Source organism: Leptosomus discolor, chromosome 3 (genome assembly GCF_034619465.1).
Source record: "Leptosomus discolor isolate bLepDis1 chromosome 3, bLepDis1.hap2, whole genome shotgun sequence".
Lineage (NCBI taxonomy): Eukaryota > Metazoa > Chordata > Aves > Leptosomiformes > Leptosomidae > Leptosomus > Leptosomus discolor.
Window position 1 is genome coordinate 63335780 of NC_141393.1, and position 144179 is coordinate 63479958.

General features: G+C 41.2%; 3 protein-coding genes and 1 non-coding gene across 6 annotated transcripts; all 4 read left to right on the forward strand.

Moving 5' to 3' along the window:
- Positions 1 to 4398: 4398 nt before the first annotated feature.
- ACADM (acyl-CoA dehydrogenase medium chain) lies at positions 4399 to 18563 on the forward strand. 3 transcript variants are annotated; one of them, XM_086463369.1, is made up of 12 exons: positions 4399 to 4438; positions 7738 to 7837; positions 8605 to 8702; positions 8812 to 8881; positions 11222 to 11322; positions 11409 to 11489; positions 12365 to 12495; positions 13667 to 13775; positions 14644 to 14784; positions 14872 to 14967; positions 15672 to 15920; positions 18178 to 18563. In XM_086463369.1, exons 1-12 carry the CDS (start codon positions 4415 to 4417, stop codon positions 18247 to 18249), a joined length of 1272 nt encoding a protein of 423 aa, XP_086319495.1. In that variant the 5' UTR covers positions 4399 to 4414; the 3' UTR covers positions 18250 to 18563. The 3 variants fall into 3 exon arrangements, with proteins under 3 accessions (XP_086319495.1, XP_086319493.1, XP_086319494.1); XM_086463367.1 differs by having other exon boundaries at positions 14644 to 14967; XM_086463368.1 differs by lacking the exon at positions 4399 to 4438 and adding an exon at positions 4683 to 4769 and having other exon boundaries at positions 14644 to 14967.
- Positions 18564 to 20925: 2362 nt separating this feature from the next.
- Positions 20926 to 34892, forward strand: RABGGTB (Rab geranylgeranyltransferase subunit beta). Its single transcript, XM_086463035.1, has 9 exons — positions 20926 to 20998; positions 21213 to 21403; positions 22481 to 22678; positions 25036 to 25141; positions 26572 to 26624; positions 26743 to 26853; positions 28866 to 28991; positions 29811 to 29960; positions 32773 to 34892. The coding sequence occupies exons 1-9, from the start codon at positions 20926 to 20928 to the stop codon at positions 32911 to 32913; spliced, it is 1149 nt and encodes a 382-aa protein (XP_086319161.1). The 3' UTR covers positions 32914 to 34892.
- On the forward strand, positions 21565 to 21647 carry LOC147415879 (small nucleolar RNA SNORD45). Its single transcript, XR_015183463.1, has one exon. It is a non-coding gene; the product is annotated as a small nucleolar RNA SNORD45 (small nucleolar RNA).
- Positions 34893 to 36323: 1431 nt separating the features above from the next.
- Positions 36324 to 64782, forward strand: MSH4 (mutS homolog 4). The gene is made up of 20 exons (XM_086463036.1): positions 36324 to 36648; positions 38859 to 39023; positions 42504 to 42667; positions 44438 to 44548; positions 45629 to 45744; positions 46353 to 46526; positions 48225 to 48397; positions 49137 to 49204; positions 51591 to 51665; positions 52086 to 52150; positions 52724 to 52893; positions 54971 to 55107; positions 55522 to 55625; positions 56455 to 56579; positions 58326 to 58526; positions 59790 to 59908; positions 60450 to 60578; positions 61806 to 61980; positions 63528 to 63616; positions 63960 to 64782. Exons 1-20 carry the CDS (start codon positions 36324 to 36326, stop codon positions 64143 to 64145), a joined length of 2871 nt encoding a protein of 956 aa, XP_086319162.1. The 3' UTR covers positions 64146 to 64782.
- The last annotated feature ends 79397 nt before the right edge of the window (positions 64783 to 144179 follow it).

The window sequence follows — 144179 nt, forward strand, 5'->3', positions numbered from 1 at the left end:
TTTCTGAAAACATTCCGCAAGGTGCCTCACCATAAAGTCTTAAATATATTAAGCCACCATAGAAGGAAAAAGTCTTTATATGGCTAAAAAATGTTAAGGGCTGTTAGGAGGGGCTGTCACCTCTTGCAGCTCTGGCCCAGGGCTCCTCCTGCCCAGCCGCCAGAGCCCAGGCCAGTACCTGGAGGCCCAGGGTCTCTGCCCAGGCGGAGGGACGTGGCTGCCACCTTCCCGTTTGCAGGTTCAGCCACTAGCGAAGCTGAGCACGAGTCCTAGAGACACGCACAGAGACACACACAGAGGACACTGGCTCGGCCGGTCACACGCACTGCCACAGACGAGGCACCGCCTTCAACCGTACCTGCACTCAGGACCCACATTTAACACAAGCACAGGCAGCCGCGTCCCCTCCTCCTCTTGGGCTGGCAGAGACAGAAGGTCACTAGTGCAGGCACACACATGAGACTCTCTGGATGCACAAGCACATGCACACTTGCAGCCCCTCTGTCTGCCCAGTACCCCTGCCTGGATCCCAGCCCCCTCCCCTGCCTCAGGGGCTGCCCTCTGGCTGGCTGGCCCAGCCTGATGCTTGCCGCAGGCACTCGCATTCATCCTACAGACACTCCACGCTCACAGGTGCCTGATAGCCCTGCCAGGACACAGTGCCTTCTACTCAGGGGTGAGTCCGGTGTGAAGTTTGCCAGCAAATGAGACACCCCCCCACACTTTGGGGAAGATCCTGGCACTTGCCACCCTCAGCAGCCAGCACCAGGCACACGAGCCGTGACCCACGGTCCCGCTCCAGCTGCTGGCACTAAGCCCTCTCTTGCTGCACCCACACCAGTCTCTCCCAGTAGCAGATTTTCCAGACAGCTGTTCCCGGCTTAGCAGCCGGCAGCTGGGACCTCCACCTGCCCCAGCAGCTGACACCGAGACCTCGCTGGCTCCAGTAGCTGGCTCCACAGGCCGGGGGCAACCTCATTCACAGCCTGACTCCATTCACTAGTACCAAATCCACTCACGCAGGACCCTCAGTAGCTGTCACTTCATCCTTACCACACACATACACATGGGATAGACAGATTACAAAGAGAGATAGTTAGGAAAAGATTTAATAAGAAAGGATTTAATAAGATGACAGTGGTGATCAGGTGCTCGGCTTAGTCAGACAAGTGTCGTGTTAGGGACCGACACCGACAAAAATATATGTAAAAAAGGCAGCCTTTATTAAGTTACAAAAGGCCAAGATGGCCGAGATGGCGCAGCAGAAAAAAACATACCCTTTTATAGCCTTTCTTATCCAGTTCATGCACTAAGGCTGCTAAAATGATTCGCTCAGTACCTCTGTCCATTCACCTCTATTCACATACTGATTGGCTGGAGCTCCTACTGTATTTCCCACTTCATTCTCTTGCCAAATTTCTGCTCTGTGGTATTCACTTGTTTAGTCTCTTCTTGCTCAGTCTCTTATCACCTCCTCAAACCTGTTTACAACATTCTTCAGCCACTTCTTTCATCTTCTCACGGGTATACTGGGATGCTGTCAAGGACAATTTCATCTCCCTCAGTCAGGCTATCCCCGACAGACAAGTGTACTGACTGCCCTCTTTTACACAACTGTCCTTTTTACACCCCATTCTGTCTGTTCTTCCTTTGTTCCTCCAGATGCCCTTCCCCTGCACACCCCTTCATTAGTTTGCATAGCTCCATGGATCTCTTTCCAACATTCTGGACTCTCAGGTTTGCATCCTTATCAGTTGCAAAGCCCCAGTTTGCTTGTCGTTTTTTGAGAGCCAGTTAGTTTCTTGTCTTTGTCGCTGTTATGTTTGCCTGTCAAGTTTCTCTCTCCGTATTTTGTTTATAGCTTCACACTTTTGCTTGATATCCCATTTGACAAGACCTTTGATCAGATAATCTTACTGATTATAACAATAATAAACATTTACCCATTGATTAGTGTGACTGACGGGGTTTGTGTCTCATCACTGCCTCGCTCACCATTTGTCAGTCAGGTCTGTGGCTCTTTATGTTCTTGTTTATGGCTTCCTCCTGTTCTTGTTCTCCCTTTTTGCCCTAAAAAGGTTCTTGACTGGATACCCTTTAAGGAGCAGACATTTTCCTTCCACATATCCTTACAAAAAAATATTTTTAAAATATGCCAATATTAAACAAAAAATTGCTACCGTGGTGGGGTCACCCGCGGAATCTCAAAGACTTATGTGTCGGGACTCTTGCTGTTCCACACACCCATCAATGATTTGAAGACGAAGAGGAATACTGAAGTGGAAAATTTTGCTGCCAACAGTAAGTTAAGGGACTGAAAGAATTTCAGATAAGCTCAGAGTAGATAAATGTAAAATGATGAAGACAAGAGGTGCAGGGAAATAATGGTATACACAGATGAGCTTTGAATTGACCACTACATCCCAGGAACTGTATTTTGTTATCATAGATAATATATGAAAATTTTAATTTCAGTGTTCAGAGGTAGTCAAAAAAAGAGTACCAGAAAATAACAGAAAAAGACAGCAGAACTTATACTCTCATCTTTATGCAAGAACATAAGCCACTTTATGATTCTGATTCTTTCGCCACAAAACCAAGACATTGTAGAAAGTACCCAAAGAGGATTATTCAGCTTGGAAAAGAAACAGCTAAGGGGTCATCAAGACATTTTTCTTTCAAATCATTGACACAAAGAGGATGACTCAGGACTGACAGCTCACTGCCTCTTCCAATTCAAGCAGGAGGGACAACAAATTAAGTTAGCAGATGTCAAGTTGAAAACCAGCAAACTGAAGTCGTTCTTCGTAGTGTAAGACATGAGGTTCCCGACACATTCAAAAAGCAGCTGGTCAAGTTAATGGAAGAGACATCCATGATGCGTTATTAAATACGAAGGCATCACCTCCAGCTCAGAAAACTCCTGAACTGGAAAATTTTTGGAGGGTGGGAAAAGATATTGAGAAAAATATCACTACGTTATTGGTAAATGCTGTGCTCTTGAACGCTTCCCTAAGCGTTCTTCGTGCAACTGCCATAAACAGGGTACTGTGCTAGACGGACCTTCGATCCAACCTAGTACAAGACTTGTGACTTTCGTGGCAAAATGAGTTTTAGCTACGGGTTTCGCAAAGGGCCCAGTCGTTGGTCACATGAATGTTAGATGGAAATCTCAGCCTCCACCTTCCTGGGCCCACATTCTCAGCCCTGTTACTGTTCTCCCAGGATCTCCAGCACAAGACTTTGCTCTTGCTTTACCTTTCCCTGCACATGCCTGGACGGGGCTATCACCTCAGCTAGTCCTCCCGCACTCTGCCTTACAACAGCCACCAGCAGCAACAGCCGTGGCCATGACCGAGTTCGGCCTCCGGCCCGCGGGCACACGTCCTGGCAGCTGTCGGCGGCTGAACCCGTGTGATTTAAGGCAGAATTTACTTTGTTTTGTCACTGCTGCACGCGCTGACAGTAACTACGCCGGTTTTACTGTGCAATGAAGGTCTGCACTGCACGTTACGCGAACACGGTTCACGCGCGCGGTTCGACGTCGGCGCTGCCGTGCCTCGCGCCGCGAAGACCCAGCCCCCGCGGTCTCCCTGCAGCGCCCCCTAGTGGTGTTGCCCGACACAACGCCGCTCACGTGACTGCGGGACGTCAGCGGCGCTCTGCCGGAGCCGCGCGCGCCTCCCGGCAAAACAGTTGCCGTACGAGTCCGCTGTTCCCGTGTCCACCCTGCAAGTGTCGAACACGCGTGAGCCGGGCTGGCTGCGACCGGGCGGTTGCCGGTACGTGTTGCCGCAGCGGGAGGCGTGCCGAACCGCGCGGCTGCCGGAGCGCCTGCCGCGGCGCGTGCCAGCGCGACCGAAACTGATCTCGTGCTGAAGTGCCCCCGGTGCTTCCGTTACACGTGGGCAGGCCGCACCGCACTCCGTCTTCTACACGACTAACTGGGTGGTTGTTGTGATAAAGGCCTAGATAACGCTGCTTCGGGACACTGAGGCGAGATGGCCCAGAAGCGCACACGTCGCGCGCTGCAGGTCACTTACAAGCCCGGCGGTTCCGCCGCAGCGCGGCCGCAGGGCCCGCGCGGCCGACGGGGCGGAGCCGCGCTGGGGCTCGCCGTGCGGGAGGCCGGCCGGCCGAGCGGGTGAAGAAGGCCCGGCCTGCCCCGCCCGGCCCCGCGGCGCGGGCCGCTACTCGCCACCGCCTCGCGCCCCCGCGCACCCCCGCCCAAGCCCGGACCGCCCCAGGACCAGGCTCCGCCCCCCGCGCTCGGCGAACCGGGCGGCCGCCGCGGCCCCGCCCCCAGGTGCCCGAGTGCTCCGCCGCGGCCCCGCCCCGCCCCCTGCTGTCCTCGTGCCCCGCCCCGCCCCCGCCCCTCCGGGAGCGGCCGCCGCCGCCGCGCACGCACGCCAAGATGTCTGCGTGGGGCGCCACTCGGGTGAGCGGCCGGGCCGGGCGGCGGCGGCGACGCGGCCAAAGCGCCTGGAGGACTGCGGGGCCCGGGGGCACGGGGCGCTGCTGGCCGGGCGACAGGCGCTGTGGTGGCGGGGAAGGGCCGCGGGCCAAGGGAACGTTGCAGGGCGAGGGGCCGGTGGCCCCGGGGCCGTAGAGGGCGGGCGGCTGCCGCGGCGCAAGGCCAGTTCCCGCCGCCGTGACCGCCCGCTCCGGGCCGTGACAGCTGCCAGGCCGAGGGCTGCCCCGGAGGGTAGAGCCGTGCAGGGCTGGAATCCGCTCGCTATTCTGTTTTTCCTGTCTCCGCGCTGTTATCCGTGAGTTTATGGCCTTAATCTTGGCAGTGTGCGTGGGTGTTGCCTCTCGGTACTCTTCAGCGGAGTTATTGAACCACCTCGGGGCAAGGGTGAAGTCTTCAGAAAAACCCTGTGTGCGTCTGGCGCCTACTGCCTCCCACTTAAACGGTGGAGACGGCTTCAAAACGTCAGGGCTTATAGTTCAGGGTATTTCATACAATCCATTTCCTTAAGCATGCCTAGCTGTGCTCTTTATGCTGTTTTTTAAAAACATGTGTTATGTACAATAGTTGCTTTTCTAAAGTACTAACATTCAGCTATATTGAACCACCAGTAAACTAGCTTCAAACTAGAAAATAAAAGTTATTCGAGACTTGGGTAGTACCTTGTTTGGCATTTACGCAGGTCTTTTTCTGGCTTCCCTGTTTCCAGAGTCATTCACGAGTCTGAATTAGATGAAGGGCCCTTTGCCAGAGCCTCCTGGCAGCAGTGTTATTTTGCCCCAAAGTGATGCAGCGTGACCATGTGTCCAAAGTGTTTCTGTGACAGTGCCAACGAGGGAAGAAGTCTCCATGCGAAGCCAGATGGCATTTTACCGATTGAAAGTAACGCTTTGGGCAAAGGAAGCCAACAGTTAGTTAATGCCTACCACAGGGCATTGGTATTTCAAGTTCAGCTTCCTGACACATTAGCAACAAACTACTCTTGACAATTTTTTTCATTTTTGTGAGGGAGAGTCAAGGTCAGTGACCTTAGCTTACTGTTGTCCTGTATTTTTTTGTGATGTCCAGCTTTTTTGATCAAGTTCTGTAGTTCTTCTGGCATTAAGGTAATACAGATTGAATCACTTCCATCTGTATCCTTATCATACCCTTCTCCTGACAGCAGACTGTTCCAGTGTTGGTCGTGCTGCTTTCAAGGTCGTATTTCTGATTGTGACAGAGCTTGTACAGTAGTGCAAGGAAATGCAGGAGGAGTTGCAGCAGGGTATCAGTAGCAGGAGCTTGTCGCTGAATCTTACTGTTCCTCCAAGTCAAGCAATAGGAAAGTTGGCAGAGACAGGTGGTCATCTAAATTCTTACAAATAGCAAACTGTGATCCTTTGTCACTTGATCGCTCATGCAGCTTCCAGGTATGAATCCCATCTGTCCAATTCATATTTCTATTTGTGGGGGGAGTGTTGATTTTTTTTCCAGAGTAGCCTTCAATGTTGACCTTGTGTACTACTCTGGTACAGACCCCACTGTAGTCATAAGCTCTGTAGTGTAACCTGGACAGCTTATTTGATATAGGGCATCACTTTTACTCTTAGTTGGAATTAAGTATTTTTTCTAGTGTAGGCAAAACTTTTTGGTGGCAAAGCTATGTATGACTCTTATCAAGGGCTGCTTCTTAGGGGGAAAAAAAAAAAAAAGGAAAAAAAAATATTACAATTGTCTGGCTTTTTTTCAACCTCATCTTGTCTTTTTCCAGATAAAATAAGGTGTAAAACATACTGAAGGATCGGGTCTTTCTAGATGTTTGCTGGTATCATTTGTTTGTTTTATTTTTCTACGTACGAGCGGTAGCAGTTACACGAAACGTAGCAGCATACCATTTTGCAATGTCTGGCTTGTGAAAACTTGAGCAGTATATTGCCTACCGGAAAATGCAATGCTGAACTATTAATAAACTGACTTAACAGTTCAGTGTTCAGTAATGTCATAGTCTCCCCCCTCTTCTGTGCCTAGGAGTGATCTTTCTGCATTTCTTCACCTTTCAGCTTTATAGACACTTTCAGTATTCTCTGGAAATACTTTTTTCACTGTGTTGATACCTGTTACTGCGAACCTGTGTTCTTCATGCTTCTTGTGGTGTGACTTTGTAACCATGCCTGCGTAGTATTCTTATTTTTAAGAGCACAGTTTTCTACCACAACTTCATTTTGAAACTACTTGTTGCCTCCCCAGCTATGTAACTTTGTGTAATGTCCTTGTCTTCTAGAGCTTCCAGAAAATTTCTGTGGTATTTTTGTGCTATTATTATTTATTATTATTTTTTTTAATGTTATGAAATAAGTGAGTGGTTTGATTACGTTTTTGTTTGTTTGTTTCTACATTTTCACATAAGAAAATCAAGAACAAGCCTTTTCTTAGTGTTTAGGCTAATTCTTTTTCCACACAGCATTCATTCAGTCTTTCTAGAAATTTATCCAATTAAATATTTTTCACTTTTTTTTCAAACAATTCAGAGATTCATAACTATTGAAGGGTGAAAGAGAGTAAATCAACCTTTTAAAACCAAATTCAGATGTGTTTTTGCACAGTATTAAGGGATTAAACAGCGCTAACAATATTTGTGGGCACTAAACTTAAAAAAAGCAAAGAAAGCACTTACAATGAAAAAGAATAAATTTGTGATAAGTATTAGTAAGAAAACTAAACTTCAGATAGTCTGCTGAGTTCTATCCTATTTGGAGTATAACAACAGTAATCACTAAGTGTCCGTGGCAGCAGCTTATTGAAAGAAAGCAGACATGAGTCTGGGACAGTATAAAAATATTCTGATAGATATTGGTTAATAGGTACGCTAAATCTGCATGTAGGTAAACATTGTATAGATAGAATATTCACTAGTGGGCAAGAAAATCAGGTTTGGTGAGTGTGTGTAAATGCCTTTGTGAACATACATTTTAATTATGCTTAATTATTTTTAAGTAATCAATTGCACAAAACTTAGAAGTGGCTGCAGCTGTTCACTCTTGCTCAGTGCTGTAAAGCCTGAGGTTCCTGGTACAGCTGTCTGTTCATGTGGGTGCTGCTCGCCACAGGAACAAAACTTAAGGAAGCCAAGAATTCCTTTATCGCTGTAGTTAGTTGTATTGATGTGCTTGACGTCGTACTGTTTCTAAAGAGGGAGTCTACGTTTCGAGTTGTGCTGCAGTCAGGCTCGTAGCTTTACAAGACTTGGGCTGTAACGATCTTACACCTCGTGTTCTTTTTCTCTTTAGCAAATGCTTCAAACCATCGCGAGGCATGGGTGGAGGTCACTTTCTAGTAAACCTGCTCAAAACTTACATGTAGGCAAACATGGAGCTGGCTTTAGCTTTGGTAAGTATAACAGGTTTTGAAAGAAGTGCAGCAATTAAGGGCAAATTGCAGAGTTAAAAATTACAAATCCTATATTGCGGTTCAAGATGAATTTAAAATTAAGATGTTTATTCTAAATTGATTTCTATTCATTTAAAAAAAAATGTTTGAAAACCAAAATTGCTTTCTTCCTCAGCTCAGGCAAGTTGGGTATGTGTGTAATGTTTATAATATTTTCATCTTTAAGTCATGTATGTCTGAAGCTTTTTTTATTGCCGAAGCGTCTCATTTGCAATGTTGAAGTAACTAAATGTAGTCATAGTTGGACTTGATTATAAAGAAAAGTCATAAATTCATCCTCATCTTGGCATATTATATAAATAAAGCAAATTTAGTGGGTCAGCAGCTGGATGTTTGAAACTGAATAGCCAGGATCTTGGACGACATCTGCCTCCACCTCTTCTGCTAATTAGCACAGCATTCTTCTCGTTTCTTTTGGTAATACATTTTGTGTTACACAGGCCTCTTTACTCCGTTTTCAATATTTTGTGGATGATTTTGTCAAAAGTAAGTGCGTGCATTGTTAGGTGTTGGTGACAGAACGACACAGGTTTTCTCCTAGGAGGAAGAGGAAGCTGAGCCTTTTTGCTTCCTGGAGAGGCCCAGGAAGTGGTGGTTTGGCTCGTCCTGAAAGGACACTCTGCTTTTCTTTTTTTCTCATAGTCTGACAACTGGCAAAATTAAAGATAGTAGAGAATTTGTGACTTTTTTTTTTTTTTTGGTAATAGAACTTACTGATGAACAGAAAGAGTTTCAAGCTACTGCTCGTAAATTTGCCGTGGAGGAAATTATTCCTGTTGCTGCACAATATGACAAAACGGGAGAGGTAAATCTACCATAGTGTTGGGGAAAAATAGATTTTTATCTTAACCTGCATAAAATTTAAAATGTTGATTGTGGTGAATCAGAAGGTGATTTTCCCCTGTCTATTTCAGTATCCTTTTCCACTTATAAAACGGGCTTGGGAACTTGGTCTTATGAATTCACACATACCAGAAAGCTGTGGTAAGTAATCATTCTTTTTGATCTATAAAAGGAAACAAAGAAAAGGCATTAGATGAGATTTTATATTTGTGGATTCTGTATAAAATAAACAGTTGCTTGCTTGAATAATTGAATTTAATCAGTAGGCAGGTTGGCACACACAAGTGTTACTAGCTGTGGATGTAATCAGGAGACAAATTAGATTATGATTTAGTAATTTATGACCAGATTTTCCTGCTGTGATTACAACTACCTAATGTTCCCCTGGTGCACTGTGTCAGCTGATTAGGCAGAAAGATTAGAAGGTCATATTTTGTTCTAGTCTCTGACACAGGCTGGAGCAATTGAAGAGTTTATTCCAGAAGGACATTTTTTCAGTTCAGATTAGGTGCAGTACAGCAGTGCTTTGGCAATGTTTGGGTATATGAGTAACCATGGAAAAAATGTTAAATGACTTTCTTTTTTGCATTTATATTACCTGAAAAAGAAGTCAGGGAAGTGTCAGTACCAGACCTTTTTTTTTTTTTTTTTTTTTTTTCCAGAAGGCTAATCAGATGGTGTATCTTGTATCAAAAATTTAATAAACGAGGTTAAGGAACAAAGAGACAAAAGGAGAAATTGTGAGGACTAGGTTTGTTCAGCCACAAATTCTAGAGAAACCAAAGGCTAAAATAGCTGGACTACTGGCAGCGTACAACCACTTGGTTATTAAATGAAAAATTACAAGTGGCAAATTGGACACCATTGCTTTAAAAGGTCTCCAAGGGAGATCTGGGGGAATGCATACTAGTAAGCCTGATACACCATGTAAATCAGGAGCAAGTAAGATGAAGTACAGAAATAGTGGACACAGATAAACATGATATGCTAGGGAAGGGGTTTTGTGAAAGGAGGTCTGTCCTCATAGAGTCGTTGGAGTATTCTGAAGTAGCTAAGGAGTGTGTGAACAAGGGGTGCCTACCTGATACAGAATGCTTGAACTTCCAAAACTAGTTTTAAATATCATCAGGTGTCATAGTGGAAAAACTAGCAGCACAGCCTTGCTGGGTCTTGGAATAGCTATAAATAAGCTGGAAAAGAGGGTCAATACTGCGATGAGAGAGTTTACTGATGATAATAAGTTATTCAATATAGAAAAGGTGAGGCTGGTGCAAAGAGCTGCAGGAGAAGGTCATGAAAACTGAGTGACTGTTAAAAGGGCAAATGCAATTAAAAGAAAAAGTGATGGACGTGTGAAGGGAAAGAAGCAATCCGAACTTCAAAGAGAAATGGTATCTTCTGAACTAGTTACTGCCTCTCCAAAAAGAGATTTTTGTGTTTATAATATATAGTTCTGTGAGTGTCAGCATAATTCTTAGAAGTGGTCAAAAACATAAAATTTAAGGTCAGAAGGGACCTTTAAGGGCATGAAGAAAAATACAAAAGGCATAATTATGCCACTCCCTGAATCCAAATTGCACTTACCTCTTTTAATTCATTATGTAGTCAGATGCTTCTGTCTCAGAAGAGTATTGTGGAAATGGAAGAGGGTCCTAAAAGGATGACAAAGGTTATAAAAGATATATCTTCTGTGTGAGAAGTAGCTTCTGTATGAGAAATTACTAAAATGTCAGTGTCATGGAGAGTGTGAAAAGGGATTGATAGGTCACTGACCCTTTCAATATAACTAGAAGCCATCAAATTAAGTCAGCAGATGGCAGGTTCAAAATAAATGAAAGGAGATGTTTCTATGCGCAGTGTGTAGTTGATTTGTGAAGCTGATGGCCCCTGGGTGATATTGATGGTAAAATTTTACATGGATTCAAAGAGAGACCGGGCAAATTCATGTCAGAAATACCTGTCAAGAGTTAGCATCACAAAGGTACCAAAGAGAGGTCTCTTTTTGGCTGAGGAAGTAACTGAAGGCTTGGGAAAATATTTTTGAGGAAGTGTAGTGGTATTGTTATTGTATTTGTAGGTACTTCCCAAAGTGTTTGCTTCTGTCAGAAACAGATTACTGAGTTGGTTTTCTGACTAATATGGATGCTTTATTTTTTTTTCCCCCCTAAGTGCTGTGATAGCTCAGGAGCCCTTTCTCTGCTTTCTAAGAACTCTTAATTTTCAAATGTAAAGTAGTCAAAAAATTCGAGTGGTACATTCTTGCCACTTTGTGCAACTTGTCCTACAGTAATCACACAATAACCCTGGAACTGTGATATGTAATTTTCAAATCACCTGTTACTGTTCTGACAAAACTTTAAATAAAAGGCTTGCATGAGAACATCTGATCAAACATGGTATGTTTTTGTTAATTAATTTGTGTCAATTGCTAATATGTTACAATTTAAACCCATTTTAGTAAAAGAAATATTTGAACTGTAGGTGGTCTGGGCCTTGGCTCTTTTGAAGCATGCCTTATTACGGAAGAGTTAGCTTATGGATGTACAGGGGTTCAGACTGCCATTGAAGCAAATTCCCTAGGGGTAAGTTCTGTCTTTTCTTACATCCCTTAAACTAGAATCTCTGCACTTTAAAAAGATGAATTAATGGTCTAAATATTTTCTTTCAGCAAATGCCAGTAATCATTGCAGGAAATGAGCATCAGCAGAAAAAATACTTAGGAAGAATGACAGAGGAACCATTGATGTGTGTAAGTATAACTGCTACACTGTAGAATGTTCCTAAACCATATTAATAGTATTACTCCCTTCTTCTTTCCTTTTTTTCTCTGGTTTTTTTTTTTTTTGTCCTTTCCCCCCCCTCTTTTTTCACCCCCCCCCCCCCCTGAAAACACTGACATGTACTCACAACTCAGCCCATTTGGTTTGTAAAGAAACAGTGGCATTTAGTGAAAGTCAGGAATAGCTAATGAGATACATTCAATAAGCAAGTACAAGATATTACTTGGAAAAATGTCTACATTCTAAGTCAGTTACCAAAAATGAATAGCTTTTATTTCCCTTTCAAGAGGGGGTGTAGGCGTTTAAGAAAAATATGAGGTTTGTATAAGGAGGAACTCAAACCCTATTTGTGATCTTAAATATTACATAAGCAGTACTTGTTACATAGAAAGCAATAAAGATTCATGTGCAATGCATTAAAATCTAAACAACTAAGCCTCATAAAATGCAGGACGCAGTAAACACAAAATGTTACTCTGTGCTCTTATTTTCGGATTTTAGAGATCCTCACCTTTCACATCACAGTTTGTGAAGCCTGAGGCAGTAGTGACTTAAGGGTTACAGAATGGTTCTGTTTGATTAAAAGACCATTTTATGTATTGTTATGGATTTATAAAGAAAATGAACCCATATATGTTTAGATTCTTGCTCAGACAGCTGTTGTGGGGTTTTTTGGGTTGAGTTGTTTTGGAATTATTTTTTTTTTGTTTAATGTTTTGGGGTTTACCGTGCAGGTCACTTAAACCTTTTACAGATCAGTTTCATGCACATAGTCTGCATAATTTGTGGTTGCCTAAAAATAGAACTTTTATTCCTCAAGATTTTTAATTTTATTTTATTTTAGGCTTACTGTGTAACAGAGCCTGGCGCAGGCTCTGATGTGGCTGGTATAAAAACAAAGGCTGAGAAGAAAGGAGATGAATATGTTGTCAATGGTCAGAAGATGTGGATCACAAACGGTGGGAAAGCAAACTGGTGTGTTAACTGTTAACTCGTGTTATATTTTCTGCTGTTATGCTATATAGTGGCTTCCCTGCTATGTTTAAAGATCTGTTATAAATCTGAATGTTCACTGTGTTTCAACACACTACACTTTAATCTCTGACCAGTTTATCAGGATAGGATATAAGAATGCAGTCTCAGTGCTGTGCAAAGTCTAAAAAGGAAAATGAGTGATGACATGACAACTCCTCACTCAAGAAGGGCTCTCGAATGTTGCTGCTATCAAACAAAATTAATTCTGCTTTTTCTTCAGGGCACGACAGCAACGGTGTGATTTAACTACAAAGTACTCAAGAGGCTCATATTACTAGCTACCTTGCTTTGTCGTGGTGGTGATTGAGATTGGTTGCTTCTGCTTCTACTAGAAACACCTCTCACTTCTAGTGAACCTAGAAACACTATTGGATTATGGTGTCACATTTTATTGTCTGAAGGGGTGACATTTTCCAGCTGTCAAAGATTCTAGATATTGCTGTGGTGTCTATGAAGCGTGCTTTACTATATAAACCTCTTTAATTGTGTTTCACATAATGCTAATTCACAACACACAAATTCTTCTTAATTCAAGTGGAAAAACTTTATACATTTATCCAAAAGTTGAACTTGGTATTTCCTTGTTCAAGGCAGATCCATCAAAAGAAAATCTGCCAGATATCTTTTGACATACTGACAGCCATAAATGTGATTTACAACTGTTTAATTTCTACAAGAAATATTTATTTGCAACTTAGACTTAGAAGAATAAAATCAAGATCTTTGAAATTAGGTGGTAACATAATTTTTTACATGCAAGAATATATTTCCTAAGCATTACTTTTTATGTACATGCCATGAATAGGGTTTTTTTTACTATTTGTAAAGCTGACAATATCATAAACACAACACATGGAAAAGATGGAGAATCTTTGCATGTTAATCTGAAGTAATTTTATTAAATGTTATGAAATCTTGAATCTTTGAAATTTCCTCTCTCTCACTCCTCAGTTTATTTTTGGGAGGGGCAGGAAAAAAGTGTTGTTAACTTACAGACAGAATTTATTATATGGTAGAAATGCACATAAAACCATACAAAATATTAGCTAAAAAAGTATATGGTTGTTAATTGTGAGGATAAACTGCATCCCTCTTCTTTGTTTTATGCTAGGTACTTTTTGCTAGCTCGTACCGATCCAGATCCAAAAGTTCCTGCAAGCAAAGCCTTTACTGGATTCATTGTGGAAGCAGATAGCCCTGGAATTCAAATTGGAAGAAAGGTGAAGACTGTATCTCTTATTTGACAAGCCAGGAATTATTATTTAATTCTAAACCAATAATGTAACAAATTATCATTAAAGAAAAGAGATTGTTATGCAACCGAACACTTTTCATATGCTCATGTACAATGATCTTTTCATTTTCACAACGTACAGAAACTATCTGTAAGACATACTTAATTATAATGTTATTAATTCAGATAAGGAATTAATCAGAGTGGTCTAAAGTAAGATGCCTTTGAACAGCTGCAAAAGAATCTTTGAGAACTATTTTATTGACAAGTGCCAATAAATGAGAAGTAGCATGCATTGAAAGGTTAAGAAGCAAGTTGGACAATTTTGACCATAAATACGTATACAGTGAGCTCTAATTTTAGCTACTGCTGGTTGAAGAAGAGGTGTTGGAGACACTGGTGCTAGTTCTTTTTTTTTTTTTTAAAAAAAAAAAAGTACTGTTTTCAGTAGTAGGCGAAACTGGATGTTGAGCATTATGAAACGAGTCTGAAAACTTGAAAAGCTCATTTATTTATTTACTTGTAGTACACTTGTACTGCCTGCATATTAGATTCTTTACTTTTCCCCCTCCCATCTCAAAGGATATCGTTGAACTAGAGAAAGACGACAAGACTGATTACAGCTACAGAACTGATTTCATATAAGGAGAAAGTAAATTGCCCAGCTTAGACAAATTAAGGGCGTGCTGGTCTGCAAGTGCAAAACCAGTATTTGTTGTGTGTATGGTAATTTTTAGATGAAGTGTTTTGGGGAAAACAGCATACTTTATGCTTTGAGTAAACTAAACAATGAAAATGTATTGTACCTTTGAATAATCCAGTTTAGTTGCACCTCTGTAAATTTTCTGTTTCAGGAAATGAATATGGGTCAGCGCTGCTCAGATACAAGAGGTATTGTCTTTGAAGATGTGAGAGTCCCAAAAGAAAATGTATTAACAGCTGAGGGAGCTGGCTTTAAAATTGCAATGGGAGCTTTCGATAAGACCAGACCACCCGTAAGTATCAGAAATAACCTACTTATAAAATACAGTACAGCAGGAATTTCTGATTTTTTTTTTTATTCTGTGCTGTATTCAATTCAGGTAGCAGCTGGTGCTGTTGGATTAGCAAAAAGAGCACTTGATGAAGCTACTAGATATGCTTTGGAGAGAAAAACCTTTGGGAAAGCAATTGTTGAAGTAAGTGGGGGTGGTGGGGGGGGAGAGGGAGAGAGAGGGTATAAATAAAAGCTGTTTTCACACCAGAGGTACTACTACTGATTTTTCAAGGTTATTCCTTGATTCTTTTAGTTTCTTAATTTTTATATTCTATCTCTGCCAGTTTTGGGTTTCCAAGAATATGGGTCAGCACCATTTAAGTAAACTTAGCTATGTGGTAACTTCAGGAATTTTTCTGTAATTTGTCAATGATGATAGTAAAAGCAGAAAGAAAACTTTGCCCCAAAACCTGAAACTCAGGTACTATCAGAACATACTTAAGTTCTTCAGTGCTAATAAACAGGGATTTTCAGGAAAGGAAAAATCCTCTGAGGTATGTGAAATGACGCACAGTATTAATGCTAATAGAATACATTGCCAATCACACTGCTTACCAGTTTTAAAGAAATATGAATAAACAGCAAGGTAAATACCAATCTCATAAATAGTAAAGAACTACTTCATAATTTACTATTTAATCCCTATGACTAAATGGATTTGAGAATTAAAAACTTAGACGTCAAATTCAACATACAATTATGACAGCCTGATCCATATTCTGTACAACTCCTCTAGTACGGGTTACTGAGTTTGTTGAAGAGATCACTGTATTAAGATTACATTTTTCTTGGTTGTCATAGAATTTTAAGCAGTGATGTCAACCTCGTTTATTTCATCATTCATAGCACCAAGCAGTGTCTTTCATGCTTGCTGAAATGGCAATGAAAGTGGAACTGGCCAGGATGGCTTACCAGAGAGCTGCGTGGGAAGTTGATGCTGGCCACAGGAATACCTACTATGCTTCCATTGCAAAGGCATTTGCTGGTGACATTGCAAACCAAGTAGCTACAGATGCAGTGCAGATTTTTGGAGGAAATGGATTTAATACTGAATATCCTGTAGAAAAATTGATGAGAGATGCTAAAATCTACCAGGTAAGTAAAAGAGAGAATGTGATCTTTATAGCAATGGATAAATTTTGTATAAAATAAACTAATGGCTACTTATTTCAAATCATGATGTACACATATAAAAAAGATTTTAGAATGAAAGCAATAATCGTGCAATTTAAAGAGTCATTCAGATCAGGCAAATGCTTGAATACAAAAGTTATTGCACTGAACCAACAACTCAACACACTTAAGAGAAATAAATTATGTTTTTTCTTTTTTTTTCCAAATGTGGTAACTCTTCAAAATTCTTGGACTCTTGATTTTGAAGCTTTTGAACTTTTAGCAAAAAACACTGTAGAAAAAACTGATCAACATACTTATGCTTGCTTTGGGATTTTGTTGGGAGAGGTGGTTTATGAATAATGCTGTTGTTGAAAATCTTCAGTGATGGAAATCCTCTGACCTTCTATATGTATCCTGGACTGGTGCCTGCCTATAGTTTAGCTTTCCTCTCAGCCTGAACACTAAAGCAGTTTCTTCACCTTTTTCCTCATAAGTTGTGGGGTTGTTTGTTTGTTTGTTTTTTCCCTTCCTGTTTCCAGCCTCTTCATCATTTGTTGCTGTGCTCTAAACCTTCTGTTTGAAACTTTGGTATCATAAGCTGTGTAGAATACTTTGGTTGAGATATCAGCGGTATTGAGTATCATGGAATGATCATCTTGCATGCGTTCTATTGCTGCCCAGTTCCAGATGGTATATGCTTTTGACCATATGTTTCATGTACAAAAATTTGGTTTTACAACTTTTCCTCCATATATTTGATCTTTTTTCAGTATTACACAATTCTAATACTGTATTTACCAGTAACATTTTTACATGTTCTTACTCTGCTCTAGGTTTGTCTGGCTACAAATCTAGGCTACTCTGGTAGAAACTCTTAACTTGGTTCCCTTTGTCAAATTTGGAAAACTTCCCTTCTTTAATTGTCAATGATTCTTGAAACTGTTTCCATTGGCTTAGAAACCAAAATCTTTCTTGAAATTACTTAAGAAGATAGTGAGTTTTCTTGTCTTTACACTTGGGTTCCATGGCTGTCTTCATTGGCAAGTAATTTAGTGCAATAGGAGCAGATGAGTAGATTGCAGGAACAGCTGCTGAGGCCCTGACAACTACACTATAAGCAATTTGGGCAGGCTGAGTTGGTAGCAAGCCTGTTTGGTCCCTTGGACTATGTGTCCCTGATATGCAGGTAATCGTTAAGGGTCCAGTTGTAGGCATGGACCATTATGTCTTCGTTAGGGATTGGTGGGTATTTGGTATATAAGCAGAACTTCCATTTCAGTCTGCTCCAAAAGGCACCTAGTATTCACAGAACACAATCTGCTCTATGAACTGGATCAACATGGGGTAAGCAGCAGCAGTGAGAGAATTCACTTTGGGAATGAACAATTCCTTCTGAACCAAAAGACTAATGAGAATACAGGTTATAGCATCTTTATTTTCAAAAGGCTTTGTAAGCTTCTTTGGAAAATTATTCCTGTAAGTGAATGAGAAAGTAAATTTGAGCGATTTGCCAAACCCAGTTCTGGCAGAACTGGCAGCTGAAACACTTAAGCCCCTAAACTGTGTTGCCTCAGCCCTCGCATTACATTGCAGTATGCCTGTGGAGTATGTGGCCTCCGTCAGCATTAGAGCTTCATACATGCTTTGTTGTCTGGCTTTGGCTTTGCTGCCAGCAAACAAATAGAACAGAGGGATGATGCAGACTGTTTCTAGGAGAAAATGCAAGAATACATGATTAGAAAAAAAAAAAACAAACCAAACCACCAAACAAAACTGTATGGGAGAGAGTACTAGTTAACAAGAAGCAATGGAAATAAATGGATCAAAGACAACATTTGGTGTGACCTTGAAAGGCTAGTCAAATAAAATACAACACTTTGAGAACATCACCTCCTCTGCTCCACCTATTTGTTTAAATCCTACTTTGTAAAACCTAAGTTGCTTATTTTCTTCCTCAGATGAGAAATTTTCCCCATGTCTGTTTATTTTAGTGAGAACCTTAGTGAGTTTAGATAAGAGCACCTAAGAGAACAAGACTGTCTCTCAATTATCTTACATGTGATTTATTCCATTTAGCCCACTGTAGTTACTCTGTCACACTGGAATTTTCTGGTTTCTCTGTCTTTCTGCACATTCTAATCCACACTGGGTTAGTGCTGTGAAGGTTTAAGTGTAGATCTGTTAAAACCTTTTAAAAAAAATCATCAGCTAACATTATTGCAATTCTTCTTTTCAGATTTATGAGGGAACTGCTCAGATTCAAAGGCTGATCATAGCTCGTGAACATGTTGGCAAATTTAAGGCTTAAAGAAATGCATAAAGTGTGTCTGGCACTGCTGTCGTGTTCTGATGGAAGAGGATTTTAGTGCACTTCTCAATAGAATTAAAAAGGCATGGAGGAAAAAACCCAAAACTTTTCCTTCAAAATCTTTTTATTCTGTACACTATTAAGGACTGCTGCTGTTCTCCCCGTCCACTCCCTCACTTCATTCCTGACTAACAAAGCTGGTATTTTCTAAATATTCTGGATTCCAGAATGAAATACAAAATGGGCAAGAAATGAGAACCTCACAATGCAATTTTCTCACTATCAAATTTGATGATCAGAAGGTTATTTCTGACAGTCATTGATGCATTCTAATAAAATTTGTTTTAAAAGAAGTGAGGTTGGTTTTTATTCATTTTGCTTGTCACATCACTTAAAACGTATTTTGGGTAAGTTGTCCAGTATCTGAAATACGTTAATGCCTGTACTTCAGTTCCTACTGTGCTACTGTCCCCAGCGGCTGAATAGCCTTTCCCGTTCAGCAGTGTACGGCCTGCATTGCTATTGTCTGCATGTTTGTCTATTCTGAGGATTTAGGTACTATCCAATAGTAACAGTATTGGTTTGAGAGAACACGGCCTTTTGCACTGCTACACTTACTTAAGCAAGTAAATGTTCAGTTAGGATGATTCACTTCAAGTGAAAGTGGGTAGCTTTTATTTAAGTATTACTTACAAGATTGTGTTTATTTCAAATCCAGTACATTTAAGCCTATTATTCCTTTCCACAAGTACATATACTAAACTATGTTTGCAGCAAGAACAGCTGAGATGAAGAAATTGTGGTGAGGTTTTGGGGTTTTTTTAACCTTCTTGTCAGTGCTGGCAGAATGGACATTCCCAGGACTTCTTCAACAAGTTACTCTGCATTGATGAGGCTGGACCTGCAATACTGCATCCAGTTCTAGGCTCCCCAGTACAAGAAAGATAGAGGCTTAGCTGGAGGGAGTCCAGCACAGGGCCACAAAGATGAATAAGGAACTGGAGGATCTGGCATGTGAGGAGAGGCTGAGACTCTGTACCCTGGACAAAACACAGCTTAGGGGTGGTCTGTTGTATCTGCATAAATACCTGATGGGATGCAATGAAGAGGAGGGAGCCAGCCTTTCCTTGGTAGTGTCTGCTGACAGGACTAGACAATGGACATAAATGAAAACACGTGAGATTCCACTGAAACACAAGAAAACATTTGTTTTGTTTTTAATTATGAGGGAAATCATACACTGGCAGAGGTTGTGGAGTCTCCATCTATGGAGATACTTAGCACTCAACATGACATGATCCTGGACAACCTGCTCTAGCTGACCCTGCTTGGGCAAGTGAGTTGTACTCTATGATCTTGAGGGCCCTTCAAACCTCAACAATTCTGTGAATTCATTTGAAATTTCTCACCCAAATGTCTTTGCCTTGCTGTGATCTCTTGCATCCATCATCTCAATTTAGTGCTGGATGGTACAATTACTGTCATATGGTATCAGTTTTGCCATGCTTATTTCTCAGGGAGGCCACCTGGGAAATGAGTTCTTTAAATAAAGTGTTTGATCACTCTTATTTACCTGCAGGAAGACCAATAATACGATATCCTTGGTAGGTATTTGACATATGTAAAAGTAGACCTTATTTTTGACTGTTCTGTGCAAGCCAGCATTATACATATTTCTTGTATAGATTCAAAATGGTATTCCTGCCTGGGATGGTTCTGTCGGGGATGTGTGCCATCAAGTGTTATCAATAGCACAATCATCCTAAACAATCTAAATTAGGAAGCAAGGGGGCTTTTTTGAATAAAAGGACAGTTATCCTTAACTGTCCTGTGACTAAATTGGATTTGCTTTTCCATAAAAGTGAGGTAACAGAAGGAAACTGAAGCTATTTGTAAATGTCGTCCTGTTTGCTGTGATGCAAGAAAGTGCACAGCTGCACTTAGTACACTTTGAATTTACTCCCTCACCTGTTCCAAGATAACCTCCAATTGTGGCAAGCCTGAACCGCTTCCTACGTACACAAGGCTGAAGACCGGCCCCGCTACGGGCTGCCGGGCGCCGAGCGGCACAGCCGGGCCGCACGGCCTCGGGGAGGGCCGCCGCCCCGCCGCGCCCAGCCTCCGGAGAGCCGCGGAGCTGCAGGACCCTCTGCGCCCCGGGAGGGCCGCGGGTCCTCAGCGCGGCCCTGCTGTCCGCCACGGGGGCGACCCACCGCCTCCCAGGAGCCGACAGCGGCTCGCCCGCACCGGCAGCTCCGGGTGGCCGAGGGTCCCCTCAGGCAGTACCGACCCGGGCCACCCGGCGGGCTCCCGCCTCGCCCCTGGCGCGGCCTCAGGGGCGCAGACGCCAGCGGGCGGCTCGGGGGCAGCTACAGCGGGGCCCTGCGGGCGCCGCTTCTGGCTCCGCCCCGCAGCGCGACGCTCCTTCCGGTGCAGGCGGAGAAGATGGTGCGTATCGCTCGCCGCGCGGGGGAGAGGGTCCGGCCTGGCCCGGCAGGCCGAGAGAGCCGCGCTTTCGCCTGCGGGCCAGCCCTGCTCAGCGGCCGGGAGGCCGGCGCGGGCTGGCAGCCCCGGGGGCCCCGGCCCTAGTGGTGGGTGACGCTGGTGGTGCCCGCCACGCGGGCTCCAGAGCGGACCCGGGAGCGCGGCTGCCGCCCGCCTGGGCCGGGTCTGGCGATGGCGAGGGGGCGCTGGGCGGCAGCCCCGGACCGTGGGGCCTCGGGGTCCGCGCCCGGCTGCGGCCTTTGCGGTGAGGGGCGCGGCGTCTTCTGCGCGCGGCGAAGGGCTCCTTCTTCCGGGCTGTCCGTTCATTTCTGGCGGTTTTTCTCAGCTTTATTGAACGGTTTCGATTGCAGCCTTGCCTTGGGGTGGACTTAGCCAGACTGAAAAGTGATGATATGAGATACGAAATTGGCCTTGTGTTCAAAATAGACGGAGATGTCCGTTTCCAAACAGTTACTGAGACCGGCGTGGGCTGAAATATACCCAGATACTAAAACCTCTGGAACTGACAAGACAACTGACGTTTTGTTGGTACTTTTTACAGGGGACACCGCAAAAGGATGTCGTAATAAAGCCCGATGCTCCAAGCACGTTGCTTTGGGAGAAACATGCGGACTATATAGCTTCATATGGAACAAAGAAAGATGATTATGTAGGTATCGATTTGTTTCAGTACAGCTGTGGTTTTATTAAAAGCAATAGTGACTTTCACTTACTTGCTCAGAGCTAAGGGTTAGGTGCATGCTCACGGGCTAGTTTTTTCTTGCCCTGCATTCAAAGCATAAAGGAAGGGTATCTTTGTTAATTTTCCTGGGTCTGTGATGAGTTTTGGCATGTATTATCTGAGTCTAAATGTGAAGATTACCAGTTTAGCTCTAGAATTACTCTGAGACCTGAGAAATTAACTCATTATTGCCTCTTCATCTGCAGAAGGGGTGTAGCTGCATTTACACGTTGCTTTTTTGATGGGACAACATACTGAATCTCACCCTAGCACAGCTTTGTGCTTACTAGGTTTGATAAACACTGTAACTAACATCAGTTTTATAGTCATAGGTCATCAGATGTAGCCCACAACAATAGGATTGCAGTTCCAGCAGGGGAAAAATGTCAATAACTGCTTATGTCTGGAGAAAAGTTGCAGGCACCTTTACTGTTCACAAAAGAAATCTAAGGACTATTGTTTATGGTTGTTGTGTGCTTAAAAAGTACTGCATGTAGAAAATAATGTTTATGGGTAGCATAGGAGATGTAATCAATGTAAGAGAATTCGATATGAAATTTCACTTCCAGTGCAACTTTAGATTGTGCAGTTTTGGCTCTTGGAAGTAAGTTTCATGAAATGTTAGACTTGTTATTTTTGAGACTAGTGTGGGTGGTAATTTGAGCGGTGGTTTGGGTGGCAAGATACTGATGATCCAAGGTGAGTTGACGCTTAACTACTTGTGTGTGTTTGATTTGACGTTGATACTTTGAACTAGAAAATGAAGGGGAGGAAAGGAACGTAGTATGTGTGGATATGTACATGTGCACGTGCCTGTATGTCTGCATGTGTATACACACACGATGCACAGAACGTTCGTGAGTGGCTGATACACAGTAAGTTGTTAATGGGGTGGAAGATGGTTGATGTACTACAAAGTGTTTGTAAATGTAACAGATGTGTTTCCGTTCCTCTGTATCGATGATGTGCCTGTCTGATTAAGAACTAAAATAATGCCCTGCTTAGGAGTACTGCATGTCGGAGTATTTGAGGATGAGTGGTGTTTACTGGGGGCTGACAGCCATGGATCTTATGGGGCAGCTGCACCGAATGAACAAAGAGGAAATTCTGGCATTCATCAAATCATGTCAGCATGAATGTGGTGGAATAAGTGCCAGCATAGGTCATGATCCTCATCTTCTGTATACCCTCAGTGCTGTCCAGGTAAATGTAACATTTGTAATTCATTTGTAAATTCATTATTTTGATGATTGTGGATTTATGAACCAGGTACTGTTGGATGCCAATGGCAAAAACTATTTCAGTACCTTATTAAAAAAAATAAAATCTAACGGACAAAACTTTAGGATTTAGATGTGTCGTTTCCTAAAAAACTGTCAGATTTGGGAATGTTGTGCTTTTAATGATCGTTTAATGATGACTGCATTCTTGGTAAGTTTTGTAACAGTCTTCTTGAGGTACTTCCTAGCTACAGGTTTTGCTGGAGCTTTTTGTAGATAATTTTGGATTTTATAAATTCCTTTTAGTGTACATTGAGGTGAAAGATATGTATGACCAGAGTAAGAGTAAAGTTTTGAATTGTATTTGTTAATGTTTATGTTACTATATATTATGATTGCTATATAGCATAACACATTAATAAATAGTTATGTAATCTTTATATAACCTGTGTATTTATGTACTATGTATAATTATATGTAGTGTGTTTACACTTTAGTACTGTACAAAAGAAATGTAGTTCTCAGTTCTTGTTGTGTTCCTCAAATCTGCCCTTTTTTTGTGTATAACTGAAAAATGATAGCAGTCTGTTGAGAAATTTGCTGAATAGAGAGGCAGGATAACCTCACTCGACCTGCTGGCCGCACTCTTCTTAATGTACCCTAGGATACCATTGGCCTTCTTGGCCACAAGGGCACATTGCTGGCTCATGGTCAACTTGTTGGCTACCACAACTCCCAGGTCCTTGTCCACAGAGCTGCTCTCCAGCCGGTCGACTCCCAGCCTCTACTCTGTCCTGATGGGGCTATGTCTGGAGTACCGTATCCAGTTCTGGGTTCCCCAGTTCAAGAGAGACAGGGAACTGCTGGAGAGAGTCCAGCGGAGGGGTACGAAGATGATGAGGGGGCTGGAGCATCTCTCTTAGGAGGAAAGGCTGAGAGACCTGGGGCTCTTTAGCCTGGAGGAGACTGAGAGGGGATCTTATCAATGCTTGTAAACATCTAAAGGGCGGGTGTCAAGAGGATGGGGCCAGGCTCTTTTCAGTGGTGCCCGGTGACAGGACAAGGCACAAACTGGAGCACACAAAGTTCCACCTGAACATGAGGACAAACTTCTTTACTTTGAGGGTGGCAGAGCACTGAACAAGCTGCCCAGGGGGGTTGTGGAGTCTCCTTCCCTGGAGATACTCAAAACGCGCCTAGACGCGTTCCTATGTGACTTGCTCTGGGTGGACCTGCTTTAGCAGGGGAGTTGGACTAGGTGATCTCCAGAGGTCCCTTCGAACCCCTACCATTCTGTGTTTAAAGGGTCGTGTCACACCTTTTGGTCATGATGAGTAGTAACTTGTTCAGATTTGCTTTTTAAGGAGCATGCTATGATTATATATTTTTTGTTGTAGTTCTATGTCCTTCTTTGCATTTCCGTAAGACTTAAATTTTTTATCTGACAATTGAAAGATTGCAGCTAACTCTAGGTGTTCAAAGTCATGGTTGTATTTTTTTAGGATTAGCACTGTAATTTTGCTCAGTTTCAACTGTTCTTCCTATTTTGCTATTTATAATAAAGTCTTAGTTGCTCTCTTTAAAGGTTGTGCATTATGAGTGAAAACACAAAGCCAGCTGGGGTTCAAACGGTGTTGTTTTCACATGACATTGTGTCATATGGGTTTGCTGGTTCAAATCAGTGCTAGATCGGAAACCTTTGTGTTCCCTACTATGACCTTTATTTTTCTTCCAGAATATATTGACTGTACAGTTTATGTCTAATCATGTTGTTCATACTTCTTCCTAAATTATTGCAGTTTGGTTCTTCTCATTATATTTAAAAATTGAATGTAAATAAAAATCTTATGTTTAGAAACTAATTATTGCTGACAGGCTTGGACTGTAAGTGGTATTAATAACTAGCAGCTTAACTTTCACATATCCAAATAGCAGCAGTGCACAAACTACCAATTTGTAAGTCTAGGATGTCACCCCATTACAAAATTAACAGTAATCACGTGTCTATTCTACATAATGCTAACATAAAACCAAATAAATGCGATTATGCTTTTGAAAGAAGAACTGGAAGTTGGAAAGTAACAAAGCATGAAAAAGTTCAGCTGGAATTGCCTATATTTTCCTTTGAGAATTTCTTAAAAGTTTTTAGACAGAGATAGATGAACTGCAGTGAATGAAATTCTGTGATTCTGCAAAATTTTATTTTAATAAAGCTTACCAGATAGTATTCACAGTCAATAAAATAAAGTCTTTTATAAATCAAAGATTTAAAAAAAAATAAAATTTTAAAAATTTTTGCCTCTCTTTCATTGTTACTGTGTCTTTTTTTTTTATTTCTAGATTCTTATCTTATATGATAGCCTCCATGTTGTTGATGTAAATAAAATTGTTGAATATATACAGAACTTGCAAAAAGAAGATGGATCATTTGCTGGAGACAAATGGGGTAATTTTTAGGTCTTTAAAATTTAGTGACTATGTTGATGCGTGTGAGTCTGTGAACTTAAGTTTGCTTGGATGCTGTTTTTGTGTATGTATTGTATGTGAACACTTCATTTTCTGAGTTATGAAAAAGGAGGTTTTGTGAAGGACAGTTATGTTTTGTTCCTTTCATGAATATTCTGAACTTCAGTTCCATTTTTGTATTAAAAATAAATTGTCTAGTTCTTGAAGAAAACTTTTGGATGTTTATAACTTGACAGTACTTTGATATAGTAGATACACTATTCCATATGGAATGTTTTGTGCTTGTTATGATTTTTATCCATGTCGGCTGTGAAAGAATCTTTCAGTTTATGGGAATGAGAAAAACTGGTTTTGTACTTAGGAACTTGTGTTAATACTGATTTTGTTTCTGCACATACCATCTTTGTTCATAAAGAATTTATTTTTAAGCTGTAGCATAAATATTTAGTCACTCTAAACATAGTTATCCCCATGGAATGCTTAAGTTTTAATAAAATTACTGTGTATCACTCATTATTCTGGTAAAATTCAGCATTCAAGATCATGGCAGTATATGTAAGCTACTGTAAAGGTAGCTGTTATGCTGTGTGTTAGAATGGTTTGTAGTTTGCCTCCTTTTTCTTAAAGTATTAAATGTGTGAAATGCACAATGTATTTACGTTACTTCTGAAAGGCACAGTGCAGCTGACGGAATGTGACACCTGATGTAGTACAGAACAGCGCATGTTTGTTTTATATGTTTCAGCTTGTGGATTTCTTTAACAGAAAACTCTTGATCAGTTTGACCAAAAAATGAATGTTTGCGACTGGGTTCAATTTTAAATTTTGACTTCAAGTATTAATTGCTTGCAGTTCATGCTAGGAGAGTTATATTGATATGGATTTGTCGAGCAATCATTCAGCTGTAGGTGTAGTGTTGTTGGTTTAGCTTCCAGGTGTAAGTATGCAAAAGAAAACTTGCAACTCTCACCAGTCTTCCTCTAAAAAAAAAAAGCTTCTACTTCTGCCCAAATATATGGCAGATCAAGAGTTATGTCTTGAGTATTTTTGAGTCCACTGCTCTGCAATTGTCTAGTAGAGCACTACAGATAAACTTTAAAATTATATAGTTGTTTGTAAATTAGCAGTAGTTTATCTGACTACACCAGCTCAAAATGAGTTGTTTGCATTTATGTGCCGTAAACATACAGATCACTTGAGCTGTAATGTGCACTTTCTAAATTACTGAGGAAATTAGTCATGATCTGGAAGAGGAAACAGTATGGGGGTAGTTTTGGGGTGATCTTTGTTGTTCAATGCAAAACCTAGTATTCTAACATTTTGTTCCATATTTGCAGTGGTGATTTAAATGTAGTTTTGTTGTTGTTAATAAAAATACTCTTATTTCATTCCTTACCCCTCACCTTCTAGGAGAAATAGATACCAGGTTTTCCTTCTGTGCTGCAGCAACTCTTGCACTTCTGGTAAGTCTAAATCATTAGTTGCACAAGTACAGAATCTTCTCTTTGGTACTGCTGAAGTTTCTGTAGTTAATGAGCCTGGTAGAATATAAAGTGCATTAGTTGCTTTTCTGACTTTCAGGGAAAGCTGGATGCTATTGATGTGGGGAAAGCAGTAGAATTTGTTTTGTCGTGTATGAACTTTGATGGAGGATTTGGTTGTAGACCAGGTTCTGAATCACATGCAGGACAGGTGAGTTTTTGAATCTATGGAAATGTTTTAAAGTTAGCAAGCATCACATACTGCCTATGAATGTTTCTTTACAACATCTATCAGTGATGTCAATTGATGTACCTTTCTGTTTCCCGAATGCCTGATTCTAGTACCTTAGTTAAAATAAATTTACAAATAGGTAGATAAATCTGAGAAGATGCATAGAGACTCAGGAGGTTGAAGTTGGGCCAAAAAAACCCAAAAGATCATAAGGGAACAACTTTTAGGACTGTATTTCAGTCTTCACATAGTGGTGTTGGAATAGTTAGCATGAGGATTTTTAAAGAATTTGAAATGGGTATTCATGGAGACTTTGGACGAGATGTATCACTGCGTCTGCCACAGATCATAATGAAACATCAAGGGCAATTGTGTAATATGTTTGATATTTATCAGCTGATGAACTCAGATAAAAATGAGACGTGAACCTTCTCAAGGGGAAGATTGCTTAATTTTTTTGAGAAAAGTCGGTTTTAAGATGAGATGCCTACTCAGGCATGGGAACATTTATCATATTTTGTTGTAGGCACTAAAGAGTGTTTTACTGGTAACACTGAATTCTGAAAAATGCTCAGTAAAATCTAGTTGAGAGGAGATTGCAGTAGTATAATTGAAGCAAATTCAGGGATCTCTCAAGGAAGAGAATGTCGATGAGTTCTAGCAGAAAATATATATAAAAACTACCTTTCCTCTTTTTATTTTTTTCACGGAAGGGATTATTGCACTTAACCTGAATTTATGAATAGAAATTAACTTTTAATAAAATATTTTAAGGCTGTTGCAATCACCTATTTATTTTGCTTAATTATGGTGAGCAATGCCATAGCAAGGATTTACCTCAGATTATGAAAATACTAGAGTTATTTTATTGAGAGAAAGTGTTGGGTTTTTTTCTTCACCCTCACCTTTCTTTTTTTAAATCAGGGAAAAAAAAATAAACCTGGTACATGTACCTTGCAAGTTTTATCTACGGTATCATTGCCCATATGGTCTAAATGGCTGGACCATGTTCTAGTGTTCAAGGAAGTCGGATTAAGTAGCTGAACACACTCTGTTTGCAGCTGTCATTTCCTGGCAGGATTAGATGTGTTGTGCATCTTCACATACTCCTTAAAATGCAGTAAAAGGCAACTCTTTTGCCTGCACAGTTGTTCAAAAGTTTTCTGGGAATACCATGTTTATTTTTGCAGTATTCTTGGATAGGCGCATCCCTGTTGATGCATACTTTTGTTGGGTTTTTTTGGTTTCTTGAGGGTGTGTTTTATTAGCGAAAGGCAGTTATGAGTAGGCTTCGGTTGATATTGTGGTTTCTTCAGTTTATGCTTGGCTGCTTTCTTAGTGACTGCATGAAATGTGACCTGAGTATGCTGTTGCACTGTAAATGTTATTTCCCAGGAAGAAATAAATCCAAGGGATTAATCAATGCACATATATTACATGGCACATTGAAAGTAAGCCTGACGTGACTAGATGTATGTGGGATTGCCAGGATAGTTAATGATCAGGATGAACCTGTTTCTGCTAGAGAATTCATGTCGTCTTTAGTTTGCTCTCCAGAAGCCTTAGGGTAGCAGGCACATACAAGAACAAACCATGGGCTGGATGAAAATTTTCATAAAGGCTATTATCCAGCTTGCAGAAATGAGTTTGAGTACCGTAGCTTGGGAGTCTGTGTTTTTAAAATAAAACTGTATTGTTCTGCCTGATCTTGTAGGATCTTTTTCCAAACCTTGAATTAGTGTTTTATAATAATAGTAAAATCTTAGTGTTCTGTAATTCCACTTTATAACTGGTACTTTTATACAAAAGCAACTGTAACAGTGACATACTTTTCTAATGGAAAGGTAAAACTCATTGAAACTAAAAGTTGAAATGTGTGCTTGTTTTGTGTTTTGTTTGCATGACTGTATTCCTGCTTTGAGATCTTCCTGCATTTGGTGTGCTAAACTATAGTTTTTAAATACACAAAAAATTTATGTCTGTAATTTTAGATCTATTGTTGCACAGGATTTCTGGCTATAACAGACCAGTTGCATCAAATAAATGTTGACTTGCTGGGTTGGTGGCTCTGCGAACGTCAGTTACCTTCTGGAGGTCTCAACGGACGCCCAGAGAAGGTATTAGGTGGTTTCTTTTGTTGTTCAAACCTCAATAAGAGAATATTTTTTTCTAAAGCTGAAGTACTTCTGGAGAATGTCATGACTGCTATGAAATATTTAGTAAGCTTTTAAAAGAAGTCAGGCCTTCATTTTGATTCTTCATTTTGTCCCTAACACTTGTCATGCAGTCCTTAGCCATGCTTAGTTTGAGTCCTCCGTTTAGGAAAGTACACCTCTGAAGTATGTCTTGCTGACCTCTTGAACCAGTATCCTGTTAACTCAGGGCTTGAATATTTTCTGGCATTGGGAATGGTCTGTTCTGTAGGATTTGTACAAAAATTACTCTCCTGCTGGTTGTAAATCCTGGGTGTAACAGTGTTCCACATCACGCTAGTGTATTGTGTAACCTAGAGTAATCTCCACTGACTGGCAAATAGATAACCAACTAACAGATTTTTTTTTTTTTTTTCAAAAAAAGAGAAACTAGTTGATATGAAGTTCTTTGTGCTTACTTCTGCAAAAAAGTGCTGTGTTTTTTTAGCCTCTCCCACAGAAGATGAAGTCTATTTCAAAATCACATTCTTGTGGTTTTGTTTGTTGAAGAAGGGAAGAGGTTTGAAAAAGAGACTTTCCCTTCCTGAGAAAGGCAAGTCCTCTGAAAAGAGACTGCATCCAGGAATTTTCTTCTCTTTTATCCCAAAGAAACTCTTTTTAAGTGTTGTTTCTCTGCAACAGTATTATGTACAGCACACCTAGTAATTTGCAGAATCACCAATAATATTTGCAATTTCATGTTTAAAACAAAATCAAATAATAACCTGCTTCTCTCCTTGCCAGTTACCTGATGTATGTTATTCATGGTGGGTGCTAGCATCTTTGAAGATGATTGGTAGGTTGCATTGGATTGACAGAGAGAAACTGCGCTGCTTTATTTTGGCTTGCCAGGACGAGGAGACTGGAGGATTTGCTGACAGACCAGGAGATATGGTAAATAATCCTTTTAAAAATAAAATGTGCTTAATTGAAAATTACAGATGAAGACATAAGCTTTCTTGTTTGAGTGTAACTCAACTTGTGATCCAAGTGCAAGCGTTCTGCAGAGCCTGCAGTTTACTTTGAAGGAAAGAATAGGGTAGAGTTGCTTTCAGAGGCTCACTTGGGGAGCACATATTTGGTATTGCACTTGTGCTGTAGCGTGCCCCACTGAAGTCAGTTGCCATGCCTTACAAATTCTGGTTTGGTTCCCATAACGCATACCAATTTCTGACAAGACTACTTGGAAGATATCTGTAAAAATACTGTGTTTGGTGGTGGGTTTTTTTTTTTTTGATGTGTGGTTTTTTGGGGGGGTTTGTTCCTCTTTGTAGAATGGTATGCAAGCTGGAGTCCAGCATGGGTTAAGTAGTCTTCAGCTCTCTTGGTGGTTTTACCTGATCTAAATGAGTAACAAGTTTTTATTAAGAATCCGTATATGCTAACTCTTGTTCAGTGCCTACTCAGCCACTGAATAAATCCTCTCACTGGCGTTTTTCTAGATGAGAGAGGAAGAAGCTTTTGTCATAGCATTGTGAAGAGGCTGGTGGTACAAATTTTCTGCTTGGTTGAGAGAACAGTTGTGGTTTAGCTGGTCTGTTCTTTCTGGTTTCAAGCAGAAATAATTGAGATTGTCTAGGTAAAATCGCAAATAAAGTTTGTATATTTCAAGGGTGCTGGACACATAGAATTAAAAGTATTATGAGTCCTTAGTGCAATTACTGTAGAACACTTGGCTGGTTATTTGTCAATGGTCAGGGGGAAGTCTTAGCTGTTTTTGTTGCAGCTGACTATGTCTTCTACTTTCTCCACAAATGCGTTAAATACTGAAGTAGCTTTCTATGTCTTTGCAAGCTGATACATTATTCCCACTTTGGGGAGGGGGAGAAACCTCTTGACTCTCATCTGTGATTTGGAAGGTGTTTTGGTGTTATTAAAATCAGAAGGTTTTTGTATTTCTGAGGAGCTCGCAGAAAGACTTTTCCCTTTTCAGAATTCTGCAAGAAAAGCCTAACACTTAAAGTCTTAATGCTTTTCTGGCTTCAAGATTAAACTTGAGCTATTGAACTATTTTTGTCTGGCTAGGAGAGCAACTTTGCAGAGCCATTCCTCTATATCTAATGCAGGCACCTTTGGGAGAGTTGTTGCATATTATGTTAGCAGTCATTTCATATTATTTCTACTTGTCATCATTGTTGAAGTAGGCACTGCTGTAGAAATGTTGATGCCTACAGGTTTTGTTCCTGCAGAAACTCATTCCTGACAGACCTTGTTGCTTTTGGTTTATTTTTTTTTGTGGCAATTTTTGTTTGTTGGTTTGGACTTCTTTGTTTGTTTTGTGGTGGTTTTTTGGGGGGAGTTGTGGTTTTGGGAGGGTTTTTTGGGGGCGGGGGTGTTGGATTTTTTTTTTTCAATTCTAGGTTCTAGTCTTTTGATTTGACTTTGATTGTATGTCAGGTTTTGAACTGCTAGACAATAAGATAGCTCTGTCATCTTTTTTTAAGTTTTTATGCTAGTTCTTGATAATGTGGAAGCCGTGCTTCTTAGCTCTTAGCTGTGTTTGAGCAGTGTTTTTTTATTTGCTTTAAAGAAAATTGCAAAAAGGAGCAGACAACATAGCAGCAGATACATCTTCTAGGAATCTTGGTTTCCCTGAACATACATACTGTTCATCAAGAGGTTGAATCTGTAACTTCATTTGCACACTTCCCATTGGGGACAGTGTCCCCTTCTGGGCCTGTCCATCTGTACAAGGAAATCCTGTCTTGCCATTCCTAAAGTGTACTCTTTATTATTACTATTTTGTTGTGTACTTACTCCTCTAATGGCCACATAGTCATTCTGGGAAGGAGCAAGTAAACATATGTCTGAGCTTTGACCACACCTGTAACATGGTTACCAAACCACTGAGGGGCAAGACTTGCTATGCTAGTGTGGTTTGAACCTTCTAGGCTGTCATCAGTGGTTGGAGATCCTGTGTATGGCTGTAACATGGTAATTCAGCTCAGTTTACTGCAGTATAGAACCTTTGCCCTTTGCGATAAGATCCAAACGTTTCACTAATGCAAACATGATGTATGCTGCACCAGACAGCACGGGTACTTTTGGACAGGATTTTGTAGAATGGCTAATTTACTCTAGTGACAGGATGCTTATGTCATGAGACTTCATAGTCTGTTGCAGTTATGTGGTGATACATGCCTTTGGGGAAGGCTCATACAGTGAAGGAATACTTGGATACCAAATAACTGCTCCTGTCTCTTCTGGTTTTTTTTTTTCTTACTTATGTGTTTTCCTTTCAGTTTTCTAGCACAGTAGGTTGCTACTCCCCTCTCAAGACTCTACACAGCTCTATATTCAGAGACCATTAAAGACCATTATAAAGTTGCTGAAGAGCAAATGGGGAATTTATGGAAGTGGCACTTGTAGATGATCAAATTTACTTTTAAAATTTTTATCACCTTTGCTTCTGCTACCCTATGACATTGCACCCTACTGGAGACAGGTGAATTCAGAGTTGAAAATCATCTCAGCAGCAGACAATTGACAAACATCTCTGTGTAAATCATAGTTTTGTAAATGCTGCTGTGGAAATTGCTTTGCCTATCAACACATGTCAGCACAAATGAAAGTTTGTTCAGTTGCATTATCTTCTTCAGCCATGGAGATTTGCAGTTCTCTTGCTAGCAAACAAAAGCTTCGTTGCATACAAATGAAAATCTGATAGACTTTTGGAAACGGACACAAACTTTCTTTCTTCCCCCAGGTGGATCCATTTCACACCTTATTTGGAATTGCTGGACTATCTTTATTAGGAGAAGAACAAATTAAGGCCGTGAATCCTGTCTTCTGTATGCCAGAAGATGTCCTTCGAAGAATAAATGTACAGCCTGAGCTTGTGAGCTAAGCCTCGTAGAGACAAAACGTTGATACGCCCAGTTACTTTGGTTTTACTGATTTAAGTAATCTCATCTCTGAAACTGTTAGCATATTCTTCTTTGAGGTATGTTTACATTATGAAAGTAAAGCAATAGCTTTACTGTAGGCTCTGTCACTTTGTAAACTTACCAGAACAGGCTGGCTCTAATAATCTGAGTGTAACATGTTCTTTGGTTGTATATAAGAGATGTAGAAACATTTCTAGTCTCTATCTAAATACATGGGCCTTTGCATTTTTTTTTTGAGTATTCAAGTCAAAGCAATAGTGTGAATGCTTAATTTTTGTATTCCTGTGGTATCAACCATGCTAGCATCTGTCTTTACACAAGCTTTTTTTGATGGTGAATCACACAAAGCACTTTAAAAGAATATAAAAAAAAAACCCCAAAACCCTACTTAAGCCATGCACTTGATGCCACACACTTGTGTATTTAATTCTTCCTATTCATGTTTGCCATCACTTATATATACTGAGAAACAAGCTTTTTCTTCTGGTAGTAATTGATACCAGTGAAAAAAAAAATTATGGTTCCATTAAGTATATAAATGTCTTCATTTATTGATGAGTCCCTTAGACAAAATTTTGCTGATATTTGAAATAGAGCATACCCTGAGTATATCTAGTGAAACTCACTAACAAAGCATTCTAGAGAAGGTCTCTGTAGGTCAGTGACTTGTAAATGAATATGTAGTTGATCCTAAATTTGTTGCTGGGTTGAAATCCTGCTTTCGTAGCATTTAAAACAATAATTGCCAACATTGATAATGGTGTAACTGAGAATAAAACTAGCCATGGAAAATACTTGTTCTCTGAAGGATGAAGTCCTCTTTGTCTTCACAGGAGCCCTAAAATTGCCTCTTAATTTACGTTCCACGTACCCTGGCCAAGACTGAATGGTATTTCAAGACAGTTTTAAAAGCCAGCTGATTAGTTTTATCCAGCCTATTTGGGTTAGTAAGAGAGTAAGCTAGAACTGGACAAAGTAACTTTGGTAGACCTTTACTAGTAGAGAGTTTCAAAGAGAGAATTGGTGTTTGAATGCTCAAGTATTTCTAATTTTTTTTTTTGGCCTTCTCTACAGGCTTTTAGGGAAGGTGAAACCCCTGCTTTTTAGCTGTCCAGTTGCCTGATGAATTCTTTGGTCAAAGCCTGGAATTAATTTTTCTTTCAAGGTTTGGAAAAAAGTTACAGTAGGCTTTCTGTTGAATGTTAGCACTGATCAGGTTTTACATAACTGTGACGTTTATAACAGAAATTTTTAAAATAAATTTTTCTTAGTCCAGGTTACCTTTGCAAGTGCCACTTCTTTTCATCTAAGGAAACACTGTTCAGTACATAGGAATTTTTTCTGTATTGTGTGGACAAAACCGAATCCTTTTCAGAATTTCTAGTCTAGTATAGACAGAGACACCCTGGGCATTAATAGGTGGGTGGTACTGCATGACAGTGTAGAACACGTCACTGTAGGTTCAAATCCTATTAATATTATTGGAGTTTTTCTCTGAAGGAGGTCTGGTCAACTTAATTTGCTAAGTCAGGGTGATTTATAAAGATCTTACAAGATTATAGGTTTAAAGAGGGGTGAGTATGTGCACAAACTAAAAACTCTGTAAGAATATTCTTCCGTTCTTTACATTATCTTTTTTTAAAATACTGTGTTTGTAGAGAGAAACATCACGATTTTTCTTACACAAACAAAATCACATTTTCTGTTAAACGTACTGTGAAAAAAATGAGTTGCCCCATCTGTCTGTGTTAAGACTTACGCCATTTTGGTGCAGAATACATTTGTTGTAACAATTGTTACTGTCTACCTCTATTTTGTTAAAAGTACTGGTAAGTTGTTTGGTTTTTTTTTTCCTGAGCTTATGTAGTTAGAAACTTTGCACTAATTAGTCTACTGTTCTCAGTCATCTTACAGATCCTTCATTAAAGGCTTTCAGTAATTGGTGCTTTCATAACTTTTTTTTTTCCCCCTGGAAATCTTTGTATGTAAAGATCCTGACATTATCTTGATACTTGATCTTAAGTACTGTAGTGTAGCCAACATTGCCAGCAATAAATTTGGCAAGATGCTGTGTGAGAATTTGCAAAAAAAATGGATAATTCAGGTACATAAAATTCACTGTCTTGTAGATATGTTTATTAAAAGAAAATTGAGGGAGGGGAATATCAACAGCCATTTTATTACCTTCTGAGAACATGGTCAAGTCTAGGGGTAGGTGCTTTTTTCCAAAGATACTTCCTTTCAGTTTTCTTGACACAGCTTGGTTAGGCAAATTCAGCCTTATGATTTGTGACCATAAGAAAGGAAGGTGGAAGACGGACATTCCTTTTGTTTCTGCTTTTCTTGTCGCACACTTGGATTTCTGTCAGAGGAGAAGGTCTAACACCAGCTTCAGGAGTCTGAATGCATATGTGAAGTTCAATGTAGGACTTGAAAGTCGGGACGGTGGCAGTAATTGGCATCAGCACCTGCTGTCTCCCATTCTTTGCTCTGCAGTGAGAGTGAAGTTTCTGATGCTCAAATTTTTAAAGCTGTCTGCCTGGTGATGCTGAGTGCTGAGAGAGCACATGCCTGTTCTGAACTAGGAGGCTGGGGACAGTGCCTTGCAGATGTGAGCTGAGAAGCTGCAACGGGTTTAATTTCTGTTGTGAAGCTGAATAGCCATCGAAGTACAACTGTCCACAAAGAGTTGTGGCCTGGTAAAGGCTGGCGTCAGTTTGGAGTGGTTTTTAATGCAGATCTATTAAATTCCAGAGACAAAATGTTGTCTAGTCATGATGTTAATTGAAGCCATTTTAGTGGTTTATGTTACATGCTAATGTACACAGCAGTGTACAGTGCTCTAAAACATGCATAGAAGGAAATGTATTTAAGACAAGTCTAGATGTAAACAAACTTTAAGGTTTTTATTGGCATCTTTGGGTAGCTGAACTCTTGAGCAGGGGCAAAATACCCGTGAAGCTCCTGCTAAAACAGTCTCTGAATGAACGTGACGTTTAAATGCTTTACGCCTGTTTTAAAGAGTGTACTAGACCATTTATTGGCGTTACAGCATCACCCTTTTTTTCTGCAGTTGCGTACTTGTAATGAAACTGGTTGCACGCAACTGTATTTACTATTGTGCCATTTATAGCGGGCCTAGTAGCTCCAGGTGGGCAATTTTTTTCTCGTCAACGCCAGCAGGCCGTGTCGGCACGGAGGCGCCGCTCCCCGCGGCCGCCGCCCCGGCACCGGGCGGAGCAGGGGCCGCTTCAGCCCGCACCGCCGCCGGCTGCGCTGAGCAAGCGCAGTGCGGTGTGGGGCTTCTGCGCATGCGCGGGCGGGGCGGTGTGTGCCGCCATTTTGCGGGGAGGCGGTGCCGGGGGTTGTGATGGAGCCCCTCACGGCGTTTGTTGTGGGCGAGGCGGCCGTTTTGAAGCGCAGCAGCGAGGGGAACGCCTGTGGGCGGGCGGCCGCCTCGGCCTCCTCAGAGGCCTATACGGGCCGCGGGTCTTCCACGTCGGGGCTGGGTGGGCGAGGGGAGCCGGCGCCCCGCTACACCCTCGGGCTGCTGCAGACGCCGCGCAGCACGGCGGACAGCAGCGGCGGCTTCTCCAGCGGCGGGGTGAGGCCGGGCAGCTCCAGCGGGGGAGGCCCCGCTCCCAGACGGGCCGCTAGTGGTAGCGGGGTGAAGGCATCGGTTCCTGGAAGAGGAGGTGAGATGCGGCGTTGCCGTCTCTGGGTCTTTATCTCTTTCTCTTACCCTCCTGCCCTCTTTGCTTAGGTTGGGCTTCGAAAGAGCTGTTGCAGGCGGCCCGTATACTGAGAAGGATCAGCAGCGCCTCTCCGTCTTAGCGACCGCTTTCTTTTTTTCCTTTCAGCCCGTCAGAACAATAGTAGCCGTTCCTTACACTTCTTTAAACAAATGGTTATCATTTTCTTTATGTAAGCTTTTTAGATGCCGGTATCTGGGTTCCCTACTGGGGTCGATAAACTGGTTTGAATTGCAACGCAATATTTGCTTTACTAGAGACCTGAACCACATTCGTTTGGTTATGGGTTTTGGTTTTGTGTTTTGGTTTCGGGGGTTTTTTGTGTTGGTTAGCTTGGGGTTTGGGTTTTTTTGTAGTTTTTTTTGTTTGTTCGTTTGTGGGTTTTTTGGTTTTGTTGTTTGGTTTTTTTTGGCCTTCCCTTTGAAATAGTTTTAAGTGCTGTTATCCTTGATGCGGTTTAAGACTGTTGTAGTCCTACAATGCAACGTCACTACTTGCTATCCTTTGTATAAAGCTGCTGCTAACACCAGTCTCCTGCCCCGCCCGCGAGGGCAAGACCCCTCAATAGCTCCTGTATAGTGAACGTGCGTGCGTCAGCCAGTTCATGCGACTTGATCCTACTATCAAAGTCTGTATCTTGTCAGGCAGAAAAAAAACAGTTCAAACGGTATTTTTCAGCAGAAAAACTATTTTAAAAGTTGGAAATTCTTTTAACATTTGCTGAAATGCTTTCTGAAGTGCATACATCTTAAATATGCATAAAATGGGAGGAAGGAAACGTGGTTTTGGGTAATGTACCTGATCAGTAATGAACCCTTAAAAAAACCCAGACAACAACCAAACAAAACTTAGAATGCCAACTTGAGTAGGGCATAACTTACTTGCTAAGTATTGATTTTAAAAAAAATCCGTAGATCGTTTGGTTCGTGTGGTCTTTTAAGTTTACATCTTTCCTCATGTTATGCCAGATTCAGTACGTTCTAAGATAATAGCAAAATCTCTTCTGCCAGACTTCTGAGTGAATTTATGCCAAAGTCTGAGTGAGTGCTGTTTTTAATGATCATCTATATGCATTGCAATGCTGATTTGTCCACTCTTTCAAAAAAATAAGTCTGAACTAATAATGGAGGTTTTTTTCAGCTTTCACAGTTTTGTAAGATTTAAAACAAACAAACAAAAACCCCCAAGACCCCAGTGCTGTAAATGTTTTTGTACCAACCATGAGAAAATGTCATGCAGTTAATGGGTCATCTGAGAACAATACTGGAGTATTTTGTCTTGTAGATCAATTTTTAATGTAACAGAAGGAACAGAAACATTTGGGTTTGCATGTCTCTTAGTACCTGGAATTTTGTAAGTTTTAAGTGGAAAAACTGTTTATATTTTAATTCATTATCTTAAAAAGCAATTATCCAAGCTAGATTAAGGATGTGATGTTGGTTTTAGTCATCTCAAGATAACTGAAAATAAGTAAAATACTTTAAATAGTTTATTGAAGCTAAAGAATGATCTGAAAAGATTTTTGCAGGACTTAAAAATGTAGATAAATCTTAAGATACATGTGTAAAAGAAACTGCAGATAACAAACGCATCCCAGATTACTGTATGATTTCTGAGAGTTGAATTCCATGAATTCAAGTGGAGGAGTTTTTGAGCATAGTTCTTTGTTTTCTTTTATTGTCCTTTTTTAAAAATGAATGCTCAGCTTAAAAAAAAAAATCCTAAACATGCAATTTCAGACAGGGATTTTAAAACTGGTGGGCAAATGCGAGATAGAGCTGACTTTAAAGCATTCTTTCATAAATCTAGACTTCATTAGAATATGGAATTAGTATTGTAAACTGACTTCTATTGTATTATTTCAGTCCAACAATGTAAACAATGCAAGTAATGTCGTTATGGAAAATAACTGTATCTATATAAGCTTGTTTTCAAAACAGACTGATTTTTGTTTCATTTTATGCTTTGGAGAGCTATTATAGAGTGATATTAAAGGTGGTTGCTTGGATATGTCTTATTTCTAGTAAGAAAAATAACATTTTGTAAGCTGTATATTTGTATAATGCTTTCTGAATAGAAAATTATTTATTTTTTTTTTCAGTTAAATGATATACAATTTAATGTTTTCAAAAGTTAATTTTTCCCCCCCTCAGAATCTTATTTTGGGGACAAAAGTTCTTATGTGGAAAATACTAGCACATTGAATCTCACGAGTTCTTCTTCTGTGCGAGGCCTGAATAACACCTGTATACGAAAAACACCCCTCTCTTCTAGTAGATCTGTTTGCAGAGGCCACACCCCTTTCATGGGATATTCAGGTAAGATTAACAGCTCTAAAAGGAAGTAATCCCGCTTATATTTGAAATATTATTTTATTTAAACATAGTTTATTTTTTAGTGTGATACAGTAAGATACTGAAATATATTCAGAGGATGCCTACCAATGAAAGGTGCACCCATAGGGGAATATGCTACTTTAGATATTGAGTAGATGTCTTGGTATTGCAACCTCTTGTCAGTTTCTTTCTGTTCATGTATACGTTATCAGTGTACTTAGAATTCGTATTTCCTTCAGATTGTCCAAAATTGAATTATTTTTGTGGTCGTGTTGGTTTGTATGGTGACTGAACCGAAGAGCCAAAAACTATGCACTTTTCTAATCAGAGTTTCTTTTTAGACTTGTAGTGCATCGTATGTCACATACCGTGGTATGATTCTCAAGTTTCTTTATGCAAGAAGGCCAAGAGGACATGGCCTCAAGTTGCATCAGGGGAGGTTTAGATTGGACGTTAGGAAAAATTTCTTCATCAAAAGGGTTGTCAGGTGTTGGAACAGGCTGCCCAGGGAAGTGGTGGAGTCACCATCCCTGGAGGTATTTAGAAGATGCGTAGATGGGGTGCTGAGGGACATGGTTTAGTGGTGGGCTTGGCAGTGCTGGGTTAATGGTTGGATGTGATGATCTTAAAGGTCTTTTCCAATCTCAGTGATTCTATGTTTGTGTGTCTGCATCGACATATTTGTGTATGCTTGCTCTATTGTATGTGAAATTCCTTGATCAATCTTTCATTGATCTGTATTGAAGACAGTGTTTGCAGAATATCGCGTTCTGAAGAACGTTGGTCGCTGTATTTTTTTTTGTGTGTGACCAAAAAAACCCCATCTTCCAAATAAAATTTATGTAATTACCATACCTAATCTAAAATAGTTCTTAGTATCTTCACCTTTTAGTTGCTTTTAAAAGAAGAGTTAATATTGTGATCAGCTGATGGTGACAGGCCGGGGATTTGAGTAGAAGACTGAGAATAACAATTACATTTTCAGCAGGCCCAAGATGAAACTTCATGTGAATGCTGTTGCTGACATCTTGTGGCCTACAGAACATAGATAGAATAAACGAAGGTTCAGGTTTGGTTTTGTGCAGGATCAAAGATTTTGCTCACATGGTAGCCAGCTGCAGTTCAAACAGCCTCTGTCTTAAGTTCCTGGATAAACTGATTCTGATCTTACCCCTCCAGATTCCTGGTAGGATTAGTTTTGATTCTTGAGGTACAAATTGAGTTTACTCAGAAGAAAGTGGCAGATTTGGTGTATTCTGCCTTCTCAGCAGGATGGTTCTGAGAATACTCTTATTCCATTGCTTTTTGAGAAATTCTGTGAAGAACAAGGGGAAGGTAATGGTGGAAAAGAATATAAATAATCACTACAAAGCAGATGGAGTTTATTGGTCTTTCAGATCAGTAAATATGTCTGTGCTATCAAAATCTGATACTGTTTAGATGTTTCTGAAAGTGTAAATGGGGCATGACTTGTATATGCAAGTATTTTTCTTTGAATACTTTAGACTTAATGGTTATTTAATAATGGCATCTGTTCTGAACATCTAAGTGAATTCAAGAAGGTTTAAGTGAAGAATCCGTTCAAATATTGTAAGATTTAATTTGGCTTTTAGCTGGCAGTTAAGAAGATGGAGATCATGAAGTGTTTTTCCAGTTTGAGAAGTTATACCAAAGTGTATGTGGCAACTTCTTTTCATAGTGTGGTAATTACTTCAGTATTATTCAGTAAATTAGACATTTGCTCCTTTGAATAGCACAGTTTCACAATCTTTGGTCGCAGATTTCCAAACAAAACATTAATTAGTAGCTTCTCCAATAGAATTTGGAAGAATGTAACACCATTTTGCGAACATGAAACAAAAATTAGCCGAGATACTAAAAGAAGTGCTGTATACATATTTTTGGTCTTTCATAGATTAAAAGAAGTTCAGTACACCAAATTAAAATGATATCACACCATTTAGTTAAATGTCATATTTAAGAATTACTGCAACAGCATTTAAGAGCAGTGCTTCTTAAATAGTGGAGTATAATTTGGTGTGTGGGGACTCTATTACTATTGGTTAAGACATATTGTTGCACAGATCTGTGATGGCAGACACCCAGAGGGAAGTTGGGGAGAAGCGGGAGGGTCAGCTGAATTTGTCCAACTTCTTATCCCCCCAATTCTGATTGCAGGTGATACCTTTTCTCTGAGACTGTTCTTAGGGACTCACAGCTTCTGTTTTAGGCACCAAAACAGTAGTGCTAGTAGACAGTTGGTTTGTAATGAGGTGCTATTTAAAGTTCAGTACTGTATGAAGTGGTATGGGAGGAGTAAGATGAAGGAATGCATTGAAATTTGGCTCCAGTCAGCTATACTGCAGTAAGCTGTAGCTGAACACGAAATAGCCCCATTTTTGAAATTAGCTGTTTGGATCTGACATGAGATTAGGAATCATAGCTCTGTAGAGTTCAGTTCAGGTATAAACTTCAGGTTTATTGTAGGTCTATAGTACAGTCCCAAAGTAGACTTGCTGTGTTATGTTGGGCAAATTGCTAGAGCGTCTGGATTGGTGGTTTTATCTACATGGGAAAAGAAAGAGACTAGATAAGAAAAATGAGGTTTAGGGTCTTCAGAAAGGAAGACATCAGGTGTTAAGGAGCTGTAATCTTAATTTTCATACTTAATCTTTGTGAGGGATGGCTTGGAGACATAGCTGGGTATTTGAAGAAGGAGATGAGATTAGTTGAGCTTGTGATGATATTTGGGGAAATTTAAGCCAAACCAATTCTAAGATACTAAAAATAGTTTTTTAAAAAAACCCACCAAAATGAAAATCAAATTATTGAGTTTAAAGCATACTGTAGATAAATATATTTTAGAATAGTTTAATAAGTTTAGTGTAAAATCAGATTAAATATATACACACACACGTAAAATTATATAAAACACATTTGTTGCCCTTAACTTGATGAAACCTAAGACACCTCAATCAGAGTTGTGCTTTTAGTGGAATATTAACTTAACAGTATCTCTCTACAATTAGTACACCTGATTTTAACTAGCGGTAATAGCTATGCATTGTTTTAAATTTAAAATGGGAAATGTTTAATAATAGCCATGTTTTTTGGCATGTACTAAACATCTTTTTGGTTTAGTACAGAAATTGCGACTCAGAATCTGTATTTTCATGTGCTACAGAAATGTGATTAGTTTCGACAATTTTAAATTAATGCATTCAATCAGACTTTTAATGTAAGAATATGATGTTCATACTTTGGAAAGTGTGCCTTGTCTGTGTGGCATGGCAAGTAAGGAGTTCAACAACCAGGATTTTTAATTTTTAGCTAAGTTTGGTAGATTGAAAGGGCTTCCTATGGATATGGGAACATAACATTCCAGTGAAATACATGTTTGAAGTATGATTCTGTGAATGTGAAGTACTGGCTCGTAACTGAATATATGCAACTGTTTTACAGTTACATCCTCATCTGCAGTCTCTGCTCATACTGTTGCATCAGTTATTGTAGCTGTAGTAGAAGGAAGAGGCCTTGCCAGAGGTGAAGTAGGAATGGCCAGTATTGACTTAAAAAATCCTGAGGTGATATTATCACAATTTGCAGACAATACAACTTATGCCAAGGTATTGTTGTATACGTATTTGCTGTATCCCTTACAGGCTAATTACTGTGACTGACTTTCTTAAAAAAGCTTATGGCTACTGGGAAACTAAATTTTTAGTTTGTAGAAGAAATTTCTCAAAAGTGAAAGTAACATGTTCTAGAAAATGCACAATGTTGAAAGGACTGCTATTTTCTTTACTGTGTCTGAGATTTTTGATAGAGGAAAGAATGTTTTGCGAAAGAAAATTAGCCTTTCTGCAGAAAATAGTGTTTGAACTATCTGGGAGTGAGACGCCTTGTTTTGAAGAGCATTGGGCGATACATGGTAGTAGAACTTGCAAATATTTTTCATCAGGCAAAACAACTCCGAGAGCAGGACTGTGTGAATGTGTGGGTGGGCGGGGCAGGGGGGGTAGGCTAACTGTAGGGCTGGCTCTGTGTGGTTGCATAAATATTCCTTCTGGGTTAGTTTGAAATGAAATTCGTGCAATTTACAGCCAAGTGTTCTGCCTGCCAGCTCTGCGTACTCTACATTAATTTGGAGAGCGATCTCTCTGGCTTATGCAACACCAGCACTAATAAACGTCTTATTTAATGGTTTTGTTGTAGTTACACATGCTAGAAAATAATGTGGCTTGTAGCATCTTTACAATATACAAAGAAATAAAATTAAATTTGGTTAGGAGAGTAAGTAGTTATGACTCAGAATATAAACAGCTATCAAATCTGTTTACTAAAATATATGTTGTATAATGTAATTTTTTGGATCGTTAGTGCTTTTAAAGCTTATCCTGGTCTTAACACACGTAAGTATGTATTGAACCTGACAGCTACAGAAGTAGTTCTGTAAGATACAATACTAAAAATCGAAACGAGATGTGCACCTTGAAAATGTGGATGCGTGAAAAAATGTAGACATTCAGATGATGATGTGGCAACTTAAATAACAATTCATTTAGAGGTTTGAAAGTGGAAAAATTTATGTGCTTGTACCTAGGAAAAAGAAAAAAGTCCCATGTAATCAGAAGAGTGATAAGACCAGAATTCTGCAAGGAAAACTCAGATTATTTTTATGGAAATTGTTTACTACTTTTAATGGTTTCATAAATGTTACAGTTAAGAGTAAAAGGCTTCTTTTTAGCCAGCAGTAGCTGTGTTTATAGTCTAGTGTCTCCCCTGTTCTACTGTGTCAGGGTCAAGAACTATATTATTGTCCCATGAGATTTATGTTGCTCAAACAGAGAAGTGTTTTAACTGCCCAAACTTCTTCCCCATCCCTTTACTTTCAGTTTTGTCTTGAATTTAATGATAAAATACAGTTACTTCTCTTAAGTCTTTCATAATTTGTCTTTAAATTCTGATAACGTGACTCAGAGCACCATTACTTCTGGAGCACCATTAACTTTTCATCTGCAAGCCCAGAAAGCTGCCATCTGTTGAACATGAGTCCTCCCATCATAACCATGGAATATAGTTTTGGATATTTCTCTCTTGCTATGGCGACAAGCGTGTTTCTGTGTTTAAATAACAGGGGATGGATACCTCTTTTTTTAAAAAATTATTTATTTAGTTTCATGTATATATCTGTATCTATAGATACAGATAAATTTGACTCATTAATGTGGAAGTTAGCAGAAAATTTATTTTTTACTTACAAAACGGACTGTGATTTTAAAATGTAAGGATTCTGTAATTCTTTATTGCTGATTCATTATCGTGTAAAAATATTTTAGATTATATGTGGATTTTTAATTGAATTATTTTGATTTTTAATTTTTTTTTGTGTTCAGGTTATTACTAAACTCAAGATTTTAACACCACTAGAAATAATAATGTCAAACACTGCTTGTGATGCAGGGAGCACAACAAAATTGTTCAGTCTGATAACAGAACATTTCAAGGTAAGCTCTCGGATTTCATTCTATATTTTAGAGTTCTTGTTTTGATCACTTTTATGTGCTTGCTGATTTGGGAGTTTTCCACACTTCTAAAACTTTGAATGCAGTCAGATTTTGTGGTTTTTATGGTTTTCAGGCCTAATTTTACTGTGGTAAAGAACAATCTAAATGCAGCTCCAATGCTGCTAGTTCTAATCCTGACGATTACAGAGATAAGTTTATTGCTGATTGAAGCCAGAAGTTTTGAATTGGTGGCATGGAAGTAATTTGAGCAATACTGAACCTAGGAAAGATTCAGAGATGAAAAAATCAAGCATTTTCCTTTGCTCCTTCTTTGTTCTCTCCACCTGAAAAATAGATGGAGCTAATGTATCACAATAGGAAAAACAGCACTGGCAGGGTAAAAGAGGGTGAGATGAACTAGTATATGTAGTTTATGAGTATTAAAGCCTCAGAACTTTTAAAAAACTGTATTAATTACTACTTGAATTGCTTCCATGTCTACTCTGCTGATGGCTTCTTCATGAGTCCCCTTCTGCTTCCTGACCTCTCTCTTGCATAAATCACTTGTGCATCGCAAACATTTGGTTACGTTGACTTGCATATCTTTATTCCCTATTCAGCACTGAAGTCTTGATAATGATTCCTTGGGCTTAAACTGTGGCAAGGGAAAACTACAGTTTGAATGTGGGCATCAATGCTGTCATGGAAATAACTCTACCTAAAAAGTCATTCATTAATTTTAACCAAATGCAGGTTAAATTAAAAATTTGGAGTAGCTAGTTCTTGAGAGGAAAAGCAATACCCAGTAAAAAGCCTATGTTAATTTGCTCAAAACGGTACTATGAGCCTTTTTATATCTCTCACTATCTCTATCTCTCACTACCAGAGAGAAGGAAAGATGAGTGACAGTAGTGTTGGCTTGCTTGTGCTAGTAAACCACAATGAATACTTCTACAAAGACAGAGTGCTGAATCGGTTGATAGATTTTCTTGGAAACATGTATCACTAGAAAAAGAGGAGTCTGATGGAAAAATTCTCTGTAACTTTTTAAACTGTTTGCTTTCCCCCCCCTCTTCCCAGAATGTGACTTTTACAACTGTCCAAAGAAAATACTTCAATGAAACAAAGGGTTTGGAATACATAGAACAGTTGTGTGCATCTGAATTCAGCACTGTTTTCATGGAGGTTCAATCAAAGTATGTTTAAATAAGGAAGAACCATGCTGTGTCCAGATAAGTTTTTAACAGGTTTTTATGTACTTAGTACAAAAGTCTGTGGCTTGTTGAAAAAGCTAGAAAATTGTAACAGAGCTGTTCTTTTATTTTACCCTCCAGTGTTTCTGATATATCTAGAAACTTAAATAGAAAGCCTGTTACAGATTGATTTTTTTTTTCACAGCTTTCTACTTTCTCCTTTTCATTCTTTCCTTAAAGATACAACTTAACAGCTGTGATTGCCTTTCTTTCTGACCTCAGCAAGTGTTTTCTTTGTACCAGCAATTTTAAGTAGTGATACTTGGTGACCTGAGTCTTCATTTCAAGTCACGTGTAACTATTGCAATGTTTGTTCACAATACCAGCTATATAGTGTGGGATGTCAAGTGTACAGAGACTCAAACATTCATGAATTATTTGATTTACATGCATATGTGCAGTATACATGGTTTAGTGCATACGTAAAACATACTGCTTTTTCAGTGCTACCAGTCCCAGAAGAGCGAATGTGATTTCTGTAGTGCAATGCTTGGTTTTGTGGTGTTCGAATAGCACTATTCAGCATTCATTAAAGATTGTTTCTTTCCAAGGTATTACTGTCTTGCAGCTGCTGCAGCTTTGCTAAAATATGTTGAGTTTATTCAAAATTCAGTTTATGCTCCTAAATCACTCAAGGTCCGTTTCCAGGGGAGTGAGAAAACAGCTATGATAGATTCATCATCAGCACAAAATCTTGAACTAGTGATTAATAACAGAGATTCTCGGTAAGAATATTTAAATTCACAAATTATTTCACCAAGTTTCTTTGACGTTTGTGTCAAAGAACTGACCATTGTATTTATTTCTGTGTGACAGAACTTAATTACCATTCAGAGCTTTTTAAAAAAAAATCACAAATGTTAGGAATTGTAAGGGACCTTGAAAGATCGTCTAGTCCGACCCCCCTGCCAGAGCAGGACCACCCAGAGCAGGTCTCACAGGAACACATCCAGACAGGTTTTGAATGTCTCCACAGAAAGAGACTCCACAACCTCTCTGGGCAGCCTGTTCCAGTGCTCTGTCACCCTCACAGTGGAAAAGTTTTTCCTTATGTTAATGTGGAACCTCCTATGCTCCAGCTTGCACCCGTTGCCCCTTGTCCTGTCATTGGACATCACCGAGAAGAGCCTGGCTCCATCCTCCTGACACTCGCCCTTTACGTATTTATAAACATTAATGAGGTCACCCCTCAGTCTCCTCTTCTCAAAGCTAAGGAGACCCAGCTCCCTCAGCCTTTCAGCATAAGGGAGATGTTCCACCCCCTTCATCATCTTTGTGGCTCTGCGCTGGACTCTTTCAAGCAGTTCCCTGTCCTTCTTGAACTGAGGGGCCCAGAACTGCACACAATATTCCAGATGCAGTCTCACCAGGGCAGAGGAGAGGGGGAGGAGCACCTCTCTCAACCTACTGACCACAGCCCTTCTAATACACCCCAGGATGCCATTGGCCTTCTTGGCCACGAGGGCACATTGCTGGCTCATGGTCATCCTGCTGTCCACCAGGACCCCCAGGTCCCTTTCCCCTACGCTACTCTCTAGCAGCTCAGTCCGCACCCTACGCTGGTACATGGGGTTGTTCTTTCCCAGATGAAGACTCTACACTTGCCCTTGTTGTATTTCTCCCCGCCCAGCTCTCCAGCCTGTCCAGGTCTCTCTGAATGGCAGCACAGCCTTCTGGTGTGTCAGCCACTCCTCCCAGTTTTGTGTCATCAGCAAACTTGCTGACAGTGCACCCTGTTCCCTCATCCAGGTCACTGATGAATGTATTGAATAGTACTGGTCCCAGTACCGACCCCTGATGGACTCCACTAGATACAGGCCTCCAACTAGACTCTGTCCCATTGACCACAACTCTATTGGTACTATATTGACCAAATATATATATGTATGTTTGGACAGAGAAATGCGTTACAACTCAGCACAGAATTTCTAGCATAGGAAATCCTACAAGTTAGTTGCAGGAAGAGATGATATATAGTCATCTTTACATTGATGTCTGTATTTTATTCAGAATATTGTATTTTAATGAAAATGTTCTGATTAATATTTGATGTGAGATTATAATTTGTCTCATTTTGGAGGGTTAGTTTGTTCGGTTTTAATTAATCGAATTGAGGGAAAGAAAGTGACCTGCACAACTGCTGTAGGAATGGAATACTGCTAAAGAAAAAAGGAAAATACTTAGTAGAAATGTGGTTCTGTACTTTGGAAAATGATATAGTGAGGGCTGATATTATACTAAATTAAATTACCTGACTTCGTTAACTGCTGTATTTCATATAATATACATGGCAAATAAGGAGGTGCTAAGCATCCTAAAAGCATGCCTCAAATTTGTAGGATACTTTTACCTGAAAATGTCACTTGACATTTACCATCTTTATTTTTCTGAGTGTACTCTTCACATCTATTTTGTTTTCAAAGGAATGGTCACACACTTTTTGGTGTCCTAAATTACACTAAAACTCCAGGTGGAAGTAGAAGACTTAGATCCAATATCCTGGAGCCGCTAGTTGATGTGGAAACAATCAACACAAGACTGGACTGTGTTCAGGAATTACTCCAGGATGAGGAGCTCTTTTTTGGTCTTCAAGCAGGTAGTATTCTATTTTTTGATATGTAGTATTAATATTTCTTTTTAAACATTCCTTCTAATCTGTGGAAGTATGCAGTGTGACTCAGGATGTTTGAAAAGGCTTTTTTTAATGATTTGGCAGGTGACAATTATATAATGGACACTTAATTTTTTGAAGTAATCTTTATTATGATAGTGATATGTTGCTAAGAAAAGTGAATTTTTCTGATAAGGTGTGTAGAAGTCAGTGAGACAGTAGCTTTTTTGAAGAATTTGTGTCTCTGTGGCTAGATATGGGCTATGTTGGAAGTACACAAGTATACATTGAAAACAAAGGCATTGCTGATGTAATACTTGTCATGTATGCATATTTTTTTCGTTGCTTCATAAAACATAGTGGTCCAGACAAATGTAAAAAAAAAAACAAAACAAAACAATACCAGAGTATATGAGTTAGTCTACCTGAAGTTGGATCATGTAATCTTAATCTTTATCACCAGAGAAATGTGATTCAATCTAACATAAAAGAATGTTGCTGAATTGCAAAATAATCCCTACATGCTTAGGTATAGTAAGTATAGTTATGACAAAATAGTTTAGATAGCAGCTATTTTTAACCTGTTTGTTTTTCCCTGATAGATAATTTGTGAAGATAGAATGAAAGAAAAAGTATCACTAAGTAATTGTGTGTACTTCAAAAAGAAAAAAGATTTTATTACAATTTCAGTTCAATTTCTGATCTGTTTACTTTTGTTTTACAGTTATCTCAAAATTCCTGGATACAGAACAACTACTTTCAGTTTTGGTGCAAATTCCAAAGCAGGATACAGTATGTTTCGAAATAACACCTTAGATGATCAGTTACCTGTCTGTACATGCAATATATAAATATGCGTGATACAATAAGAGAAAGACTGCACCTTAAAAAACCATGGAATAATGGTATTGTAGATTGAGAGTGTATCTTATTTTACAACAGTAGAAGATTCTCATAGGAGAATGGTAGAAAAAAATTGATTTACTTTAATATTGCATTCATCTTAATTTACGGAAATTAGCTTCCAAAAATGTTTACTTTTTCATGACTCCCCACCTTTATTCTTCATAAGCATACATCCTATTTGACACTACTAGGACGGGAGAGAGGAATTTTCTTCACGTCAGTATAAAAGGAAAAAGTGTGTAACAAATTTACTGTTATTTTTGTATTAATACATTTTTGATAGCTTAAAGAAAATAAAACATCTTTCTTACTAGAAATTAATTTCTTAGTTTTCATGTAATACAAATCAATAGAAATTAGTCTTTATTTCCTGAAAAATGATTTTGAAAAAGGTTCTTAAGATGCGCTCTGACTTTGCTCAGCTGTGTTTATAATACAAATAAACTTAAATCTGTATTCAATTACTAGGTCGATCCTGTAAACATACAAAACCTGAAATGGGACTTATCTTTTAGTTACCAAGACAGACAGGATTGACCTAAGCGCAGCTTTTTCCTGCAGGAGTTAAGTGTTTCCTCTGAACAACAACCAGCTGACAAAAGACAATGTGCTCACTTGCACCGCATAAGCAGTACCAAGTGAGACAGAAGTTTCCCTTAGACTGAGTGTTACCGTAAGCAGAGAACCTTGCATCTCAAGCACACACAGAGAGATGTCTAGGTTATGAATAGTGTCTGGAAGTCCCTTCTGTGTCCAGTCCTCAACTCGGCCCATGTTTCTGTGTTCATTCATTCCTTGAATGCGAGGAATAAGTAATGTATTGGAGAATTTATTCCTTTTAAGTTTTCTCAGGGTCCTATCTTGCAGGTTAAAAGGATGCCCTGCTCTTATCTATTACCTTAAATCACGCATATTTTAAAATGAAATGTAGATAAAAGGATTTATTAATAAAAGCATAACTAGGCAATAAAGCTATAAATGTTTACAACAACATAGTTTAGTTGAATACTTTATCTGCTTATGTTAAGGCTTCAGCAGGAAGGTATTTTATCCCTTATCCACTGGACGGTGGCAGCCATGGTTTCAGTCTGTGCGAGTGCCTTATGCCTTACGTATACATCCATTAGAGAGCATTCAGGAACTTGACCAACAGAGAAGGCTTCAATCACCATTGGGAGAATTACTGAATATACCTTCAAATTCAAGTTCCTTAGAACTCGCTGATTCCTCCTCAGTATTTATAGCAAACTTCTCCTTTGAAGTCTTTTAGGAGCTCCAGACAGATTTAATCTTTCACCTTGAAAAATCATGCTGTAACATTTTTAACCAGGAGATAGTTATTAATTAAACTAAGTTTTACTTCAGTGTGGCATCATGTCTTTGTTAGACTGGAGGTCAGCTCTTGTTCTTAGCCAGTCTGTACACAAAAATTGCTGAAGGCAGTATAAAAGCGCTTTTCCTCCTAGTGACTATTAACATGTTTCAAAGAAAGATTTATTTTTTTTATCAGACCTTGCCTTGTATCTCAATCTGTACATTAACACATGCAATACAAATATCAAAACAGGATAAATATGTGTAGCTTACTACTGGTCTTGGTTGAAAGCAGACATGACAGTTAACCACAGTTAGCTTGAGGTAACTGAACCTCAGGTTTTTTCTACTAAGCTTATTGTAACCATTCCATTATAAGTTACATTTGCCTACTGTACTTGAGTAGGCTATTTCTGCCAATGCTTTTGAGGCTTATACTTGCTTGTGTTTATGCTGGTATGCCAAGAGTCCTCTTTTCAAGAGTAAAGAGTTGTTACATATGAACAAGAGGAGATTTCACATGGGGTCATGCTCTGATGTTCATGTTGAAAACTGACGCTAGATTTTCTTTGGAACCAAACAATGTGCTTATCTACATTGGTTTCTTAAAATCCTCTCACACAGTGCATATGTACTGCATGTACTATGCAATATGTATGCTGTGCCCTAATATCAACAGCAAAGTTCTTTACCATAATTGTTAGTGGGGCATACAAAACATTGTTTGTGTTTGTGGTCAAAGCATTTTGAAGAGCAGTCATTATTTTAAGTAAAATTTTTAAACATTTATTGGATTTTTTAATAAGCTCAAAGTGAGTTTATTAAGCATTTTAGCAATTTTCATTAAAAGTATAAACCTGTTACAGTTAATGATATGAGTTCTGCTAGTTCTTAAGTACTTTTTTAAGCAGGCAGACATACAAACACCTCCAACATTTGTAAAATTTTTTTTCAACAGGTTAAAACTGCTGAATCAAAAATAACTAATTTAATCTACCTGAAGCATACTCTAGAACTTGTGGAGCCTCTAAAAGTAAGCTGTCTCTGTTTTAGTCTTTTTAATAAAGTACAGACTGTTTTGTCCTTATTTTTATGCAGTATAGTTTGTTAAATTTCATAGAACGTAGAATAGAATAGCTCACTCTTCAATATCTTATCAAGTCAAAAAAAAAATTTACTTTATATCTTACCGAACACAATACTGCCAACATAGTCTGTTAATTCTTAAGCAAATTGAAAATATGCTTTTAGGTCTAATACTCTTATGAACTGGATTCCTGCCATTACCTGAGTAATTGATTTTATGACAAACGTTTAACTGAAACTCCTGCTCAGGTTCCGTAAGCTGCTTATGCAACCTCTAATAAGCTTTGATGAATCTAAGAACTTTCAGTCCTTTAAAAAGGCTACAAAAAGAAATAGCTGTTCATATCCCTGTTTTAATCTTCAACAGGCTGCTTTAAGAAGTTGTAACACACCACTGCTAAAGGCCTACTACAGTTCTCTTGAAGATACAAGGTATTTATCATAATATTTTAGCTGGTATGTTAGAAACTATCATCTTAAGAATGTCTGTAAGATTAAAGATGTTGCATCTTTGCTTATTTGTAGTTACAGGTATAGCTCAATTCTTTTGCCTAAAAGCTGATTTTAATGGTGAAAAATTCTAATTTTCAATTAACAAACAAATACAGGGAAAAAACACAAACCAGAAAGTTAGCTATGATACTGCAATTCCTGATGAACTGCACTCCACTAGAAATAATTCTGAAAAGACAGAAGTAGTAGTTTACTAGAGTCCCCATAATAATGCAGAAATCAACTGTTGCTTGTGTATTTCAGAAATCAACTGTTGCTTGTGTATTTCAGAAATAATATCTCCCAAAGATTTGAATGATATCTTTGGCCAGACTTGTGTATAGTCATACTTCATTCTGAGGTGAAATAGACATGTAATTTAGTGTTTGGTTTTAACAGTAGATATTGTGCTTCAGTTATTTGTAATACTCTTATTTGTCATTTTGGGACGATACTGCAAGTAAAAATTGTAAAGTATTATGTATCTAATGAGCAATACAACTAATATTGCAGATTCAGAATTATACTTGAAAAGATTACAACTGTAATTAATGACGATACAAGGTACACAAAAGGGTGTCTGAGTATGAGGACCCAGAAATGCTATGCTGTGAAGCCAAACATCAATGAATTCCTTGACATAGCTCGTCGAACATACACAGAAATAGTTGATGACATAGCAGGTATTTCTAAACCAAGATTTTTGTTTATTTGGAGTTCAAAGTACGTTGCAACTGACATAGAGAAGCCATATAATCATATGTATTGCAGCCTTCTCATGTGTAAACAGTATTTCGATTAGTATAAACCGATTGTCGTTGATAAGTAACTGAAGTACTTTTGAGATACATATTGAGATTCTCCTTTTGTGGATAAAAACCCAGTTTTAATGAAGTTGAACAATTATATTGTGATTCCTGTATTTAAAACTCTGTTGCTCCTTACCCTCTAAAAGTACCAAAAAGTTAAAGTAACATAACAGAATTATTCCAACTAAAACGTTCTGCATAAAACATGTAAACCAGTAATGAGTGATGTCCCTCAAGGGTCTGTACTAGGACCAGTCAATGACGTAGTAGGATTGAGCACACCCTTGGCACGTTTGCAGACAACACCGAGATGAGTGGTGCGGTTGATTCACTAGAAGGAGGGGACACCATCCAGAAGGGCCATGACAGGCCTGAGAAGCAGAGCCACACAAACCTCCTGAAATCCAAGAAGGCCAAGTGCAAGGCCCTGCACCTAGGTCAGGGCAATCCCTGGTATCAGTACAGGCTGGGAAATGAACGTATTGCAGAGAACGTCTTGGGGATGCTGGACTTGGGGATACTGATGGACAAAAAATTGGACATGAGCCGAAAATGTGTGCTCATAGCCCAGAAAGCCGATCGTATCCTGGCCTACATGAAAAGAAGCGTGGCCAGCAGGTTGAGCGAAGTGATTCTGCCCCTCTGTTCTGCTCTGGTGAGACCCCACCTGGAGCACTGCATCCAGCTCTGGGGTCTCCAGCACAAGAAGGTCAGGGACCCGTTAGCGTGGGTCCAGAGGAGGGCCACAAAACTGGTCAGAGGGCTGGAATGCCTCTGCTGTGAAGAAAGACTGAGAGAGCTGGGGATTGTTCAGCCTGGAGAAGTCCTGGGAGGCCTTTCAATTTGTAATGTGAGCTTGTAAGAAAGAGGAGGAAAGACTTTTTACCAAAGCCTGTATTGACAGGATGAGGGGCAGTGATTTTAAAATGAAAGAGGGTAGATTTAGACTGAACATGAGGAAGAAGTTTTTCATGGTGAGAGTGATGAGATGCTGGAATGGGTTTCACAGAGTAGTTGTGGATGCCCCATCATTGGAAGCATTCACTGTCAGGTTGGATGGGGCTTTGAGCAACCTGATCTAGTGAAAGATGTCCTGGCCCGTGGCAACGGGGTTGGACTAGATCTTTAAAGGTCCCTTCCAACCCAAACCATTCTGTGATTATGTGTCCAGAATGTCCTAAGTTGCTACTCTGTGTTGTGAGTGGTTGGAACATGAGAGTGGCCAAGCTTAGAGCAATGAGCAGCAGGGAAATGCCACTAACCCCATCCTTTCTTCTCCCAGGAGTACCACACTATAACCCTTTTCACAGTATTCAGAATTCCCATGATTTAATAGTACATTTGTACATGATGTCCCTGCTCACTGCAGGGGGGTTGGACTGGATGACCTCTAAAGGTCCCTTCCAACCCGAACTATTCTATGATTCTATATTCTTCTGTCATCTGTTTCCCACATATGGTATCTTCTCAGCTAGGAACAAGATGGATTTAAGGCAGGGATTAAAAATTTAAAGCGTTGTCTTCAGTCTGGGGAAAGAATATTGCTTAGAATCATGAACTGGTTAAAAACTGAGAGTCCCTAGTTTACAGTTCGTATTCTGTCTACTGATTAGACACTGATGCTAAGTGCTTGAGCAAACTTCCCGTAGTTAGGCCCACCTGGGACTTGGTCAAATACATGAACTGTCTTTAAAGAACACATTAATTTATCTGTTTCTTGTCTGGAATTTTTTCCCAATAGCTTTATGCAGCCAGATTTGTTACATTGATGTTACTTAAATAACTCCTTGGAGACCCACCTCTGAGGCCTTTTGTCATGTTACTTACTTGACCCATTCAGCGTCTATAAATCACATTAACAGTATGCATCTTAGTGCCAGCACAAAATGTATGTGTGTGTAAGCACGTGAATGTATGAAATTTGGGTCAAATCTTTATTTGTGGTATGTAGGTATGATAACACAACTTGCAGAAAAGTACAACCTACCGATGAAAACAAGTTTCAGCTCTGCTCGTGGATTTTTTATCCAGATGAATGTTGATTGTTCAACGTTACCCAATGGTCAGCTTCCTTCAGAATTTACAAAGGTATCTTCTGTACTAGATATGTTTTTTCATGGTATGTTTGTAATGCCTAATATATATAAAATGTATAATACATTAATAAAGTACACATTATACAGTAATTTAAGCAACAGTTAAAATAATTTCAGTGAAGATATCTAGAAGTAAATTAAGGTATAATTGGTATGTTTTTCTAACTGCCCTATTTCTAGTTAATATAGTCAGAAACGTGCAATTACATGCAATTATGTTGTGTGTAAATATAAAGTTGTATATCTTGCTGATAGCTGTATTCTCCTATATGGATTTTTCCTAAACATGTATATGGGGAAAACGAAACCAGACAACCCCCCATATTGTTCCCAGTTTGATTTTTAGAAACTATTTTTGTTTCTTATAATATAGCAAGTTCTTGTTGTTGGTTTGAATTCCCTGTAGATCACTAAAATGAAAAACACGTATAGCTTCACTTCACCAGATTTAATAAAAATGAATGAAAGATGTCAGGAGTCCTTGAGAGAAATCTATCACATGACCTACTTGTAAGACCATTTAAAACTATTTACTGTTTGCTAACTACATTTATTTTGTCCAATTAGCAGCTAATTACGTGTTTTCTTAAAGCTATCTTTCTGTTATGACTCCTTACAGAAATAATCCAAAGCGACTCTGATCAAGGGTTGTAGCTGAGACAAAAAAACCCCGCAAAGTCTGTATTGTATTAAATGTGAATACAAATATGTAGGCATTTCTTAATGAGGGTAGCCATCGTATTTATTAAATTTTTATGGGTGAATTATCTACACAAAATGACACAATAAATGCATTAGTTTTGTGATGCAGAATCATTACTTTTAATCAGTTCCTTGCATTTACAGTAGAACTGTCTATTCCTTTATTTTATCCTTGCTGCATGTCATGTTGCTCTGCTGTTTATTTCAGAATACTTACTAAGTGTGATGTTGCATGCCAGTTTTATGGAAATTCGTTTTAGAAGCCATGTGGGTGTTTTATTAACATGAAGGCCTAAGGGAATTAAGAGTTGCATTTGACGTGTTGATAAAACATACTTGATTCCATGGCTATATTTTTAGTTCATTCTCTTTGTGAAGCGTTCTTACAAGCTGTTGGTATTTGGGCTGTGTGTCTTGTCTGATAGCAGAATTTGATCTGAGATGATGGTATAAGATCTTAAATTTTCTTCAAAGAATTTTATACGTTTGCTTGCATCTGGCAGAGATGATTGCATTTTATGAATAACCTCCTATCTTAATGTTTGCAGTATGAACATTATTAACTTGCTTTATTTTTGTAAGTTGTATGATGTGACAGTATGTACTGTGCAACAACTAAATCAGTGTCTTATTTCAGAATAGTGTGTAAACTGCTGAACGAGATCTATGAACACATTCACTGCCTATATAAGCTGTCTGACATTGTGTCAATGCTGGATATGCTGCTTTCATTTGCGCATGCCTGCACTCTTTCTGATTATGGTAAGTTTCTTTGATTCCGTCCTGGATCTTCCTGTTGGAGAATATCCAGGCTGTTTTGTGGGTTCTCCCGTTGCTAAGCCCGTGTCTCATTCATTTTCCTGAGTCTCAGTAGGCTTTAGGTGAGTGTCTTTGGTCTATCCTTGCCAGTGTTGTGCTGATGTTCTTTCTGTTTCCATTCATTTGAAATTACATTCTGCCATTTAGCTGCTGTAAGCCTTCACAGCTAGTCTTTTCAAGATGGCCAATTTAAGCATATTCAAAAGCATAAAGTCTGTGAACATTCTGTGTTTACATTTCTGTTCTGAAAGGCTGCAAGATAATACAAGGAGATCAACATTAAGTATATACTGTAAAACAAAATATGTGGCTACCTTTGTTTAGCTTGCTTTTAGACATTTTTGGAAGTAGAGTCTTCTAAGGAATCCAGGATCATGTGCTTACCAGCATGTTGTTCATTCTGCTTCCCTAGCCCAGTTCTGCAATGTACAAATGAGCACATTGTCTTCAATTAATGCTGACCTGAGATACTTACCTGCAGTTCAATAGGGTGTAGCTACTAGGTCATCTCTGAAGGCCATCTCAGGAAATGTATTAGCTCATCATTACTGATGCTGCTAGGTAACTTCCAGTCCATGAGCAGGATCAGTTTCCTTTGCAGTGTGGACTGTGAATCTTCATGTGCTGACGATTTCAGTCATAGCACATAAATTGATATGTAGCTCAACAGTAACTGATATGCTTGAGGTATCACAACCTTTTCCTGCCAAATGAATCGGAGCACAAGTTTTATTCAGAAGTAATAAGAAGACCAAAGCCACTTAGCTTCTCCCATATATCTACACCTACAGTTTCCACAGCCAGGCATGATTGAATGTGTATCCATCAAAAGAAAAGGACTGTCATTTGTTGTTTTCAGTCCCCTTTGCCACTTGATTCTCTCGTCTAAATCATTAAATGACTAAAACCTATACCAAGTCATTAGAGTTCCCCAATGTTTAAACCTGAAAAACTGTTTTGGCACTTCTTTCTTGAAGGCTGCTCCATTTAAACAGACCAAATTTAACAACACCTCTTTGTTAGCCTGGGCTGCTGACACTGAGGTAGTCAAAGAGGACGTACATGGAGTACGTTCAGAAAAGAACTGTATTCTGACACAAGTACATACAGATAGTCCCAGCAAATGGGTCTCTGTAGCATAGTGTATACCCAAATAACCAATATGATAAAATATAACAAAAATAGAAGGAATGCTACTTCCTTGTTTCCTGTGCTTATATAATAAGGTAGATATGTCATAGTAAGAAAGTTCGTGACTCCTGTACCATATATGTTCATAGTAGTATTAAAATAAACTGTTAAAAATTATGTTAGTGATGAAACAGTCTTTTAGGTTTTCTGTTTTAATTAATTTTCAAGTTTCAGCCTTTGTATTTTTCTTTATTACTGGAGTCCAGCCCTACTTACTACTGAACACAAAGCAGAATGTTAATTAGAAATTAAATGTTAGTTATGGGATTCTTTTTGTAGTAGTGAATCATGAAGACTTGCATGACAATCAGAATCTATACCTTCACAAGTGCTGCATGTTGGTCTTGCTCACTACAGGAAGGTAAAAATCGGGGAATCAGCACCACAGAGTTTGACTTCTGCTCTGCAAGAATTACCTTATTTCAAAATGCAGTAGTTTAATAATATAAAGGTTTCCATACTAAGTCTGCACTGTTCTATATCCTTTTTCTCATTTAGTTCGTCCAGAATTTACGGATACTTTAGCGATCAAGCAGGGATGGCACCCCATTCTTGAAAAGATAGCTATGGAAAAACCTGTGTCAAACAACACATTTCTGACAGAGGGTAACAATTTTGTCATTGTTACAGGACCAAATATGAGTGGAAAATCAACATACCTAAAACAGATTGCTCTCTGTCAAATTATGGCACAGATTGGTGAGTAAGAGTGTACCCTATTAGTTATCTTCTGCAGCATATTTATTGTTTTCTAGGTAAAAATATTTATGAAGTTGAATGATGTGGCTTCTAGAATAAGATTCTATATAAATAGTAACAGGTAATTTTTTAGTCCATTTGCTCCTACCAGCTCTTCTGTTTCTGACAGAATCCACTGCAAGGTTTTGGGTCTGCCATTGGAAACTTATGGGGCCCCATCTGTGTAACTGGAAGGCTCCCCAGTCTGTCTTTAGAAGCAGAGTTGTATGCCTTAATTCTTTGGAGCACCTTCACCCAGTCTAGCACCTTATGCTAGATGGATAGCGAGAGTCCTTGAAGTATCCCTGTTGGGCTACATACGTGTTAGTCATCCAAAAGGAACAGATGAACTTGAGCATACTTCAGTTATGTAGATAAACATGATTGCAGCCAAGTAGAATTAATAGAGAAATAATCAACTACTTCAAATAAAAGTAGTAATAAATACTGCAAGGATCTGTCACTAAAATCATAAAAATAAAACAAATATTTGTAAAGTCTAACTGGGATTCACCCATGTACTCAGGAATTCCTTGTGGTTTTTACCTGAATTCCTCATGGTTTTTGCCTTAAAGATAAAGATAAGGCTGGTAGCACAGGAGAAAGACCTTAACAGGCTGACCCTGACTCTACTGTAATGAAACTACTTGGTAGTGGAGAATAAGATTTGTCCACCATGTGTTTGTGGGTCCAGTCCCCGACAACTGCAAGTTTTTCCATGAATTGCACTCAAAAACATGAGTTTAATATGAATAAAGGAGACTGTAAAGTCTTCTGGCAGGTTTCCTGTTCTTTTCTCTTCAATAAAACTAATAAGTCTCAAAGTCAGATAAAGGAAATATAATTTTGGTTTTGGGAAGCTAAGATTCCTTGGGATTAGTAACTCTATGGCTACAGAAATGTAAATTAATTCTAGTGTTTATTCTCACTTTTGCATCCCTTTAGACTGACACACAGCTTTAGGCATATGATTTCTTAAGGTTTTACTGATAAGCCTCTTTAATTGTGATATCTAGATATTTTTTTCTTGTATAAAGTAATGGTAGAGCATAATCTTAGGAAACTTTACATAATAAGATGCATTCTTTACAGTGTATAAAGAGCAAGGGTAAAACCAATTCCGCACACCACACCACACACACCCCCCCCACCACCTGACATATTCAGGCAAATTGGCATTTGTCACAGTGGTAAGAGAAAATTTGTATTTTCCTTGTTTTTTAGGTTCTTATGTCCCAGCAGAGTATTGTTCTTTTCGAATTGCAGAGCAAATTTTTACCAGAATAGGTATGGATGATGATATAGAAACAAATGCATCAACATTCATGAAGGAAATGAAAGAGGTATTAAACATAGCTCATCCAGGGTCCAAGGCCCACTTTTACTGTTAAACTAATAGAAATTGTACTAGTGTATTTCCACTGAAAGTGTACTTTGAAAAGTAGTCAAAAATTAAGCTTTCATCTTTTGCCTGGATGATAAAACACAGAAAACCAGGCATATCTTAAAAGATATTCCAATACGAGTAAAAATCAGTGCTCTGTTGGACAGTAGTTTCAGCATTTTGTTATTTCTTAGACCTTACGTGATTATTTGTAGGAGCCTAAGCCCTCTCAGTTCCCTCTCCCAAACTGATTATGATTTTGAGGGAAGGTGGTACTTTCAATGCAAAAGTGCTGTAGTATGAGTCTTTGCTTGATTAGAATTGACAGCTATTTGAAAGCTGTGAAAAGGTAAAATCTGTGGATCTGACAAGATTTTTTTTAATTTCTGCATTAAGTTTCATTTGAATAACACAAAGTACTCATGTTAGCAGTAGTATTCTGATTATGGTTTTTAAAAAATACATTTATAGGAATAATAACACATTAAATATTTTCCTAGGTAACATACATCGTACAAAATGCTAATGACAAATCACTCATCATAATTGATGAACTTGGCAGAGGTACCAGTGCTGAAGAAGGTATTGGCATTTGTTATGCTGCCTGTGAATATCTGTTGAATTTAAAGGTAATTCTGTTTTGAAAAAAATTTAAACATAATTATTTTGTCATACTGAAAGTAAATATAGTATTTTCTCATAATTTAACTTCAGTTTTGTAGAGATTTCTTGCCTAAATTTGGTATCTTTTATAACTGGTAAATAGTAAGAGTTATGGTGATAGAGAAAAAATGCTGACATGAACTGCATTTCTGTTCACTGGTTGTTGTGGTTTAACACCACCCAGCTGCTCGCTCACTTCTCCACAGCGAGATGGGGGAGAGAATCGGAAGGGTGAAAGTGCAAAAGCTTGTGGGCTGAGATAAAGGCAGTTTAACAGGTGAAGCCTTTAGCTGTGTGCACAAGCAAAGCAAAACAAGGAATTCATTCCCTGCTTCCCATCGGCAGGCGGGTGTTCAGCCATTTCCAGGGCAGCAGGGCTTCATCGCATGTGATGGTTACTTGAGAAGCCGAACACTGTAACTCTGAATACCCCTCCTTGCTCCTTCTCTGCAGCTTTTATTACTGTGTAATGTGGTCTGGAATATGCTTTTGGTCAGTTGGGGTTGCATTTCTGTCTAGACGAGAATAACCCAGTCTCTTTAGTTTTGCTTAGTACAGCTTTGTGAGTTTGAATGTTAAAGGTGAACCTCTTTACCTGGCTGCGTCTTCCCGAAGTACAGTGGTAGTTCCACACAACTTGTGAATTGGTCACAATGGTTAGAGGCTTGTTGAGAGAAGTGGAAGATGGTTTTGAAGTTTCACCTCTATTACTAGTTATGTTTTCAACCTCAGGTTGTGTCAGCTTTTTGAAATAAGTGTGTACATGTTCAGTTTCTCATCACAGTTTATTCAGAGTACTTTTGTGGTTTGGTTTGAAAACCTCAGATATTTTCTGTAGCTTGTACTTTTGGCAAAGCATTCCTTGAGAGTATTAAGGCAACCGTTTGACAATCATTCAGATTAACCCTAGTCAAATTTTGTAAGCATCATGGATTTTCTGTTACTTCTGATGTTCTTTTCCTTCCTCTGTTGAGAAAGGAGTGGGAGAATCCCCAGTTGGAAAAGAGTTCCTTGGCACAGGTGGAACTTACTGCTTGAAGATTGTAATTTGCTTTAGTAATTTAAAGACAGCTTTTCAATGTTTTGGAGGAAAGCCTGGACATCTGTGAGATCATTTAATTTTTCTTATTTACTGTAATTTATTCCAGGATAATTTCCAAAATAAATATTCTTTCTTGTTTCCTTATTTTTAGGCATTTACATTGTTTGCTACACATTTCCTGGAACTGTGTCATATAGATGCTTTATATCCCAATGTGGAAAATTGCCATTTTGAAGTGCAGCATGTGAGAAGCAGTGCTGGAAATAAGGAGAAAATTGCTTACACTTACACACTCTCTAAAGGCTATACAGAGGAAAAGAACTATGGTAATGGATTCCACTATGACTTTACTTAGTAAAGATTATATAGGATACTATTTCAGTTATTAGGCTTCTAACAATATTTTTCTGCTGACAGATTTCTGCTGAGTTTGCATCTCTCTTATAGAGTAACAACTGCAGATTTATAATGTGTTCCAAATCCTTGTGTGTTTTAAGTAACCATGTCTTGACATAATAGTTTGGGGGGTAGTATGAAGAACTTATATGAAATTTCATAGTGAAAAAAAAAACATTTTAGTAATGTCAGTAGCTACTTGATTCACCTCTTTGGATGAGATGAGACATTCTGAGCACACAGTACTTAGATTGATTTAATCTCCGCTTATGGAAGCAAGTGAAAGTTCTGGAGAGCCTTAAAGCTGTGAATGCTGAAGTTTGTTGAATGTAAAACTCTCTTACGTGTCTGCCATAAGGAATGATGTATCAGCTAAATAGCAGCTTGGCCCTTTTTGCTTAGTGAAAAGGAATCAAGTTTCTTTAAAAAAAGGCCAGGAATTTTATTGTCTCAGCCTAAGGCTATTTTGAGTGGTTCCACTAAAGCATCAGTGTTCTTGAGAAATTGTTTTTAATTCTCTTTTAACTTTATAATAAATCATACTGAAGACTGTGTAGATTGACAGATTATGGGTCAATAAAGAAATGAGTGAGTGACAGTAAGGCATAGCTACATGTTTTAAAGAGTTACAGAAATCCGTATGTTTCCGAATACTAGATTCTGAATTGGATCCTTGATTTAGGTGACATTTAATCAATAGGAAATTAGCTACACATGACTTTTGCAAGCTAGTGATAACTGAAGATTACAAATTATTCCAGTCAGGCTTCAATTAACTGCACTTAAAACGTTTCTTTATCAGAATTTCTGAGTAAATTTCTTTACCTTAGGCAGCACAAGCTCAATTTCAGGTGCTATGCCACCACTAACTCAAGAACCCTACATGTAGAGAGTATTCTCAGAGAACAGGAGACCTTTAGTAACTCAGCGTTGGTGTCTTGGCTTTACCTTACTTGAGAAAGGTTACATTCTAAGAAAGAGTGCGAGGGCTCTTCTTGACCCTTTTTTGGTTTTAACCCTACAGTATTAAAGCACCCGATGAAGCACAGAATTTCCTAAGAACAGCCAGGGCCATAGGCAAAGGAAAAAGTAGAAAAATCATGTTAGGACAGAAAAAAATATTTTACATCTCTCTCACCCTGAGTATCTGGCACTTTGGCTACTGGCCACGGAGTAGAAGTTGGAACATGACATCCATATCCACTGGATGTCTGGATTTAATGGAGAGCACATTTATCACAACCTCAGTGTTTTCCAGGCTGCCAAATTAAACAACTAAACAGAGAAAGCTGTTACCACCATGCCACTTCTTTCCTTTAACCCCTACGAGAAAATGTGTATAGAAGTTATTTTAATAAAAATGAAAATGTCACCCTTTAAAAAAAAAAAAAGACTAAGTTAATTTTGGCAGACATAGTGTGGAAGGTAAGAAAAAAAAAATACATTAAAAATCCTGATTTCTGTTTTTTATGTTTAGGATTAAAAGCTGCAGAAGTTTCCTCCCTACCGTCATCTGTAATTTTGGATGCAAAGGAAATCACAAAGCATATTGCAAAACAGATCTTGGTATGTAGTAGAAAATTATAATACTGTAATTCACAGTTTTTATAAAACTTGGATATATTTTCAGTTTCTGAAAGGATATAGAATAATCACTGCCTATGGTTTTATGAAAATTGATTTCATTAAATTTTTTATTTCTGGAACCAGTTATAAAAGATTACACTGAAGGTCACTGTGACGTGGCAACACAAAGCAGTCCTTAGGGTTAAGGAGTGTTGGATGTAATGTTGGTGTACGAACAAAGAATCAAGAGATCAGAAATAGGCTGGAAAATAGCTAATATTAGTATTTTAATAATATCACATAATTGATTTCATATTTTAATGCATGTGTTTTTTAAGAACAGCACAGGCAGAAAAGCACTCCTGAGATGATGAAACAGAGAGCTGTATACCATTTAGCAATGAGACTGGTTCAGACTGCCAGAAATTCTCGATTGGATCCAGACAGTTTGCGTATATATTTGAAAGGCTTGAAGAAAAAGTATGAAGCCAGTTGTCCTGCACCTGGACAAAATGATGAGCAACAGTAATGCGTAACAGAGGCTGTTGCTCTAATTTTTATGACTGCAAGACGATTCTGGGTTTTGGCATAGTATTAGAAAACTGCATTTCACATGGTTTTAAATTCTTAATTCTTAGTCTAAATTATACTCACTCCTGAAAGACCATATCCTTCATGGGGTTTTTTCCCCAAAACATACCTGAAATAAAAGCATTTACTTTGTATGAGGAACACAGTTCTTTCTGATAATGAACTATATCCCTTTCATTACTTTAGAGACAAAAATGTTGTATAATACTTAGTATTTTCTACGTGATATGTCTGGTATTATAGGTCTTGTATCTGATACTAAAGATCTTGCCTAACGGAAAGCAGTCTTTGAAACAGAGAGTCCACTTGTCTTTCATAGGCAATCTCTGTTTGCGCTGTTGAACCTGTTTCTGTAAATCCCATTGTTCCCAACTCAAGGAGGGTTCTAGCTCTCTCAATCATTACGCTCAATCCAACATAACATAGGCAGTCCAGGACTGCTTCCTCTCCAGAACTGGGCAGCCAGAGGGTTTTTTGTAACACAGTAACAGCAAGTTACTGTAGTATTGACACTGTTGATCAGTTTTTGTTTGAAAATGAGTAACAGGAAATCAATAAAAAGTTGAGTATGCTTCTTTCTTGGTTTTTTATTTTAGTACAACTTCATTGAGTGACTGCAGCCATGTATTCCTTTGTGTGCCACAACGTTTTCTGTTTTGTTTTCTCCCATCCCAGAGTTTTCCTGGTGCTTTTCGGTGTGCTTCAAGGTCAGCTGTTTCTCTTTCCATGCATAGCAGGGCTCTCCCTTTGCCTTGTGCACCTGGAGTCTTCTATTTACCCTTGTCATCCCGTGATGTTTTCTTGGGTTTATTGCACCCCAGGAGCTCTGCATTTGTTCTCTTGTCCCCTTAATACTCTTCCCTTTTCCTTTTTGTGGCCCCCTGGGTGCTTCCTTTAGCTTTCTGCCAGGTGCTGTCAGGATCTGGGGTGTACCTCTGCTGCTGCCCCGGCAGCCCTGCTGGTCTCTTTCGCGGCTGATGGCCGTAGCCACGTGTTTCCCAGGGGCTGCTGCTGTAGGCCAGAGGGTTGGGCAGGAAGGTGCAGCGATGGCCCCTCTCTGTCCCACGGGCACAGCTGTGGGCCGGGGCCGGCTGCGCTGCCGGGGGCGGCTGCACGCCGTCGGGGGAGCGGGGGCTGCTCTGGCCGGGGCGGTCGCGCCGGAGATGGGTTGGGACAACAGAGCCGCCAGTGAGCGCCTTGGGACTGGCACCGCGGCTGCAGCCGCCGAGGAGGTAAGTGAGGGCTGGCCCCCCGCAACTGGGAGCGTCCCGCAGAAGGCGACACGGACAGCGCGGGAGCTGGGGGCGCGCATCGGCACAGACCGCACCGGGGCGGGGGCGCTGCGGTGCCGCGGGGAGCCGGGCCCGCGGGGGCGGCGGGGCCCGGCGGCGTGGTGCGGTGCGGTGCGCCCGCAGCGCCGAGCGGAGCTCGCTGAGTGGGAGCAGTGCCGAGCACGGCACAGGGCGGGAGGCGGCGGGAAACTGCAAGGGTGGGTACGGCGGCGTGGGGCGAGGGGTGCTTTGGGGTGGTGTCGCCGGTGCGGGAGGCGCCGGGGCCGGGCCGGGACTGAGCTGGAGCCGGTCGTGGGGGAGCCCGGGGCCCGTGCGGCGGAACTGTCCGGCCCGGCACACGCTTGCACCACGCAGGGCGGACCCTGGGCCCTCTGTCTGCCTAAACGTGGTGGATCATCTCGAACAGTCCTCCTCGCTGCTCTCGTTTTCAGCCCTGCCGCCTGCCTGCCTTCCACCCCCAGGCACCACCTCCCCCAGTAGTCTCTTCCCCTCGACTTACCTTCCACAGTGCTGGGCATCAGACTCCATCTGCAACAGAAGTGACATCTGCTACAGCGTTTCTTAAATTGCTGCATCCCTCTTCATCATTGCAAAACGAGTGCCAGGAGTCAAGCACACGTGAAATTGCTGTTCACCACCGTACTGCCACTTATAACACACCTCCCTCACAATCATTTTGCTCCCCTACTTCTACACTTCTTGAGTCACAGCCCCCCTCTCAAGCTTCCAGGGCAGCTGTTTCTCATCCACATCTTCTTTCGTATCCTACCCCCCAATCACCCTCCCCGTGTGTCCCATACCAGCTAACCCCGCCATCCTTGTTTTCAGCGGCACAACCAGCCTGTGTTTCTGTCATAGAATAGTCTGTGTAGTCTGTGTTCTGTGTCCTGTACCTTGCTCAGGTCTTGATGCCCTGTAGCAATTCGTGCACGAGGAGCACAGCATGCAGCTCTGTAGCCATCCTAAGGGTCTCAAATGCCTCATCACCATAGTGGCCGTCAGCCACTTTGTGTCTTGCATTTGGAGTTCAAAGTGTGGATGTGTCTTGTGTCTTTTGTGTCACAGATGTTTCTGGACAGTCATCTTTGACAGGAGCTTTTCTCTTGAGAGTTCTGTTTTCACAGGAGTTTGTTCCCTGTGTCCTTACAGTCTCAGGACTTGCAGCCTCTCTCTCTTCACGTTTGTTGCCCCAGTTTTGACAATAGCTTTCTGTCATGGGCTGCAGCATTAGACTCTTCTCTGGGGCTGCTGTGGAGCATCCATTCCATCACAGCATCATAGGATTTCTTACTTGGCAGCATCTCTTCAGGAGTCATCGTTTTCACATGTGATCTCATCATATCTTACATCAGTCACCTTTGGGTGCAGAGAGAGGGTGTGGGGTTCATTCAACATGAGGTGAGCGTGTGCTGGGCAGGGCAGTTCCAGCCTGTGTCTGTGTTGCGGTGTCATTTGCGTGGTGTGTTCTTTGCCTATACCATACTTTTCTTCAGTCTCAATGCTCACACCTTGCTCTTTGTGCTCAGTGAGCTCAGTGGGCACCTTAGTAGGCATCTGCAGAGTCTTGACTGCATCGCCTCATTGTCATAGTGCCAGTTGTGCACTTACCTAGCAGTCGAAGCGAGTGTGTGGATCTGTCTTGTGTACCTTGCATCGTGGTTGCTTCTGGACGGTCATCTTTGCAGTGGCGATCTAGGCTGCGTCAGCAGCTCTTCTCTTGTCTTGAGTGCTCAGTTTCCCGGAGTCCTCTTCTGGAGTTTCTTCCCTGCATTCTCAGTGTTAGGTCTTAGTGCCTGGCTTCTTGGGCAGCCGTTGTCCCAGTTTTGACAGTAACTTTCTGTCACAGGCCGTGGCGTTTGACTGCATTTCCTAGGTCTGCCGCAGAGCACCTGTGCCGTGCTGTTGTGGCATCGTAGGACTTCTTGTCCGGCGAGACCCTGTCTCCTCCGGGACTTGTTTGTTCTGCATGTGGTGTTCTCGCACACTGCGGTCGTGTTGCGTGCAGTGCCGGTCTGTGTGTCTGCTTGGGGCTCCCCCCGCCCCCCGGAGCCAGGCTCCGAGCGCCTCCCGGCACTGCAGCCCCGCCGCTCCCCGCTCCGCGCAGGCGGGCCCAGCCTTCCCAGCCGCCCGCCTGCTGCTCACGGCGCTCGCACCCACCCGCAGCTCCCCCTCCGCCGCCTCGGTCCGGGGCGGCAGCGGCAGCGGCAGCATGAGGACGCTCCGTGTCGCCGGTTCCGCTCCAACAACACGCGAGCGCCGGCCGCCTCCCGCGCCCCGCTCTCTGCAACGCTCGGCCCCCGGGCGCTCGCAAGCGGCTCCCCCTTCCCCCGAAGGAGCTCAGGGCGCCCCTCGGCTGGCGGGCGAGGCCCGGGCCCCCGGTGAGCGTTGCTCTCCCCCTGCGGCAACGTGGACCCGCTGACGGAGACCGTATCCTTCCCGCTGCCGCCGGGGAGGAGGCGCGGGGTCTGGCACCGGCAGCGGCAGCTTGCTGTTTAACCCAGCGCCGCACGAGGGGCTCCCCTCCAGCCTGCAGCACCTGGCCCACTGCCCCGAGTAGCTCGTAGTGGCCGAGGCGCCCGGCGGGGAGCTGATGGGCTCCAGTGAGTGCGGGGCGGCGCCGCAGCGCCGGGCTTGCCGGTGTTGCCGTCTCCCTGCGGTGCATGTTTGGGGGATTAGAACGCAGCAGCTTTTCTTACTCTTCGCATTTTCCATGTACCTAACAGGGCAGAGGAACGTTAAGTAGCATCTTCCCATTCCATAAGTGTCTGAGGGTATGACTTAGGACTCATAGCGGTAGTTTTTGGTGTTCCCAGCGCAGCAAGGGGTCTTGGCTGTGGTAATGTCCACTCAGGTTTTATACAGGTGAATGGATGCATGCCAGCGTTTCGGTAATCCTGGCATTAAGTCCCTGCACTCAGCTCTGACCTCACACGCTGTCAGTCATCCGTAAGTAGAAGTGCTCGGCTTGGGTCTTGCAGTTGTTCTACAAAGGAAAGCTCTGGGTCTGGATGTTGTTTGCTTATCTGCTGTGGAATGTTTGTGTTTTTCAGAAATCATTCTAAATAGGGCTGTTGGCTCATTTATTTCTTCCAGGTTTTCCTCCCTCTTTTTTGGCCGGGGGTGTGACAGAATAAGGCTCTTTGCAGGGACCTGGGAAGTTAAGTATTTAACGTAGTAAAGCATAAATCATGTGCTGTACAGAAGGTTTCTCCATACCCACCACATCAGTTGCTTATTGGCAGTGACTGTGATGTTTATAAGAATACCGTGTGGATGTTCATTAGTTGACTAATGTTCGTTTGGCTCTGTGTAGAAAGGAAAGGAACTACAAAGAAGTCCCCCAAAACGACATCCCCTTTTGTGTGGTTTGTTTTTTGTTTTTTTTTTTTTTTTTTAAACACAACGTGTATGCAGGGCCTTAGCTTTCTATTGCCGGATTGGCAAAGCTTCCCAAGTGCTGTTCCCCCATAGTCACCAAAAGTCTCCAGTAGTTGCCAGGATGGTGAGTTAGTTTGGGGCTTTTAGTGCTCTGTTACTCCGTCATTTTGGTTGGATCTTGATTTTGGATCTCAATTAAAGACTCACATATAGTTAAATTTGCATTTAGAAGTCATGCCTCAAACAATGAATTTGCAAAAATTAATTTTTTTTGCACTAGTCAAGAAACTGCTGTAAATCTTGAGCAAAATGACATTTTTAGTGGTTGCTGAATCACAGAGTGATAATGTAGACATCCTTGTTTGAGCCTTTACCACAGTCATTGGCAATGTTTGTTTATACCCTGCTTGGTTCTTTTGTGAAGGTGTATGGCTGTGAGTGGTACGTTATTCCAGAGGTGCTGCTGCACTGATGCTCTGTGTGTTCACAGTAACGGGTAAGGCGGAAGGCTCTGTGGCTAGGGAAGAGTGGCATGGACATGTTACTATTCTCTGTGTTGCACCAGAATTTCGGTGGCTCGGTTTGGCTGCTGGATTGATGGAACTACTGGAAGAAATTTCAGAAAAGTGAGTACTACGCTTATCTTAAAATTATCTTTTAAAGTAATCTTTCTACAGATACCTGTCCATGGCTTATATATTTGGTTTGCATCGAAGAGACACAGAATTTTGGTTTTAGTGGTTTTCTGATTTGCTGAATTCCCCATAGTTAAAGAACAAAAATTATGCATGGCGCTTGGCGGTTTAAAATCTCAGAGTTTCTCTGAAAGCTAACTTGCCAGAATGAGTAGGGAGTTGCCTGAATTCCAACAGAGATGTTGTATAAAAGGTCCTGTTCTTGATAGGAAAAGAGCCTCACAAAATACCAATGCTGTTTCCCACAGGGCCTCTAACATACTTGAGTAATCGCGGGCTTTGTGTGATTCCCTCAGGCACCATCTTGAGCAAATTTTATATGGCAGACAGTATCTTAGCTTACTTTCCATCTCGTGCTTGGTTACTTGTACCTGCACAAAATTATTTTGGACCACACCTAGTGCATCCACAATCATTTCATGGTCCTTTGCATTCACCTTTTCCCATTTTGGTAATATATTTGATAACAGCCATTGATTAGTTCCCAGAGCCAATAGGGAAGATCACAAAGGTTGTTGCAATTTGGCCAGATCACTGGTGGTAGTAGCCAATTTGTTTGTTAACACCTCTGAATCGATACTATTTAGAACTCCCAGTGCTGTTCCTAAAACACCAGTTAGGTTTCTCTGTGTTCGTCACCTGGAAGGAGTGCGTTTCTGCAGCCAGGTTGTCCATCCCTCAAGAAGTTTTTAGGAAAGGTGAGCAAGCTGGCTGAATTTCCGAGACATTATTTTGCATCAGCAACTCAACTCGTTTAAGAGACTGTCTTGGTTTGAAAGCCAGGTGTCTGCTGAGGAAGGCAGGAGCCTCCCTTGAAATGGAAAATGCAACCCCCTTCCCTTCAAATTACTATAATTTTGAAATTAAGGAGCCTTCAGGCAAAGATATGGGGAATAGGAATAACAGTTCTTTACTAATATATATATGTATATAAAACACGAGGGAAAAAAAAAAAAACAAAACAACCCACTGGTTTACACTGACAGAGTCAGAAATACAACCTGACACCCTGTTAGGGTGGCAGTAGCAGTCGGATAAGATGCTGGCTGCAGTCCTCCTGAAGTGATGGATGTAGTTCTGTGGAAGCAGCAATCAAGTAAAAGAGTCTCGTCTTCCTCTGAAGGTCCAGTGGTAGGTAGGTAGCTCTTGTCCTCTGGAACTCCAGTGGGGGGAAAAGCTCCTCTGGGAATCCAGTGGAAGAAGGCTGCTAGGGTGTTCAAAATCTCAGTTTTTATTTAGCATGGACTGCTTGGCTCCTTCCTCCCGGGTGGAGCATCTCACGATGGGATGGGGAGTCGTGAGGCAGTTCCTTGATGGGCCATTAACAGGAGATAGTCCAGGAGCGAGTTATCGATGGGTCATGGGATAAGGCATTGTTGTGCCCATTAACAGAAGACAGTCCAGAGGGGAAAGGCAGGGAGCACCGCCCCACCTGGTCTCAACAGGTCATGAAGATGGTGATAGAATACTTTTTTCGGTACATCTTACACTGTAACCTAGGACAGAGACCATGCCGGATTGAACAACATTTGTTGCTGGCCCGTATTTCTGATTACATATGGTCCAATTCTAAAGATTTTTGGACTAAGCATAACAATTGGTTGGGTAGTAGGTATTACATCATCTATTTTGAGTTCCTCCCAGTATCTTGTATTGTTTTTGCCACACATGATCTTATGGGAGTACTGTACAGCAGTCAAGTTTAGCCAGCAATCCTGGTTTTGATTTTTACATGACAAAATAGGGCCATGCCGTTCAATTCCATAACTGTTTTTGGGTTCAGTGAGGGATTCAGTAATCAATCTGCATTGTATTGTGATGTTGTCACCCTGTACCACCATAGAAGAGGGTATAACTTCACTTTTGTCAGTCAGTGTGAAGAGGGTATCTATGCCATGGTGTGTGACTACTGCAACAAGCATCACTAGAGGCTTAGTTACAGCATTTATTTTGAAGTTGAATGTTAGGCCCGATAGGCCTGACTGGTTTGCCAGATTACTGTGCCAATTACACACCACAGTCTTGGTCAAAGTGAAGTTGTACCAACAATCCCTTTGCTCATTAATACAGGATTTGGTGATTTCAACATTGTCAGTACTTGAGTCTAAGGTGAAGTTGCCGACATACTTTGGCAGCAACACATGATGAGAGAATCTTGGTTTTGGCATTTCCACTCTGTAGCAGGACAGAGTTTTGCTGTGAGACCGGAGTGAATTTGGATTGTTGAATCTAGATCAAAAAGATTTCCAGAAATTACAATTGAGGAGGCTTTTTCATAGAGAAATTTTTCCACTTTTCTGCATCCTACTTGTATCTTTTCTCCAGTTGTTCCAGTCAGGGCATGAACCCAGTCTTTTCTGTTCCACTCCCATTCATTTAGGTGGTACACTTCAGTGTCATGCATTACTACAGTAGCTAAGTTTGGGAGGCGGTCCTTAGGATAGTACCCTAGAGTGCTGGTGTACTTGACAATAGCTTGAGACCATGGCCATTCTGCATTCTTTTGGTTACAGGTTAGTGGTAGGATGCAGAAAATTATAACCAGTCCAATTAAACGATCAGTCATTCTAAAATTTAGGCCTCCAAATTATCATCCATGAGTAGTTCTTCCTGTCTGAGTGTCCCTCGGAGTTCTCCTGCAACAATAAAACAACAGAGCTTGCCTCTCAGAGGCAGAAAATTAAAATGATGGAATTATCCAGCGAGTATTTATCCGATGTTCCTTTCCCAGGGCATCGGAGGCTACCCATGTATATGCATTTAGTGGTGCTTTTAACACTAGTGGTATGCTTCCCACGGTGGGAAGTTCCACCAGAACAGCCTGTCCTGGGAAGTGAGCTGGATTCTTAGAGTCATTTGTTCCCTTTGATAAGGGAACCCAAGAAGGAGCCTTTGGGCAAAAGGCGGTGATTTTGGGGCATCCATTTACCCCCCATCTGTCATTTACTCCTTTAACTGCTTCCCACAGACGGACATCCCAATTTCCCCTTTGTGGTTTCAAAAGCCGTTTTAAGAGACCATTAGTTCTTTCTACAATCCCATTGGCTTGTGGGTAATATGGGGTGTGAAAGGTCCATTTAATCCCTTCACTCCGTACCCAATCTTGTACAACTCTGGCGGTGAAATGGGAACCGTTATCAGACTGTATTTCTTTGGTTTGTAACTTTTCCAAAACCACTTCTTGCAATGCCTTCACAGTGTTTTCTCCTGTAGCCTTGTTAAAGGCTTCTGCTTGTACTAGTCCTGATGTTATTTCTACTCCCACCAGCACAAAATGTTTTCCTCCTGATTTCTTAAAGGAGTCTATATAATCCACCTGCCAGGCATCCCACAAGCCTTTACCCTCCCATAAATGCAGAGGGTCATCCTCTAAAGGGTGCCTTTCTAGCCATGTACGACATTGTTCACAGGCTGATATGCAGGTTTTACACATTTCTCCAGTGACAGGCCAGCCTCGGGCAAGGGCTTCACGATACAAATCTTTAGCTCCTGTGTGTTTGCGCTTTACATGCAGCCATTCTAACAAGCATTCCCAGTCTTCTGTAATTTGGTTTGTTTGCACAGGGGCTAGCCTTGCTAGCTCATCAGCTCTGTTATTCCACTCTCCCGCTGAATCTCCATCTCCCTGATGAGAAGCTACCCATACCACAGCAAAACTCCCTCAGCTTACAATGCTTAAGATTTCTTGCCATCTTTCCTTTTGTCACACTCGAACTCTGTTAACCTCCCATTCATTTTGCTCCCAGAAAGGAAGCCATTCAGTACATCCCTTAAACACAGCATAAGAATCGGTATAAATATGGACAGGAGAAGTAGTTTGTGCTTCATGCTGGAAAATTCTCCATACTGCAATTAGTTCACCTACTTGGGCACTACCCTTTCCCTCTGTTACAATCTGTTCATCGGAGGAGGTATGGAGTGCTACCAACCAATATCTCCACACTTTTCCTTCTCTCTTGGCAGAAGCGTTGGTAAACCAAGCACTTACTGACTGATCTTGGGAAAAAGGAGGGGCCACCTGAATGACTGAGGCAGATTTATCTTGGCTGCCGTCCCGGCTCTCCCTTTCTTGTATAGTTAGGTTTTTTAAAGCTCCTTCGATCACTGAGAAAATGTTACAATAGCGTTTAATCTGAGCATACCACTTTCGTACCGAGGCTCTCTGGGCCACCCCGTTAGGGGGGGCAGTCCCGGTAGTAACTGCTTTTATAACTTTAAATGGGCCTCTTTTAATACGATTGGTTGTTGTCGTGCAATTTTCCCTACTTCTATGAGAGCCAGGCTAACCACAAACAAGCCTCTCTCCCAAGCAGTGTATCTTCTCTCAGCATCCTTAAAGCTGCGGGAGTAAAATCCCACGTTGGATTGGACCCTCAGGGCCATGTTGCCATATGTGTATTGACAGTCCTGATATGGCATACCCCCATTCCACCTGGAAAGGATCTGTAGGGTGGATAGGGCCGAGAGCTTGGTGAGCTGTTGCTTCAAAAATTAACAATTGTATAGCTTCTTCCTGAGAAGCGGTCCATTCCCGTTTGATCCCTTTTCTTAACAAATCATAAAGAGGTTTAGCAATGATAGAAAAGTCTGGGATGTGTTTTCTCCAGAACACCAATAACCCTAAAGCATGCTGCAGGTCCTTTTTTGACTTGGGCATTTTAATCTGATCTAGCGAGGTAAGGGTGTCCGGTGGGATACATGTCGTTCCATTTTACACCAAATTCCCAAGAACTTTACTTCTTGTGAGGGCTTTTGGACCTTTTCTGGGGAAATTTGCAAACCCAAATTCTCCAAATGGGAGATTATATTCTGTTGGGTTGCCCCCACCTCCTCTATTTCATCTCCCTCCCCAAGGATATCATCAATATACTGATAAACAGCTATACCTTCGGCTTTTGGTATTTTTTCCAGCTCCTGGGCTAAAGCATGATGAGCCAATGTGGGGGAATGTTTATACCCCTGGGGTAGCCGGGTGAAAGTAAATTGTTGCCCCTCCCACATAAATGCAAAACAATGTCTGTCTTCTGGCCACAAAGGTATCATAAAAACCATATCTTTAACATCTACGGTTGCCATACTCGGATGAGCTTTCTCCTGAATCTTTGTTATCAGTTCAGCCAGATTAGGGACTGTGGCAGTTAAAGGGTCAGTGTTGGCATTCAGCCTCCGAAAATCTATTGTGAGCCGTGACCCGCCACTTCCCGTTTGGTTTTCTCACTGGCCACACCGGAGAATTAAAAGGGGAATGAGTATTTATCACCACTCCTTGCTCCCGCATGTCCTGCATAACTGGTTTGATACCTTCCTTTGCTCCCAGGGGGAGAGGATATTGTTTGACATTAGTTATTTTGCTAAACGGCAAAGGGAGTGCAGTTTGAAGCAGTCTGACATTCAGCTTCGGTGTTCCAAAGGTCCACAACAATCCTGAATTCCTCCCACCCTCTTCCCTTTAGGGCATCCGTTCCTAACAAGTTAGATGGAATGTCCCTGACCACCATAACGATAGCGAGTGCACTTTCCTCTCCCGGCAATGTCAGCTTTACCAGAGCAACATTCATAACTTGTGTCGACCCTAAAGCATTCAGGACACAAAAATGTCGCCCAGAGGGAGTGACTCCACTCCTCTGTGCATCTTCTTTGGTCAGGGCAGAGATCTGTGCACCGGTATCAATTAAAAAAGTCACTAGTGCACGGTTGGGACCCACAATAGCTGTAATCAGTAAATCTCCTCTGTTAGTCTTAGCTGTCGGATATAAATCCATCCTCCATCCCCCCCGCCCACTACTGGGGAATGGAGGTTCTAGTTTCCCTGCTCCTGGGGGAAAATTCTCGCTTATCCCATTGCCCGTGTCCTTCGCGAGGGGGGCCATGAGCATAACAGGTGAGATCTCTTTCTTGTGCTGCGAGTGCTGTTTCTAATTATGCCATTTTGATACTAGTTTACTCAGCTTATTAAGGGGTAAACCATCCATTATATCCCTGGGGACTCCCTTTTTAATTCCCAAAAGCCACCATTGTTGACGGGTAACAGGCTGTCCTCCCCGGGCTGTTTTAAAACAGAGAAGGTCAGTGGCGGTGGCTGCAGTTTTACTGACAGGGAGGGGCAGATCCTTAACTCCTACTTGACGGATCCCTCTTGATTTTTCCTCCCTTAGGGCAGCTTTTAGCGAAAGGTTTTCTTTCCTTTCTACCTCTAATTGCAGTTCTAGGTTAGAGGTCATTCTTTGCAAAATTTGCACCAAATTTTCTAGAGATTCTACGATTTGTTTTTCATGACTGCGCTGCTTAAGGCGGTCTTCGACTGCTGCAACCAGGCTGGCTCCCAGAACAGCACAGATTATTGTTTTCCCTGTACCTGATCTAACCTTAGCCTCATTCTGTAAAGAAATCACTCGGTCTGTTACACTCTGCAAGTTTGTCCAATTATCTCGAGTCTAGTCTTCCCCGAGTGGGGAGGGTCGAGCCCCATGCTTTAATAGGAGTGCATAGAACGAGTCTCAATTTTTCACTAACAGAGTGTCTTGATTAGCAACCTTTTTGGCCATTCTTATTACCAAGGGACCAAACCTACTTCAGGGAGGCTAAACTTAATTACACACACAAACACAGCTTCTGCTGCTTTGCTGTTCTCTTCCCCGAGTGGTTGAAGGGACCAAAAATCTACCACGGGGAGGCAACTTATAGTTTCTACAAGGTTGTCCTTTCACTGCCCTGAGCAGACAACTGTCATTTGTATGAGAACAGTTTCCCACTTTTGCACTAAGGGATCTTTTACTTGAGCCCAATAAACAGAGCCCTGAACTCAAGTTTGGAGTTAACTACACCTAGGCGTGGGAAATTCGAATCGTCCACCTTGCTTTCTGGACACCTCTCACCCTTTCGGAGTGTAGGGCCAGGTGTGGCTAGAATGAAACATCCTTCCCCTGTTATAGAGCACACACAACCTGCACCCCTCTGTCTCTCAGGGTAATGTCCATGACGCTACTTAAAATGTCACGGTCCACTCGATGGCCTCGTGATGTTCGTTTGTTGTGATCTCGAAGTGCAAAATTAAGGCGACCACGCCAAAGGGGTTTGCTACAATCAAACAGTGACACTTTATTGTTTGCCTGTAAAGCTGCGTGCAATAGGTAAAGAGGGTGAAAGGAAAGGAGAAAGTAAAGTGAAAAGAGGAAAGAGATCGATAGCTACCACCATGGGTTCAAGGCGTCCCTATGGTCCCAGGTCCAGGTAGTGTCCTGCCGGTCCTAACGATTGCCGTGATCCTTGGTGAGGAAAGCTTCCAAAGTTTGGGTGCTGAGGAGCCCTTTTTTATGGCAAGTAGCACTCCTTGCTCCTCCTCTATACCTCCGCCTCTTCTTGGCTCCATCAATACTGATTGATCCTTCTTGATAACGGTTTTTAGGCTCATCCCTGGCACCAGAGAACGGCACAGCACTCTTTAGCCAAAACAGAGCCGTCTTGCCTCCGCAAGGCTCCCTCCTTAGGCTGTTGTCTCCCCTCATAAGGTTTCTAGAAGGGAGAAGCAGATAGCAGCATCTCTGTCCTGTTGCTGTTTTCTGCCAGCTGCAGCTCTCATTCTTGCTCTGTCCAGGGCATAATGACCTTACAAGCCTGGCATTCCATTCTTGGGATCAGCAACTGCATCTCAGGCAGGCCGCTGCAGACTCATGTCAAGATGTTAGCCTAACTTTCAGAGTCCATATTCCTGATGACAAGGTTGAGACAATGCTGGTTTTCAGACTGACTCTTACATATGGATATGAAGCTTGTATGGGTATTTATCTTAGCCTGTTCTGTTTATAATTCTGAACCCACTGGCTGGCATAGAAGAATGGTCATGTGACAAAAATAAAATTAAATTTGTGCCGCTACTGGATTTGTCCCTTGGTAAAGGAGTGCTTCTGTTACTACAGTGTGAAAGATGTTTGGTTACCGTATGACATCATCAGATGTGCTCTCAGTCTGATTACAAGTTATGGGTTATTATTTAGAAATACATTCACCTACTCTTTGTTACTGTGGGTTTGTTTTATTTTTTCAAAGAAAGGGTGGATTTTTTGTCGATCTCTTTGTAAAAGTATCAAATCAGGTTGCAGTAAATATGTATAAGCAACTAGGGCGCAGTGTGCACTGGACAGTATTAGAGTACTATTCTGCTAGCAGTGGGGAGCCAGAATGAAGATGCTTATGGTAAGTACTTGTTTTGCCTCAAGTTGAATGGAAAGATTTTCCTGTTGAGGCTTCCTGGGCTTATTTGTATGATTTTTTTGTAATTTAGGTGTTTTGTGTTTTTTTTTTCTTTTTTCTTTTTCTTTTTTTTTTTTTTTTTAAATGAAACAATTCAGATAGTTGTTAATGAATGGGATTTTTTTATACTCCTGCACTCGTGATTTCCTGCTCCCTCCACTGTGCCACGCACCGCCCGGCAGTGCCAGTCACAGCAGGAGCGGCGCGGTCGCCGAGCGTTGCGGGGCTGGGGCTCCACCGAGGGAGCAGGTGAGTGGGGACCGGGCGATCGACCGGCGGGCCCCGAGGAAAGCCGGGATGAGGGCGGCCAGGCCGGCGGGGTCCGTGTCGGGGGTGCGGAGCGGGGGGGTCTGCGGGCGTGTGGGAACGGGCGGCGGGGGCTGCCCGGAGACCGGCGCGGGCTGCCGCGCCGTGTGGGAGCTGCCCGTCGGCTCGGCGGGGCTCCCGGGCCCGCAGGCGGGGCGGGGGGGGCGGTGTCCCCGCAGGGTCGGAAGCCGGGCAGGCGCCTCTCGCGGCACGGCAGGAGCAGCGGGGTCTCCTCGGTGCCGGGCAAAGGAGGGAAAAACCGCTGGCCGGGCGATCTGACCAAGAGGTTCCTGTTCCGCCGCCTCTTCCCGGCGTCACCTTCCGCGTCCCGCGAGGGAAATCCCATGTGGGCGGCTGCGGGCGGTGCTCGGGCGATGGCCCGTGCGGGGCTGGGCGAGCGCGGAGGGGCCGGGGCGAGTGGAAGCGCCCCGCCGCCCCTCCCCGCCCAAGGCCGGGGAACGGCCCGCCTGCTGCCGGGGCAGAGCAGCTGGGGGCAAAGCGCCGTTAACAGAGCGCGGCTCGTTCCCCAGAGGAGTCGGGAATGTTTTCCTTCCGGGTCGAGGAACAGACGTTCCTCTGTGATAGGTGCAGAGCTGCCTGTTGCCTTCTTGAGCGTTTCTCTTCTGTTGGTTCACCCTAATTTTATGGGCGAGATGGAAATGACCTTTTAATTTTAGATGCCCAAGTGCATTGTCAGTAACCTGTGGTGTCAGGACAGTGAACTTTTGAGCATCTAGGTGGTGGTAGAAATGTAACCAAAGATACAGGATGGAAAGTGATGTTTAAACTTGGTTTATAATCGATTTGTTTTTTTCATTAGAGCATTGACGACTGCTTGTCCTGTCATTCAGTCCACATTCTGTTCCATGGAGCCCTCAGTCTAGGACTTTTATGTAAAAAAAGCTTGTCCTTCCAAAAAAGGACTAGTACTTCATAGGACTGAGGTGTAGACTTGGAGAGTCTCTTAAAGACATGATCAGAATTAAAGCTAGATTTCACTTAATGTTGCTGCTGTTTGTCTTTGCTTTTGTTACTGTCCCCAGCGTTCCATCATGCTTGGGAGCTCGGAATCATGCCCTTTTTTTTTAATCTGTAATGCCTTTTTTTTTCCCCCTGAGAGGACTGTAAGCATAGAGACCCTACATTTAAAAGTTAGTTTGTTTCCTCACAAACGTGGAAGTCCTTAGAATTGAGTTGTGATGATTGAAACCACAGAAATGATACCTGTCTTACAGATCCAGAGTATTTCTGATCACGTACCCTCACAGGCAAATGTCATATGGATACAGATCTTCTGCACTTCATCCTCCGGCAGGACAATCTGCTGGACATGGATGAGCTGCGAAAGGAGGAAAAAAAAAAAAGGTAAAGGTACAGGGTAGCGTTTTGTTTTTTTTGGTTTGGTTTTTTTTTGGTGTGGTTTTTGTGGGTAGGGTGTGTGGGTGTTTGGGTGAGGAGTAGGTGGTGTGGCGTTGGGCGAACTGTGGTGCTGTGGTGTGTGGGGTATCATTTGTGGGGGTGTGTGGTTTGGTGGGGGGCGGGGGGTGGAGCGGGGAGAAAGAGTGCAAGGCTACCTGGTGGAAGCCCCCAGAGCTCTTTCGCTGCCTGACCTCTGCTTTCCTTTTCCTTCGCTCCTCTGTCATGGCTGTAATTGCTCTTCTGAAATGACCCAGAGGACAATGAAGTTACTCGCCTGTGTAACTGTGCTGGTAATACCAGGAAGGGGAGTGCTTGAGCCGGTCGTGAATAACTTGGCTGCAAATAGAGCTTTTGAAGGAAGAACAACAAGAATGGGAAGCAGATAGCAAGTTTCCAAAAATGTCTGTGTGCGTGTCAAAAACATCAAAGTTGTATTGCCAAATGTCGTTTTTGACAATGTGTTCCCCGTGGCTGTTTTTGATAAACTTAAAGTTTGAGTGAATTTGAGGTTGTGTGTGGCAAAAGATGTCCCTCTGTCTGTGCGTCCCACTACCTAAGTAGCATCAGCCAGTAGCATGTCCAGGGGCAGGGCTGCTGGTCCCTATTGTCACTGTTGTTGCGGTAGTGCTGCGACTTCTAGACCTGACGGGTGGGTTTAGGAGCAGAAGGAGAACAGAATGTTTTCTGTAAGGGCTGGGAATGATGACCCTCTTTTCCATCCGCTGCTTTCCTGTGCATGCACTGAACTGGTTTTATTTTTTTCACTTGTTCCTGGTCTGAATATTTTTGAAGCTGTCGCTGCTGTGGCTTTGCCATTTGTGTTCCTATGTTTTTGTGGCATCCTGGGTAGGGATCGCCTCTGCTGCGGTGAAGTGTCAAGATGCAGTTTTCAGTTGAAACCTTCAGAAACTACATTTGCTGAAACAGGCGCAGGTGAGACCAGTCTGGTGCCCGCAGCCATGCTCGCGGGGTGGCTCAGTGGCTCCTCGTCGAAACGGCGAGGCACGTGTGGGTGTCCATAGGGTCGTGCTCTGGGTCTGAGAGCGTGCCATGTTTTTGCCGTTGGAAGACAGAATGGAGCCGGGAGGGACCCTAAGCAGGGTCCAACTGCAGCTTTATAAGTTCTTGATGGCTTGGAGGAGCAGCCTGGGGAAAAAAATCATTCCTTTTCTGCTAGGAGGCAGTTGATGAGGGCAGGTGGATCTCTGTGCTCTTTAAGGAAAATATTTGACTTGGGACGCCTAGGGTGAGGAAACCCTGGCTCTATGTAGGCTTGAGAAAATGTGCATAGCTGCCTGTGTGGATGTAGGGAAGGCAGTTCTAGTGAAACTGAAGCTGCTGATGAGTCAGAAAAAAAAAAAAAGGCAAAAAGTGCCCATTTTTCTATGAAAACCAAAATCTCTAGTGAACTGCCTCAACAGCTGTACCAAAGACAATACAAAATGCTTTTTCCTCCACTTGGTTGTAGTCTTCACAAACCTTCGCTGAAAAAGGAAGCTTTAGATTCCTAGCCCGCTTTATGCTAAGGGATTTGTGGGTTTTTTTTGTGGTTTTTTTGTTTTTTTTGTCTCAGGAGGATGCCAGCTGCCACCATTTCACCATCATCGCCCTTTCTTCTGCCCTGAAAGTACAAGACGGATGGAAAGGATCCGGAGTAGTCTGCAAGGACATGGTACGTCCATGATGTGCGTCTGCTTTTTTCCCCGGGTACTTGTTGTGTGGACTTTAAAGTTAACACGAAGAATGTGCAAGCTATCCTTCTCTAGTTTTGATAAGAAATATTTCAACAGAAACACTCAAAACAAAATAAGGTCTATTCTGAGCACGTTATGCCTATGCAAAATGTACTTATCTCCGTTTATTTTCTCTTCCTGAGAACGTGCATAGTCTTCTGTTTCTGTGCACTTACTAAGAAATGATTCTGTGGGAATTGTGTTGTATTAAAAGAGGGAAGCAACAGTGCCCAAGAGTTCGGGTGTTCTGGAGAAACAGACTGTTTTCACAATAAAAGCTTTCTGCTTTTTCAGTCCTTAAGTTTTTAAAATATCTGATAGGGGTATGTGAAAACCTGACTGAGATACTGATACCTGTACTAAGAGCAATCAAGGTCGTGTGGTTTTTGGTGGGGTGTTTTTTTTTAGGTTTTTTTGTTTGGTTTGGTTTTTTTTTTTGTTCCTCCCACCTGCTGCCTCTCTGTGGCAAGTCTTCCAGTCCTGTTTGGTAGCCTTAAGTATTGCAGCACTGGGGATTTGATTTCCACTCCCACCCCCCCCAAAGTAAAACTATATGGGAGATCTTTTATCTTACTAATTTTTTATAAGTTTCATTTCTGATAGGAAAAAAACCCAACAATTCAGGTTGTGTAATATAGAAATAGACTTGCCTTGTTTAAACTGTAACTGCCTGAGAGCTGCAGGATATGATGGATGAGAGGTGTTTAAGCAGTTCGGTATTTGTTCTATATATTTAAAAAGAGAGGCTGCTGAATGTTACAAGTGTTTTTCCCTGTATTTGGAGGAAGCACTCCAAAGTACGTTATTTCTGTCTGGCTTTTGATGGTGTGTTTCCCTGGCTGTTCAGTGGCATCTCTCCTGGGCGGTGCAGCTGCCCAGACGTCCCTCCTAATTGCATAATGCACCAGAAACCCCCTAGTCGGATGGGAACAGTGTATTTTGGAGATAGATGATTCAAAGGTATCAGTTTGCAGCTAGGCGAGTTCAGTTAACGCAAACATAAAATCAAATACTTTTGTAGCGTAAGCATTTTTGTTGGACATACATGAACATCCACGTGCCTTTTTGGTATAAAGTGTACTACTGAGATTTGTTCTTTCTTTAAAGAAAGTTTTATGCTTGACTTTGTTATGCTTATTTAAAGTTTTATATTTCACTTTGCAGATTTATTGACCGAGCAAGTGAGATGTGCAGCGGCAGTGGTGGCGGCACAAGGGCTGTAGCTATTACGGTGAATCCGGTGACGGTATGAGGTCATCCTGCGGTCTCACGGGGGGTTTATCTCACCGCAGGGGTGCCATGAGGAAGGGTTGAAACATTTTCCAGCACCAGCAAATATGTTTGCTTTTATGCCGAGAATGCATTCAAAATCATATCAATGAGTCTTAATATTGATTTTAAAGTGTTCAAATCACATTTGAAAAGATGTGTTTTATTTTGAACTGCCCTCCTTTAGTTCAGCTACTGTCCTATCCGTTATTCTGACTGAATTCCTCTGGTACCTCCTGCGTTACTTTTTTGATGTGCTGAGACATAATTTGGCATTTTTGTTCTTGAGCTGTCTGGTTGTGAGTGTCTGGTGCTGATTGGCAGCTCCCCCCCCTGCCCCCGGCCCAGGTTTGCCTGCCGGTGCTTGCCCTGCGCTGCCAGCCCTGTGGCCGGAGGCTCCTGGCTCCGTCTCCAGCGGGTGCCCCGCAGGTGCTGCAGCGGGACCTGTCTGGTGGGGAGAGTCCAGGGCCAAGAGGGTCTCCTCCCCTCTGTCCCCGCCCCTCACGTCCCTGCCCCACCAAGTGATTTCCACAGAGATGTTGCCCCATGTCAGGTTTTTGCGGGATGAGCCACCTGAACCCTGCTGCGGGGTGGGTGCTTGGCTGGTGCTGCTGGCGGTGTCAGCTCTGGAGGTGGCTGGGTGTGCGGGCATTGGGATTTGGTCATGGAGAGAGGTGGAGGCGCCTCTCCGAGGTAAGTCCGTGGACGGGGACCTAGCCCACCCTTGTGCTCCTCAGGCCCCGATTGGCTCCAGCCCCTCGGCGAGGACCAGATGTGCTCCTGAGCGTGGCCAAGCCCTGCCATGACATGCTTAACCCCATCAGGCTCCCTGCCACCAGCTACGCTGAGCGCTGCTGCCTGTGCCCGGCCCTGGTTGTGCCAGGGCCAGAGGTTGTGATCCCTAGTGGGGTCACAGCATGTTTTGTGGATGTTGATGTCACTGACATGGAGCCATCCTGGAGCCGTGTTTTTGTCTTTGGACTGCAGGCATCTCAATAAGCTGTTGGAATTCCTCCAAACCCTTCATGTGCTCTCTGTCCTCTCGAGTCCCCTCCATCTTCCCTCCAGGCACCAGAATCAATCTGTGTGACAAGTGGCCTTGTCAAAACCGCTGGCCTTCAAAGGGCCTTCTCTCACCTGCGTAGTCCTCTTAGAAGGACATTGGTGTTGCTCTGTGTGGACTCATTTGTCTTTCTTGGCACCTCTCCTGAGGTGTTTTGTCATTTATTTTTGTTCGAGCCACTTAAGTGTTACTTGAGGTGCTTGGTACAGTTCCTGATGCTTTGGGGGTTTTTTGTGTGATGTTTTTTCCTTTTTTTGTTGTTTTTGTTTCAACCCTATCCTGGTGTTTTCTGTCCTTTGGGACTTGTTTATTTCTGTTGAGGGAGGGAGATGGAGAAAAGTAGGAGTCTCAGTGCGTTAGAACTCTTGCTGGTGATTTACAATATTCACTTTGCAAACAGAGATATTTTAGAGAAGAATTCTTACAGGATTTAGTTCTGCTTTGTCTTTCAGTCCTATCCAGAATGTAGTGCTGGTACAAGTTCTGCAACATACATGAATGTGTCTAGCCTTGAACATGTGGTTTGTTTTTCCTTATAGGTTGGACTTAAGAGTTGAAATAGCCTTTTCCTTAATTAGAAAACACACCCCACCACCACTGCCCCCCCTCCCCCCCAAAAAAAAAATAAAAAAGAAAAGAAAACAAACCCCACCAAAAGAATCCCGCCAGGGATTTTTTTCTTTTTCAATTTTTTTCCTTCAGCTGGGTTTTTTTTTCCCTGCCCTGCTGATTATAGTCGAGTGAATGACCATGGGGAGGTGATCTGACTGTTGAAGGGTGTGTGGAGTTGAAGTAGACGGTCAGCATAGAGGAGGATTGGGCTGTGAAGCAGGTGAGCGTAACCTGTTTGTGCGAGTGTGGGACTGCAAACCCTTTTGAGGGGCTTTCTGCTTTCTGGTGTCATCAGATGGGTGAAGTGTTATTCTTGTGTGCAGGTTTGGAAGGTAAGGGCCTGCTGCAATGTGCAGAGCTCCCTCGTTTTCCAGCAGGAATCCAAATCATGGAGATGATGTGACTGTGACGAGACAGTTGTGAAGATGCTAAGGACAGCTGTGTGTCTCAAGGTAGAATAAAATCCTTTGTCCCGTGTGTGTACATGTGTGTACAAAGGCAAGCTGGCGCAGTGTTTCAGTGTTATGTATTGTACCTGCTGCGATGTGTCTGTCCTTGTCACAGCTTGCATTTGTTTCCATCATGTCGCCGCAGACTCTGCAGCATCGCGGATTTCGTTGGGCACGCTGTTGGCAGAGCCGGCGGTCGATGGGGTCGCAGACGCTCAGCACTGTGTCGGCTGGAGGCTCCTGTTGGCGCAGCAGTGGTGGTTGGGTGCGGCTGGTGGTGGTGACGCAGCTGCGCAGCCGGAGGTTTGGCGCTGTGGTGCATCTGCTGTGCATGTGTTTGTTCCCCCAGGAATCTGGGGTTCTCAGAAAAAAACGGGTGGTGGAGCTGGAGAAGAGCAGGTGATGGGTAAAGGCCGAGTTGCTGCTCAGAGAGGTTGCGCTCTATGAGGCTTCAGACTTTGGAGCCAAAGTGCAAAATCATCAAGTGTCCGAGCTGGACCGTGGCAGTCATCCTATCTCTGGTCATGTCGAGGCGTTCCAGTTGTTTTTCCCGGGAATTCCAAAGTTCTCGGTTTCTATTATTTTAATTTTTACTACTTACTTACTTCAAAACATTGAAAATAAAAATTTATATTACAGTAACTAGAATAGTCTTTGGGAGTGAATAATGCCCATAATTTACTCTAGCTATTACTTCAAACTTTGCAGACAGTACTTACTCCCAATTTATCTAATAAAATTGCAAGTAGTAGAATGTAAACAATAGAGCACTAATTGGATGTGATACCTGTAGAGTAACAACTCTAATATTAAAAGAAAAAATCATGCATCCTAGTTAATCCACTCAGTAGTAAAGTAACAATTAAAATATTAGACTGTACATGTTGGGGATAGCCTGACTGAGGGAGATGAAATTGGCCTCGACAGCGTCCCAGTATACCCATGAGAAGATGAAAGAAGTGGATGAAGAATGTTGTAAACAGGTTTGAGGAGGTGATAAGAGACTGAGCAAGGAGAGACTAAACAAGTGAATACCACAGAGCAGAAATTTGGCAAGAGAACAGTAGATGAAGTGGGAAGTACAGTAGGAGCTCCAGCCAATCAGTATGTGAATAGAGGTGAATGGGGAGAGCTATTGAGCGAATCATTATAACAGCCTCAGTGCATGAACCGGTGGACAGATAAGAAAGGTTATAAAAGGGTATGTTTTTTCTGCTGCGCCATCTCGGCCATCTTGGCCTTTTGTAACTTAATAAAGGCTGCCTTCTTACATATATTTTTGTCGGTGTCAGTCCCTACCGCAACATGTACCTAAATAAAAGAAATATTATTTAGGATTGGGTAATGACTAAATTTAGTTACAGATATTACTTAATGAACCAGGCAGTAATTACACAACAGGTGCACACCAAGCCTGACTCCAAGCACATCGTCCACGACCCACTGAACATGCCCCAGGCCCAGGATCAGAGGCTCAGACTCTCTGGAAAATTCCAGGACAGTACTGGGCATGCTCCCCACCAGCAGGTGCGAGGCATGGACATGTAAACTAATCCCAAATATGGAGCGAGATGTCTCTATAAAAGACAGAAGCTGTGAAGAACAGGGGCTGGCCCTCTCTCTCATCTTTTGCTGTGGACAGACCCCTTCGCTGCTGGACATCAAAGACACGACCCTAATGACTCATCGGGTCGACGGGATGCCGAAGATCCGTGGTAGCTATCTGGCGACTATCTCTCCCTCTCCCTCTCCCTCTCCCTCTCCCTCTCCCTCTCCCTCTCCCTCTCCCTCTCCCTCTCCCTCTCCCTCTCCCTCTCCCTCTCCCTCTCCCTCTCCCTCTCCCTCTCCCTCTCCCTCTCCCTCTCCCTCTCCCTCTCCCTCTCCCTCTCCCTCTCCCTCTCCCTCTCCCTCTCCCTCTCCCTCTCCCTCTCCCTCTCCCTCTCCCTCTCCCTCTCCCTCTCCCTCTCCCTCTCCCTCTCCCTCTCCCTCTCCCTCTCCCTCTCCCTCTCCCTCTCCCTCTCCCTCTCCCTCTCCCTCTCCCTCTCCCTCTCCCTCTCCCTCTCCCTCTCCCTCTCCCTCTCCCTCTCCCTCTCCCTCTCCCTCTCCCTCTCCCTCTCCCTCTCCCTCTCCCTCTCCCTCACATGAACATTGGTAGTTCAATAAATCGAGTTATCACTTGGCTCTGTTTAAGTCTTTGTTCTGTTTCCAAGAATTGTGAACCTGAGCCACGATAAAACATCTAATCGAACATCACTCAGGAGTTAAGCTCAGCCGTCCCTAGGCACCCAGAATTACCTGAGGTTGGTTAGAAAGCAAGGGGGTTTAACTTCTGCCAAATTGTTCCACCATTAGATCAGATCGTGACACATCCATACTTAACGCATATAATCTGCTTAATGTCCCATCCAACGTGGACATCCCGAAGTCTGTTGACACAAGGCGGGTCATGTGGGAAAATTGCATAAATTCATTACATGCTTAAATCTGTTAAATTCTTCTATAAACTGTTTGATAAAATAATAATCTACTGGTAAACCATTTTTTTTTTGTGAAATGATTTGATGGTTCAATTACTGTCGTTGTTACTCTCTCCTTCTCTGCCTCTCTTTGAGAATTATGCTACCATCATGTGGTCCTGATGACAATGTTGAGCCACGGGGTGGTGTAAGGGTCAGTCCGAAAAACAGCATTGTCTCAACCTTGTCATCAGGGATATGGACAATAAGGTGCCCTGAGAGTTAGGCTAGCATCTTGACATGAGTCTGCAGCAGCCTGACTGAGATGCAGTTGCTGATCCCAAGAATGGAATGCCAGGCTTGTAAGGTCATTATGCCCTGGACAGAGCAAGGACAAGAGCTGCATCTGGCAGGAAACAGCAAAAGGATAGAGATGCTGCTATCTGCTTCTCCCTTCTAGAAACCTTGTGAGGGGAGATAACAGCCTAAGGAGGGAGCCTTGCAGACGCATAGATGGCTCTGCTTTGGCTAAAGAGTGCCGTGTCATTCTCTGGTACCAGGGATGAGCCTGAGCTGATAAGGTGAGCCACATAACTGCTGTCAAGATTGATCAGCATCGGTGGAACCAAGAAGAGCCTATCTCAGATGCTAGCGAATGGGATTAGAAAGGGAACTGATTGCTGGGTTTGTACACAGCATCCTCCATCTGAGTTCCAAGAGGTTCCTGTGGTGGGAATGGTGGTATTGGTGGAATCATGGGGCCATGCACTGAAACTTCTGTCAGTTATTACTCTGTTTGGGTTAATCTCAAGCACCAACTATCCGCTGCTACCTTGGTGAAGAATGGAACAGAATCCTATGTCCTCCAGAGCTGTACAGGCTATGATTGATCCTGTGACTGACTGAAAACCATGCAGCAGGGTCCATCCTACGCTATACAAACCTACCATGCCAATATTGACAATTGCCTGAGAGGCACTACTCACTGCTGTGACCTTAGCATAATAGGTGCCCCTTGCATATGTTGGCTGTGTGTGAACTGTGCCATGAAAAGCCTCCCATGGGGTTGGCAGGAGTCCTGCACGCTCAGGTGGATAATGCCTGGGATGCATGTTGAGGAGAAATTCTAGGTGACCCATGTCTGCAATTAGCCTGGCAGCCTGTGACATTGATGTGGTATTAACCCTTTGGCAGAGGGAGGATGCACATTTCACCAGTTTGCCCAAACCCTCCTTCCTTGGCTAGGGGTCTCCGAGTTGGAGAAAGTGACTGTCAACTTCTCTGCTACCCTGGAAAATATAGGAAATGGAGATACCACTGCCAAGTCAAGCACTGTGGCAAGAAGTCACCCAGGTATCACAGACCCAGACCACCATTCAGAAGTGTATAGCCTGAGACTACTTGCTGGCTGCAGAGGGTGGTGTTTGCATGTTAGTAAATACTACCTGCTGTTGTCTGTGTAACCCAAGATCAAGGCATTGAGACCAATCTTAAGAAAATCTGAGAACAACTAAAGCCTTCCCATGAGGTGACAACCAAATATAGTGATTGGGAAATTTCTGAATTGTGGTCACGGCTTATCTCTTGGTTCCCAGATCTCAGGGTAGTTATAAAAAAATTTTGGCTGTACTTTTTGGAATTATTTATAGTTATCATTTATGTTTTGTTTTGTATCAGAGGATGGGGCTGTAGATTGTATTGTAAAGCATTTTCCCAACTGTGGTCAAGCCACACCCCAACACTGGTTTGGGGGGCCACAAGATACAAGTAGATGCTAACCCTGAATTGTAATCTCTTTCTACAGCTTCTTTTGTAGCATTTGGGAAGACACCATAGTAAACACCTGCCAGATGCCCATGCAACTGATAACTTGATAGAGGTGATTCTATGGTACCTATTTTGTGATGCACCAGGTTTTGACTCCTGACTACGTAACTCATATCCTGCATTTGTTGGAACCTCACCTAGCTTATTATATAGCTAACGACCTGTCAAATAACACCCTAACCTATAATTCCGTATCAAGTAATGATTTGAGAGAATCCAGGGATGGAAGTGACACCCTGCCTCCTGACATCCTGTCTTTTGACAGCAGCATAGGCAGGGTACTGCCTACATTCCATGTAAGATATGATCCTCTCGAATCACAGTACTACTCTTGGAGCCAAAGGGTAGCACAACGCTTACTGACATTTAAAAGCTATTTGCATGACTGGCTGTTGCTTCCAGATGATCCAGACTCTAAGTGTCCCTGTCAGTCCACAGGAGCCATGGCATTACATATGATCCTGTGTTTGCAGCCAGTGATCAGGTGAGTCACTGTATGGGCATGTTGTTACTTGTCTTTCTTACTGCCTCCATAAAGCTTTGTTTTATCATGTACTGTTAGACTCCACTACTGTTCGGACCACACTGGCTCATGTCCAGTTTTTCATCCACCAATATTCCCAAGTACTTTTCCACATGGCTGCTCTCAATCCGTTCATCACCCAGTCTGTACTGATATTGGGGATTGCACCAATCCAGATGCAGGACCTTGCATTTAGCCTTGTTGGATTTCATGAAGTTCTCAAGGGCCCACTTCTCAATCCTGTCAAGATCCCTCTGGAAGGTGTGTGTGATGGATACACTCGACCCCACCTTAACCAAACCATCAGCAGTTTGATACAGGCTGCAAAGGAGGTAAAGGCCTGAGCTGTAGCTAGGACAAGAACTCCTCTAGGAAACCCACAAAGGAATGGAGTGAACAAAGACGATTGTGGTACAAGGAGTCTTGTGCATAAGACGATTGTGGGTACAAGGAGTCTCGTGCATACCTTTCCCATTGTATGCAATTTGACTATAAGCCAACCTCTTTGTCTCATAAACATGATACAACAGCCTAAATGAGCCTTCTTTAAGCTCTCCCTGCTAGGCAGCGAGGCTGCATGGCAGTGATCTCCAGCAACAAGATATTTTATCAATAACAGATCAGTGGATGAGCCCAATTTGAATTCTCCCTGGATGGCAACTGGACTGCACACCAGTATGGGAAAACTGCCCAGCTTGCTGTGTAATAAAGATGCAGGCCGATTAGTGTGCTTATCTGGTACCAGCCTGGGACAGAATGCAGGCTAACTAGAGAGCTTGTCATTTGAGCAGGGGAGGAAGGATGAGCATCTTGCTTATCTGGCCAAGGCACTGCACAGATTTTGGAAGTTTTACGACCTCCTGGGATGAGGTAAAGGTCTTATAGCCAGAGGTTGTATCAACAAGGCTTGAGACAGGGCCTAATTGCCAGATGTTGTACCAGCAATACCAGAGAAGGAGTCCACATCTGTAGCAAGCCCTGACTTTCATTTCCCCCACCCCTACTCAATTGATAGTACTATCAGCCTGCTAGGAGCCAATCAGCATACAAGATATGACTCAGTCCCACCTCATGAAGAGGTGTAAAATTAGTCTTCAGAATCTTCTATTGTGAGGGTGAGAATCCAACTACTGGACAGCTGATGGGCCTGGACCTCTCCTCCCCAAGCAGGGACGCCTTCATGGTGAGAATTGTGATACTTAATTATCTTGCTTATTGTAATGCTTACTTAATCTGTGCTTGCTTGTTGTGGTGCTTACTTGTTATAGTGTATGGTTAATTGCAGTCAATAGAGATATACATTAATATTTTGGGATGACATTTGTGTTTGTGTGAGACAGTGCATTTATCAGTGGCAGTTCCAAACTTGTTCTGTGACCTTAATAAATTATCTTTATTTGCAACTTTGCTAAACAGTTTCAGTGAAAGTCCCTGAGAGAGCTCTGACAGGCAAACGTTGACTTTAATACAGGGCTTGTGAAACTGTCCCCAAATGAAAATTCCTTGAGGGTTCCGAGGTGAGATTAATAAGAACAAAAACGAGCCTGGAAGGTGTACACCAACACCACATACACCTTTAGACACAAGCCATCAGCCAGGTCTGGGACTAAGGGTGCTCCAGCTGCACCCAGACTCCTCTCTGAGAAGGAGTTTAGAAAGCAAGGGGGTCCACTCTGAACCTTGTAACTGGACAGAAGGGTCTTACTGATCACATAACCACCTCCTATCCTTAACACAATACACCTTTCATTTCTCTGTATTCTTAATCATAAACCATTGACCAAGTCTGGGACTAGGACTGGATATAACTGTACTCTCTAAAGGGGTTTGGAGAGTAAGGGGGTCCTCACTGAACCTTGTGACTCAATGGGAGGGTTTCCTTATTCTCTGTATTCTTAGACATACACTGTGGACCAGTTCAACGGGAGGGCTTCCCTCAGTCATATATCAAACTTGTTACTCTTTTACACAACAGCCAGCCAACTCTTCCCTTAAACAGGTGCGCCTCTTAGTGCTAAGAGGTATTAGTCATTTAGCTTAAATAAGTAAGTTTTAAATAGAATGAATTGAGTTATATTGTTGTGTGATTTAATATACTGTTTTCTTAGCTTTACTTACTTAGCATGACTAGCTAGATTTGCTGAAGCCTTAGGCTGTAAGCTGTAAATTTCCACTTAGGTTTACTGAACATGTACCTACTTCATCAAAACAGGGCCTCCAGAACATGTGTATGTAAATCAAAAGATAAGAAGGCTTCAAGGCTACAGCATCCACAGCAGGTGCAACTAGACAAGATAATGGCCTGTCTAAAGACCCTGAAGTAATTCAACAAGGAGTCAGTTTTCAGGCCAGAATAATTTTTCAGGCCCAATGAGGAGCAAGAAGACCCCAGACACAAACATTACTATTGGACTGAACTGTTATGTGAAGGGTGGATGAATAGTCTGTGAGGATATAATTGCCTAGGGATTTCTTTTTTTGGTTGGCTCATCCTTCTTTTTCAGGGTCCCTTTGGAGGACCCCTTTCTGGGGTCCCCTTTCGAGAGCTGACTCTGCTGCTGAACCACTCTATTAAATTTTTTATTTTTATAATATCCAATGTCCGAGAGCCTGCTTTGGGAAACCTAGTGATCTGGGGAATGAAGAGTTGATTTAGCATAGCTTAGCAGAAGCTAGTTAGCTAGACAGTTCAAACATAGCATAAGATAAATGAGCATAAGTAGCCTTTAAATGTTTGAGATAACAGAAACAGCTTGCATGAGAAAGAAGGACTTGATTGTCTCTGTGAAGTACTCATCGGGTTCAGACGGGTTCTTTGATTTGGGGTCAAGCCAATCTGAGATTCTATACCAAAGGTAAAACATACATGGTACACGGTGACAAAAACTAAGACTACGAGCCTTCCTCCAGAAGCCCCCAAAGGACGACTACCAGATGACAGCACACATGCGCCAAGAGGAGGAAATGTATTATAATGAGTTCCAAGAAATCCCCACCTATTCCCTGAACTAATTGTACTAATTCATGAACATGCATGTTTTGGTGTGATAGATAGTTTTAGAATGTGGCACAGTGTGCAAGCTAGGAGGAGTGATCCCCCTTGCACCCAGCACTGTAATAAACATACATGCTTTATAAGTCTCTGCAAGTTGTAGAGTTTGTTTCCACACTTCACTAGGATTTGAACTTTAGCACGAACTACCACCAGATGCCCAGATGGAAGGTAAGTGAATTGGGAATAAGCACGCTGAAACTTTGAAGTCTTAGCTAAATGATATAAAGGATTGAGTGAACACATATAATCCTTCAGCCACAAACACATATAATCCTTTAGCCCTAAACACATAATTGCTTAGCCATAAACACATATAATCCTTTAAACATAAACCATTGACCAAGTCTGGGACCAGGAGTGGATCTAGCCACAGCTAGATTCCTCTCTGAGAAGGAGTTTAGAAAGCAAGGGTGTCCATTCTGAACCTCATGACTCAACGGGAGGGTGTCCCTTACCTTTTCATGTCTCCAATTTCTGTGCAAATCATTCTAAATAAATTCTAACTCAATTTTTTCCTTGTATATTTCCTCTGTGTAGTAAGTAATAGAGTGAAACTTACCATTGGATTCTGTTAAGTTGTACTTTTACAGATTCTTTGAGTGACCTAAAACACTCATCTGCAAACACATGCCTTCCCTCAAGCAAATCAACTGCACCACTAGGCATCATCTGCAAACTTGTTGAGTGTGCACTCAATCCTACCCTTCACCATTTTCCATTTGGACACTGCAACTCTTTGAACGAGGCCAACCAGATGATCCTTATCCACCAAATAGTTCATCCATCAAATCCATATCCCAAATTTAGCAACAAAGATGTTGTGTGGGACCATATCAAAGGCCTTACAGAAGTCCAAGTAGATGACATCTGTTGCTCTACCCTTGTCCAACAAAGCAGTTACTCCATCATAGAAAGTCACCAGTTTCATCATGCTACATTTGTCCTTGATGAAGCCACATGACTTAAGAGATGTGGGAATAGTGATTGTCAGTGAAAACTGAGGCAAAAAATTGTTGAGTACCTGAGCCTTCTCCTTGTCAGTTGCCACTAGTTCTCCCATCCTGCTTACTGGGGTGGGGGGGGATGTGGGTAGAGGTGCGATAAATTTTCTTTTGTCTTCATTTTCTGACCAATGTACCTTGGTCTTCACATTCTTTGCCAAATTCACCTTCAGCTGTGCCTTAGCTTTCCTGATCCCACACCGAGGTGATATCTCTGTATACTTCCCAGGTTGTGCTTCCACCGCCTGTGCACTTTCTTCTTACATTTTGGTTTGACCAGGAGGTCTTTATTCAGCCATGCGGGTCTCCTGCCTTCCTTTCCTGATTTCTTACAAATTGGAATTGAGAGTTCTTGTGCCCTAAGAAAAACATCTTTAAATAGCTGCCATCTCTGTTCTGCTCCTTTATCCCTGAGGACAGTTTTGCAGAGGGTCCCATTCACTAATTCGACAATTGAAAGTTTGCTCTCCTAAAATTTAGGGTTGTAATCATAGTCAGACTTTAAGTGCTGCGGCATATAAAGGTCAATATGTAGACAAATATTTTCAAAAGGTAGTTTGAATGAATAGAGGGGAAAAAAAGATCTTGTCCCAGGGATCAAAACCTAACACTTAGAATTCATAGCTGGCACTCACGAGTGCTACAGCAATAATGAATCCCATGGAAAACTGCAATTGCCATTGCACTCCTTGCAACTCTTCTGAAAAGGCAAGTGCTGACAGACTGCTGTTGTACTTGCCTACATATGGATTTTAGTACATATGTTATTTGTTCCCATGTTATGCATTTTCACCTGTAAACTGTAAATCTAGTTGCGATCAGGAGATGGTTCTTTGTCACACTGCACCAGCAATGGTGAAAATGATTTAATTCATGAGAATTCAAGATAGTGCAACTTATAGAAAGAGCAAGTCAATTGTAGTCAAAATTAGGTTCTGTTCCTAATTATTTCACAGAAAATTTGGTGGACTTTGGACAAACCATTTTATACTCACTGTGTTTACCCAACTGCAAAAGGGAATTGGTTTTAAAAATTCCTGACAAGAGTGCTACAAGGTTTAAATAATTGTTGTGTGTAAAGTACTTTAGCTCTACAAATGAGTGGTGCTTTCCATTGTAAGTGGAAGATAAGCAATTTTATAGCATTTCATTACAGGACAAGAAATATAATTACCAGGTAAATACACATGTGTTTACCAGAATTGACTACTAGATGTCACTCTTGTTTCACCATATATAGCCAGAAAGACAGTTCTCATGCCTTACTGCCTCCTCACCATTTTGAATTTATACGCGAGTAATCATTTGCTGTCAAAACATAAGGTAAGTCATCTTGCTGAAGGAGAAGTCTGGAGAAGGAACAGGAAACTGTAGCCCAATTAAAAAATCTGCAGACTAAGCTATTCCACAGCAATTACTTATATACTGGGAACTATAATAGAGGTAGCAGCTTCTTCATTCACAGGAGAGGAATGTCCTGGAACTTCAGTTTAAGGACTTAAAGTATTATTTCATAAAGCTCAAAAGCCAACAAGCAGAAGCACTCTGTAGTGAAGTTTCCTTCCCAAAATTGCTCTGCACTGCTCGGACACTGCAAAGGAGGCACAAGATGAGGCAAAAGCTCTCTGATGACGAATCCCATCTCAGAAGCCATAGTAGAGAATTAGGGGGTAAGAATGATAATCAGGCTCCCTAGATTTTTTTCTTTATCACATATGTTTTGGACTTCTCAAAGGGCTGTAGTATTAAATGAATCATCCTTTGATAGAGACTCTTGTAAGCTTTGTTTTCCTCTTAATGATTTTTCTGTATCCTGGGAAAGACCTTCTTCCCTCTTCCTTTCTGTTTATCTTCTGCTATGCCTCAGCTGGTAAAAGAAGAATTACTGAACTGCTGCTTTGGAGAAGAGAGAGAAGTCACCACAGCAAATATTGTTCAGATGCTGCAAGGAAATTGTGCCACCTAATGAAAAGGCTTACAAAATTCTACCGAAGGGAATTATTCAGGAAGAATATTTTCATAAATACAAACTTATCTCTAGCAAGACTGGATATGTCCACCCTCACTTCCCCATTTGCTACGGAATGCATTTCTACATGCTTTTGAGATTCAGTACACCCTTTTTATTACTTATGTAACTGATGGAGGAAAACCAGCTAGTCTTTAAATTTTTCCTCAAAAAATCACAAATGGATAAGCTAAGAAATATACATTGGTAAACTAAAAGGTATGACAAGTTCCTGTGATTGTTGAAGAGGTATGTGCCCAGCTTAAAAGGTGATGGCATCTCTTATAAGCCAGTTTAGCTGACATTAAAACTAGCAATTCAGACACCTTCTTATTGAAACCCTACATTTTGAGGTGTGTGATAAATGCTTTTGAGGTCATGTTGACACATTTAGAATTAATTCCTTTATTAAATTCCCATGCTTTCTCTCCTCAGTCCTACATAGTTTGGACCTGATTTACTTCTTCCAGGATTGATATTTGACATTGGAATAGTCAGCCTCTTGTAGGTTAGTGAGGCTATAGGATGTAAATGTGGAGATAACCAGTAAAGAGGAGAAGGAAAGTCCTTCAGGCTTGCTTGCAATGTTTGTAATATGCCTTTTAGTAAAAGCTTCACTAGTAACTATCCATTGCCCGCAGAAATCCTGAAGGGGTAAAGCAAATAAACTCATGAAAAAGATAGCTAAATTATTTTTGCAAAAGGAAGCAGAAGTGTTTGTTCCGATGTACATCTTTTTATCTAAGATGAGTACTTTCCTAACTTTCCCTAAAGTCCTTTGACTAAAAGTTGACATAAAGTTATATTTGCAAGCAGAGTTTGTTGACATTTACAGCGTAACTCAAATAAATTCACAATGTTAATATTGTTCCTTTCTCATCCAGCAAACTATAGGCAAAGGGACAAATTCAACTTGCAAGCAAAATGAAAAACATGCTTAATGGCACAGAACTATTGTGAAGGAATATTCTCAACATGCTCAGAGATTCAGGAAAGATAGAGAAAAGATAGGGATGATAAAGCTCTCAGTGAGCAAGGCAGACAGCTTCCAGAAAAGATGCAGTATGATGGTGTTCCCTATTACTCATTATTTTTTCTGATCAGAAGAAGCCTCTAAATAAAGATTACAGTTAATACAGACTAAAGCTGATGAAAAATTGGTGATTTTTGTTTTAGATATTTTTGGAATAGAGTTTGAAGATGATTAAGAGTGGAAGTCCACATCTATACAGATATTTGGGAACTCAAAGTTATTAGCTGTTGGAAAGATGATTGCATTGAGCAAGGCAGGTATTTCTTAAGGTTATATCTTCTTAAATAATTTAAGAACACAACATTAAATAATGAGTGCCTAGAATGGCAAAATATTTTTCAAAATACCTTTGTAAAAGAACCTGAAAGGATATACCGGAAGCTAGAAAAAACCAATGTCTGAATGTTTGCTTATCCAAAGTATTTTTGCTCTTTTGAGATTTACAAAGGTTGGATAGAATTTTCATAAGATTAGTGTTTCTTCTGGGATTTCCAGTTCTTATTGCTTCCAATCCTAATCGTATGTAAAGAAAGAAAGAAAAAAATCACATGTGGCTGTGCAATTCACAACCTTAAGAAAACTGGTGGGAAAATAATTTTAAAACAAGCATCAAGTTTAAAACATCATCAAGTTTCTGAAATTTCTGAAACTAATTAGCCATCCCTGGTAGCATCATTCCCCTAAAGCCCTATAATTTGAAGATATTTGTGAATTTTCAATTTCTACAGTCATTCTTTAACATTTGTCACTTAACAACCTATATATACAGTAAGAACCTCAACAAATGCACTCATTGCCAAAAATTGAAAGCATAAGTCACTTATCTAATGTTCAAAGCAGATCATGTCCTTGGCGACTTCACGTTTATTTTACATTACTATTCACACCTGTAAATATGAAGCTGGAAGCCTTTCTTTAGTCAGCAGGTAAAATGAGTGCAATTTGAATTCCAGGAAACATGCTCATTAAGTACAGGAGAGACAGACAAGACATATTTAATAGGTTATGTGGTCAGAAAATTTATCTAAACCGTGAAGTCCTAACATTGCTATGTTGTCATATCCCAGCCCTGTATTCTCACCCATTGTTGATACAGAGTTCTGCACCATTTGGCCTTGGATCTGTTGGCGATGTTCAGAGGACTACATAGAGATATGTCTACTCCTCCCAAAGAAAGAAATACAGACACACGTAGTGGCCGCCTTCAGTTGGAATTAGTTCAGACTGAATATTTCTTCCATTGCCTTTATCTGATATCTATGACATTAAGCACATACAATAAAACCAGTTCTAATTTATTTTTAAATAGGAAGTCAACATAGTATTGCCTGTAGCTCCCTATCTGTATTTATTATGAATCCAGAAGAAACTATAGTTCTTGCTTACATGTAAAACAGCAAGAGAGCGTTTCAGCTGTGTCCCTGTACAAGTAAACTGAATTATCACTGAAGAATTTCTCACCTCCTTTTAAAAACAAGAAATCAAGTAAAATCCAAAGAATTCCTCTGGGTAATGTTATATCTGAATGTTAAGGTGCTGAAATGATTCTAAAAGTGACTCTATGCATACTTGACTAAACAGCTTGGCATTTAAGCATATTCCTACAACATTTTATAGGTTGAAGGGGAAAACCAGGAAAATTTATTTCTGATTGTCAAGCACAATAAATCATTGCTGCTATAGCTCACATAGGAAAAAGAAATCTGTTCCTCAATAGTTTAATACTTAGAAGTAGTAATACATCCTTTAGTAAAGAAGCAAGTATTTTAAACTAAATGAAAACAGGATCACTGAGGTAAATAGCAAACCACTATCATGGACAGTTGCAAAAGCATGATAGCATGCACGACGGCCAAAATTAGTTGGGAACGTATCGTTTCAATAATAGTGTAATTATGACGACTTGATCTTTATGAAATGCCCCAGGATGTGCTTATTGTAAACAAATAAGACTAGGTGATATTTAGCCTGAATAATACACCTAAAAGGAGGGAAAGAAAAAGAAGAGTGAGGAAGTGGGGAAGGGGAAATAAAGAAAAATTTGACTAAATTTCTCCTGTACAAGATGACATCTGTTGCTAGAACAGTTGTGCCTGGAGTTAGAAAATGCCAAGGACTGAGACTACAGATTCATTGAGCAAATAAGAGATCAGGAAAGGATAAAAGCAATACTGAGTTCATCCCTAACGTGTAGGTGCTTCAAGCTACATCAGTGCATATTGCTGTATTCTTCACTGTCTTTGAACAGTAGCATATCTTTCAGAAGCCCTGAGATCTAAGAGACTTGTTTGCTCCTTGTATCAAGCCAAAAATCAGCTCGTGTTCACATGAACTCAGTGAACCAAGCAAATGCACAATGAAGACACTTCTGCTTCTCAGTAGGCTACTTGTTGATTTGTTTTCTTAATAATGAGAGCTTGCATTGCTCACACTACTAGGAAACAACGATTGCTCATGAAATCAATGCTCTATCCGAGTGCATGCTTTATCCAGAGCTGGCAAATCCCCAAACCTCATATATAGCCCTTTCCAAACAACCAGACAATCAGATGTTCAGAAGCTAAAGTTCAGAAAGTATTCTTTAGCCTTGCAGTATACTACAGAAAACTGTCAGAGTGTGCTCAATATAGCTCTAATATTAGAGAATACTTTAGCAATTAAATAGCTACACCAGAAAGTTTTCCCCGCAGGAAGACTATGTTGCCATGGTAACTGAGAAAGGAAGTAAATTTAACATAGTGTCTCACATTTTCCTCATTTTCTGTACCAGCATTTGCTCATGGCAGTTACATTGTTTACAGCCAAAGAACTTTAATCAAAGATACAAACTTTCTGAAGCAAGGGGAGTTTGCTTACATTATAGGAAAATACTATTTCTCCATTCTGATGAGTACACTTTACTATAATAATAGAATCGTAAAATGGTTTGGCTTGGCCTTTAAAAATCCTCAAGACCAACCCTCCTGACATGGGCAGGGACATCTTTCATTAGATGAGGTAAGAATATTATATATATTATTACTCTTGAATGTGAAAAATTCATAGTAAATTAATCAAGAAATGCTTTAAATTAATTTTCAAAATTAAGCTAGATTTATTTTCTTATGTACACTGGCCAAGAAATGCCATCCAGGAAAAGAGCTGAAAGATATGAGTCTGTAAGATTCAGAATACCCAAAAACCCCAAACTAGATGGAGAGATAGTTTTCATAAAAGGCATCCAAGAAGGAAGGAAAATAGAGAAAAAAATATAGACTGTCAAGGAACTCAGAATAGCTGAGACAAGATAAAAAGCCACATAGACACAAAATATTTGGTGATCTGTTTCAAGCTACTCCATAGCAGATTAGCTTTTCAGTTCTTACATGCTACTGTAAGAAGCATCTTACAAATACTTTAGCTACAGAACAAAAGGCACTGCACTGCACAAAATGGGATGTCTTACACAGATAACAAGTCGTCTAAGTTTGATAAAAATGTGAGAAACAGAGAGCACAGCAATTGTACTTAATAGGCAAAAGCAACCAATTCGAATAGGAAAATGGGAATGCCTAGCTAAGACTAAACAATATGATGTTTGAGGCAAAATAGAAAGAAGCAGAGCAGAGTAGCTGATGTACATCTCTCCTTGGGAAAGGATCACTTATCCTTACCTTTCTTCCATTTAAATATATATATATATTGAGAGACATTGTTGTCAATATTGACCACAATAGCAACATATTGCCCAAAGCTGCATTTATTGCTAAGCCAGAAGATTTGGAGACTTGCAACTATCAAAACAAACACACAGCAAATAGGTATAGCACCAAAAGAGTGGGGAAGTGATACTACTGTTCTCTGTTCTTTTGACTACTTTCAGCTTTGAGATATGTGTCAAAATAGTGATCTGTCCTTGGAGTGAACTTGCAGCAGCACAGAAGGCCAGAATCAAAATTGTGTGTAATAAAAGAGGTACTTGCTTTACTCTCAGGAAGCAATGAAGAATGTTGTGGGAGTATGTGATCACTCTAAAAATAATCTGTGACTATAGGGTTCCTGATGATAAGATAACTGCAGATTAGGGTGAAGAGGTTACACAGCAAGACCAGCTTCAAGCATGACCAGTACTGTCGGAGAAGATGTTGATTACTCCTTGGGGAAGGGTGATAGTGTCTTTTGGGAGGGTGGAAGCCGTATACAAACAGTGACCTGTTGCGTTCAGGCAACAGGTTTGGTTTCTTGATAGTGAGTGAAGAGAAAACTACAAACTCCACAGTGGAAGACAGGGGTGACTGGTGACTTTTTTTAGTGGACAATGCAGGAAATAATTTCCTGATTGAACCTGAAGGTTCCTGATTCTACCTGCCAGGCAGAAAAGGACGTTGGAGTGCTGGTTGACTGCCAGGCAGAAAAGGACCTGGGGTTGCTAGTTGACAACTGGCTGAACAAGAGCTGGCAGTGTGCCTATGCGGCCAAGGTAGTCATCATCCTGGTTTGTCAGAAATAGTATGGCCAGAAGGACTGGGGAATTGATCATGCCCCTATGCTCAGCACTGGTGAGGCCATGTCTGGAGTTCTATGTCCATATCTGCACTCACCAGTACCAGAGGGACATGGGCATACTGGGGCAAGTCCAATGAAGGACCACAAGTATGATGAAGAAACTGGAATGTTCCAGTGCCTTCCTCTTCTGCAAGGAAAGGCTCAGACAGCTGGTCCTGCTCTGACAGGTTAAGAGAAAGGTCAAAGGGTATCTCATCCATGTAAGTAAATAACTGATGGGGGGACAGTAAAGAAGGAGCCAGACTCTTCTCAGTGGTGCCCAGTGGCAAGACAAGAGGCAATCAGCACAATAAATTCCTGAAATAAAGAAATTTAACTTAAACATGAGAAAAGCCTTCTTTATGGTGATGGGGATCAAACGCTGGAACTGTTGCGTAGAGAGATTGTGGAGTCTTCATCCTTCAAGATACTCACAGCGTGACTGGACACTGGGCAGCCTGTTCTAGCTGAACCAGCTTTAAGCAGAGGGGTTGAGCTAGGTGATCTCAAGAGGTCTGTTTCAACCTCAACCATTCCATTTCATGATTCTGTGATTTTGTGAAACATCACTAATTATAAATTCAGCTTGTAAAAATATCTACAAATAACTTTTTTTCACATCACATATTACTTTATTTTTATCCTCCCAAACTTGCAATTAATTTTAAACTTCACCAACAATTTGAATTTGAAAAAGTTCCACATACAAAACCACGCTTTTAATTATAGCAGGACAGTGATTGATGTAATGATGAATAGTTTGAGGTCGTCCCCATGTGAATACTGAGATAATCCTGTGGTAGCTCCCAGCTAGTGGAGGACTGGTCTTTGGACTAGCAGGTCTTCAATTCACATACTATCACTTTTCCCAAGAATTTGTTAAGAGCATGCAGTGTTGGGATATCCCTGAGTACTTGGGATGTTGGGAACATAATAAACAGCAGAAATGAAATAAAAGTATTTCAGAAGAATGGCTAATACTACATGCTGCTGTCCCACTGGAATCTAGTAGTTTCACGAATACTTCTTTTTTGTTTGAAAAGGTCTTAACAGGTAAAACATCACCTGAGCCACCAATAATATGCAGTGACTCTGTCCATTAAAGGTCATTAGTCTGTAACAGAAGTCCCTAAGAGTCATAGTGGAATGGCTATTTGTCCAAAACAAAGATCCTAAACGATGGCAAAACTAGTAAATGAAGAAAATCAGAAGGGAATCTAAAAAAAACCCCCTAAACACCAGACAAAAAATACCTCTTCCTCAAAAAGTCAGTCAACAAATCAGAAATACATTTAAAATAATACCCTATTGCCTTCAGTTAGTTTTAAGTTACACTGGTTTCAAGTTACCTGGCAGAGCTCAGAGGGTTATGATCAGTGGTGCTGAGTCTAGTTGGAGGCCTGTAACTAGTGGTTCTCCCCAGGGGTCAGTACTGGGTCCTGTCTTATTCAACATATTCATCAATGACCTGGATGAAGAAATGGAGTGTACCCCCAGCAAGTTTGCTGACGATACTAAACTTGGAGGAGTGGCTGACACACCAGAAGACTGTGCTGCCATTCAGTAAGACCTGGATAGGCTGGAGAGCTGGGTGGAGAGGAACCTAATGAAGTTCAACAAAGGCAAGTGTAGGGTCCTGCACCTGGGGAGGAATAACACCATGCACCAGTACGGGTTAGGGGCTGACCTGCTGGAAAGCAACTCTGCGGAGAAGGACCTGGGAGTCCTGGTGGACAACAACCTTGAGCCAACAATGTGTCCTTGTGGCCAATAAGGCCAACGGTATCCTAGGGTGCATTAAGAAGAGTCTGGCCAGCAGGTCGAGGGAGGTCGTCCTCCTACTCTACGCTGCTCTGGTGAGGCCACATCTGGAGTACTGTGTCCAGTTCTGGGATCCATAGTTCCAGCGAGACAAGGAACTACTGGACAGAGGCTATGAAGATGCTTAGGGGACTGGAGCATCTCTCTTGTGAGGAAAGGCTGAGAGACCTGGGTCTGTTTAGCCCAGAGAAGAGAAGACTGAGAGGGGATCTTATCGATGCTTATAAATATCTAAAGGGCAGGTGTCAAAAGGATGAAGCCAGACTCTTTTCAGTGGTGCCCAGTGACACGACAAGGCACAAACTGGGACACAGGAAGTTCCATGTGAACATGAGGAAAAACTTCTTTACTTTGAGGGTGACGGAGCACTGGAACAGGCTGCCCAGGGGGGTTGTGGTTTCCTTCTCTGGAAATATTAAAAACCCACCTGGATGCGATTCTGTGCAACCTGCTGTATGTGAACCAGCTTTAGCAGTGGGATTGAAGTAGATGATCTCCAGAGGTCCCTTCCAACACTTACCATTCTGTCATTCCGTAACATTGAAGCTTGGATGCAGAAGTGATCAACCTCAATAATGTTTTTTTTCATTTATACTAAAATCAAATATTCAGCTGGAATATTATAATGCCCAGAACATAGTAGTAGCAAAGATCATCTTAAGAAGCAGCAGGGGGGAAATGTTCTAATCAAACATATACTCTAGACTTAGGCATTCCTTTGGGAAGGAGGGGACATTCAAAACGCAGATATCTCTGATGAAAACTTTATCAACATCAGCTTGAAACATCTTCTCCTACTTACTTGCCTTCATAGACTGTACACTGTAATTGACGTTGGCATCAAAAGCCACAGACTAAGGTAAGTCAATCATGGCCAAAGTACGAGAAAGTCCTCCACATGCTGCTTGCAATCAAGACGAGGGGACATGGACACAACAACAGGGAGCAATTCAGAAGCACTCAGTTGGTCTGAGAGAGAAATGAGAAAGAGATTCTCCTGGCATTTTCTACTCTGTCCCCTTAATACAATTCCTGTTTACCTGCAGAGACATCATTTGTTTTCAGCAGGACTATTTCTGCAGTAAAGGACAACATCATGTAAATTTAGAGTTTCAACGAGCCTGCAGGAAAGTGGTTTGCAGGCTGAAGGTCACACAAAGATGTGAATTTAAATTAGTAATATTCAAATGAGGTTGTGAAGTGATGTTAAACAGAAAATAAGTATAAACTTGAAACAATGGACGATAAAGATTAGGATGTGTGGAACTGAGAGAAGATGATTGGAAGGAGCAAGAGAGGTAATTTAATTTCAAATAAAGTATCATAAATCTTTGTGGCAATTATTATTCCTATTTGATAAGGATTTGATGACCTTCATAGGGTCACAGAGCAAACTGGTGCCAAGTGAAGAAATCAAATGTTATGACTGTAGAGACAGATTTCAGTTCATGTATGTCTTAATAGAGGTGATATGTTCTAATTCAGATGACAATGTATCTTCTTAGAGTTGTTTAAAAAAATGGAATTTGTCCGTGATTCCTAGTGTTAAGGAACAATATAATGCAGCTTTCTCTAACAGACCCACTGACCTTCCCCAAAGTACCTGGCTCACTGTCAGGGTTTTGGTGTACTTGGATATTGAAAGCAAGCATTAATACTCATTGCCTTATTTTGTGCAACCATTAAAAACATTTCATATCTAAAACTTCTTCTGACTAACTGGAAAGAAAAATGCAGCTGCTGTTCTAGCGCACAGCTCAATGCCCTCTATGTGCGTGACATCACTGATGACAGTGGCACCTAAAAGATTTCCAGTCCCTATTAAGGTAGAAATGTATGATGTGTAGAATAAGAAAAATTCATATATAATTTTAAAAAATGCGGATGAGTGGACTGCTAGTGAATAAAATCTATGCACACAAGCCCACAATAACCTTTTCCTGTTCTGCCATTGGTTACTGTTATTACTACTCAGCTGCTCCTTCCCTGATTCCACTCTCTGGTAAATCCTGCACACCACTAAATTCGTATAACACAGTAGGTCTAAACTTAGTAGAACTTTTGTACTGCGACAAGATGTTATCTTTTTCTCTCTTAGCCAGTTAAAGGCATCAAATCTATACATAAATAGAATATTGTGAGTGGCTCTTTCCATATTAAAATACTCTAAAAGATAGCGCAGAACTTTTTTGTGTCGCCTAGGTTTATTGAATTATTTTTCTGGCTTTTAAGAATGATTTGGGAAGGGTGTTGCTTTTATTTACTAACATTTTTTTCTTTTAGCTGTGAAGGTCACTGCAGACCATCAGAAATAAACACGGATACATAAAAATATAGTCTATGACTTTTCTAAGAAAGCCTGCCTTTATTAAAAATCTCCTGAAGTGAAAAGAACTTCATATTCAGTGTCCCTTATTTATACGCTGAGATAGAGAAAGAAGCAAAGAGCCTTAATTCGATGCCATCCAGGGGAAAGTACACTCACAGAGCTATATCTCTTCCAAAGGCTAACCTAGGTAACATTAGTTATTTTAAAATTTGCATCTTCATTTAAATATTAGCATAACAAGAAAAGAATAAGCAGTATAGATTAGATGTTTCTTTACTTTACTGCTCCCCTCTGTGAGTATTTTCATGTAAAATGGGATTTTTCACATGAAGTGTAGTGCTTCCTTCTGTTTTCCAGAGTGGGAATAGCACACAAAGAAAATAGAAAGCTCTCTGGCAAGATCTCCTGTCTTCATTTTCTGTTCATATGGTGTTACACAGAAAAAAGACAATGACATAGTTGCATTTGATTGTGTTGGTGTTTGCTACATTATTATTACAGAATTTTCTTTGTCAGTGGAAAAGATTTATTTTTTTTTTAATTAGCTTATTCTATACTGAACAGAAAGCAATATAGTAGTGTTTCAGTAAGTGGAGAAAAAATCTGCTTTGTGCTTCAGTATCTCAGCACAACATGGACAATCTAAAACATCCATAATGCTTAGAAATTAACAACAGGTAGCAATTTTCCTGACTTAACTGTGAAATTCCTCACTTTTGCTCTTTTGAAACAGACAATTAACTTTTTAATGTATTTTTACTAGGTGACTTAATATAATGGATTCAAAGAGTCCAGGAATACTAAAATGAAATTCTTTTCTTCTGAGAGCACTATGAGCAGACACAGATATGAACGCAAAAGGTGAGGGGTACATCTGATATCAGCAAGGGTAGTAACTATTAGTATGATCTATTTCTGACACATAAAATGTACTACTTTTCCACTATATTACTGCATCATGGTCATGTTCTTGTAACTATACTTTAGGTAAGAATCTGAAAGGTCAAGTAGAAAACTGAAAGCTTATGAACATTTCGTTGTTAGCCATTTTCTGCCTCATCACAAGTTCCAACCAATTTACAAGTTTTTTATAAATGATTGTATTTAACAGCATTAGAGGAGAAACAATAAGCATTTTTATTTCAAATCATGATCTAAGTTTATATGCAGTATCACCAAATCCACGGTAGTTATTTTAATAATGTGCTGAATATTATTTGATTTCTCACATTAACAAATACTATATCTATGAATTATACACTTGCTTATTATGTAAAATTTCTGTTGTACCAGTATAATATGTATCTGTCACCCTTTATAATCATTCTTTCACCAATAGAATGAATGAAGCATTATTAATTTTGTTCATTTCTGTTAACGTACAACACAGAAGAAAAAGACCAAAGCATTGCCAAGAAGAAGTAAGGAACAAATCCCAGAGGCAGATTATGCAGCAAAAGACCCAGAACAGCAGGGCAAAAAAAAGGGAAAAAAAAGCAACATGTACCCAAAAAGGAAAATCTTTTTTATATTTAGGACCTGATGTTTCAAAAAAAAACCCCATTTTATTCCTGGAGAAGACAAAGCATAACTTAATTATTGGTGTACAACTAAATGTTTATCAGCAAGGACCAAGGTACTGTTTGAAATATGAAATAACCTGTTTATCTCTAAACTAAGAGGTTGTTAGAAAATAAACCTTTACCGTAAAACCAGCCAGGTCTTTTGAATTTCCACCTGTATCATAAAATCATAGAATTATAGAGTGGTTTGAGTTGGAAGGGACATTTAAAGGCCATCTAGTCCAACCTCCCTGCAGTGAGCACAGGGTCATCTTCAACTAGATCAGGTTGTGCAGAACTCGATCTAACCTGAACTTGAATGTTTCCAGGGATGGAACATCTGACACCATTCTGGGTAATCTGTTCTGGTGTTTCACTACTCTCATAATGAAAAATTTCTTCCCTATATCTAGTCTAAATCAACCCACTTACGTTTTAAAACCATTACCCCTTGTTCTGTCACTACAGGCCCTACTAAAATGTCTGTCCCCATCTTTCTTATAAGACCTCTCTAAGCATTGGAAGGCTGCAATAAGGTCTCCCTGGAGCCTTCTCGTCTCCAGGCTGACCAACCTGAACTCTCTGTCTTTCCTCATAGAAGAGGTGTTCCATCCCTCTGATCATTTTTGTGGCCTGCTCCATCAGGTCCATGTCTTTCCTGTGGTGAGGACTACAGAGACAGATGTAGTACTCCAGATGGGTTCTCACCAGAGTGGAGTAGCAGGACAGAATCATCTTGTTCACCCTTCTGGACCTCCTTCTTTTGATGAAGCCCAGGATACGGTTGGCTTTCTGGGCTGTGAGTGCACATTACTGGCTCACGTCCAGTTTTCCATCCACCAGTACCCTCAAATCTTTCTCTGCAGGGCTGCTCTCAATGTGTGCCACTGCAAGGGTTGCAAGTTGCCAACTATACACAAAGAAGGATATATATTATGCATGAAATTATCTGTATGGATTATGTTATTTATTAGTGCAATTAGTTTCAAGTAGTGTCTGGGGTTCCATTTTTCTTTAGGCAGAGCTTTAAAGAACATGGATGAATTGTATAAAATGTGATACTTCATTTCATCAGTGACATCAGAGATACTTCATGCTCTTTTCCATGTGCAAAGAGCATCAGATGTTGATTTTTAAATATCTGTAGAGTACACAATACAGTGTATAAAACCTAAAAGTTTTGCATACTTAACCGAAAGTTAAAGCATGGTATTAAGGGCATTGTCCCAATGCCTCTTAAACACTGACAGGCATGGGGCATTGACCACCTCTTCAGGAGCCTGTTCCAGGGTTTGACCACCCTCTAGGTAAAGAAATGCTTCCTAATATCAAGTCTGAACCTCCTCTGACAGACGGAGCTTTGAGCCATTCCCACACGTTCTGGCACTGGATCCCAGGGAGAAGAGATCAGCACCTCCCTCTCCATGTCCCCTCCTCAGGAAGATGTAGACAGCAATGAGATCACCCCTCAGCTTCCTTTTTTCCAAACTAGACAAACCCGGTGTCCTTAGCCACTCCTCATAAGGTATGCCTTTCCAGCCCTTTCACTAGGTTGGTTGCCTTCCTCTGGACACATTTGAACACCTTCACATCCTCCTTAAATGTGGGGCTCAGAAGTGCACACAGTACTCAAGGTGAAGCTGCACCAATGCTGAATACAGCAGGATAATCCCCTCTTTTGACCATCTGGTTATACTGTGTTTGATATACCCCAGCATGCAGTTTGCCCTCTTGCTCTTTGCTGACAAATACATAAGGACATAAATAAAGACCAAATTTGTAAGGAGAATTAATATTTCTTTTCAGATTAACTTTTATATATAAACTATTTTTAGGTCTTGAAGTAGTGATCTAGCACTGCAGATGAGCCTCTTGTCTGAAAAAGAAACATAGTCACTTAATGACTGAGTTTTCTTTTTGAAAGACTGTATGTATTTCTTTTAGTTGAAACTGTAAAATACCAGACAAAATTGTAATCAAGCAGAGAACAAAAAAGTATTGAAGTGCAGAGAACAAGTATTGAAAAGTTCAACAAAACAGATTTAAATCTTGTCCACAAGGGCACATTGATGTCCTATGGTCATCCCATTATCTACCACAACTCCCAGGTCCCTCTCTGCAGATCTACTCTCAAGTAGGTCAACCTGTACTGGTATATGGGGTTATTCCTCCCCAGGTGCAGGACCTTACACTTGCCCTGTTAAACTTTATTTGTTTCCTCTCCACCCAACTCTCCAGCCTGTCCAGATCTTGCTGAATGACAGCACAGCCTTCCACTGTATCTGCCACTCCTCCCAGTTTTATATTGTCAGCAAATTTGCTGAGGATACACTCTGTCCTTTCACCTAGGTCATTGATGAATATATTGAATAAGACAGGCCCTAATACTGACCCCTGGGGAACACCGCTAGTTACAGACCTCCAGCTGGACTCAGCACCCCTGATCACAATCCTCTGAGTTCTGTCCTTCAGCCAGTTCTCAACCCACCCCACTGTCTGCTCATCTATCCCACACTTCCTAAGCTTACCTAAGAGGATGTGACGGGAGACAGTGTCAAAGGCCTTACTAAGGTCAAAGTAGACCACATCCACTGCCCTTCCCTCATCCATAGAGCCAATCATTTTGTCATAGAAGGCTATCAGATTGGTGAAGCATGATTTCCCCTTACTGAATCCATGCTGACTACTCCTGGTCATCATCTTTTCCTCCATGTGCTTGAAGATAACAGCCAGAATGAGTTGTTCCATCACTTTCCCAGGAATGCATGTGACGCTGACTGGCCGGTAGTTTCCCGGGTCTTCCTTCTTGCCCTTCTTGAAAACTGGAGTTACATTGGCTATCCTCCAGTCCTTGGGCACCTCTCCTGTCCTCCACAACCTTTCAAAGATGATGGAGAGCAGGTTTGCAATGGCATCCATCAGCTCCCTCAACACTCGTGGGTGCATCCTATCAGGGCCCACGGATTTGTGGGTGTCTATTTCACCTAAAAGTTGCCTATCCCAATCCTCCTTGACCAAGGGATAGTCTTCCTTTCTTCCGACTTCTTCTCCTACTGCCAGAGGCAGGGATTCCTGAGGTCCAGCTTTAGTAGTAAAGACTGAGGCAAAGGCAACATTCAACAACTCTGTCTTCTCCATATCTCCATATCCTCCATCACCAGAGTACCTGCCTCATTCAGCAATGGGCCCACAGTTTCCCTGGTCTTTCCTTTACTACCAATGTATTTGAAGAAGCCCTTCTTGTTGTTTTTGACATCTTTGGCTAGATTTAATTCCAAGTGGGCCTTAGCTTTTCCTTGTTGCATGCCTGCATTCTCTAACAGTGTTTCTATATTCCTTCCAAGTGACTAGGCCCTTTTTCCACCTGTTATAAATTTCTTTCTTCCCTTTGAGTTTTTCCAGAATCTCCTTGCTTATCCAAACAGGCCTCCTGCCTCCTTTGATCGACTTCATCATAGCAATGCACCAATCTTGAGCTTGGAGGAAGAGCTGCTTGAATAGCAACCAGCTCTCTTAGACCCCTCTGCCTTCTAGAACCCTGGCCCATGGGATTCCTCCAAGTAGGTTTTTGAGGAGGCTGAATTAGGCTCTCTTTAAGTCCAGGGTTGCAATCCTACTTATTGCCCTGATTCTTCCGTGCAGGACCCTGAACTCCAACGTCTCACGGTCGCTACAGCCAAGGGTGCCCCCAACCTTCACATCTCTGACCAGTCCTTCTTTGTCAGTGTGAGGTTGAGCAGCGCCCCTCTCCTCATTGGTTCTTCCATCATCTGTGTCAAAAAATTATTGTTAATGCTCTGTAGGAACCTCTTGGACTGTGGGTGCTTGGCTGTGTTACTTTTCCAGCAAATATCAGGGTAGTTGAAGTCCCCCACGAGAACCAGAGCCTGTGATTGTGAGGCTACTTTCAGCTGTCTGTAGAAGACCTCATTGACTTCCTCTTCCTGGTCAGGTGGCCAAAAGGAAAAGGACAGAATGTTTAGTGGTAGACCTTTACTGTGTATTGGCTGCAACTAATATGATTCCACACTTTGGGCGTGTGTTTTTGAATGGATGAGGGTCTTTCACTCCAGCATGTGGATCATGTGGTACACATAAGCCTGGAGAAGCCACATATGCACATAGAAAAAGTGAGTAAGGAGGAGAATATGCAGTTCCAGCAGACGAGGTACATGCTTGTGTGCATGTAGCTTCAGTGAATGTGAGTGTGTTTTGAGATTCCAGAGATTACAGAAGAGTTTTTAGAAACTTGCAGGGGTTTACGAGCATTTTACAAATATATAGTGCTTGGTTTTGTTGCTGTATTGCTGATATTGATCCTCAATATACAGTTTACTGAATGCCAGTTAATTACGTGTCAATAATAGTTCCAATCCCTTTTAATCCTGATTTAGTTTGAGCTATATGAACTGATCATCACATTTCCCTATGAAAATAACACACTGTAGTGCAGTCCTATCCCCTGCTTCAGGGAACTTTTATCCTATAAGCCATCAGCCAAGAGGCCATTCTGGGATGTGAATCAAGTTATGTCACCATATGAAAAAGAATAAAAAATTCAGACCCTCAGGAAGAATGAAAGAAGCAATCTGTTTATATTTACTTTGTATGAAGTGACTGATTCTGCTGGTTCCCATATCACCATCTGTTTATGAACCTGTTCTGAGATGTCTAATTCACCCACTTCCCTCCTGGAAAGAGCAAATATCTAACTCGTAGTAATTGTCGTACTTAAATTGATGATAACAAGTAGTAAAAAATATGTGATGCATGCTGACTGTGCAAATGCTGGAGTGTCTATAATTTTCTTTTTCTATTGCTAGGTAACATAAATTTCCAGGGACTCTGAAAAACCTCAGAATTCTATATCAAAAACATATACCAAGTATGTTTAAATGTTCTGGTGCTGTCAAGAAACACATCTGAAACATGCTAAGTGGCCATGTCCTGAAGAATAGCAAATGAACTATCACACTATGATAGCAATGGCTTGAAAGTAAAAGCACAAAAAGAAACCAGAGGATCTCAGGCTATGAACACAGATGACCATTTATTGATTTGCACCTTGTAGAATGCACCCTGTAGAACCTGTATTTTGGAACATATGAAAAAAAATAGATACAACTTGGTTGTGCTGATGGAGCCTGTAGTGATACAACCAGAAATATAGCCTGAAGAACAGTGAGGAACAGCAAGAAGAATCTCTTCCTGGAGGAAGGTATGTGTCTTGAAGTTTTTTAAGGAAATGCAGGAACTGTCTCTGTTAAGTCGTTTGCCAAGGCACAGTGAGGGCTGGCTGCTCCTTAGAGGACAGGGAGCTGGGCATGGTAATAGGGCTGGCAAAGCAGGCCCTTAACAGCCAGGAGGTGAGCCAGCATCCCAAAGTCCTTCCTCCGAAGGATGGTGGGCAGAGGGGTGGCAGGCGGGGCTGCATCACCTCCATGTCATAGTGCCACTACTTGGCAACTCAGCAGTCACAATGCCCTGGGGCAGCATAAAGAGTACATTCTCCCATATCCCGCCACCAGCCTGCCCATCTTCACTGCCTGGAAAAAGCTGGCCTGAGGGCAGCTCAAAGACATCAAAGAGGAAGTCCTTGAGAAGCCAGTGGAGTTACTTGGAGGGAATGAGGAAGGAAGACTGGAGGCTGGACAAAGCTGCTGGAGGTTCTCCACTGCAAGGCCAGCTTCCAGTGAGGTCATGTTCAAAGACCGTCTGATGGACTGAAATCCTGCTTCAGCCTTTGGGGAACAGAATCCAGCTCCAGAGGGGGACCACAAAAATGGCCAGAGGGCTGGAACACCTCTTCTGTGAAGAAAGGCTAAGGGAGTTGGGTTGTTTAGCCTGGAGAAGGGCCTTCCTTTGGGAAGATCTTATTGCAGCCTTTCAATATATAAAGTGGTCTATAAGAAAGACAGAGAAAGGCTTTTTACCAGGACTTGTAGTGACAGGACAAAGGGCAATAGTTTTAAAATAAAATTGCGTCATAAAATCATAGAATGGTTTGGGTTGGAAGAGACCTCAAAGATCATCTAGTTCCAACCCTCCTGCCATGGACAAGAACACCTCCCACAAGACCAGGTTGCTCAAAGCCCCATCCAACCTGGTCTTGAACACTTCCAGGGATGCAGCATCCACAACTTCCTTAGGCAACCTGTTCCAGTGTCTCACCACCCTCAGGGTGAAGATCTTCTTCCTTGTATCTAGTCTAAACCTGCCCTCTCCCAGCTTCCAATCATTACCCCTCATTCTATCACTGCAGGCCCTTGTAAAAAGTCCCTCCCTAGCCTTCTTGTAGGCCCCCTTCAGGTACTGGAAGGCTGCTACAGGGCGTCCCTGGAGCTTTCTCTTTTCCAGGCTGAACACGCCCAACTCTCTCAGCCTGTCCTCGTAGGCAAGGTGTTCCAACCCTCTGACCATCTTTGTAGCCCTCCTCTGGACTTACTCCAACAGCTCCATGTCTTCCTTGTGTTGGGGGCTCCACAGCTGGACACAGTGTTCCAGGTGGGGTCTCACAAGGGCAGAATAATAATAAATAAGGTAGATTTAGATTAGATAAGGAATAATTTTTTTTTACAATGAGGTTAGTGAGACACTGGAATGGGTTTTCTAGAGAAATTGTGGAAAGTGTTCATGGTCAAGTTGATCTGGTGAAAGACATCCCTGCCTGTGACAGGGGGGTTGGGCTAGGTGATCTTTAAAGGTCCCTTCCAACCCAAATCATTCTATGATTCTCTGATCATCTAGCACAGTGATTCTCATAGGGAATACCTGTATCCACCAGGGAAGAGGAAGAACAAGGCAGGTAAATATGGTATTGTCTATGAGTGGCCTCTCTGCCTTCAGCTCTTTTCAGTTCAAAGGGTTCCTGCATTGGATTTTGTTTCTGCATGTTTAGAAACCCCACGAGGTTACTCTCCTTTGATTGTGTTCATTCTTCCCTTGAGTCCATGTAAACTTTGTGAATATTAAATGACCTTCAGCAAATTGTCCCAAAGTCTGCCAACCATTAAATGAAGAACCATGTCTTTGACTGAGAAGCTGGATCTCATTAGCTTCATCTGAGGCTTCATAGTTTTTGTATTTAAAATTAGAGTGAAAAATGGACCCCTTTCTAATCTTTCCATGATGCTAACATGTTGATTTCAAACACCTGATTCCTGCGAATTTACACCTTTTTGCTACAATAGGGTTGGAAAGCTACATTTGGATTTGCACTTTTAAGTACAAAAGTGGAAATGCTTTCTTTTTTTCAATACAATCTCAACCAAATATAGGCAGTTAACGTAAGCACTATCAACTACACTAACTCTGTGCAGGTACCTTCAGAAACCCATTGAACGAGTGATGAAAACCATCAAAATGAGACCCTAAGACCAGATAGCACTTAAACCTATTTTCTGAAATACTGGAAAATGAATATGTAAATATTCTAAAACCAAGTAGACAAGCCTAAAGAACCTTTTCTGAATTTGTAAGAAAAATATTTGGAGAACAACTTAAAAGGAAATCCCAAACATATCTGTATACTTGAAGCACCCAAACACCTCATTGTAGTTTGCTAGCACTATCCCTGAGGTCAAAACAAACTTTAGGACAGATATTTTGGATGCATTCACATGATGTTTCTAATGCTAGTGTACGACCCTGAGTCTTTGGAATTTTTATGATATGGTTGAGTAAGACTATTGGAAGGAGAAAGATACCCAGTGTGAGTACTCTGAGAACTTAAGCTTTTCTTATTAATTAAATTTTAATCAGTTTTGTGTATGCATACATATAGAATCAGCATTTGTTAACCTGATATTTTCTGTCATCCTAGAACTACTTTTTATTTCCCATGAGAGGGAAAATCACAATCTTTTTTAGAAATACTGATTACATTCAGAAAGCAACACAAACATGCTCAGAAATTCTTTCCAATAGTTCTTAAAATCGACACCTACAAAGATATTATCTTGTAAAAAAGGTCAAATGTTATGAGTTGCACTTGATCTGAAGACACAAATGATCCAACAGACATCCCCAAAATTACTATTTTTTCCAGGTTTTGTACTTTTCCCAAATTACCTTTTTTTTTTTTTTTTTTTTCCCCTCCAAAAAAAAAGAACAGCAATGCTGAGAAGAATAATCATTCTAATGGATATCTTAAATTCACTTTTCTTTGCAACACTTTCTGGAAGCTGAAAAATCCTTGTTCATAACTGCTTTGAATTCTATGTAACAGCTAAATTTGTATCTGTCATTACTAGAACTTACAGTTTGTATACTACGTCACAAAAATTCTCTAATGAACCCTGACATATTATATGCTTAGAGCTATAAAAGCATACACTTTTTCATGTTCTCTCTTTCTGAAAACTTCCATCAAGAAAAAAAATTCTTTGTTTGTTCCTGTGTTTCATATGTTTTAATGTATTTATGTGGTTTTATGTATATATGTATACGTGTATGTATACATAGGTTTATATATATGTATTTGTATGTTTATATGTATTTATATATTTTTATTTTATGTATATTAAAATGTTCAGGTAGTTTCTTAATGATATCATCATTGCTATTGTTCAATGCAAATTAAATATTTGACTCTGACTCTCTAACTATAAAACTTGTTTTACCAACAAAAAGAAAAGGCCACATCCCTGAGTATTGTATGCTTAAGAGAAGAAAATAAGTAAAAGTAAATTAATTTTATAACTACTATTAACATGTGTATGATTTAATAAATATGAAAAAGTTAATAACAAGTAGTTGGAAAGGTGTTATAATTATATATTCATACACACCCCATTCTTTTATGATTGCTATGAAGCTTGAATATCCATCAACCCTGAGACAGAGTGAGGAAAATTGATGAGCTACTGTTTCTCCATCCTTCTTAATATTAAGTGAAAACAAAAATATCAGCAAGTGTTCATACCTAATATAATATTACATGATTATTGCTGTGGTTTTAACACTAAACAGGCAGTGCCAACAGGACTGCCTAATTAAATATTGAGGTGGTGGGTGGCAGTAAAACAGTACAGAGGAATTGGTACAGCAATCAGTGGCCTTTGCTGGAGAAACACAGATGAGAACTGAGAAGCTAAGGATGTTGATACTGACAGGATGCTTCAGGGTTTTGTTACTTCCTTTTTTAATTGCTATCTAAATATCTTAAAAGTCTGTAATTTTTCCATTTTTATTCATATTTTTCTTTCTTTATCCATTGTATTAAAAACACTTAAAGAGGCAGGAAAAGCTCATAGAGAATACAGAAAAGGGTTTCCACAAGTCTTCTAGTACTAGCTTCTCTCTGTGCCTCTCTTAAGTTCAGTGGAAATTTTACTGCAGGCTTCTATGAACTCTGAGTTCAACCACCACTGGGTCTCTTAAAAATTTTCACCCTATGGTGTTGTGTGTGATGAAATGAACTGGAATAAAACTATACAGTCTCATATCTGTGGAAAAATTTTCCATGAAGCCTAATATTAACACCTCGATTGAGGAAACAGGTACTTCTCATTTGTTAGCTCATTAATCACCACACACACACAGAGTTCTATTTATTTATTAAATGAATTTCCTTTATTTTGCACTAAATTTTTTTATTTCACTTTGGTAACAGAATGTCCTACAATGGCTGTATTTCAATATAGAACAATTCAGAAGTGAAATTGTCTATTATTAGTCTTTGGTTGCTGTGCTTGAAATGTGGAGAAAATAAAGACGGAGCCTAAGTAGCAAGTTCCCAGGATTAAAGAAATCTTGAATTACAATGTTACTACTAATTCGATACTTTCCTTCATTTCACTGTCAGGAATCTGGCAAACACCCTACCCATTTTGAAGTCTACTTTTCTAAAATTCTTCGAATTTGGCTTTGTCTTAGCAAATATTTTTGTCAACAGTTTGTATCTCAATTTATTATTTTTTTTTTTTTTTTTCAATCTGCCCCTAACAAATATTCTGAAAGCCATAAGTTTGGTACTGTGCTGTTTGGGAAGTACTGATTAATTGCTCAGTAGGAGACCAATTCCAATCGTACCCAAAACCAAAAAGGAAACTGGAGAAAGAGGAATTTAACAAAAGAAATGTTTCTTTCTCTTTTGTTTCCTTCCCTAAATGTGCTAACATCTGCCTGGGAGACAGGGGTTATAGTTTCCCATCTAGATGATTCTCTTCTTTTCACTTTTTTATGCTGTGACTACTGGACTCCCTCACAAAAATGGTCCAACAGCTGTTTTCACTGTTGGGGTTTTCACTGCTTGAATCCTTTCATCAATTCCAGCATATCTTGTGTCTACTTTACATGTTCCTTGCTGTGACCCTTCTGCTTGTACTTACTATATTCAATCCTCCTTGTACTTGGATTTCACTCCTTTTGCAGTCCCTGTCACAGTTAAGTTTGGGCATCGCTGTCTGTTGCAGTCACCCTTGGATATGGTTCCTCCTTTGCTAGGTTTTTTGAGGAGTCTGCCTCTTGCCTCATGGTGTGATATGATTTCTTGCCTGGTTGTTTTGACGTTATTCCCAAGACATAGTTCATATGACATAAAAAGTGAAGAAAGACTGAAGGAAAAAAGCTTCCCTTCTAGTCTTATGAGTCCCCTAATCTTACTTTCTACCCTTTTTCAGATTTACTTAAATTGCTGGTCCTTTAGTGCTCACGTACTTCTTGGATCAATTTCTCATCACTCTGGCTATGTGCCAACTTCACAAAGAGAAGCAGCTTTCTTTCAGCTTTTAATTGCTTAATTCCATGGTGCCTTAACAAAACTGGGGCAATTCTTTTCCTATCTTCTCTAGTTATCAGCCACAGAGATACTAAAGACATCCTGAAAAGGCTTTCATAGGGTCATTTCAGAAACTGATTTTTTTGGTGAATTTAATAAATAAATGGAGCTGGAAGAAAGGCATACTTAAGCATGTTCTTGCATGTTTTAAATTATTTCTTTTCAATCATGTTCAAAAAATGTTTGTTCCATAAATACTTTGAACATATACGTATGTAAGTATGATTATAGTATATTTATACTTATATAACATCCACTCATATTGCATCAAAATATCTTTTATATAATCAGATATATTTAGCTTATTATGAAAAGATATTTGTAGAGTTGCATGTTAGGGAAATCACAGCACATGAATTTTAAAACTTGAACAAAATTTTCACAAAAAATCCCCATGTTTCTTCCCAACTGTGGTTAAGAACAGAATTGGGTAAAAGGAACTTTTCCTACTTTGCAAAACTTTAAATCATAAAAAAAATACTTTTTCTGCCTGAGGATGAAACCAAGTTCTGAAATGGAGCAAAGAGAAACTAGACTAATAGGAGAGACATTTCAAATGCATTACACACATAATGCTCACATGTATGTATTTTTACTAATAAACAGTATAGTTTCTTTGTATCAACTTCCAATGAGAAATTTGATCACTATGACCTACAAAGCAACGAGGCAGTGAGGTGGACATCTTGGCACAGGGACTAGAACAAACTGCAGAGGAGCTGCCTTAAAGGGAGCAAGTTTAGTACACAGATGCCAAGGCTAAGAAGCACTTATTATTAAATTCCTGTCTCCATTCTGTTTTATTCAATTTTCTTAAGGTACAATCACATTCTACTCACTTTAAACCTCCCTCCAAAACTATCTTGTAGTGGGCTAGTGGAATCAGGAGCCAAGGAGTGAAGCTGAGCCTGGGAAAGCAGTGGGGAGGAAAGGTAGGGGTTTTTTTAATGTTTATCTTTGTTTCTCACTACCCGAATGTATTTTAATTGGCAATAAATTAATTTCCCCGAAGGCAAGTCTGTTTTACCCACAATGGTAAGTGGTGAGTGATCTCCCTGCCTTTATCTTGACCCATGAGCTTTTTCATCCTGTTTTCTCTCCTGGTGTTACTGAAGGGAAGAGAGTGAGCAGCTAGGTGAATATTTGGCCATTAGCCAAGGCTAACTCAGCACAAAAACTTGAAGTGAAAAAAGAAAAATTTAGTAAGAGCAGTAAGTTGAATAAATCACAACCATAACCACATAGTGGGGGGCTTTTACTGAAATCCCACTGGAGTTCAACAGAAAGCTGAATACCATGGTTGTAATCTTTATAGTTGAGACCTAAAACCACCATAGCAGCAAAACTCGTATTAAGAAAGATTGTAAAGATGCAGTAAACATACAGAATGAGAAAAGAATTTCCACACAGCAGGTGTTCATTAATATAGCAGGTGCTGAGAAAGAAACTAAAGTTCAAGTAACCATCACTGCTTATGAAAACAGAGAGAGGAAAATATTATTGAGTAATTTCATGCTATGGGCAAAAAGTCAAGTCACTACAGGACACAAGACAAAATCTCCAGGAGGAAAAAAGGATCCATTTACCAGTCAGATTGAAAGCAAAATTGCTAATAATGAAATGCATGTAGGCTCTGACATTTCTGTGATGTCCCTGTGAGAATATGAAACCCCATTTAGATATATTAAGTTAGACAGCATATTGGTGTTTCTGATAAATTTTCTGGAAAAAAGAGTGAATCCATCGATGTGATTATAGTGTATCAAGACATTCTGCTTCAGGTATCATAGATAAAGCAGGGATGCTGGCTTGGCATTTATATTGTAAAATCAGTGCACCTCAATTTTAGCACAGTTCTGTCTATAGTGGTATTCATGAAATATAATATACAGCAAAAATAATAAAAAACCAAGACACTAGTACTAAGATAGCTTCCTTTAGTTTAATTAAATAATAGTTTCTTGAAATTTTATCAAGTATCTGATATTAATTATTCCTTTGATCTCTTGTTGAAGCAAATATTACATTTGCTTTGGATTTGCTTTAACAAGACCATGAACTGGTCTGCTTAAGTCAACAAAACTGTTGAACACCAGAATATTATCTTTCACATCGTGATTTAATATGCAACCTGTGTGCTGTTTCTTGAAAAGTCGCAGAAGGATAGAATAATAAGGCTCAAAATAAAGATAAAAGGCTAGAAAATTATTGAGAAAGAATTGCCCACAAAGGTTTCAGAAATCCACATCTCACTGCAAACAGAAGAAGATGAGCAAAACTGATAATTTTAGTCCACCACAACCTTTCTTCTGGACACACTGCCTGAAAACATCTGCTGTGCCATTAGTCACACAAGTGCACAGAATTATTAACACACGCTAACAAAAGTAATGTAGAGCATATTTATGCATTTGACTTTTACTCTCAAATGTGCAAAAAATTACATTTGATCAGAACATGAAAGAACAGTTATATGAAAGAACACAAAAAGTGTATTTTTTTAAATGTAGCCAGATTGCTAAATGACAATTCTCAGTAATACAAAGATCACTTGATACAGAGAATATTTTATTCATACAAATATCAACAATGTTAATCTTTGTAATAAAACATTACTGAGAATGACAGTAGTCTTACATTTGTGTCACTAAGTAAATAAACAATGTGATCTTTTCAGCTGTGGCTTACTCTGTGCTCCATGTCTCCGTGTGCAAAAGATTGGACAAAATGAACTTTGATCAGGTTTCCTACCAGTGAAAAAGTACTGTCAATGAGAAATAAACATCCTGGAGTGAGTCCAGAGGAGACCTACCAAGATGGTCAGAGGGTTGGAACACCTTGCCTACGAGGACAAGCTGAGAGAGTTGGGCGTGTTCAGCCTGGAAAAGAGAAAGCTCCAGGGACGCCCTATAGCAGCCTTCCAGTACCTGAAGGGGGCCTACAAGAAGGCTGGGGAGGGACTTTTTACAAGGGCCTGCAGTGATAGAATGAGGGGTAATGATTGGAAGCTGGGAGAGGGCAGGTTTAGACTAGATACAAGGAAGAAGATCTTCACCCTGAGGGTGGTGAGACACTGGAACAGGTTGCCTAAGGAAGTTGTGGATGCTGCATCCCTGGAAGTGTTCAAGACCAGGCTGGATGCAGCCTTGAGCAACTTGGTCTTGTGTGAGGTGTTCTTGTCCATGGCAAGAGGGTTGGAACTAGATGATCTTTGAGGTCTCTTCCAACCCAACCATTCTGCTATTCTGTGAAACTACATGCTTGGGAAATGTTAGTAAGAGCTTTCTGTGCAAAAGCAGGAAGGGGCTCTGGGCTGGGGAATTAGCTCAAGTGGTAGACTGCTCACTTAGCATGTGAGAGGCAGCAGGATTGATGTCTGTATTCTCCAATGCTTTTGCAGGTTGGAAGGTTGGGCGGAGAGGAACGTAATGAGGTTCAATAAGAGCAAATGTAGAGTCCTGCACCTGGGAAGGAATAACCCCATGCACCAGTACAGGCTGGGGGTCAACCTGTGGGAGAGCATCTTTAAGGGACTAGAAATATGTCTCACCATTGCTGGCAGACCAGTCCTTAGAAGTATGTCTATCACCATGGCAACAGACAAGTTCCTGTAAAGAAGCATACATCCTGTTGACTCGGAAGTATGGAGCCCTTCTACACATGTGCCCGGGCCCAGGGTCGGGGAATGGGCATTTGGGGGATTTAGATCCTCCAGAACATTTGTAGACCCTCTAGTGGCGGTCCTGGGCATGCATCCCACCACCAAGTGGGGAGGTGCAGAAATGCAAAACTGCTCTGAGAACTCCTCGACTATTCAACAGAGCAAAGCAATAAAGAGGCGAGACCAGCAGAGAGGGACCGGAAATGTTCCCCCACTGGCCTTGAAAATGTATTGGACTGATGGGATGCCGCAGATCCATGGTGGTAGCTGTGACAACTTCCTCTTTCTTTTTTGCTCTTTTCTTTCTCTTTCTCTTTTCGTGTTTGTTGTTGGCCAAATAAAGAGAGTTGGCACTTGACTCCATTCTGAGTCTTAATTCTGTTCCCAAGAATGTAAAGAATCCAGTCAGGATAAAATAACTAATTGAACATCACTCAGGAGTTAAGCTCAGCTGCCCCCAGCCACCCAGAATTATTTGAGTTCGGTTGGAAAGTGAGGGGGTTTAACCTCTGCCAAAGTGCTCTGTCTAACATTGTGTAGTGACAGCATCTCTGCGGAGAAGGACCTGGGAGTTGTTACAGACAAGTTGATCATGAGCCGTCAATGTGCCCTTGTGGCCAAGAAGGAAAATGGCATCCTGGGGTGCATAAAGAGGAGTGTGGCCAGCAGGTCCAGGGAGGATATACTCCCACTCTACTCTGCCCTGGTGAGGTCACATCTGGAGTACTGTGTCCAGTTCTGGGCACCCCATTTCAAGAGGGACAGGGATCTACTGGAGAGAGTCCAGCGGAGGGCTGCGAAGATGATTAGGGGACTGGAGCATCTCTCATATGAAGAAAGGCTGAGAGACCTGGGGCTCTGTAGCCTGGAGAAGAGAAGACTGAGAGGGGAACTTATCAACGCTTATAAATACCTAAAGGGTGGGTGTCGAGAGTATGGGGACAGAGTCTTTTCATTGATGCACAATGACAGGATAAGGGGCAATGTGCACAAGCTGGAACACAGGAATTTCCGCTTGAACATGAGGAGGAAATGCTTTACTTTGAGGGTAACAGAGCACTGGAACAGGCTGTCCACAGAGGTTCTGGAGTCTTCGCTGGAAATATTCAAAATCTGCCTGGATGTGATCCTGTGACCTGTTCTGGGTGAACCTGCTTCAGCAGGGGGGTTGGAGTAGGTAATCTCCAGAGGTCCCTTCCAACCCTTACTATTCTGTGATTCTGTGATTCTGTGATTCTGTGATTCTGTGATTCTGTGATTCTGTGGTTCTGTGATTGTTCAGTGGCGTAATCAACTCAGACTTTTAGGAAGAAAATGCTGTCTAATCCAAATAAGAGGATAAGTGTGTCTACTGGACAGAACTTCCTAAATTTTGTGAAAAATAATAATCAAAAACAGTAACTCAAGATGAGTAAAGACTACAGTTCCTCAAAGTCTGTCCAAATGTTGCTGAAAAGTGTTTCTTATCATTGTGCTTTAAGTACAAATGAGTAAAAACCTGCAAAACTTATCAGGAAATACCATGATTTTTCTATACAGTTCTTTGAAACTCTGAGTGTTTGACTGTCAACACCTGATGAGATATTAATATTTGCCTGAGTACATGTCATAAAGACTATACTACTGAGCTTCACAATTGAATGTCTGAGGATTGTCCGTCTGACTAATGAAACTGGAAGGTTCAGTAATAATTAAATTAAAAATAATATTCAGGTTACTACAGCTAGTTATGCATTAAAAATAATTAGCAACCTTGGCAATTGCAGTGCATTCCAGATAGGTTTTGTAGGTTTTGTTCCTTTTTGAATGTGTATGTAAAAGAAAGATCTTCAAAGATATTTTGAGATACGTTTTTTAACTAAGAACTAATTAGAAATGGTATTATCTTAAAGCTGAATAATAGAATCATAGAATATCTCAGATTGGAAAGGGATCCATAAGGATCACTGACTCTAACTCCCTGCTCCTCACAGGACTACCTAAAACTAAATCATATGACTAAGGGCATTGTCCAGACATTCCTTGAACTCTTGACAGGCTTGGTGCCGTGACCACTTTACATAGGAGCATGGTCCAGTGATCAACCACCCTCTCGGTGAAGAACTTTTTCCTAATGTCCAATCTGACACAGCTTCATTCCGTTTCCACATGCCCTATCACTGATCACCAGAGAGAAGAGATAAGCACCTCCCCCTTTGCTGCCCTCCTTGAGGAAGTTGTAGACTTCAATGAGGTCACTGCTCAACTTTCTCTTCTCCAAGATGAATGAACAAAGTGACCTCAGCCACACCTCGTAAGTCTTTCTCTAGAGTCCTTCCACCATCTTGGTCACCTTCCTTTGGACATACTCCAGTAGTTTGATGTCCTTCTCATATTGAGGTTCTCAAAACTGCACACAGTACTTGAGGTTCTCAAAACTGCACACAGTACTTGAGGTAAGGCCACACCAGTGCAGTGTAGAGTAGGACAATCACCTCTTTTGACTGGCTAGTTACGCTGTGCTTGATGCACTCCAGGACACAGTTAGTCCTTTTGGCTGCCAGGGCACACTGTTGACTCATATTCAACTTGCCATCAACCCAAACCCCAGATCTCTTTCCATGGGGCTGCTTTCCAGCCTCTTGTCCCCTACTTTGTACATATAACCAGGATTACCCCACCCAGGTTCAGAATCCAGCACTTGCTCTTGTTATATTTCATATGGTTGGTGATTGCCCAACTCTCTAGTCTATCCAGATCTCTCTGTAAGGCCTCTCTACCCTCAAGGGAGTCCACAGTTTAGTCCTCTTCCTAGTTTAGTAGCATTGGCAAACTTACTTCATGTATATTTGATTCTTGTCCCCAGATCATTTATAAAAAATGTTAAGAGCGCTGGCCCTAAAACTGAGCACTGGGGAACCTCACTGGTGACTAGCTTCCAGCCTGGTGTAACTCCTTTTACAATAAATCTTTGAGCCTGACCTATCAGCCAGTTGCTCACCCAAGGTATTACGGGCTTGTCTCGCTGTGTGCTGGACATTTTGCCCAGATGGATACTGTAAGAGACAGTATCAAAAGCTTGGCTAAAATCCAAACCCATGACATCTATTGTCTTCACTTGGTCAACTAAACGGGCGACCTTGTCATTAAAGGTAATTAAATTAATTAAGCAAGCTTTTCCCCTCATGAATCCGTGATGGCTATGACCAATGACTGCATTGTCTCTCAAGTGTTTCTTAGTAACTCCCAGAAATACTTTCTCCATAAATTTAGCAGACACTGAAGTGAGATTGACAGGCCTGTAATTACCAGGTCTTCCTTCTTACCCTTTTTAAAAACGGGGGCAACATTTACCATCTTTCAGTCAACTGGGACCTCTTCAGATTCCCAAGATTGTTCAAAAAAGTAATGGAGAGAGATCCCGCAGTAACATCCGCCAGCTCTTTCAGTACCGTGGGATGAATTCCACCAGACCCTATAGATTTACGTGCATCCAGCTGAAGCAGCAAGTCTTAAACACATTCAGAGTCAGCTGTGAGTTTAGCGTTCCCTCAGTCATGGTCTTCCAACACAGGGCTCTGGGGGTCCCAGGGCCCGTTACTAGCGTTAAAGATGGAAGCAAAGGTGGCATGAAAACATCTCTCCTTTGTCTATGTCCCTATTTATGAAGTGACTGACCTCATCAAGTAATGGACCAATCTTATCTCTGATCCTCCTTTTGTTGTTAACATGATTAAAAAAGCCTTTTTTGTTGTCCTTCATGGTGCTGATCAGCTTGAACTTTAATTGAGCTTTGACCACACGAATTTTATCCCTACAGTGGCAAACAGCATCTCTCGAGTCCTCCTGTGTTGCTTGCCATTGCTTCCAATGTCCATACACTTCCCTTTTCCACCTAAGTTGTAGAAGAAGATCCCTGCTCAGCCAAGCTGGCCTTCTGCCATGCTTGCTTGACTTCCCACTCTTTGGAGTTGTCTGCTCCTGCACTCTTAAGAGATGGCTCTTAAAAAGGGATCAGCATTCATGGACCCAAATACTTTCAAAAACAGTTTCTGAGGGGACCTTAGCAACTAGTTCCTTCAGCAGCCCGAAGTCTGCTCTCCCCATATCCAGGGTCAAAGTTTTCCCGGCAGTTTTTCTCTTATTGCCAATGATTTGAAACTCAGCTACTTCGTGGTCACTGTGACCAAGTCAGCCACCAATCACCACTCTACCCAGAAGTCCCTCTCTGTTTACAAACAACAAAATCTAGGAGGGCACCTTTCCTAGTCACCTCTGTTAGTCCCTGCATCAAGAAGTTATCTACAATGTACTTCAGAAATTTCCTGGACCTGTTGTATGGTATTCCCAGCTGTTGTCAGGAAGTTTAAATCACCCATAAGGACAAGGGCTGTTGATCTATAGATATCCCTTAATTCCTTGTAGAATAATTCATTAGTGTCGTTGTCTGGGCTGGGTGCTGAATAGTAGACTCCCACAACGTCTTCTTTAGTTGCTTTCCCCTCAGTCCTTACCCAGAGGCTCTCAACTGCGTCGTTGTTGTGAAAATAGGGAAATAAATCCAGTCTTGTGCGGCCGGCACCAAATATGTGACAGACGCAAATCAGGAGACAAATAGTAATCGTTTATTTACAGCAACATTTACAGGTTCTTTTGGATTGCCGGTGATAAACTAAAAGCTATAGGTATAACTAAAGGTTTATCACTAATATAACAACAACAACACACGCTATATGCGCACACACACACTAACAACAATAAAAATAACAACTTGCCTGCTGTAGGCCCGGCCACCTGGCAAATAGACAAGCCCATTGAACAGAGATACAGTGGAACAAGAGACAGTGAAGTCGTGACAAACAAAAACCAAGGATACCCTCAGGGAAGCATAGAAATGCACCTGAGGAGAAAATGTGAACTACACCCTGGGGGGGAAAACTATATCTCTCGGCGTTAGCTGAAGTAAATAATCTTACCCACAAGGTGTCCCGAGTGGGGGGGATGGAGAAGAAATGAATTTGTCAATCTATCCGGTCGTTAGTATGGTTCCAAGTTGATCCTGTCCTGATTTTTGGGCCGAAGTTGGGGTGAAATTTATACTAGAATTTTTACATTACATCACTGGATGACTATAGACAATCTTATCACTTATGTTAATGCCACAAAGTCCATAATTCACACCTGCATGGGTGGAGGTAGTGGCTCCTTTTGTTTAGGGCAAAGAAAATGGGGGACTGGGACCACGACACCTCAGCCCTGTTTCACACTCCTCCAGGCATCTGGGTGACACCAGATATCGATTTAGTGATGGTTGCCACCCTTGCCCAGTGCTTGCCACCTTGCCCAGTGCTGAGTTTCATGCTTCCAGGCATGCAGCTACATGGTGTACGTAACTTGGACCTTGTGATTAACTTTGCTCCCTCTCTACAGTCGTCACCAACTGCAAGCACCGTGCAGTCCACCCCTCACATCTCCTGCCCTGCCTATCCCTCCTGAACAGCCTATACCTGTCCATTATGGCACACCGGTCACAGAACTCATCGCACCAGATTTGGCTTATGTCAGTGATGTCGTAGCTCTGGGACTGGGCCAAAGCTTCTAGCTCTTCTTGTTTATTCCTCATGCTGTGTGTGTTAGTATAGAGACACTTAAAATGTGCTCCAGCACATTCAGCACATTGTGGAGAAGATTGAAGGACCTTGCTAGCACATTGTCCCTCAAACTTTGGCCTGCCATCTTGGAGCTTATCTCTAGTGAGCCTCATTTTATTCCTTTCCCCCTTCAAATTTAGTTTAAAGCTCTTTCAGTAAGCCCTGCTAACTCTTGCCCAAAGACCCTTTTCCCTCTTTGACAACAGACACCTCTCTGTGGCTAGCAGCCCTGCTGTTGTGTAAACTCACCTGTGATCAAAAAACCCACAAAATTCTGCCTGTGACACCAGTCACAAAGCCAGGTACTGATCTGCTGACTCTTCCAGTTTCTTCCCTCATCATTCCCTGCAACTAGAAGGACAGAGGAGAACAATACTTGTGCTCCTGATCGCCTAACCAGCTGTTCCAAGGCTCTGAAGTCTTTCTTGATAGCCCCTGGACTTGTTGCAACATCATTGCTGCCTGCATGAAAAATCAATAATGGATAATAATCTGAGGGCTGTAGCAGGGTAGGAAGCTTTGTCTTCACATCTTTAACCTAGGACCCAGGGAGGTGCCAGACTTCCCTAAAAAATGGATTTGGTCTGCATATTGGGCCTTCTGTTCCCTTCAGAAGGGAGTCTCCTATGACAATGATCCATCTTTTTTTCTTTATGGAAGTGGTTTTGATGCAGGGTGTAGGCTGACTTAATGTTGGTGATACCTCCAAGCTAGATGGACCATTGTCCTTGTTATTGTTCAGTTCCACTTGTGGAGCCTTGTACCTATTATGCAAAGGCTCCTGGGAAGGTGGGGTAGTCATCGAGGAGATGAGCCTGCTGTGCCAGGCAGGAACTTACCACCATTTCCCTCTATTCCTTAAGTCACCACGTTCTACTGGGTGGATGGAGGATAAGGAATCCTCCATATCATGTGTTCTGTCTGCCTGTTGGGCCTGTCCTAGGGAAGGTAGAGTGTGATTCCAGTCTATCTCTCCTCAGACTCCCTGGTATGCTTCAACCTACTCACCTCTTCCAGAAGCTAGTAAAAATAGAACATGCATAACAGAATTAAATTTCACAAATTGTTAAAAAGCTTTTTTTCATCCCTATCCTCCTGCTCTAAGTTAGGGCTCCAGTGAGACCTAATGTTCATTAAAATACCGACTTAAGTGAAATATCTTTTGAACTTGGAGATTTGAAAAAAAAAAAAGAATGTTCAAGAAACTGTTTTGAAAACTTCATGGCACTTACTTGCATACAGCAGAAGAGAAGTTGAAAAGTTGCTTCTATTTTCGCTTCTCATACATTCCCCCTCATTATTTTTTCTCCTTGTTATTACATGCACATAATTTTCCAACTTCATTACTTGTCAGCTTTTGATTTCGCACATTCATCTTTTGGTTGGAGTGAGTTTTTTTCAAAGTGTTTATGTTTGCTTTTACACTTGTTTTTGAAGTGAAAACTTTCTTTTTCTTTCAATTAAAAAAGAAAAGATCAATTTTTCACATAAGGAGTTTGTAAATAGGGTTTTATTTGAAAAATCATGCTTCATATGCAGATTGTCAAAGTAAGCACTTCTTTTTGACACATATATGACTTAGTTTAATAATGCAGTACACTATCTCTAACATGCTATCAGTCTCACTCATTTTGTATCTCAGACACACTCATTCAGATCCAGCCCTCTTAGGTATCTCCAGATCTAAAATTCCTCTTCAGACTTTTGATTGAAGCATTATTTCTGAGAAATTGCAAATTTACATAGAAAATCTGTCAATTCTCACTTCTTGACTAATTGTTAGATCATCAAGTACCTGTCTTTATTAAAAAATAAAGCAGTTGTAGAATCATAGAATCACAGAACAATAGAATGGTTTGGGTTGGAAGTGACCTTAGAGATCATCTAGTTCCAACCCCCTCTGCCCTGGGCAGGGACAACTTCCACTAGACCAGGATGCTCAAAGCCCCATCCAACCCGGCCTTGAACACTTGCAAGGAGAGGGCACCCACAACTTCTCTGGGCAATCTGTTCCAGTGTCTCACCACCCTCACAGTAAAGAATTTCTTCCTAAGATCTAACCTAAATCTACCCTCCTTCAGTTTGAAACTGTTACCCTATTACTACACTCCCTGATAAAGAGTCCCTTCCCATCTTTCCTGTAGGCCGCCCTTTAAGCACAGGAAGGCTGCTGTAAGGTCTCCCCAGAGCCTTCTCTTCTTCAGGCTAAACAATCCCAACTCTCTCAGCCTGTCCTCATGTGGGAAGTACTCCAGCCTCCGATCATCTTCGTGGCCCTCCTCTGGACCTGCTTGAGCACGTCCATGTCTTCCTTGTGCTGGGGCCCCAGAGCTGAACACAGTACTCCAGATGGGGTCTCATGAGAGCAGAGAAGATGGTGAAAATAACCTCCCTCGACCTGCTGACAACACTTCTCCTGATGCAGCCTAGGACTGATTGGCTTTCTGGTCTGTGAGCACGTATTCTCAGCTCATATTCAGGTTTTCATCCAGCAATAATCCCAAATCCTTCTCCGCAGGGTTGCTCTCGGTCCATTCATCACCCAGCCTGTACCTGTGCTTGGGATTGCACTGACCCAGGTGCAGGACCTTGCACTTGGCCTTGTTGAACTTCAAGCCCTCTGGATGGCATCTCTTCTCTCTAGAGTATCAACCACACCCCTCATCTTGGTGTCATTGGCAAAATTACTGAGGGTGCCCTCAATCCCACTGTCCACGCCCCTGACAAAGATTTTAAATAATACTGACCCCAGTATGGACCCCTGAGGCACACCACTCATCACTGGTCTCCATGCAGACATTGAGCCGAATTCTTCTGCATTCCTTCTGCATCTGATACAGAGTGGCCTACAGAAAATTATTTCCCTTTCATCTTGAACTTTGATATAGTAATATCTCTACAGAATTACAGGCATAAAGAGGAAGTGCTGCTCTGTATATAGTAGCAGAGGCAATAAATTTTTCAGCGGTATCCAAAACAGTGCGTATCAGTGCTGATAAAGATATGACCAGACGGTTTATTTATTTCTGGATGAGTCAAAGACTGAGCTCTTGGTAGCAGTTACATACAAGAAGACAGAGGTTTAACTACACCTTTCTGAGACTCAGTTAACTTGCTCTTTACAGCCTCAGCAAATACAGTCATAAAACCAGCACCACACTTAAACTACTCAGAGACAGATGCAGCACCAGAATGGTGTCCAGGAAGTGTACAAAGTACTGAGTGATCTGATTGACTGCTAACCCTAAACAAGGGGGTCTGAGATACAGAGATGTCTGATGTCCCAGAATTTCCCAGAACTCATTTTGAATTTACTATCCTGCTGTTTTATGCACTCAGTTTGTCACATACTTTCACAGTGAAATCTCATTTCTAAGGTTGTTTCTCCTATAGAAAGTTATTTTGAAGCAGAACAGCAGATTGTAAAGGAATACGAAATATAACAGTATACCAACGCAAAATACAGAATAACACTAAAAACTCTTTTTTGATTTTTTTCTGCATAACGAAGAATTTTGTAACTTGACTAAAACCATAACAGTTGCTCAGACCTTGTATTATGACTAAATTCAAAGTTGGAGCCTCAACCTTGCAAAAACTGCTGTGGCAATCATCCATGAGCATAAAATATTCTCAGTGTATAAATTTAAGACTAATGTCAATCTTCTTTACATATATGTCCACATGCTTTGCTGAACAGAGATTATTTTGTCCATGGACTTAAATTATTTATCAAACTGTAGCCCTAATTTGAGAATTAAATCCTACTTAAACTGTGATTGTAAAAACCATGAATGTGTTACTTATTTTTAGAAAGAAGATTTTTAGAAGACACAAACGGCCAAAGCTCAGCTGGATTTGAAACTGGCCACTATTGTGTCAGACAACAATAAAGGCTTTTTAAAGTGCATTGATAACAGGAAGAAGTCTAAGGAAAACATTGGACCAATACTTGTTGAAGATGACTACCTGACAAACGGGGATGAAGAAAAAGTGGAGGCATTCAATGCTTTTATTGCCTCAGTCTTTAATAATACTGATAGATCTTGGGCTTCCTGGTCCTCTGAGTGGCTGGAGGACCACAAATGTGGGAACAGTGACTTTCCATTTGTGGACACTGAAATTGTAAGGGACCAGCTGCATCAGCTGAATGTTCATTAGTCCAAGGGGCTTGATGGACTTCATCCCAGAGTACTGAATGAGATAGTCACTGTTACAGCAAGAACCATCTCAATCATCTACCAAAGGTCTTGGGAGTCTGGGGAGGTCCCTGCTGTCTGGAAGCTAGCCAATGTTATTCTAATTTACAAGCAGGGTGTGAGGTGAAAACCAGGTAACTACAGACCCGTGAGTCTAACCTCAGTACCTGGAAAAATAATGGAGAAGATCATACTGAGTACTATTGAAAGGTATTAAAAAAATAATGCAATCATCAGGCACAGACAACACGGGTTCACAAAGGCAAAGTCCCGTTTAACTGATTTGATATCCTTTTGCAACAAAGTCTCTGGCCTAGGAGATGAAAGTAAGGCAATAGATGTAATTTTTTCTGGATTTTAGTAAGGCTTTTGATACTCTCCCTCACAGCACCCTTCTGGACAAATTATCCACCTGTGAGATTGCAGGTACTCAGTGTGCTCGATGAAGAACTGGCTGAATGGCATGGTTCAAACAGTTGTAGTGAATGGGGCTACATCTGGCTGGCAACCAGTCACCAGTGGTGTTCCTCCGGGCTCAATTCTAGGGCCAGTTCTGTTCAATATATTTATCAGCAGTCGGGAGGCAGGAGTTTAATGAACCATTAGCAAGTTTGCTGATGATACTGAACTGGGAGGTGATGTTGGGGGACAGGATGCCTTGCAGAGGAGTCTAGAAGGATCAGAACATTAGACAATTATCAATGGCATGAAATTTAACAGGAGCAAATGCCGGATTCTGTGTGTTCGATGGAGCAACACCAGACACAAGTATAGATTGGCAGAGGAATGGCTACAGATCAGCCCTGAAGAAAGGGATCTGGTGCACTGGTTAACAGCAGGCTCAGTAGGAGTCAGCAATGTGCCTGGTAAACCACATTCTGGGGTATATCAAACACAGTATAACCAGGTGGTCAAAAGAGATGATTACCCCTCTATATTCAGCATTGGTGTGGCCTCACCTTGAGTACTGTGTGCACTTCTGAGCCTCACCACTTAAGGAGGATGAGAAGGTCCTTGAATGCACCAAGAGGAGGGCAACCAAACTGGTGAAAGGGCTGGAAGGCATGTCTTATGAGGAGTGGTTAAGGATGCTCGGTTTGTCTAGTTTAGAAAAAAGGAAACTGAGGTGTGACGTCCTTGCTGTCTACTTCTTCCTGAGTAGGGGACATGGAGAGGGAGGTGCTGATCTCTTCTCCCTGGGATCCAGTGCTGGGACGCCCCACGCCTGTCAGAGTTTAAGAGGCATTTGGACAATGCCCTTAGTAATTTGTTTTAACTTTTGGTTATCCCTGAAGTGGTCAGGTAGTTGGACTAGATGATCGCTGTAGGTCTCTTCCAACTGAACTGTTCTATTCTATTCTATTCTATTCTATTCTATTCTATTCTATTCTATTCTATTCTATTCTATTCTATTCCATTCCATTCTATTCTAATTCTAATCCTAATTATATTCTATTCTATATTCCATTCTATTCCATTCTATTCTACTCCATCATCTCTCTAATACATCAAATCTAAATGGTAAAGACCCTCTAAACAGAATATAATATCCTACAGTTTCAAGTCTTTCATCAGCAGGGCTTTTCTTTGTCCATATCAAAAAATTGTTAATGATTTCAGTGACAGAAGATGCAATAGAAAATTGAGAAGGATCAGATTAAGATAGAAGGAAATTGTCAAATGAAATTACTTTAAAGGTATTCTAAGTGTTTTTCAGTATTATCTCACCTTTCCAGAAGTTTGAAAGTGATTGAAAAGAGGTCTTATTTGTAATAAATGCTGTCTGAATTTTAATCTCACTTAGGATACCACATCAATCTCAAGTCAAAAGGGGCAGAAATACAGGACACCTGCATTAAATCATATTTCATGGATACAGCTGCAACACTTAGAATAACTCTATTTTCTTCCTGGTACTAGAAAAAGTTCCCTTGCTAAATATAGTGTAATGCAGAATCTGATATTGTTCCATTCACCTGATTTAAATAAACCAAAGATCTGGCCACTTGTCTTTTTATTCCTATATCAGCACAATTTGCAAAATAAAGGTAAGAACTAGGGATCCTAACGTAAACTAGCACAGACACATCTGCCATGGAGATTCATGACTGATCGCTTAGTTAACTGACATCCCTTTCCCACAAGCTATAAATTGAGCAGGAAGTGCTTTTTCAGGAGATCACATTTCTGTTAGTTTTCTTACAAAGCCACTCAATAAAGATACGGGTGCAAGCTGTAGAAATGAAAGAGATGGCATTCTGCAGGATATATTTGAAAACACTCTATGAAATGTGACTAAAGGCACAGATTAATTTCATTACAATTTTACTGAACATTTGATGAGGATGTAAATGGGTATGTAAGCTTGAAATCAGATAAAATTTGGATCAAGAATAGACATACTAGTACTTCTTTTGAAAGATACCACTTTATTGAATTGGTAAAGTATTTTCACAGTTTCTGATTTCACTGCAAAATTAGGAATTGCATCTGATTGAGTTCCAGGAAAAGCTTCCTAACTAGTATTTTTAAAACTTTCAAGTTTTCAGTACTAGTGAGATACATCTATTGTGCAACTTACCGTTTCAAAATAGTCAATATGCATTCATAGCTAATACCATTTTAAACATATGATCGCTAATTCACGAAATGATCAGAAGCTACCAACCCAGCAGAAAATCATAAAAATGTTGCATTTTTAATCTTATTAGTGAAACCTGCTTGTCTACTTGACTTAACAGCTCTCTGCATCCTTTTTTTTTTCCAAATGCATTAGCCAGATCTATATTAGCAAAGCTAAATCCAGAAGCCTCTAGCAGTATCATTATGCCTAAATTTACCAGCAGCGTAGTCTCTTTGAATCCCTTGATCTAATCCATCTTCAGTAGAACAAACTATTCAAATGCTGCTACAGCATTGTCAGCACTTTTTGTTGTCAGCTTGAAAAAGGAGTTGATACTTTATCAGGCTTTAGTGTCATCTGGAATTACTTGCCTTTCAATGTTTTGACACTCAGTATAGCACAGGAAAATGTTCCTTTAATATCCATGTAGTAAATTAATTCTTTGTTCTAGTTCTAAGAACTTTGAAAGCTTCCAAGAAACCCTTAGGGAAAGTTAAGGAGGCAGCAATGAGAGAGGGCTGCTAAGGAGGGAAGTCTGCAACTTCCCAAGAAAAGTTTTGACTTGCTGTCTTTTATACTTGGCCATAAACTCTTCAGTAAAAAATTTCACACGTGCTGTATACCACAGACAATATAATGGTTGTTAGTGACATATCCATCATTATTTGCAGCTATACTATGTTCAAAATTGGGTTTTTTTGATGGAGCAATTATTACACTGACTTTCGTACAAAAACATTTTCCCAACTTCCAGTTTCCTATTTGGCTGGCTTAAAGACTGAAGAAAAGAACTGCATAATAGGTATAGTAATTAGGCTAGTCTAGGACTGTAGGGATTCAATGGGTTCCTAAAAGAAGAAACCTTTTGTGTATGTGTGAATCCTGGCAGTGGTATCAGGCAGATGGAGTAGGGTCCATGCTGGTACCCAGGAGGACACATAAGTGTGGCGTGACCGTGGAAAAAGTGTGTAAGCCCATTCATCTATGTGCCAGTGAGTGTCAAACTGGGCTGGCTGGTGAGAAGAACTGTGGACCAGAGTCCTGGGACCCAGGCAGGGGTACCAGGCAGACAGAGGGGCCAAGCCAGTACTCAGGGGATGCACAAACATGTGTGTTCTTGAGGATCCAGAGAGTGGTGACAAGTTGACTTTCACTAGAGACCTTCAATCCTGACCAGCCAGAAGGAGGAAGGGGACTTGGCTTACGTTTTATGTGAGGCCTGGTAGTGTTTTTTGTGGCAGTTGCTGAAGGCAGTATCTTGTCTGTGACAGTCCGTGCAGCTGACCATGTCAGTCCTCTGTGTGTGTATGTGTATGCATGTGTATGGGATGTGCGCTCAGCCTTACTACTGGACGAACCTGTAACTGGGACAGCAGCAGCGACATCTCTCAGCTTGGGGTGGAGATAGCTGGGGGTCTCTAGGCATGCTGGGCTGGGTTTCAGCACCTGGGCAGGAGGAATCCCCAGGTTGTGGAGCTGCTGAAGGGGACAGCCACATAACATCCTTTAACACATAAAAACTTGCAGCAAACAGCATGTAACTGTGCAAGTGTGCAATTGCATTTTAATTAGGAGCAGAATTTATTGTACTGGTACACACAGTTGCAAAGACCACAGATGCGAATATAATCCAGAACAGAATTTTCCAACTCCTGCTGTTAAGTGCAACATCTGAGGGATTTTTTAGAAATATTTATGCTGTATTGTGGTATATAGAAAAGCATTACCTCCTTAACAGATGGAAAGAAAAAATGCATAAAAAATATACTGAGCTTTGTAAGTAAACACGAATTGTAACAAGTTTTGTCATGAATGCCTTTTGAAAGGCATTCATTATATCTCTCTTAAATGGATTCTCAAGTATTTAGCAGGGTTTGAACTCATGCTTTTTTTTCCTTATAGATTAAAAAATTAAAAAGATAGTACTGCTCTTCCTTACATCCTATATCTCAAGACATGCAGAAACTTGGCATTTTATGCCCATATTGGAATTGCTATATGAATGCATGTATATATATCTATCAAGGAAAAAGTGATAGATGTGATGAGTGTGCTTAGAAGGCTGATCAATAAATCTAGCTTTAAACTTCAAACTTCACTGAATTCATTGACAGCAGAGCTCATGCAAATGGCCTTAGAGAGTATTAGTTGTCATTACTAAGTGTATAAAGCTGTTAGTCTTTAACAATTGTCTATGAGTACACAATCTCATGGAACTGATATCATGCAGTGATCACTGTTGGCTGTGATCCTTCATAGTTCTTAGTTACTGGTCAAAGTGATCATGCTGGAGGACACCTAGACAGGAGAACTCAGAAACAAAGTGGACATGTCTTCTTGCTTCTGCAATTTTCCTTAACCAAGCCTCTGGGATTTCATTATGAATCATAGAATGGTTTGGGTTGGAAGGGACCTCAAAGATCATCCAGTTCCAACCCCCTGCCATGGCAGGGACACCTCCCACTAGACCAGGTTGCTCAAGGCTCCATCCAACCTGGTCTTGAACACTTTCAATGATGGAGCATCAACAGCTTCCTTAGGCAACCTGTTCCAGTGTCTCACCACCCTCAGGGTGAAGAACTTCCTTGTATTTAGGCATTTATATGCTTTTGCACCCCACCCAAAAAGGGTTGTCTTCTCTGCTCTTGGTACTGCTTATCTTGTCAATTTTTTGTCAGTCTTATTGTGTATTTGGAGGATGCAGTTCCTTTTGCTTGTCTTGTTCTTAAGCCATTCTAAAGAAGGCTCTTGTGCCTTTCTGTTGAGCTACTATTCTGGGAGTATTAAAGTTTCATTGTAGCAGAACAGAGAGTGTGAAAACAGCTTTCCAGGGTGGTGCTTTGAGCATGAAGCTGAAAACAAAATAGATGTGAATTTGAAGAAAACAGGAGCGGCAACTGCAAAAGAGCAAACAGGCTAGCCACCTACTGCAGAGCACCTCTGATCTCTAGATCCCAGAGTTAGAAGGACCATGGATTACTTATAAATGGTGTATGAGTGAGAACTAATGAAATCACAAACCATTGTCAGAAAACTTACTATACCTATACAATTAGGACCTCTATTAAAAAATTTTGAATTGTCTACAGCTTAGAAGATGTTGAAAATCATTGTTCTGTTGTATAAAAAAGGACAAGATCTATGTACATCTACATACATCTATGTATAAAAAAGGACAGTATCTATGACCTCTGCATTTTTCTTGATCTGTAGGGAAGCAAGTGATTAGTGTTATTAGAGACAACTCAACAAAAAGCATAATTATGAGCATAGTGGGATTTTAGGCTCAATCAGGGCAGCAAAACACAAAGCTCTGCCGAGACACAGATGCTGTCGGACGCACTCCTGGTGAATTAACATTAAATTAGCTAAGAAAGAAACCTAAAAGCATTTCTAAACATGTTACTAACAAAAATCTGGCATTTTCATCTATGAATTGTCCTATGTGTTTCTACAGCACGGTTACATTTTAACATACTACCCAGGCTATTCACAAAAATAATGTATTCAATGGTGACCGTCTTCTGTACGTGCAGTTAGTGCCTTATCCACACTGCAAACCTGCTGATTCTGACTGGCATTCCTAGGCTTTATACATAAAACTGCAGGATTATAAATCTTTACACATGAGTAATATCTGCAGAAATAATTGGCACTTTCTGAGGACTCAGTGTTACATGGAATTGTGATTTTAGGAAATGAATCAGTAAAGATAAAGAGCAACCATTTTTTAGGTTACATAAAAATATAGCATAGCCTTTATTACATACATAAAAGTAAGAAATATGAAAATAATAGCACTGAGCTCCTGAGATAAAGCAATGTGTGATATTTTCATGCAAGTTTTCTCATGTTGCTCATGTTTCTCTCAACATATTCATACTTTGTAAGTACAAGCAATCATACCAGCTTGCTCCTATTTACGAAGTCACAGACAAGAGATCCTGTGTAGTTAATATGGATATCATGATTGTCTAAAAATTATTTATTTTTGTTGGTTTTTTTTTTTAATATTTATCACTAACTGAGGGATTAATGACGTATTCTTTTTTCTTTTAATTCAATTGCATGCAAAATGCTATGCATGTTATCTCTCTAACAGGACTGATTTTTAGGCATAGCAACAAATGCTCCCTGTGTCAAATACATACAAAATTACATAGAAATATCAGTTTGTCATATCTGAACTAAACCAACAGAGAAGTACACTGTTCTACATGGCTATGATACTGACTACTATGTGAAGTAAATAAATTATCCCTATTTATTTATAGAAAATGTTTTAAATCATGCCATTTCAGTAGTCATTGTAGCCACCCAGAAAGAAAAGGCTATCTTCAGAGGAAGGAAGAGTATCCTTTGATTTGACTTTTGTAGGCAAAGAGAAATTCACTGAAGTCACCTCCTAGAAAACTGGATGGAATAAAAAGCAATGTGTACAGATACTACACTGCAAAGATGTGTTTTTCTATTCTTTTCCCTGGATTTCTAAAGCTGTTTTCAGGGGAAGAGAAAGAAAAACATATGATGAAAAATATTAAATCTTTCATTTACTAATAACTGGCCAATGAGATAGAGTATTCACCAGAGAGAAGGAGACCTGCAGCTTACCCAGTTCCTTTGGGAATAGCTAATTTGCATAATTCTTCCCATAGTCTGTTCCCAAGGAGAATAGAATATGTTATGCTGTGTAGGCAAAATGCAGTGGTACTGGGTTTCATGATTAAGAAAATCTGAAATTCATGAGAATTTGCTGCAGATCGTCATTCTCTCGATACTTCACCCTTTTATCTAACAAAAACTGTGCATGTGAATTTGTGAATGTAGGATGTTTTTATATTGTGCATCACGCTTCTTTACAAGGATAGGATAGAACTGAGCAAGTAGAATTAACAGAAAATAATCAATATGTATTTACCCATATCTTTGCAGTTTACTTTCGCAAAGCTCGCAATACCTTAATTGTGCCAAGAAGATGTATTTGTGTCACTACATATATTTTTGTTAGAACATTTTTATTTCTCTTTCTCCTAGGAAAATCTCTTATCCCTTACAAGAATGGAGGAATTCTAATGCTGAGGATGCTATTCTAAGAGTCAGTGGTTATTTAACTAGCTTATAAATCATGTAAAGAAATATATGACAGGAAAGCAGAACTTGTGTAAAAGGAATGAGCAAGGCAGTTTAGCTCTTGCTGTTGTAAGCAGCCACAACACTAATGAAGTACGGCAATTTACACAGTTGAAAATATCTCATAAGAATGCCTTTGAGAATCTCGAAGTACTGCAGCCTTCCGTCCTGCTCATGATGCTTTTTGCATCATCCATTCTGCCTGGATGTTAGTTAAATTGAAGGAAGGACTCTTGGCATTAAATGAACATTTGTTAGGAAGTTCATATTCCAGAGAACTTTTTTGTGTTTTTCTGGCTTTTAGTTGCTTTCCACCCTCTACTATTCAGTCTCTCACTTTCCATTTGATGTTTTCTGTTGCTATTCTTTCTCACGCCTTACTTTCTCCAAGCTTCTGTCCCTACAGACTTGTGCCCATATGCATTGGTACTTTCAGATCTGTTCCTTCCGGAGTGTTTTATTTTCTTTTAGTTACTTGTTATTTAGTAGCAACGAACAGTAAATACCTCAAAATAAATTCTAAAATTTTTCATTAATATTAATGACCTAAAGAAGGTCTCACATCTTGGAATATTATAAATAGAACAGTGTTTTAGGAGAAGGCACATTCATATTTCATAGTTCCTCTCATTTTTATTACTTTCCCTTCCTTTTCTGTTCTATTTATCTTTCACATTTTTTCACTTTTCTTTTTTGTTGATCTGTACTTTTTTTTCTGTTTATGTCACCTTCGGGTTCTTTAAGTATTTATTCTGCATTTCTTCTGTTACTTCTCTCCTCTGCTTATATCTTTCCTTTGAATTTCTCACTTTCCCTGTTTCTTTTAAAAATGCAATATTTTCTATCTTCACCCACTTATTTTCTAACAGTCCTCTCCTCTGGCAGGTGCACCTGCCCCAATAAAGGCCAGAACTTCTCAATTGCTGAGAAGAAAAAAGAAACCTAGAAACTGCTGTTTGGGGGTCAAGCTGTCCAGCCCACATGGTGACTCTGGTCACATAGACACTTCGATTGATGACATCTGTCACATCCACACTTCAATTGAAAGGCAAGGCCCTCAGCCAGTGAAATGCCTTTGTCAAGAAAAGTTTCTACACCACTGACCATATATGACTACAGATCTGATTTGACTAGGGTATAAATGGAGCACTTCCAGAGGGCAAATGGGGCTAGTCCTCCTTGGAGCAACATGTCTGCGGCTGGGGACTCTCCCCTTAGGTTGGGATGGATCCTAAGGAAACTCCTCAAGGTTGAGAGCCCTCATCTTTTAGGTTAGTGATTTGAGCATTTTGGGTCATCATTTCTAAAGCTTAAGAATTCTTAAGTCGGTTGTACTAGTATTAATCTTCCCTTATACCCTAAACCTGTGGTTTGCTGATGTCAGAGGTTCTAACGATTTTGATAAAAAGATAAATCCTGTTAAGTTCGATACCTGTCTAATTTGTGTGACCCCCCCTCAACATTAAATTGGTGTAGTCAGCAGGATGATGTCAATAGAGGAATTATTATGGAGGCACGGCTTTAGCCATTCTCCGTCAGGTATACGATAGACGAAGGAGAAGTGGACCGACTCCGCAGCAGTCACAGTGAGAATAGAACAATGCCATGGAAATAGTTGGGATGGTAAAGGCAAAGGGACTATGTGTGCCATCTTAGATGCCTAATTCAAGCACAGGATCATTGTAACTATACTGAAACGATGATCAAAGATAATTCGAAAAAAACCAACTAGAAATAGACTGCTTAAAAGGAGAACTGAAAAGAGAAAGAGAACAGATGTGTCTATTAGAACAAAAGATTTCTATCATGCTAGCACAAGTAAAAAAGCCCCCCAGTAATGTCCAAATCCAGAAACTGATTGTGGCTGCAGACCATAAGGATTGGCAGGAGTGTTTCTGAGTGATGGTCCAGCAGGTGATCAGTCGATAACATCTCGTGTAGCTTATTGGGCTGGGGGTGTGGACCCCAAGGAGAGAGGAGAACCTATTACTATTCAGGCAGAAGAGTTGCTGGAGCTAAGGGAGAGAGTGCAAAAAGCCGTGTGTATTCAGGCAATGTATGAAAGGGGGCAGCAAGGGATACCAATAGCTGCACCAGTGGAAGCTCGCCATTTTAGACTCCTTATTAGAGGACTGCTGGATGCTTTAAGATTGCATGTACAGTCCCTCAGAGAAAGGGTCCAGAGGGCCTTCGAACGCAATCAGCAAAACCCTCTGAATCCGCCCTTGCATGTATTGACTTGGGCAGAAACATTACGTGATACAGTTGTTTACAGGTGCGTAACGGGATGGACTGATCTGGGCAGCAGAGCAGATGGTAATAGAAGGGTCTGGCAAGCCAGTTGAAACCCCACCCTGAATGGCCTCCCCACCAGGAGTCTGAACCCTTCTGAGATAGATCAGATTATACCTACGATCCAGGAAGGAGTGACCTTCGGCAAAAGGTGTTAGCACTAGAGGTACACTGGGCAATGTTACACGGGCGATACACTGACCATATTCATAAGCTGGTGGAATTGCTAGAAGGGAAAAGTAAAGACCAAGAGGAAACACGGGCAACCCTCCCTTTTTGCCCTCATGATAGCATAACCAATCCTATCACACCCCTGTGAAAGGAACTGACTGGGTTAAAATACGAGAAGTCACAGTTAGGGGTTTGGGCTGCTCACTCTGCCTGTTAAATTCCTCCCAATGGTCTGCTGACAGGGAACCTTATGTACATATCTCTATGGGTCCAAGACAGATAAGTTTAGAATTTTTAATTGAAACAAAGCTTCAAATTAGTGGTCTAAATAGACAACAAGATAACGAGTTAGGAATTAAACAATCAAGAAAAGCTATAAACATAATAGGGCTAACTGGTGTAGCAGAAAGATGTCCCTTAGCTTGAACTGAAATTTGGCTACCTGGGGGAAAGAGAATGATGGCTGTGGAGGTGGATCTAAGCCCTCATAATGGAAATATATTGGGATTTGATGAGTTAGCGGGCAAGCGGTTGTACCTACCTAGAGGCAGAGTGTGGAGTTTTGGGAACTGAGCGGAGGGAACCACTAATGTGAGGACTTTGCAGGTTTCTCCCACACTACCAGCCATGTTTCTCAATATCTGCTGCCAGCCGCTGCCAAACAGGGTATTACAGAAGTGACTAACGGCTTTGAGAAGAGACAGATTACCAGTCACATCCACTCCCCTTATAATTCTCTGGTCTGGCTGGTTCATAAGCCTGATGGGTTGTGACATTTAGTGATTGACTATCAAAGATTAAACAGTAATACCCCACCATTAACTGCTGCTGTCCCAAGTATAATCTCTATAGTAACAGTGATACAGGCAGCTGCCCACCTGTAGATGACCACCCTGCATGTTAAGGATATGTTTTTTATGATTCCCCTTAGGGAGACAGATAAGCCTTGGTTTACTTTCATCTGGGAATCATAGAATGACAGAACGGTAGGGCTGCAAGGGGCCTCTGAAGATCATCTAGTCTAACCCCCCCTGCTGAAGCAGGTTCTCCTAGAGCAGGTTGCCCAGGATTGTGTCCGAGTGGGTTTTGCATATCTCCAGAGAAGAAGACTCCAATACCTCCCTGGGCAGCCTGTTCCAGTGCTCCGTCACCCTCAAAGTAAACAAGTTTTTCCTCATGTTCACATGGAACTTCCTGTGTTCCAGTTTGTGCCCATTGCCCCTTGCCCTGTCACTGGGCACCACTGAAAAGAGTCTGGCTTCGTCCTTTTGACACCTGCCTTTTAGATATTTACAAGCATTTATAAGATCTCCTCTCAGTCTTCTCTTCTCCAGGATAAACAGACCCAGGTCTCTCAGCTTTTCCTCACAAGAGAGATACTCCAGTCCCCTAAGCATCTTCATAGCCTCTCTCCAGTAGTTCCTTGTCTCTCTGGAACTGTGGATCCCAGAACTGGACACAGTACTCCAGATGTGGCCTCACCAGGGCAGAGTAGAGTGGGAGGAGAACCTACCTTGACCTGCTGGCCATACTTTTTAATGCATCCCAGGATGCCATTGGCCTTCTTGGCCACAAGGGCACATTGCTGATTCTTGTTCAACTTGTCTACCGGAACACCCAGGTCCTTCTCTGCAGAGCTGCACTTCAGTAGGTCAAGACACAACCTGTACTGGTGCATGGAGTTATTCCTCCCTAGGTTCAGGACTGTATATTTGCCCTTATTGAACCTCATTAGATTCCTCTCCACCCAACTCTCTAGCCTGTCCATGTCTCATTGAATGTCAGCACAGCCTTCTGATGTATCAACCGCTCCTCCTAGTTTTGTACTATCAGCAAACTTGCCAAGGGTACACTCTGTTCTTTCACCCAGGTCATTGATGAATATGTTAAACAAGACTGGACCCAGTACTGACCCCTGGGGAACACCGCTAGTCACAGGCCTCCAACTAGGCTCAGCACCACTGATCACAGCCCTCTGAGCTCTGTCCTTCATCCAGTTCTCAATCCACCTCACTGTCCCCTCATCTATCCCACACTTCCTACGCTTACCTGTGAGGATGTGATGGGAGACAGAATCAAAAGCCTTACTGAAGTTGAGGTAGACAACATCCACTGCTTTTCCCCCATCCACCCAGCCAGTCATGCCATCACAAAAGGCTATCAGATTGGGCAAGCATGATTTCCCCTTGGTGAATCTGTGCTGACTGCTCCTGATAATTTTATTTTCCTCCACATACTTAGAGATGGCATCCAGAATGAGCTGTTCCAACACCTTTCCAGGGGTGGAGGTGAGACTGACTGTCTGCAGTTTCCCAGGTCCTCCTTCTTGCCCTTTTTGAAGACTGGATGACGTTGACTTTCCTCCATCCTCAGGTACCTGTCCTGTCCTCCATGACCTGTCAAAGATGACAGAGAGTAGCTTAACAACAGCATCTGCCAGCTCCCTCAGCACTCGTGAGTGTATCCCATTGAGGCCCATGGATTTGTGGGTGTTCAGTTTGCCTAAAAGATCCCTAACCCAATCCTTCTCAACCAAGAGAAGGTCTTCCTTTCTCTAGATTCCTCCCCTACCTCCAGGGTCTGCGATTCCTGATGAACAGCCTTAGCAGTAAAGACTGATGCAAAGAAGGCATTCAGCAATTCCACCTTCTCCATGGAGAATGTCACCAGGGCACCCACCTCATTCATGAGCATATTTTCCCTAGTCTTCCTTTTGCTACTGATGTATTTGAAGAAGGACTTCTTGTTGTCTTTGACATCCCTTGCCAGATTTAATTCCAAGTGTACCTTTTCTAAATTTGATCCTTCAGTGGTCACCCACTCTTGAGGTGGTAGCCCAGAAGGCCACAGTACAAAAGTGGTATGCCTATTTAGAGGGAGT

What these genes read in the sequence shown, in the direction of transcription:
- ACADM (XM_086463367.1), top strand. Translation starts at nt 4,415, where the DNA reads ATGTCTGCGTGGGGCGCCACTCGG. An exon ending in CTGCGTGGGGCGCCACTCGG is followed by an intron (nt 4,439 to 7,737) that starts GTGAGCGGCCGG and finishes TTTTCTCTTTAG; the next exon opens with CAAATGCTTCAAACCATCGC. An exon ending in TGGAGCTGGCTTTAGCTTTG is followed by an intron (nt 7,838 to 8,604) that starts GTAAGTATAACA and finishes TTTTGGTAATAG; the next exon opens with AACTTACTGATGAACAGAAA.
- RABGGTB (XM_086463035.1), top strand. Translation starts at nt 20,926, where the DNA reads ATGGCGAGGGGGCGCTGGGCGGCAGCCCCGGACCGTGGGGCCTCGGGG. An exon ending in GCCCGGCTGCGGCCTTTGCG is followed by an intron (nt 20,999 to 21,212) that starts GTGAGGGGCGCG and finishes ACAGTTACTGAG; the next exon opens with ACCGGCGTGGGCTGAAATAT. An exon ending in ATTTGCTGGAGACAAATGGG is followed by an intron (nt 25,142 to 26,571) that starts GTAATTTTTAGG and finishes CTCACCTTCTAG; the next exon opens with GAGAAATAGATACCAGGTTT.
- MSH4 (XM_086463036.1), top strand. Translation starts at nt 36,324, where the DNA reads ATGGAGCCCCTCACGGCGTTTGTTGTGGGCGAGGCGGCCGTTTTGAAG. An exon ending in TTCATGGAGGTTCAATCAAA is followed by an intron (nt 45,745 to 46,352) that starts GTATGTTTAAAT and finishes TTTCTTTCCAAG; the next exon opens with GTATTACTGTCTTGCAGCTG. An exon ending in AATAGTTGATGACATAGCAG is followed by an intron (nt 52,894 to 54,970) that starts GTATTTCTAAAC and finishes TGTGGTATGTAG; the next exon opens with GTATGATAACACAACTTGCA.